The sequence below is a fragment of the Juglans microcarpa x Juglans regia genome, chromosome 4D (assembly GCF_004785595.1).
Source record: "Juglans microcarpa x Juglans regia isolate MS1-56 chromosome 4D, Jm3101_v1.0, whole genome shotgun sequence".
In the NCBI taxonomy this organism is placed as follows: Eukaryota; Viridiplantae; Streptophyta; class Magnoliopsida; order Fagales; family Juglandaceae; genus Juglans; species Juglans microcarpa x Juglans regia.
The window spans coordinates 8,750,180-8,894,358 of record NC_054600.1 but is presented as its reverse complement, the minus strand read 5'-3'; the positions used below and the strand labels follow the sequence as shown (position 1 = coordinate 8,894,358).

Sequence of the window (144,179 nt, the reverse complement as noted above, 5' to 3'; positions counted from 1 at the left end):
CGGTCCCCTCCTCCCCTGTTCATCATTTCAGACTCAAGGTCCTTGAGCATCTGCTGTGCTCTTTCATAGGCTTTGAGATGGGAATCTGTGCCTCTCGGGCCATCTGCCACCGCTGGTTTCACTAGTCGCAATGTTTCTTTGGCTTCAACGATTCTTCCCTGCTTCATCAAACAGATACCAAGATTGCACATCTTGTTGTTATCCGGAGCAATCGAAAGTGCCCTCCGATAAGCATCTTCTGCTTCAGTGTAGTTGTTTTGCTGCATCAATGCCCATCCCAAGTTCCCCTACAACAATTAATTAACATCATTTTCATGTATAATCGAGTCTTGGACAAACTAGGACTTCAACCAGTGGGGATTTGGATTCTTACCAATAGCCTAGTGGCTTCTTGTTCCACGGAGACCTGAAATTTCTTTCCTTGAGATCTGGCGGTCTTGGTGCGTTTCCCATTGAAAGCCAGCCCTTGTTGAATCAAGTACAGCTTGTGCTTCAAGAGTGTTATTTGGTCATCCAATCTCCCACATCTCTATAGAAAGAAAGCCATTAAAGAAAATTTGTTAGTATAATACTAAATTATCACCGAGATCTGAAGCTACAGGAAATACACACACACACACATATACACCGTAACATCTTTTGATTTACCTTGTAAAGATCCAAAAGAATATTATCAAGAGACTCTTGTGCCTGATCTGAACACCGATGTCGAAGAGACTTGATGGCTTCTATGGCTTCTTCGGCCCGATTCTGCTGCTTCATCACAATGGCCATATCTTTCAGGGCACTGTCCACTCTATCCCCAGCATTAATAGCTGCCCAAAACAGAGGTATTGCTTTCTCCGGATCCTTATCCACCAACTGTTCAAACGAACAAAAATAGCAAGAAGAGAAAGAGCCATCGTCAGAGCACGAACCACAGCAGCAAAACACCATTTTCAACCAATTTGAAGGAAAGAAAGAGCCAGTAAGCGGAAAAGAAGTTCAAGCAAGATGACAGATTTTCAATTAATTTTAAGAAAACCCAGAAGCTTACCTGAACATTCTTGGCTCTGACATAAGGGCTGTCGCCAACTGGTACTTTGTGGGCTACGTGGAAGGAATCGGATCTAGTTCTTGAAACCCCGAGAGGCTTGGCTGGTGAGGAAGGAGCCGACTTGGTGGGTCGGAAACCAGGTGGAGCGTTCCACATATCTTGCAACATCTTTGGAGTACGAGGATTTTCAGTTCCACGATCTTCCAGACGAGGAAGATAGAAGTAGAAGTCTCTCCGGAGAGAGAGAGAGAGAGAGAGAGAGAGAGGGTGACGAGGGAAGGTCACTGAGAGAGTGAAGGAATGCTAAGATTTAGGTGGTATTATCTGAAAATTTTCGAAATTTTTGACCGTTGCCCAACGTTATACGAACTAGCCGTTGGACATTTTTATTGTATCCCTAAGTTTTAGTGTAATTTTCATACTTACGCAAACCTTTCTATATCTCTATTTATACTCTAAAAGATTGATATTCTACTCACTAATGTCCCTAAGATTAGGAACCAGTTTTGTTTTTGTTTTTGTTTTTTTTAAATTTCGAAAGAGTAGATTACCCTAAACTAATGATATTCTACTATGGAAGATGCCATATAGTATATTTAAGAATGAATAGTGCTATTTGAAAACTTTTGGAGTGATATGACTGGGTCTCCATTTTTAAAACTGTTACCATACCTTATTGCCTGATGGCATTTGGTATGGTTGTGACCGACATTCTTGACTGTTTTTATTTTTAGTTAATAATTAAGGAATTAGTTATTAGTGAATTGATATTTTTTTATTTTTTATTTACAAATGTTTAAATATGTATAAAAAATTATTGAAAATAAAACAAAAATAAATTAAAAAAATGATTTACACTTAAGGCCCAATTTGGATACTGAAATTGTTTCATCTCATCTCATTTCATAATTACAATTTTTTTAAATTTTTATACAAAATATAATAAATCATTTAACCTTTTTAAATCTCAAAATAATAATAATATTAAAAAAATAATATTTTAACAATATTTTATTTAACTTTTAACTAAAATAATCTCATATCATTTCACTATTCAAACTCAAGCGACAATTTTATTGGTCGAGTTTCTCGATCCACTCTCTAGGTCCAAGTAGCATTGACCAAAAAAAATAACCCTCATCCGGTCAAGGTGGCATAAAATGATTGACTGACATGTGAAAAATAATTTTGCAATCATGGATGCTACATTAGTTATTATAAAAAAATAATAACCTTCCTTTTAACATATTATTGGGTAAAATATTGTAAAAAATTATGTTTATTTATCATTTTTCTAAAAAAAACTACTGATATTTTAAATATTATAATGTATTAAATGATAACCAGGATTTTATTTGTTTCTACCCATTTTAGTTGGCTAAAAGCTATTTTCACCAAAGGCCTATTAGCTCAGTTGGTTAGAGCGTCGTGCTAATAACGCGAAGGTCGCAGGTTCGAGACCTGCATGGGCCAATGTTTTATTCGATTTTTTCCATAACTTAAAGGTTGGGTCTGCCTTATTACTTACCAGCCTAAGGCCCTCCCTCCTTTGATTTTGTAAATGAGTTCAGATAAAAAAATAAAAATTTAATAAAATATCATTATAATATATTTTTTAATATTATTATTGTTTTGAAACTAAAAAAAGTTAAATTATTTATTTTATTTTACATGAGAATTTAAAAAATTATAATGAAATAAAATATGTTTTTGGGCCAACAAAACAAAATCAAACTAACCCCCTTTTTTAATATTTTCATTTTGTTCGAAAAACTATTTTCCTTTGTATATGAAAAGTAAGCTCAGTCAATTAATAAAACTTAGCATTAATGAGTGCCCCAAGTCTTTCTCCCAGAACACCCCTTTAACTTGCATCTCCATTTAAAACATGCAAGGAAGAACTGAAGGAAAGATCTTTTAGTTAAATATCTATTCAATGCAATATATAGTGTTCAATTCAATCATTTAAAAACAAAACATAATGATCGATAGTCTGAGTTTTGACTTAATCAAAGAGGCTGCTAATCACTTGCCAATTAAGGCAAACTTTCGTACGTACTAGTGACTATCACTTCTGATACACAATTCGTCTCATCTCCATTTTCAGAATTCAAGTAGCTATGTTTTTGTTGTTCTAAAGAATACTCCAATAACATCCAAAATGGATGACAACACCCATCAGTTTGACCCAAAATACCAAACACAACTCCCCGCATAACATTGGGAGTTGTAGATAAACAATAAACAAGGAGATGAGAAAAATGAAAATGAGATCATGTTTCCTTTGGAGGAGCCTTCTTTGCAGCCTCAGTAGCTGCTTTCTCTGCATCAATTTCGGCAACAATTGCATCAATCTCAGCTTCCTCAAGTTGCCGTAGTCCATGCTCCCTAGTCATCACAGCAACTTCTATGTTCTTTCCCCCGCTCTCCACAACCTAAACATAAAACGTAAGCAATTAAATTTATTATGGTTCCAAAGATAAGTATATGCCGGTATTTAACATGAAGCTAACATGCTATAATATCAATATACTTGAGCATGGGCTGTAGGTTAAAGGCGACAGTTACTCGGGACATCAAAACCAGAATTCCAAGTGCACTATACTAAATGATGTGCAGTTTAACTCAAGCATGGATCTGATGATCTGGAATCACAGGATGGATCGATGTAACAGATTTCTACATCTCTCTTTCTTTCTTTCTTTCTTGGAGCTGCCTAATAGCTTAAGAACCATCTCAACTAAATTACATTAGAGTTCTACTAGTTACTGGCAAGCACTATAAATTGGTATGGGAACAATAATTTAGTTGAGCATAAATCTTTTGCACAAAAGCCAGGCTCAGAAAGATGACAACTATGGATAGGATGATGCTTAATATTAAAACACGATCCCCTTGAGAACCATACATCATTGTTGCACCAGCGAATGTACATACAAGAAATATACAAAAGTTGCTTAAACGTACAATGAAATTAAGGATAAAAGGTATTCATGCAATTCATGGTTAACCACATAGCCAAGAGAAAAGAGCTAAGCCATGTCTAACCCGTTATTACAAATGTGCACAATATTGGAATATTGGACAAGTGAATGCAATCAAGATTTTTTAGGCAAGAATAGTCAAGCACTGTTAGGAAACTTTATTCTTTATCGGTACAACCAGTATTGAGAAACATGCTGCATATTATATAATGCAGATAAATGTATCATGTCCTGCCTTAAAAGCTTATAGAATGGAGGTACTCTGGTATATGAATTATTGAATTATTCATAGTGATGTTTTTAACTCAAGTATATAAATTATTGCTTATCGTTGGTGATCTTAAAACGATGGGAATTGAGATTGCTGGAAATTTCTTGGATGGAGCAATTGTTAATAAATTGCCTTCATCATGGAATGATTGCAAGAGAGCTAAAACATGATGACAGAAAATATTCCTTAGAATCTCTTCAACGCAAATTACATATTGAAGAAGATTCTAGGAATAGAGATAGAAAAGATGCTTCTTCTGAAATGAAAACAAAAGTTAACGTAATTGATGTTAACAAAACCAAGCAGAAGAATAAGTTGCAGGCCAAGAACGAGAAAAAGTTCAAGAAAAATGCCCCAAACCCCAAATATCAAAACAATAAAAAGAAAGATAATTGTTTTGTTTGTGGCAAGCAAGGTCATTGCTCCTTTCAATGTCGGTATAGGAAAGAAGTGAAGCTGTGAAGACCTCGTTGTGATGGTTTGTGAAGCCAACCATGTGACATCCGAGAATGGATGGTGGCTTGATACTGGAGCTAATATTCATATCTCAAAGGATATAAGACTTATGAAGTGGTTGATGATGGAATTACGGTGAAAATGGGTAACAAAATTCAAACCAAAGTTGTTGGAAAGGGAACTGTCATTCTGAAGTTCACCTCCAGAAAAATATTGACTCTTGTCAATGTACATCATGTTCCAGACATGGCAAAGAACCTAATTTCTGGTGATCTTTTAAATAAGAGGGGTTTCAAGCTTTTGTATGAATGGGATAAATTTATTTTATCCAAGAATGGGATGTTTGTGGGAAAATACTACTCTTGTAATGGAATGGTTAAATTGAATGTAATGGATGCAAATTCAGTTTATATTGCATCTTCTTTTAATTAAGATTAGGACATGTAAAATATGGTTCCATAAAATACATATCAAATCTTGGTTTGATTTCTAATTTTGATGGTAATGTTAAAAAATATCAGATTTGTGCTCAATAAAAAATAACCCGAAACCTTTTCAAAATGTTGAGCATAAATATGAAATTCTTGAACTTATTCATAGTGATGCTTGTGATCTTAAAAATGTTGAATCTCGTGGTGGTAATAAGTATTTTCTTACGTTTAGTGATGATTGTACTAAATATTCACATGTTTATTTACTCAAGAGTAAAGATGAAGTTTTTTCCTAAGTTTTTTATTTATGAAGCCAAAGTAGAAAATCAATCGGGCAAATAGATTAAAGGCCTTACGGTCTGATCATGGTGGTGAATAATTATCAAATGAGTTTACTAAATTCTGTCAAACTCATGGGATAAATCACCAAGTCAAGGCTCCTTACACACCTCAACAAAACGGTGTAGCCAAAAGAAAAAATAGAACTCTTGTTGAGATGGTGAATGTTATGCTTTTAAGTTCCGGTTTTCCTCCTAACTTATGGAGTGGAGCAATTTTATCCGCTTGTTATATTTTGAATAGAGTGCCCTATTTAAATTATGGCATTAACATTCTCTATCTTTGAAGAGATTAGAAGTGTGGGGGTGGTGTTTAGCCTATGTTAGAAAACCGGATCTTAAAAGACCAAAATTGTGTTCTAAAACTGTAATGCCCCAATGGAAGGCTCAAACCACATGGCCTATACTATAAAAAGATAAGTGAATGATACAATTTAAGCCTCATTGGAACATTATAAAAAATAAAAACTTCTCATTCACAAGCAATGTGGGATCTCATACACCACCTACCCTTATCCTTATTATATGGGGTACCACAATCTCCCCCCCTTAAATTCCTAACATCCTCGTTCAGCCAGTCCATCGTAGGTGGCACGACTCATGTCCCACATTTATGGTTAGATAGGCTCTACCATTTGTAATGCTCCAATGGAAGGCCCAAGCTACATGATCTATACTCAAAAGAACTAGTCAATCATACAATTGAAGCTCCATTGGTAAAGGGCAAGAACTTCTCATTCCAAAGCAATGTGAGATCACATACACCACCTACCATTATCCTTTTCATATGGGGGTATCTCAAAAACCTATAGGTGTGTTTTTATTGGATATTCTCAAAATAGCATGACTTACATATTTTTGGACCTAGATTCAACAGAGATATATGAGATGTTAAATTTTTTGGAAATTTGACTGTCTGATTCTCAAAAGAATACTACTCGTGTCTATGTCCCTAGCACTTTTGAAAATGAAATTGAGCATCCTAGTGAATTTGAACTAAGGAGAAGCAAAAGGCCCTGAAAAGAAACATCATTTGGCCCCAATTTTCTTATCTATCTCGTGGAATGAGATAGAAATGAGGTGAAAAATGAAGTTAAATTTGTTTTTAATGTTGAAAGTGATCATAGACTAATTTGTCGAGGTGAAACAAGATCACCTTAGATGAACTTGCCTATTTGAGAGTGGAAGTATGGCTGCTTCCTATAGTATTGACCCTACCTAGATCTCCCATGAAACTGGGATATGTGCACATGGCCATAAATGTGCCACCTGAGTAAAAAAACCTAGAGGATTAGAAAATAAATGAGTGAAATATATTTGACTAGTCTAATAGGGTCATCAGTTCTAGACATGTTCACTGATTACCTTGACAGTCTTGATATATTTCACTAGGTGAAGGTTCAAGTCCAAAAGACACCTTCATTGAAGCAGTTTATTTTCATCAAAGTGCACAAGATATTTTAAATATATATATTATTTGAAATAGTGGGGGATGTTAGATTTAATGACTTTAAATAAAATATATTTTGGGCATTTCAAATAAATATGCTTATTTCCTTATATATATAGTATCTTGTGCATTGATGGAGAATGTCAACTCATTGAAATATATGAAGGAGGAAATGTTAAACATTTATTACGTAATAGAAAACTAATCGTTTTCTAGCTGTTAGACAACATTTGTTACGTAACAAGAAAACTAGTCATTTTCTAGCTAATGGAATTCATCATAAGTGGGTTATAAAATAATTGATCTATTCAAATTTCAAAAAATATAAGAACAGACTAGAGTTTTCCTTGTAAAAAATATCTCGTAATTCTCAAAAGGATTTTTTGAGTTGTTCTACAAAAGTGCTACTGTAGAAAAACAAGAAAATAGAGAGCTTCTTTGTATCCTGAGAACAGTTTTGTCAATACTCTATAACACCTTGAAAATGGACAAACTATGTTCTAAAGAAATCGTCGTTACGATCGAGCCTTGGAGTCTAGATATTTATTTTTTGCCTTCGTGATTCTATTTTTTTTATTATAATTTTCTAACAATAATACAAGATATGTTCTAAAATTGTTAGAAAATTGTAATTAAAATAATGGAATTAGGAAGGGAGAAAATAAAGATATGGGCTCCAAGGCTTGATCATAATGACGATTCACTTAGAATATATTTTGTCTCCTTTCACGTGCTATAGAGTATTGACAAAATTGTTTCTAGGATACAAGGAAGCCCTCTATTTTCTTGTTGTTCTACAGTCAAAAACACATTTTTGAGAAGATAAATGATATTTTCAGTCATTGAGTGCCCAAGCACCACACACTCCTTTTGAAAAAGTGAGTAAATATGAGACCCACATAAAAAAATTAATTTTTTAATGATAGACCCCTATTTTTCAAAAGGAGTGTGGCGCTTGAACCCATGATTGTATCTAACATTACACTTTTGAGAATTACAAGATGGAGAGATATCTTTCACAAGAAAAACTCTAGTTTGTTCTTATCTTTTATGAAATTTGAACATAACAACTATCTTATAACCTACTTATGATACATTTCAATAGCTAGAAAATGGCTAGTTTTCTTGTTACATAACAAATGCTGTCTAACAGCTAGAAAATGGCTAGTTTTCTGTTACGTAACAAATGTTGTCTAACAAGTAAAAAATGGCTAGATTTTTGTTACGTAACAAATGCTATTTAACATTTCCTTCTTCATATATTAAATGAGTTGACATTCTCCATCAATGCACAATACTATATATATATAAGGAAATAAGTATATTTATTTGAAATACCCAAAATATATTTTATTACAAGTAATAAAAATTCAAACAGTCCTGCCTTAAAAGCTTATAGAATGGAGGTACTCTGGGAGTGAGAAACATAACTGCTGGGATCCTTGACATGCAGAATACCGAATAATAATGTAAGTTGGATGATTAGAAGAAGTGTGCCAATATAGCAAGTTAATGCAAATAACACCACATAACATGAAAAAGAGAGGCCAATCTGTGACAGCAAAGATGTAATGAAGTATGAATTCATTATCTATGAAATAAACCGAGATAATTTACCTCAAGCAATGCACGGATGGCAAGCTTCACTGTTTCTTGCCCAGAAGTTTCTTTATAGTTTTTCTCCAGAAACTCCCTTATCGAATTGGAGTTTCTCCCAGTTGCATTAGCCTTCCAAGCTGAAAATGTCCCAGAAGGATCTGTCTGATACAATGACGGTGCACCAGAATAGGGATCAAAACCAATGATCAGAGTTGAAAGGCCAAATGGTCTCACACCCCCACTTTGTGTGTACTTTTGCTGAAGACCTGCAATGTAACGAGTAATGTACTCAACAGTCACTGGATCCTCGACTGTAAGCCTATGGCTTTGACATTCAATCCGTGCCCTGTTTACTAGAACGCGAGCATCGGCCTTAAGTCCAGCACAGGCTAGTGCAATGTGATCATCCAAGTTTACAATCTTCCTGACCGATCTGCAAAGCAGAAGGAGCAGAGTCAGACTTCTAAACCCAGAAAGTGTTATACAACATGTAACAAATAATAAGAAAAAAAAAATCTTCATATAGGCCAAGAAAACATTCTTAAAGTACTCGAGAATAATTATTCGGTGCTGCTATTCAAATCAACGAATATAATGAACATGGCTGCGTAAACCAAAAAAATCTAAGGTAATTCTATTGGTATCTTTTTTAACTCATATGAGAAACTTGAGAGGCTAAAATCAGTCCCATCTTTTGAAATGAAGTAAAAAATTCCATCGTTTTGTTTTGGTCATTCTAATCTAAAGGCCTCCAGTTCTGATGACCAACATTTTCAAGATATGGGCAGTCCAAGATTTCAAAAAATAATGAATCTTTTTGCTAACGTTTGGTGACCGCTAGTAGAGTTATATATCGCCAATATGTGTTTTTTTGTTTTTTTTTTATCAGTTATATCGCCAATATGTTACTGATAACTCGTTTGTTTGAAGCATTACGTAAATCATCAAATTTTTATGCGTAGCTTTTTAGTTATGAACAGAAAGTTGTCTAAGAAATTATAGAGCATATAAAACACTGGGGCATATAAGAAATCCCAGATCGACCATTTCAGTAAAGTTAATCGGAAATAACAATTTCCCAAAAAAGAGAGTGAAAACTTATTATGAATTCCTGTGTACCAATGGTAAATCACAGTGATTGGGAAGACCCTAACCGTAACCACGACCTTACCCCCGCCTAATAGCTCGGGAAGAGAGATCAAAAGGTAATCTCAGCCGTTATGATTCTTATAGAAAGTAAAAACGGCGAGAGAGAGAGACCTGGAGTCTTGGAGTTTGGCAGTGGACTTCTTCTCGACGCCGAGGACGATGGTGTCGGTGCCACGGACGCCTACTGCGGCGTTGCCCTTGCGCACGGCTTCGAGGGCGTATTCGACCTGAAACAGATGGCCATCTGGTGAGAATACTGTAATTGCCCTGTCGTACCTCGCCATCTTCCTCTTCTTTCTCTTTCTCCTGTCTTTCTTTCTACTTATTCTACTTCTTCTTGAGCCGCAAGGTACCGAGACTCTCTCTCTCCCTCTCTCTCTCCCCTTAAATTATGATCTGCTGTGCACGAGGACCTGCTACTTCTTGCGTTCGCGCATCATAGAAGTTCTCCTCGATAACGTCAACAATATTACAAATTAAAAAAAAAAATTCTCAGTGTATTTACGTCATAAATCACACATAATTTTTTACTTTTATTTTTTTCTCTTATCAAAAATATGATATATGATATAAAGATGCGAAATATAAGAACTCAATTAATTTAACAAAATAAAATACAAAATAAAATAAACTTAAGTATAATATGTAATATATAATATGTGGAATGATAAGCAGCAAAACTCCACAAATTAAGACTGTATTCTTTCTTCCATTTTATTTAAGAGTATTGCTACAAAGCAGTCATTGTAATTGTGCACACATTGCATACACTACGTGGCTGCTTCTGGTCTTTTATTTTTTTTTTTGGTGCAAAACGTACCAGACGGCCTCTACCCCTCTTTCTTCCTCTCTCTCTCATCATCTCTCTCTAGCGTCTCACTCATCAAATCTCTCTCTCATCAGCGACTCTCTCTCATCACCTCTTTCTCTTGCCGACTCTTTCTCTCTCCTCGACTCTCTCTCTCTCTCTCTCTCATCCCTATCCCTCATCGTCTCTCTCTCTCTCGTTGTCTCTCTCTCATCTCGGCTCTCTCTCTCATCGTCTCTCTCTTTCTCTCCTCAACTCTCTCTCTCATCCCTCATCGACTCTCTCTCTCATCTCGGTCTCTCTCTCTCTCATCGTCTCTCTCTCGCCTGCCCTCTCTCTCTCATCTCAGTCTCTCCCTCTCATCGTCTCTCTCTCTCATCTCCGCTCTCTCTCTCATCTCGGTCTGTCTCTCTCATCTCTCCTCTCTCTCTCATCAGCTCTCTCTCAGCGTCTCTCTCAGTCCGGTAGTATTTCAAATTTAGGAGATGTGTGGTTTAGATGATGCCATGTAGGGTGTGTAAAAATAGTTGCTCCCAATATTTTTCCTTTATTTAATTGATTTAATAAATTAAACCAACTATTCCTAAATAATTAAATATTAATATTACTTAAGTTAAAATATTTATATAAATTTAATTTGTGAACAAAATTTATACCGATAGACTTGATTGGTTTGAGTTCATTTTAAAACTTATAATATATGTATTACTAGGGCTATGCAGAAAAGTGTAGAACCCGTTCCGTCCGATAGATCCGACCCGACCCGTCCGAAAAAATACAGTTTGAACTAGTTTGCGGGTCGAACCCGCTAAATGTTGAAATGATCCGACTATTTCTCTGTTTTCACATGATTCTTCTTCTTTTCTCCACAGCCTTAAAACCAACCCCCACGAATCAGGAGCAAAGTGCCGACACCGCAAGCTATCAAGACAACAAGAAATCAAGCGTAAAATAGAGAAATCAAGGGGTATGCAGCCGCGTACAGATTACCTCATGCCGATTACTTTTGAAGCTTGAGGATGTAAAATCAAGGTACGGATTGGCGAACGCAGCCGCGTAAATCAAGGTGCGTGTTTCTCGGTCATCTTGGAGGTGGTTTTCCTGTGCCATGGACTCGCACTTTCTGACCCATCAAACTCGTTCGTGGACCAAAGAGAAACACTTGCGGTTCTTCAACACCATGGAGGCCTCGTTTGTGCTTGCAGTGTTTGATCCTCTCCACCTGGACTGTCACTTGCTGGACAGTTTAGAGTCATACTTAGATTCGAAGACACATAGAAGAGAAAAACACAGCCCCAAGTAAATTTAATATAAATTACTGTTTTGATCTCTGAGTGGAGCACATGCAATCTCTTGATCCTGTCAATGGGCTTTTCATATAGTCATGGTGGAGGTAACGGATCGGAGTTTTATTGCCTTTTTAGACTTAGATATTGGCTATGGAGGTTTTGCATTCGAGTGGGTTGGAGTTGAAGAGGATCAATTCTACAGTCACGAATGGTTGCTGCAGAATTTGAAAAGAAACGGGTTGGCCTGACTCATGTCGGGTAGGGTCGGGTCCAAACACAGCACGGGTTGCTCGGGTTGCAGCCCTATGTATTACATATATATACATATATGTATATTATTTATGTTTGAGTTATTCTATTCATCATCTCTACACCACACTTGATTTTGTATTTGTTTTGTATTTTTTTTATTCTTAATAAACTAAAAAAATTCTTCTACTCATCATCCATACATTAAATATTTGGTAAGGAAAAAATAAAAAAATAAAATAAAAACTTGTGTATGATGTATGGTATAGGAATGATAAATAGAGTTTTTCTTTATGTTTACCTTATATAATATATTAAGTTATGTCTCAATGTGCATAAATGAATATTTTTCCTCGATATGTTGTTTAATAGCCTATTTGGTTAATAAATTTATTGATTCATAATCATAGTTTAAACTTATAGATTTTTCCACAATTTTAATTGAATAATTTGTAAGAAATTAGAATTTTAGAAGAAATAGTAGATTGTTTATATATTTGATCCTTTGGGACATGAGGAATTTTACAATCTTGTAAATTTGCTTTCTATATTTAGTATATTATAAGCTTCCTGATTTATATAATCTAGTTCTAAAGATATACTAACAGAAGACCTAGTTGAATCTGATTTAGATAAGAAATTCATTGATTCAAAAAATTGAACAAATATATCCTATCTTAAAGAGAATTGATAGATTAAGATATTGAGGGAACACCAACGGGACCACCCTTAAAGCTTCCTAGCATTCACGGGCTGACCATCAGAATTTCCTTGGCTTACTAGCACAAGACTCTTAACATATTCCATTATCCTTTCAATAGTATAATTTGTAACATCTCATTCCCTAGGGTTAGGAATGTCAAGTATATAGGTAACTAAAGCCAAGTAAGAGACTTGCATAATTTAAAAAAAATATATATTGTTCATCCCAAAAGAAAACTTAAGTTAAACCATTGTCTAAAACATAGTCATATCCAGGTTTCCAAACCAACTAAATGAAAAAGGAATCTTAAATATAGTCTAAGGTTCATTAGTCATCTCCTTCTAAACTTGGCTCGCCTGCTCGTAGTTCTCATTCTCTTCACTTGGGTGGCAAAAAAAAATAAAAATAAAATAAAACTAAAATAAGTCGAAGACTCAGTAAGAATTTACCACAATGTAAACATAATAAATAAAAGGCTTTCATAAAATCTTCATGTTGAAAGAATAAAATTCTTGTCATATCATGTTGATGCTCATGCTAAGCATGACTGTCTTAACTTATATGAATTAATTGACTAATCTGACTGGTCCACACACTTAATCCTGTGTGCAAGGTTGTGCACCAACCCCATATCCCGCTACAGCAAGGGGAGCCGTTGAGTAGTATTCTGACATACTATGGTAGACTACGCTTGAGTCTGTGGCTTGTACATCTACCCTGAATACTAAGCTAAAAGGTCATTTGATTAACTAATCTAATCTTATCTTATCTTACATTTGAATTTAAGATAACTTACGTGACTTATGTGACGTGAGATGTATGATATTCATACTAATACACATAACTGTAAAATGCTAAACCTGAACATGATGCGGAAAAATTAACATGATCATATGCTATGATAACTGATATGCTTACATAGATCGTAATATGCATGGTACATAAAAAGAACGGCTATCAAAAAACTGGCTTTAATAGTAATAGTCTAACTATGTGTTAATTTTAATTTATGATCAAATTACTTACCTCTTAGCGCTGCTTCTACAATCTCACTTTATAGTTCGTTACCTATACGAAGCACTAGTCGTCACTAATTTTCTAGAAAAATATGTCATAGCATTCCACTAAATTAACCACATTCTAGGGAAAGCAATTTAAAACATTTGGTTATGTACTACTAATATCATATAATTATTTAAACACTAGTATCATATTGAATCTTCCAATTATACTTAGTAGCATAATTTAAACTTACTACAAATTTCTTAGACAAGTCACAGAAAACTCACTTATTAACATAGATTTAACTGCATTCAAAATGATTAAGAAATAAAATCTGAATTCTCATAAAATACTATTGTAATCTGGTTTATAAAAAAAATTAATACAAAATGACATAATTTAACTCCTACATATTTTCTAAAAAAATAAGATTTCTAGGCCACTTGTTTAAAATAATGTTTCTGGGCTGACTTTAAATAGATTACTTAACTTAAAAATAGTTTTGTTTTTAACAACTAAATCAGCCCAACATCAAAGTGCAACTCATGAAAAAACTACTAAACTTAAGAATAGAATTACCATAAAAGTAGAGCCTGCATAATAAAATAACTTAAGCCCATTTTACAAAAACTCTCAAGAAACCTTTACGTGAAACTTAACAACATGTGTTTAAGGGCTAAATTGGAATTACACATAAATAAGCCTTCTAGAGACTTTCTACAGAAGGTTAAATTGTATTGTCTGAAGGGCAATCTCGTGATAAGCAAAACATGCAGGGGCTTTATTGTATAAAGTTGTAAGTAAAAAGAAGGAAATCTGATGGTACTCAATACCTATGGAATTAAACTAAAGAACACTTCCTTGAAGAAACATTATGTGATAGTGGGATGCTAGGGCTCATCGTGAGAGAAGGCAGATATGCCGGGGCTGGTGGCCTATTTGAGATTGACTGCAAAGGTGCACTTTTGTGCAACATAGAAGATGTTAGGCTTTTGTTAGACTGAGACATGGTAGAGTGATGAGATCTCGGCGAGAGCTTACCGAGGGAGAAGGGTACGCCATGAAAAGGGGTAGATCTTGTGAAGCTCTTCGGTAGCACAACTGGAAGTGGACTCTGATCATGGTGGACTTCAGAGAGAGAAATGACCTAGTCTTGGTAGTGCTTACCAAGAATCAAAAGAACATAGAGAGAAAGAAAAGGGCTTACAGTGCAACGACGACAGCTTTTCTATGGCACGGTGGAGAAATTCGGAGTAATACAAGACTAACAGAAAGAACCCAGTCAGCAAACACAGTGGCTGCCCCAGAACCTCACCCCTTGTGGTGGTCGGCAGTATAGAAATAAAATTTACAAAGTATGTGGTCAATTACAGAAGGGAAAGAAAGCAATGGAGATCACTAAAATATAAGTGTAACAAAAACTCACCGAGAGGAATTACAAAGCTCAGGTGCTAGATTGAAGGTTACAACGTTAGCACTAAAAACTCAGCGATTCTGAATACTTTTTAGTTCGTCTTTTAATTTCTTAAACCAATCTTCCAGTTCATTTATGCTCAAATAGATAAGATACCTAGCATACAAAATATCTAAGTCTTTTAACATTAATTCATTCAAAATTGTATATTCTCTAATTTGATTAATGACTCTAGCTATATCTATTCTTATATTATAAATCATAATTCTCAATTCTACAAGATCAAGATATTCAATTCTTTGTAGAAAAAATATTCCATATCCATATCCTGTAATTAAGATGATAAAACGATAAAAACAGTAAAAGAAAGAATTATGTTCAGAAAAAGAAAGAATCATTACTGACAACATCAACTTCTACTGTTTAACCCATTTGGAGAAAAGGCTCCAGCATTATCCTCGCCGACGCATGAAGATCAAGAACTTTTGAGCATCCATTGTCACATTAATGTATAAAGTTACTATGTAGGCATCTATAAAAGCAAAGTTTGTAATCAAAGGATGGCATTCGGAAAAATGTCATCCTATGCCCTTCCCTTCTCCATCATTCCAAAAACGCATCCTTTCCTTGTAATCTTTTCCCTAATTCTCGTCTTCTGCTCCTCTTGCTATTGTGAATTAATCTCCTTTGTTAGTATGAGTTTAATAAAATCTAGTATGTTCATTAATTTCTTTACATTTTATTTATTATCGCAGGTTCTACTGTCTATTATCTTTATATGCAATTCCTGGATTACGTAATTGGTATTAAAGCCATTTTTTGCTATATATTGCTTTATTATTTTTATTGTTTTTATTGTTTTATCATCTTAATTCCTTTATATGTTTATGTTACATATGTATAATCAACATATATTTGTATACTAGAATATATTTGTAATTTATATGCAATAATAAGATATTATAATTCTATAAGAAAAGTTCTATATGCACTCCCCACTCACGTACGACTAGAAACGAGTCGTTTTATTAAAAGCTTATACGTTGTCATTTTATTAAAACACACGAAAGAACTCAAATCTTCCATCCCCTTCCTCGGCAAGGAAAACACATGCTTCAGATCTCTTCATTTTCTTCAAATTAACGTCGCCTTCATATCTTCTATTCCTCTTCCTCTCCGTGCTTACAGACCAAATGCTTTCATTCCTTACAAATCATTGTCAGTACTCAAGAGGAAGTTGTATAGAAACTACAAAACACAAGATTTTTTTGTTTGATAATTCATTTTATGGGAAAAACACAAAATTCAAACCAAATTCATAGTTCTGTTTAGCAAAATAAATAGAGATACCTAATTATTTTAAGGCAAGATTGACTAAGATTATCTTAGCATAACAAGGGCCTGTACGAAACCAAACTTCTTAAATCTAAGATTATAACAACTCATTTTACACATGTAAGATTCCTTATGTGCACACGCATGAGGCTTGTGTGGACTCTATTTTTTTTTTCAAAATGATTGCGCAGCATTTACGTACTTCATGACTATATATAATATTACTTATTCTATAATCCATATACCAATATGTATCACCTTTTTAATTTAAAAAATATAAGTTAGTTTATGTTATAAGGTTGTCATATGAATTTCTTTAATCAAAATTTTTTGGTTGAATAGTCAAATGGTTTGACTTTAACTTTTTACATCAATTAAAAGAAAATATTCATACTCAATTCATTCAATTATTTTGAGTCGAGTTGGAGTCAAGCGCAAACATAATCTATGTTTAGCGAACTGAATTTGAAAATTGAATATATTAATTAAGCTCGAACACCTTTGTTTGAATATAGCTCGAGTTCATTTGATTACAACCTTAGTCGCACTTGTCTTCCAACATAAAAAAACATAAATATAGGTCCCCCTAATATTCTTAAGATCTATAGAGTTAAGATATGAACATATAAAATGAGTATATAATGCTATTTGAGATATTCACTTAAGTGGTATAAATTTTGTGTGATTCACTTTATGTGTCTATCTCATTATGTCGCTCTAAGCCCTAAAATTTGAATAGGTAATTTGATTTGAATCCCAAATATTGAAGGGCATCCCTTTTGTTTGGGCCAATGGCCCAATAGCATCTTAATAGCTTAATTGAAAATGATTGTTTAAGAAAATGAAGTAAAATTGAAGGAGCAGGCCCCTTTGGACGGTTACGCCATTTTCACTCACTCAAAGGCAACGAATAAGATGCAGACACATCAACAATCTACATACAAATTCCATGAGCCATAATACAGGATAGTAAAATCAAATACACAATAAGGAACTTTCTTCTGAATGGCACCCACTACGCACTGCCGCACCTCTCTCTCCGCCGCCCCTCTCCAGATCGGTGAACCTCTCTAGCCCGTCACCCATTTCAGCTCGTTGCACATCACCTGGGTTCAGCCCGTCACACAGTCCTTTGCACATCACCTAGGTTTAGCCCGTCGCAGCCCCTTTTTAGCCCGTGCACTACTACCCTCTCAGACAATATTGAGCCCTTCATGACATCTTCATCCACACTGAAATCATTACATCTCAGTTGATCAACCTAATTCATTCACAGACTGATTTCTCACAGAACTATTCCCAGCACTTCCATATACATTTTTTTAAAGGCTATTTGTAGGAAAATAAAACTTTTACCTAGCTTGTACTTTTGATTTTGAATACTTGGGTTCTGGAAACTCAACAGAAAATATTAGTGAAAGACTAGAAATAGCTAGAGTACTAATGATTGTAGTTTCGTTGGTAGCTTATTGACATTATCTGTTAGGTGCAGTGCATTTGTAGGAAATGGTCTGAAGGCATTAGGGTTCCGTAAGTTATAATACATATTGGTGGGTCATTAATTTAGTTGTTAAGGGTAATTATGTAATTCATGTATGAGTCAAGAGCTGGGTCAGATATTGATTGGGTCAAGAGTTATTTTTGCATTCCGTTAAGGTCAATTTGGGCCATGTTTATTTTCCATTAACTAGTTGATTGAGTCAAGAGTCCAATAGGTCACGTACAAGAGTGGGTATCATGTCTGATGCCAGTTATCTTTGAGTCCTTTATTTAATTGCAGTGTTATCCATCAATGAAGGATGATTGAGAGTCTATTTTTCCAAAATATTGCGTGAGGAGGCTACTGGCACCTCGAATAGCCAGTGTTTCTAATACTTAAAATTACAACTATTTGGATTACACTTAAAAATGGTCTCAGAGCCGCGTTCCTGCGATATGGCGGAAGGCACTCGGCAATCCCAGTTACTTGAAGCTTTGGCGTTGTTAAGCACCTGTGGGAGGAACAAGAAAGACAGAAGGATATGTTAGATGTTGTTCTACAGAAACTCAATAACCTAGCATCTAGCTATGGCACTGATGGCAGGCAACCACAATTCTGGTGAGGGATCTTCAAACTTATATACTAAGGTTAGTAACAATCCCTTGTTTGAAGGAAATAAAGGCATACATGCTAGATCACTTAGGTTGGATTTCCCTAGATTTGATGGGAATGAGCCGATAGAGTGGATACTCAAGGCTCAACAATTTTTTGCATATTATAATACTCCTGATGACCAAAGGCTGCAGATAGCCTTTTTTCATATGGAGGATAAAACCCTCTCATGATATTGTTGGTTAATGGACTCAAGTCCAATACACACTTGGGATGATTTTGTAGCAACTTTGAGGGTGAGGTTTGGGCCCTCAGCCTATGAGGACCCTATTGGAGAATTTACTAAATTAAGACAAATAAGTACATTGGAAGAATATCAAACACAATTTGAAGCATTATCAAACAAAGTAAGGGGCAGAATTGAAGAGTTTCAAATAAGTACCTTTTTGAGTGGGTTGAGGGAAGATTTAAGGATCAATGTTACCATGTTTCGACCATCTACCTTATCTGTTGCCTTCGGTTTAGGCAGATTACAGGAAGAGGAAGTTATAAGGAGAAACCATGGCCTTAACACCAGAAATTACTCCACTTAGCCAAACCCAAACCAGTTTCCTAAATTACCAGCACCTGCCCCTATCCTGAGACTTCCATCTCCACCTACCAAAACCAATCAAAATAACCAAACCAACCCTAACAAATTTTCCACTCCTTACAGAAAATCAACACTGCCTATTAGAAGGATATCACCTGCTCAAATGCAAGAAAGAAAGGAGAAGAGACTTTGTTATTATTGTGATGAAAAGTTCCAATTGAGTCATAGATGTAATCGGCCCAAACTCTTCTTAATGGAAGGGATGAGAGAAGATGAAATAGAAGAAGAAGAAACTTAAGGGGGTTAGCAATAATCCAACCAGTAGGAGAGGAAGAAGGATAGGAGGAAAAAAGAGAGTTGTTAGGTATTTCACTGCATGCAGTGGTAGGGGCACTGGCCCTTAAAACTATGAAACTCACCGGGGTCATCAATATAACCAGTGTGATAATCCTCATTGACACGGGGAGTACACTTAGTTTCATTGATCCAAATGTAGCAAGAAAAGCTCGATTGCCAGTAGAGAAAAGCCAATTGTCAGTCCAATTGGCTAATGGAGCCAATATCCCTTACCTTGGTTTATGTAGGGTTGTCCCACTCCTATTACAAAGTTTGCATACTACTCCTGATTTATATTTGTTGATTCTAGGAGGTTGTGGCATAATGTTGGGAATGGACTGGTTAAGAGAGTTGGGAACGGTAGTATGGAATTTTACAGATTTGATTATGTCTTTTAATGTTGAAAACGAGGTTGTTGCCTTAAGAGGAATCCAGTTACCCAGCAGAGCAGTAGATGAAGCTGAATATGTACAAGGGTAGAGGAAAAATTCTGCCAAAGAAATTTGGCTCCAGTTTTTGGAAGGCACTCACAAGGATCCTCAAGAACCTGTCCTAGTTGCTGTGCAGGCATTATTGATGAGTTTAAAGGAGTTTTTAATGAGCCAAGTGGTTTGCCTTTCCCTAGGAGTCATAACCATAAAATTGTTTTAAACTCAGGTTCAAAACCCACCTGTGTTCGGCCTTACAGGTACCCATACTATCTGAAAAATGAAATTGAAAGGATAGTAGCAAAAATGTTGAAAAGTGGAATTATAAGAAGTAGCCAAAGTCCTTATTCTTCACAGTACTGTTGGTAAGGAAGGCAGATGGAGGATGGCGTATGTGTGTGGATTATCGTGCCCTTAATAAGGACACGGTGAAGGATAAATACCCAATACCCAATATTGATGAATTGTTGGATGAGCTTTATGGAGCTCAAGTATTTTCTAAGTTGGATCTATGCTCAGGGTACCATTAAATTAGGATGAACCCTGATGACGTACCTAAGACTGCTTTCAGGACCCATGAGGATCACTACAAGTTTTTGGTAATGCCATTCGGCCTTACCAATGCTCCATCAACTTTTCAATGATTGATGAATTAGGTGTTCCGGCCTTACTTAAGGAAGTTTGTATTGGTTTTCTTCGATGATATTCTAATTTACAGTAAGTCTTTACGAGCACATTTACAACATTTACATACTGTTCTAAAGGTTTTAAAATCTCACCAATTTTTTGCAAAGGCTTCTAAGTGTAGTTTTGGGTGCAGTGAAGTGAAGTATTTGGGGCATATTATCTCACACGAGGGAGTGAAAGCTGATTCACAAAGGATTGAAGCTATGCAGAACTGGACAGCCCTTAAGAATCTCAAGGGTTTGAGAGGATTCCTAGAACTAATGGGCTATTATCAAAAATTTGTGCAAAACTATGGAACCATTGCTGGCCCACTTACAACCCTGTTAAAGAAAGATGCCTTTTGCTGGACAGAAAATGCCAACAAACTTTTGAAAGACTCAAAGAGGTTATGGTGAGTCCCCCGGTATTGAGATTTCCTAATTTTACTAAAGAATTTGTTGTAGAGTGTGATGCTTCAGGAGAGGGTCTAGGAGCTGTATTAATGCAGGAAGGGCAGACCGTTGCCTATCTAAGTCAAGCATTGAAGGGGAGAAGTTTGAACCTATCTACATATGAAAAAGGAGTTGCTGGCTTTGGTAATGGTCATTCGAAAGTGGAGACATTCCTTGTTGGGGCATACCTTCAAGGTACGCACTGATCAACGTGCCTTGAAGTATTTATTGTGGGAACACCAGCCCAACAAAAGTGAGTGTCAAAATTATTGGGGTATGATTTTACTATGGAATACAAGAGTGGAAAATCCAATGCAGTAGCAGATGCATTATCTAGACTACCATACTTTGAAAACCCAAACACTGAACCCCAAACAACCAACTTCCAACCCAATCCAGATTCTACCTCTAGCCACACCAACCACAATAACCCAACACAGAGCCCAGCTAACATACACAATCCAAATCAAACCAAAGCCATGACCATACAAGCCATTAGTATAATGCAAACCAAGTGGGTGGAGGAGTTAAAGAAATCTTACCACCAAGATCCCATGCTGCAGAAGCTTATTGACCTTTACCTTCAAGGGACCTTGGACCCATCTTTATACCAATTCCGAAATGAACTCCTTTTTTATAAAGGCAGATTGCATCTGGGAATCCTCGTGCCCTTCCAGCAATAAATTCTGCAGCAATTCCATAGTAGCCCATTAAGGGGTCACACAGGGGTACATAAAACAAATGCAAAAGTAAAAAGGAAATTTTTCTGGCCTGGTCAGTGCAGTGATATCCGAGCTTTTATAAGGGAATGTGATGTATGTCAGAGAAATAAAGTTGAAAATCTCCATCCAGCAGGGTTACTCCAACCTCTCCCCATACCAGAAAAAAATTAGGATGATATTAGCATGGATTTCATAGAAGGGCTGCCTCCCTCAAGGGAAAAACTGTAGTAATGGTGGTTGTTGACAAATTAAGCAAGTATGCCCATTTTATTCCTCTTACACATCTATACACCGCATTGATAGTGGCAAGACTTTTTATGAAAAATATATTCAAACTACATGGAATGCCACAGACTATTGTGAGTGATAGGGACCCAATATTTACGAGTCAGTTTTGGGGGGGATTGTTTAGAATTTGTGGGACAGATTTACTCATGAGCTCTGCAATATCATCCACAAATGGACGGTCAAATAGAGGTAACCAACAAAACCCTAGAATGCTACTTACGATTTTTCTCTAGTGACAGGCCCAAAGACTGGTCAAGGTGGCTATCAATGGTAGAGTATGTCTACAACACTTCAAGGCACACTTCCATATAGATTTCACCATTTGAAGCTGTATATGGGCAGCCCCCACCCCTATTGCTTCCATACGAGCCAAGATCAACTCGTGTGCAAGCAGTGGAAGAGGAGCTAAGGAGTCGTGATTTTATAGCCAAACTAGTCTGAGAAAATTTGCAAGATTCACAATATAAAATGAAATAGTTCACAAATCAACACAGGACAGACAGAGAATTCAAGGAAGGGGAGTGGGTATACTTGAGGTTGAGACCATATCGCCAGATGTCGGTGGCAATGAGAAAAAATTTAAAGATTTCACCAAATTACTATGAACCTTACAAGATCATTCACAGAGTGGGGAAAGTAGCTTACCGACTAGATTTACCTCGAGAATCTCAAATCCATTCTATGTTCCATGTATCATGCCTTAAGAAAAAGCTTGGAACACAGATCTAACCGATACCACAGCTTCCACAAGTCACCCACGACGAAACTCTAGCTCCTGAATCAGAGAGAGTGCTGCAAAGGAGACTTGTGAAAAAAAGACACCGAGCCGGGGTTGATGTCCTAATATAGTGGAGGGGAACCTCGGAAGAAGACACAACATGAGAAGATTTGGAGGAAATGAGAAGGAGGTTCCCTGATCTTGTGGGAAAGATCATCTGAAGGGGGGAGATATGTTAGATGCGGCGCGTTTGTAGGAAATGGTATGAAGGCATTAGGGTTCCAGAAGTTACAATATATATTGGTGGGTCATTAATTTAGTTGTTAAGGATAATTATGTAATTCATGTATGAGTCAAGGGCTGGGTCAGATATTGACTGGGTCAAGAGTTATTTTTGCATTCTGTTAAGGCCATGTTGGGCCATGTTTATTTTCCATTAGAGTTATACTACTCAACCGCCACTGTTCATGCAAGCTCCGCACTCCATCCGACGTGGACTTTTTTTTTTTTTTTTATTAACAAAACTCACGTTTTGTTTTCAATTCCCCCCTCCCCCCCCCCCCCGGGCGCGTACTGCTTCACTCCTTCCCCCGCATTCTCTCATCCCCTCCACTCCCCCAGCCAGCTCGTGTCGTTTCGCCCCTCAACCTCTCCCCATCCCGTGTGGCTACATCACTCCGGAAGTTTGTGGCTCCATTACTCCGGCACCGTGTAAAAAATAGTCTCGTCACTGTTCACGCAACCTCCATACTGCTTCACCAGCTTCACCACTTTCGCACGGCTTCAGTCCTCCGTTGGTATTGTAATATAGCTGCCGAGAGCCACCATACGTCTTACAAGGGTAAGAAATTAAATTAAAGGGTTTTTATTTTTCTCTTTTTGTCTGTTTATGCGTTTATAGATCTGTGATTTGATGTTTATTTGATTTGTGTTTTGTGGGGGTTTTTTGGTTGTTGATGTTGTACGTATGCCACTGATTTTTTGGTTGTTGATAACATCTTAAATGAGCGAGATTTTTTGGTTGTTGATGTTCTTGCTTTTAAGGTTTGTTCCAATCTTGGAAGTGGGTGAAAATGAATGCTTGGAAGCCCAAATGGGAAGCTACTTAACAATATAAGCCATCAAATAGAGGCTTAAAATGTATTCTTGAAATATTTTTTTTTCAAGGTTTTCACTAACAGTTGCTTTTATCTGGGTGTCATTGTTAAACTATGGGTCTGCTACCAAATAGTTTAGAGAGTTCAGTTGATAATAACGTTATAAAAGCATTTGCAGATTTTTTGAAATGCAAGTCAGACTTTGCACCTTGTGGATGTTCAATTTGATGTTTACTTAAGTAGGGTTTAATCCTCAACTAACGTGATATTTGCCCTGACTGCATATTATAGCTCATATGCATTACCTTACTGACTTTTCCCCTACCAGGACTCTTAGAAAATGTGGATAGTTGACTGAATTTAGAATATTGGACTAGAGATTTTTTTTAACTGATTAAAAAAATTTCGTTTGTCAACCTGTATTACGGTGACACTTTGGTTTGATGATACGAACCTGATGGGTATTTAATTGTATTTAGGCTACTTGTGCAGATTGTTCTCATTTGAAAAGCATGTTATCTTATGTCATACATTTCAACCTGTAATTTTAAAGAGTGATTAGGCAAATTCCTATTAGCTAACACCTTCAAAGGCCCAGGAAAAAAGGTCCAGAAAGAAAAGATGAAGAATTGCCTAAAAGGGTGACTTTTAATACTCCATGTGGTTATATGGTTTACAATTAGTTCAATATGTTTATCTTTATGCAGTGAAATAGCATGGACCCCCTACATGGAAAACAGTTTCTAATACATTTGAGTGGGGTGAAGGATGGCTTCCCATGTTTTTCTAGCATGATGGACAGCTTGCATATCGGGAGTGAGCTTTTGCATTGCCATTATCTAGACTATATACAACTTGGTTTCTTATTTAATAAAAAAGTGTATGGGAGTTTCTCAGTCGATGTAGTTTTGGCCTTAAGTTTCTAGGTTCTCTATTCAAATATGCATCGATAAGTAGTTGTTTGTGTAACTCCTTATCTTCCGTTGCTAAAAATAACTATCATTTTTAGGACGGACTTTTTAACTTTTCCATTCACAACTATCAATATTGGTAGGATGTTTGGGTTGAAACACTGTCCTTCTAGATCAGGTGGCCATGTAGGCTATTTTACTTGAAATCTGAATGTAGGTTGAGGGATTTGTCCATGGCTATAGCCATTGGCCTGGTTGGATTTCTATGCACTTGATATGTCCGACTACCTCTTCATTTCATTTGGCTGTGAAATTTTCTATACACTGGTGGATTTCTTGATGCTGTTACTTTTTTTGTTAAATTGCTGCTGTTGTTAAATTGCTGCTGCTAAATTGCTGCTGTTACCATAGGCTGTTAAATTGCTGTTGTTATACGTTGTTAAATTGCTGCTGTTACTTTACTTTTTTTTAAATTGCTGCTGTTACCTCTTCATTTCATTTGGCCGTTAAATTGTGACATTTTATTCGATTTTCATTCTTTCTCAGTTGAAGAGGTACTACATGTGTTGTTTGATCATAATGACCTTTTTCATGTGTGAGTTGGGGAGTTCAAGTAATTAAAGTATTTTGTTTTTGTGCTTTTTTTTTATTTAATTTTGTGAAAAACCTTTTATGGCAAGTAAAATTCGGCTGAAAATATTTTTTGTTCAATAAACTTATTTGTGGCGATCACATATTGCCGCAAATCTCTATTCCGGCAAAAATTACCCTGTTGGGAATACATTATGGCAACAATAAATAATTATTGCTGGAAAAAAAACTAGTCCAATGCGGCGATTTCAAGTGACTAGCTAGCTACCAAATAATACTAGAAAATATCGTGTTGATTATAGGATTCTGATCTGATCACTTGAAATGCCTTTGTAATTCTTATATGAAATTGATCTTTAATTGAGTTGTAAAAGTTTAGATTAGATTTTTTGGGGCTAGCTAGAAAGAGTTCTTTGTATATGTTACTTAAAAAAATGAAAATAATACCGAACTTATATTTTGTTTTTGAATGTGATCGCACCCGTTAAATATTCGAATGAAATGAAAATAAGATAATTTGATAGTCATAATGAGAAATTTAAGAAAAAAAAAAAAACCCAACTTAGATTGTTCGTTGACCCCTTTTCTCTCGTTCCATATATTTGAGAAGAGTAACGATAGTGAAAACAAGCTTCATTTAAAATTTTAAAATAAATTTATAAAATTTTTAAAAAATAGTTGTCTTAGATCACTTTTCATCTGAATGAAAAAAATAATAACGGGCTTGCTGCTCGCATTTACAAGTGGCCTCTTTTATCTTGAATGGGACTACTTTTAGTGACTTTTTATGCAGGTTTTTTCCAACTCTTACCTTCTAATTATATGTCTCCCTAATTAATTATGAGGATTAATTATGAGCCTGTATGGTCAATGCATAGTTGTTAGATATATGGGATATTTCCTTCTTCTTTTTAGTATATAAACTATACTTTGTGAATGTAGGTTATGGGATTTCTTATGCTAATATGATATTGTAACACTCAATAGTTATTGAATATCCCATGTGATGGGCGAAGAGGAAGATGGAAGGCCACCCAGGCCTTCTACATCGATTTCACTCACCGAGATATGATACATATTGGTTATTTGAAAATATCGCAGCTTCAGATATTGTAGGAGAATAGTTAATCCATGATTTATTTGTATATTATAGGGATATTATGGAACTGTAAATCCATATAATCTGCCATATATGATGCCTTCAAATACATATCCACATCCATATCCATATGCTTGGGGTAGCCAGGTAAAGTTATTTTAGTATTTTTTTTTGTGCATTGGTTTGAGTCATTCTAATAAAGTGGATTTTTTGCAGCAACTGCCACGGCCACCCTTTGGACCAAACATGCCATCTCCTTTGTCGACTAATCCGAATGAGTTGAGACGAGGTGAAAATACAATTCAGGTAGTTCATTTGAGTCTCTTTTTATGATTTTTTCTTCTACCTCCGTATTTTCCTTACTGAATAACGTGCATTTCGAAAAAATGCAGCATTCGGCAATGCCACCATGTGTGCCAAATATGCCCTACCCACATTGCCCAAGTGAGTCATCAACTATGCCATCCAATGTTGTATGTGAAAAGAATTTAGGAGGTACACTTTTAACCATATGAGTTAACATCCACAGTATATATAATCATAGGATAATGTTCCTAACCATGCAATCTTCCTTGTCAGAAACTTCGTCCGACATAAATATAGAGCCAGATCCAGAGGGGATGAATGAAGTATCAGATGATGATAATATAGTCGAGCCTCCAAAATCTGGTATGCAATTTTCTACTGATAAAGAGGTTTTAGACTATTACAAACGATACGCCAAACAAGAGGTTTTTGGTGTTATCATAAAAAGGACGAAGAGAGATCTGGATGGGGATGCGAAGTATGTGACCATTGGTTGTGCACGTGGCAGCAGGTACTATCCTAGCCACAGTAATTTATCAAAGCCACGACCAACGACAAAAACTGATTGTAAGGCAAAGATAAATGCTCGCTTTGTGAATGGGGTATGGGTGTTGACCAGTGTTGATCTTGTTCATAATCACAGTACAGTTAGCCCACAAAAATCTAGATTTTTTAGATCTCACAAATTTTTGGATGAATATAGTCAGAGAATGCTCGATTTGAATGATAGAGCGGGTATTCGGATGAATAAAAATTTTCAAGCACTTGTGACTGATGCGGGGGGGGGGGGGTTTGAGAATTTAGCTTTCCAAGAAAAAGATTGTAGAAATTTTATTGACAAAGCTAGATATTTAAGAATGGGTAAAGGAGGTGGTGAAGCACTAAACGACTACTTTAAGAGAATGAGGAAAATGAACGATGACTTTGTTTCCGTCATGGATGTGAATGATGAATCTAGAGTTAGGAATGTGTTTTGGGCTGATGCACGAAGTCGGGCGGCATATGAGTACTTTGGAGACGTTATCACGTTCGATACAACGTACCTAACAAATAGGTACGGGATGCCGTTTGCTTCTTTTGTTAGAGTAAACCATCATGGACAGTCCATGCTCTTAGGGGCAGGCTTGATTTCAAGCGAGGACACAAGCACCTTCGTGTGGTTGTTTGAAGCATGGCTAGAATGCATGAATGGACGAGCACCTGCAGCCATCATAACAGACCAAGAAAGGGCAATGAAGAATGCGATTCAAATTGTATTCCCGAATGCAAGACATAGATATTGTCTCTGGCATATAATGCGGAAACTGCCTGAGAAATTGGGATCCCACTCAGCTTATAAAGCAGGGTTGAAGACTGCAATTCAGAGTGCAATCTATGATACACAAAATTGTGAACAATTTGAGGAGAAGTGGGGGCAGTTAATTCATAAGTATGACCTTATTGATAATGCATGGTTGCAGGGGTTGTACACCGAGAGGTCATTTTGGGTACCAGTTTACATGAAAGGTGTATTCTGGGCTGGTATGAGTACTACCCAACGGTCTGAAAGCATGAATGCCTTCTTCGACGGATATGTGCATTCCGGTACGACATTGAAAGAATTTGTCGATCAATTTGACAATGCTTTGAAGAAGAAGGTGGAGGCGGAGACGACAGCTGATTTCCAGTCATGTAACCAAACAATCCCATGTGTATCCCTATTCAAAATTGAGAGCCAGTTTCAATCATTATACACAAATGCAAAATTTAAAGAAGTCCAAGCAGAGGTATGGGGGATGCTTTTATGTAACCCTTCACTTGTGGGCACTGAAGGGTGCATTTCCACCTTCGATGTTTTCGAATAAATCTCTACACCTGATGGACAGTCCAAAATTGTGAAATACATAGTTTACTTTAATGAAGACGAATGCGAAGTTAAATGCATGTGTGCCCTATTTGAGATAAGGGGGATTCTCTGTAGGCATGCATTGAAAGTCTGTCAAATGAAGTACATTCATGTGCTGCCAGATAAATATGTGTTGGATAGATGGAGGAAAGACTTAAAGAGAAGATACACACTTGTTAAGAGTAGCTATGATGATTTACGGGTCAATGCGGATGCACGACGGTATGAGCTTGTCGTTAAAAGATTTCTAAGATTTGCGACGCGTGTATCGAAATGATGAGCATGTGAATGCATTCTTTCATATGTTGGATGAGTTTGAGCATAAGTATATAGGATTAGAGCCTGAGTCCGGTTCAACCAAGTTAAAAGAGAATGTGGTCGCCGATAAGGATAAGAAAATATTAAGCCCGAACGTTGTTCGGAGGAAAGGGAGACCGCCAACGAGAAGAAAGGTCCCGATGGTCGAGAAGGCTACAAGGAAGAGAAAGAAGACACAGGTATTACATTTTGCATCATCAGTTGTGTAGATATTGGACTGTATACATATATTGTTCCTAATAATGTAAATTTTTATTTTCCAATTTAGACTTACAGGAATCTATTTGACGACGATTCATATAATGTTGGCCTCCCGGTGTCAGAAGTTGGTGCTACTGTTGACGAGGTTGTTATCCAAATCCAGTGTAGTACTCTAACACAAGTAAGGCCTCTGGCCAATGATGAGGTGTGAGGTTATTCCCACCTTTTGGCATATATATTTTTCTGTTTTTAATGTAATCTCAGAAAGAATTTTAGAGATCTCAGTCTTTTGGGAACTATGGTGGAAGATAGAGTTTGGGCATTTTGTCTGAAAGCAAATATGGTGGAAGCATTCTGATACGTTTTGTTTACTATTTCCTGAGTTTGAGTTGAGCATTGGCCTGCTAATTGTGTATATGTATTTTGGAGATCTCAGTCTTTTGGAAACTATGGTGGAAGATAGAGTTTGGGCATTTTGTCTGAAAGCGAATATGGTGGAAGCACTCTGATACGTTTTGTTTACTATTTCCTGAGTTTGAGTTGAACATTGGCCTGCTAATTGTGTATATGTATTTTGGAGATCTCAGTCTTTCGGGAACTATGGTGGAAGATAAAGTTTGGGCATTTTGTCTGAAAGCGAATATGGTGGAAGCACTCTGATACGTTTTTGTTTACTATTTCTAGCTACATTGCAGGGTACCAGTTTACAAAAGTTAAGTATTACTGAGTTTAACTAATTCATACACTAACATTACTATTTTTTTAAATGATTTTGTACATTCCTGATTGGTTGCCTTTGTCTTCAGAGATTTTTGAATGGGAGATATCTTATGTAGTCACAGCCGAGGTATGCCCTAAACTGATCTTCTGTAGACATGCATTTGAAGTTTTGACAAATTATGTCTATTGAAATGGCTGAAGCTTGATTATGTAATAGGATAGGTATGTAATCATGCTAAACATACCGAACTTATATGTTATGTGTAGGACAAATGTTGAACTTTTAAGCATCAACTTCAACATTTCTTCTGTTATGGAAGGTGGGGTTATGTTATGTCTTAGGTTAAAATATTTTTTTTATAGGTTTCAGATATTATCATACAAAAGGAGTTGGTTTAGTAACATCATTTTACTTTCATCTGCAAAAGAATATTTGGTCGGGTGATCTCAATTACCGTATAAACTTGCCTTATGAGAAAACACAAGAACTAATTTCCAAAAAGGTGCATCTCCTATATTGGTTGAAAAGGACCAGGTATGTAATCAATTTATTGTGATACTCTATCTAAGTTGGGGATTAATGTTATTGTAGCGCTGTTAACAACCTTGTCCATCATACCTTAATGTGAATGGGGTTCACATGACAGTTTGAACAAATACTGAGCCAAGAATGTGTTGTAGACATCCAATTTTGAATTCACTTATATTTATCAAACAATTCAAAAACTCTGATCCATTAAAGAAGGCATATCCCAAGTACACATGATGTAGACTTACTTCCTGTAATTAACAATTGATCATTTTGGTTGATCATAGGAAAAGTTGAATAATTTTTTTTTTAAAATATATTTTTGTATTGGGATTTGTGAAAGTGGTAGAGCTGATAATTTGTTTGGATATAATTTTTTTAAGGGTATATTTTGTTTTGGTTTTTGCTCAGTTTTTTTTTTTTTTTTTTGTCATTCTACTGAAATCTAGGCAACTACTTGGATGAAAACTTAAAATAGTATTTTTTTTGTTTTTGAGATTGAAAGGTTTTTGGTTTGAAGTTGAAAAACAGTTTCAAAAAGTTTTGGAAAAATGTGTTATCGAAACATGGCCATGGCCTTGCGTATTGCAGAAATTCAGACACATAATGAGGGAACTGCAAGGGGCAATAATCGTTGGATCAATATTTCAGAGCATTTTGGGATACAGTGGCTTGATGTCCCTTTTTTTAAGGTAAAACAATGGGCTAATTGTAATATTTTGCTTCTGCTTGTCCCAATCTTCAATGCTTTTTTAAAAAGAAGTTTAAAAAAATTTATACTACAAAATTAATCTACTTTCTCAGCTGAATTAGTTCTACCACTCCCGAGTTCTGTAGGTTCTAGCATGTTTAGCTTTCTTTTCACAGGGACAGATATCTCAGTCTGTCCATATTCATGTGGTTGTAGCAAATAGCAAATCTGATGAAAATGAATGCTCCCAGATTATTCATTATTAATTCCCTGCTATATTCCCTTTTATTGGGTACATTGGTATTTTTTCAAGATTTTAGTCTAGAATTCTTTTTATTTTTTTTAAATATGTCCTCAAGGACTACCAGATCAAGTATCACTGCATTTTGGACTTTGTCAATGTGTGTTCATGTAAATTAGGACATCTTGCAGGTTTATTAACCCAGTTGTGGTGGAAATCAGCATTCCACAGATACTCTTACTTCTTATGTGATTTGCCCTGGTATGTGATTTTTGAGCAGATTAATATAATTGGGTTAGATTGTCCATTTCTAAGTAGGCCTGTATATTTTGTACTTCTATATGTATATTTGCCTGTGATTTTTTTGTTCCTTATAAATCAAATGTGTCTCTGATTTGTTTATACTGGGGATTGGGTGGTGTGCTAGTTGGTTTTTCTTGTATAGTTGGTTTTTCACCAAGGACTGATCTGTGTGCTATTAGCGTTTAATTTTTTTTCCCCATATAACCACTTGTGTTTCAAATTATTCCTGTTCTATAGCTAGAATGCCTAGCATTCTTTAATTCCCTGCTGTAAAATGAATGTAATACTAGTGGTAGTAGCAAGTGAACTGAAGGAAGAGGCTTGGTGTAGTGATAAAGAATGTAACTATTTGGAAGAAAACTGTATTACCCAGTGTGTCTGCCAATTTATTATAATTTAGACGTCCTATGCTGCAGGAAAGTTGGAAAATGAAATTTAAGAAAGAAGAATGGAGTGTTTCCTACAAACTTGAACAGCAGTATAAAAGGTGCAATGAGCAGTAAATGAAAAAGGAAGTTTATATTTCAGCCTATATTGATGAGGATTGGATGGCCGAATAAAGGGAAAATATGAACCATGGCTCAGAACAAGTCCAATGACCAACATAGATAAGCAACATGATGGTTCATTTCTCTTTTTAACTTCACTTCCCCCCCACCACCCCCCTTCTATGTATATATTGACAAGTATGCCGAGATTTTCATGACTATGAGAGAGTTAAGGGAATAAAATAAAATAAAAAAAACTTAATAATTTCTCATGACAACTAGTGAGAATTAATTTTGAAACCAAAAGTAAAGGCTCGAGAAATAAGGTTGGGATTTGTTTATGAGGCTAGACCATTTCTGTTTGCCTTTAAATGAATCTAGTTGTTCCTTTCATTTGGTTGATTGGAAAATTTTCCTCTTCTCCCAGATTTCAAACCTCCGTCAGATGGTGACAACAAAAAGTATTTAATAATAGTGGTTGGGATAGTGGCTGCGGTAGTATTTTTAATCTTTCCATCCCTGCTGTATCATGAACCTGAAAGGCTGGCTGGGAGGCAAAATCTCTACTGACAATGGTATGAAATATTTGTATTGAATCCTAGTTCAGATCTTTGTTTATTGGCATCCAGTATTTCTTGTTCTATCTATGCATAGACTTTGTAAAGCATATAGACACGAACCAATCGGGTCTAGCATAAAGTAGCCCACATTAGCATAACTGTATAGTCTTAAAAATCCATGTCATAATTGATTTTTTGGGTGGATGTATTGAGCTGAGCGATTCAAAATCTTGTATCTCTTTCCTACATGTGCATTATAGTTGTCTTAAAATGAGAGTAACTATTTCAATACCATGATTTTTTGAGAAAGTTGAGATGACTTCATCGAATGAAGTTTATGCATGGTTTTGAGTTGTGTATCTGCTATAACATATTTATATTCCCATACCATCTTGAAAGCTTTTTATGGGCATTTTTTTCTTTTCTTTTTCCTTCGAAATTTGACACAATTTGGCTCTCTCCTTACGGATTAAGAATTAGAAAAAGATTATAAAATACTGTTTATAGTATTTTCTCTCTATTGACACTCAGTGACTGTATTGTCCAGAGCTTAGAGGTATAGATCTGCACAGAACTTTGATCCGCCACCAAGAACTTTGATCCAACAAACAAACTTGGGGAATGTGGAGGGGGTGTGTTTACAATGGTATTTCTTTAATTCTATTGTATAGAACCAATCTATTGCAACTAAGTTAAATAAAGATGATTGACACGTGCTTGGATAAAACGTGAATACACCCACAGGTGTTGGTGCCATTGGATCCTCATAGGATGAAGCTGTATTATTTTTGTACATAGCCTAAACAAGAGTGTTTGCTACTTCCTAGCTTTCTCTTTGTTCTGTTGCCTTTTATCAACTTTGAAGAACTATATTTTATTGAGAACTTTCTCTTCAACTGTCCAGGAGAAGCGGCTCTTCAGTTACATTTTAGACCACTGGTATTTGAGTTAAATTCACCACTATGCCCTGAGCCGCATAGAAGAGGCAGGTGGGATTGATGAATACCTGCTGAAAACTCCTTGCCAAAAGATGGACACAGAAATGGGACTATTCTTATATGATAAGATTGAGACGCTGTATGAAGAGCTTGGGAAATTGGAAGTTGTTTTGTTTTCACCAGAGGATGAAACGAGAGGGAGTAGAGTTTGGAGATGTTTTGGTGAATTAGTAACAAACTCTGGAACCTGTATTGAATAATTGTAATGTTATGTTCTTGAACCTGTATGGAGATGTTTGTGATGGTACATTGACGTCTTCATTTTAATTGTTTTTTACATTTTGAAGCCATTGGATCGTATGTATGTTAGGATCTGGAATCATTTATCAATCCTTGAATAACAGCTATTTTTCCTCAATTAGCCGGTGAAGGATTTTCATATTGGCCATAGAAACAAAATCACTTCCTAGATGGGAACGTCCTGGATAAGAAAAGTGCGTACATTTCCTCTAATAAAGCCAACTCAAAAAACAAAAACTCTACTAAAAAAATATTGCCAACTCTAAATATCTAAACACAAAAAATCTTGCCATTGCCAAATATCACTCAAAAAATGGCTATGCCAACTACACATGCAAAACATTGAACTTCATATACATATAAGCTGTCATAATTATATTCATAGATAATATATCATACATGTTAGGATTCCATCAATCTGTTTTCATTTAAAACTAATATGATACATCTACATTCAGAACCAACCAAAAACAATTACAAGAGATACAATCTAATATAGACACAACAATATACGTACAACCCTATTCTCTACTATTCTTCTATGAAGGTCGTCATCTTGCTTCTGAAGCATTTTCTCTCTCTCTCTCTATTAGTTTGTCCTCTTTTTTTTGAGCTTCATACTCACGCAACAACAAAGCATCCTCCCTCTTCCGAATTTCATTCTCTCTTGTCAGGTTTTTCTCAGATAATACTGATTGAAGTATATTTGCCCAAATGAAGAATTGACATCTTGTTTCTCCCTGTGTATAATTCAAGAATTTCAAATTTCATGTAAATAAATATTTTGGTACATGCATTCAACTGCAATACAAAAAGTTGGCAAATTATTTACCATTCCATTACTCGGACAAGCATAAAATTTCATTCCAGGATTTTTGTGGGTGTGGGAGATCTCTAATGGCGCTTTCAAACCACACCAACAACTCGGTGATTCTATTTCAAGATCATTAACTACACATGATGATGATTGACTCGATGCCATAATTGATCTACATGATGATTGACAGATGACTACTTTTAAATGCAACACTAAGTTATTACCCACATGCTTCATTATCAGAATTATTACAAGGTAGGAGCAGAATATTCCACATCATATAAACCACAATCAATATTATGATAACAATTTGCAGAAAAAATAGGGGAATGGTAACAACAAATCTGGGTGCTTCTAATGTTTGACATTATTTTTTTTTTCAAACCAAGTATAAATCTATCTAAAAGCAGTTAAGATGCATGTTAATATGCTAACAAGATGAATAGCATTAAAATGCTAATAACAAATCTGGGTGCATCTATTGTTTGACATTAATTTATTTTTTTTTCCAACCAAGTATAAATCTATCTAAAAGCAGTTAAGATGCATGTTAATATGCAAACAAGTTAAAATGCTAACAACAAATCTGGGTGCATCTGGGTGCATCTATTGTTCACATCAATTTGACATTATTATTTTTTCAAACCAAGTATAAATCTATCTAAAAGCAGTTAAGATGCAGTTTAAAATGCTAACAACAAATCTGGGAGCTTCTATTGTTTGACTACATTTAGAAATTTAATCATCTAACATGATGTCAGGTCTGCAGAACTGTAAATTTTAGTGTGACATATAAAGTTCTAGACATTATATTTTATGTCTAAGATACTTTTAGGTGCATCTCCTATACATTCATGTGTATTTGGGCAGAACCTTTATAGCTTTTCTTTAATAATTACATTAACTTATCAAAAAACTGTGACTATTATATGCTATGAAATATAAGTATTTGATGAAAAGGTATGATTTAGATCCGAAATTACAAAATCAATTCTATTAAAAAGAAAGAAAGCCAGAAATTGAAGAGGTATGCCTTTGTTCCTGATAGTTATAACCACACAAAATGACATAGCACGAGGACTTATTTTAAAAATAAGAAGGCTTACAGGAAGAGTAACACCAAATTACAAGTGTTATCTATGCTTCATGATAAATGCAGTATACCAAAATATGCCCATATATTTTCAATCTATACAATATTCAATCAACTCCAAAATAAATAACGAAGGAATTGTTAAAGGAAACATGTGAAAGATACCACAGATAAAGATGCTCTCCAAGTATCCACAGAAATTACTCTCGTCCCTATAGAACTAATGAATGGTAATTTGGTAAAAAAATCATTTCTGGATTTTATTTACTGTTTCAGTTTATGACCTATATAGTTTTTGAAGCATTTTTGTTACTCTGGTTGAGCCAGTTCATCATTTTCCTAATTACCTTAGTTTTTTCACCCTTATATCGGTTACTTAATTTTATTATTCGCTTAACGACAATGCCAAGATTTTCACTTCACCCATTGTGATCATTCACTTACCTATCTTTTACACTCCCCCTACAATTTAAATGACCATTTGTTGCATAAAAGAACTTGTGATTTTTAACTCGCACAGGACCTTTTGATTTCCACCTCCCAAAGGACTCTTGGGTTTCACTTCAATTGTAGTTACCAAATAAAAACCAGAACGTTTTTTTTTTTTAAAAAAAAAAAGTGAAGACAAAGTTAAACAATGACCAGAATTCTATGAAAAAAATTATAAATGACGAACAATTTATGAATGACATTATAGGAACAAAAGAACGTATTTTCAACCAACCTTTTAGATTTGGCACTGTGTCAATAGCGTCCAATATATTTACTTTATTTATGTCATACACATACGTTTTATCTTGTAAAATGACAATGAGCCTACTGCATTTACCAAGATTGCATATCAATATAAACAATGAGAAACAAAACAAATTTGGAGCTCTCTTCATGAAACTGTAAAAATGTCTACTTCGCAAGGCTGGGGATATATTAACTAAAAAATGTTTAATGGCAAAGATCAGAAACAAGAGTCCTGACTCTCAATAACCTAATAAATTCTAATTTTGAACTTCAATAATGTTACACAACATAAACAGATCACCTCTGACCTTGTTTTGTACCTATACACCACTTAAGTCTAACTAAATTAGATAAATGGGAAATTCTAAGAAAATACAACTGAGGTTAAGCGTCCTCGACTAGGAAGCACACAGAGCTAGAGTCCAAAAGTGTGAGGATAACATATTGGAAACAGGGTGCACCAAAGGGAATAACAACATAATATTATTATTGGAACCAATTGGTTTCCAGTTTGAAAAGAAGGATTGAATATATCCAAATAGACCATGAAAATATATTGATTAATTGTCACTAACTCTGAAAGTTAAGTGGATAAGAATAGTTAATTCTAACACTCCCCTTCACATATGGGCAAAAAATCTCCCTCAATGCTAACATTTCGAATTTCTTAACCATAACAGAAGCTATTGAACAGAGATAAGGCTCATCAACGATCACATGCTTCATATTATGCAAATTACTATATTTATAAATGCTTAGGTTTATATGAAATAGCCAATTTCTTATTCTAATAAAGCTTCAAATTTAAAAATCCCAGAAATGACCAACTCACCTCTATTTTAGGTCACATATTCAAGTTCCTCATCTACTTTGAAGTTTCAAATGCCAACACAATTGGGATTAAGTACCCCCATACAAATTGGGTATTTAGGCAATATCGACATGTCTTATTGGTTTTTATCAATGTGACTTTCTTAATCTACTATGTTGTTCATGCATCAAGAAGAATCAAAAGAACAAAGAAAAACCTATATGGAATTATACTCCTACAAAGAGGGCACTATAACATTGCTCCTGTACAAGCATGTATTGAAGAGATGTTGACAAGGCATATAAATCCAAACAGCTGCTATAAATGTGAAGAAGTGTCTAAGATGCCAATTTATTAGGCAGAACCATTTCGAAAATCTGAGCACATCATTAGTAGTGCTCCATCTAAGGAGAAGATCAATTCTCTGTGACAGCCATGATTTATGTTGTTTTAAACCCTAAGTTATCCAGGCCACTATCGAGCACATTAGCTTCTCTGGCATAAAATATTTTGGCAATTTGCTAACTGTTTACTTGGCAATTATTTTACATTCAACATTTAACATAGTTCATAACAGAGATCTTTTACAAAAACAAAATGTAATTTACAAGGGATGTAACCTAATTTCTAAAGGGTTTTTTATTTGGAGTCTAAAAAATACTAGGGTTTTCAGTCGGCTTTTGCTTTTGTGCATTGTACCATAGAAATGATACATGGCCATTAACATTGGAATTCAGACGCAGAGCATAAAAAAAATCCAGAATTTAATGTGTAAACATGTGCGACTGAGAAGTGAGTCCCATTAAAGTGTGTCTCCAAAAAAAATGCAGAAACTCTGAGAGAACAAAGGTAGACATTTCAAACGAATTGGAAAAAAAAATTACCTTTCACGGAGATTTCTTCAAACTGAAGGGGGTGAGGGAGATGGGTCTTCAAAAGGTTGTGGTAAATCAGTCCCCGTGTCTCCAAAAATAATGCAGAAACTCTGAGAGAGAAGGATGCAGCATTGACATAAAGGCAGACATTTAAAACGAATTGGAAAAAAAAAATACCTTTGACGAAGATTTCTTCTACTGAAGGGGGTGAGGGAGATGGGTCTTCAAAGGTTATGGCTCCATCACTCCAGCGGCTTGGGGCTGAAGGGGAGAGAGAGAAGGGGTTAAAGAAAGAGAAGGTCTTCGAGTTAGATGTTGTTGCTGAAATTTTCTAGGGTTCGAGATTTTGGGAATTTTCTAGGGTTCGGGAGATTTTGGGGTTAGGGAGTCGGGGTGAGAAAGAAGGCGTGAGAGAGAAGAGTATGAGGTTCGAGAGGGAGAGTTCAGAGGTCTGAGGGAGAACGAGGGTGCGAGGTCTGAGGCTCGAAGAGGGAGATGCGTTGCGTCGAGTCACTCTGAGGGAGAAGAGGGAGAGTGAAGCAGCCCGGGATTGAGTAGAGCAAGAACCGTGACATGGGCAAGAACCGGGTTCGGGCCACGTCAGGAGTGTGGCGTGCGGTTAGAGAACCGGAGGTTGAGTAGAGTTTTTGTTTCCATTAACTAGTTGATTGAGTCAAGAGTCCTGTAGGTCACGTACAAGAGTGGGTATCATGTCTGATTCCAGTTATCTTTGAGTTCTGTATTTAATTGCAGTGTTATCCATCAATGAAGGATGACTAAGAGTCTATTTTTCCAGAATATTGCGCGAGGAGGCTAATGGCACCTCAAATAGCCAGTGTTTCTAATACTTAAAATTACAACTATTTGGATTATTCCGAACATTATCGTAAAGAAACTTGCATGACTAACTGGAGATTGTTACCACAGGTATACCTGCCCATTTTATAAAACTGTTTTTCTTTGAAATCCCAGCCATCAATATGATGATCATGCTTCCTGCACAAACTTTATGTATTTAAATCTAAAAAGAAACTATCAGAAATTTTTGTTTTCCAATCACCCAGAGAAACCTAGGTGTTCAACCCTGTTGGTATTTAAGAATTGAATTTCAGTATTAACAATCACTTTGCACTGTTGTTAGATACCAAACCCAACTCACTGTCAAAAAATTTTCCAGTTAAAGAAATTTAAATTTATGCCGCTGATTCAATCAACCTTCTGTTTTTGATAAAATCCTTACACAGGTAGCCAATATATTCAGTCAAACCCATCTGCTAAGAAAATGAAGTAGCATTGAAACTGAAATCGAATCCAATCATAGAGATTTACTAAAGACACAAAAGAGAAAACATCTAAAAACAAAGGAGGACAACAGAGGATGAGACCATAAAACCATAGATCAAGATCAAGAACCCAAAATGCACGGGAGGGAAGGAGGGAGGGAGTGGGTGGGTGGGGCTCGGGGTCGAGTGGGTTTTATGAGAGAGAGAGGGAGGGAGGGAGTGATGGGTGGAGTCTTCTCAAAACTTGTTCCTCTGCAGTGCGGCCATACGGTTGGAAATATGGAGTGTCTATGTGGCAGACTTCTATTGGAGGGCGTTTTTATGGGGAGACCGGGTATTCCTGCAGGAAGTTATTCTCTTGAAGGAGATAGCTCATCTCACTTTCATCCTAAAGTGTTGACGTGATACTACCATCAACAATGGAACTTATTATTCTAATGGACGGTGCTACATCAACACAGCAGGAAATTCCAGAATTTTTTTCAAGGTTTACAAGTTTCTACAAAACTTGATTTATATCAACTCACTGTTCTTTCGGGATGATCAGCTGTGACATATTGTTCATACACTCAAATTATTTTTTATATATAATTATAACTATTCCCGCACATTTTCCGGGTCTGCTGCGGCTAGTATAGTTATAGATATCGACACCAGACTTGGATCTCTAGAATCATACAGTAAGACTCGATATATATACATCCATATAATGCTCATATAAAACTGCATTTTCTCATACCAAACTTTACATCTGAAGGCTGCATAAGCTACTGGTTTGTTAGCTCTCGCTTGACGTAGGCCGTTCTTGTAGTGAGTGAAAGGATGGTGGAAACCATCAGCTTGTAGTTAATTGGTTTTGTTAGATAAGCGTCCATGCCCACCTCCAAGCATTTGGCTTCATCTGATGACATTGCATGGGCAGTCAATGCAACAATGGGAGTGTGCAATCCGGTTCCAGCTTCTGATTTCCTGATTATCTTTGTTGCTTCATAACCATCCATCTTTGGCATCTGTTTTTCACGAAGACAAAGGTTCAGAACTTTCATGCAATGATCAATCTAAGCACATTCACATGGCAAGTTAACACAAAATGCCAATTGCCAAAATAAACAAACTGAGGTGATGTTTTGTAGGTATTCCCCTCAAAATTGCTTCTAGTTTTACTCTTGAATGCAAGAACTGCACCCCTGAATTCTAAAGAAATAACACTACCAGTTTTTCACTACTCGTGTATTTATTATTGAATATAGAGTGTAAAGTAAGACAACAGAGCATTAAAAAAGTGTGAGTCGTCTCAGATTCTTACTTGGCAATCCATTAGGATCAAGTCATATAGAGGGAAATCCCTGTTTTCTGTTTGCAATCTTGTGTTTCTATCTTCACAGACACAATCCATTTCACAAGCTTCTGCACTAAGCTTGCAATTCAGAGCATCTACTGCCTGAAGGCCATCTCCCACGGCAACTACTGTAGCACCCATTTTTTCTAGCATTATGGTTGCAACTCTCTGGAGTACTGGGGTATCTTCTGCAAGCAGAATTCGTAGGCCCTCAAGAGACTTCTGTTCATTCATAGCTTTGCTCGAGTATAAATTACCCTGTGCTGTAGGACAGCTACTAACCAAATGTTGTTCGCAGCACTCAGCATTTTCACTTTGAGGTTCTGCTGAAAGGGATGCTTGTGTGCAACATTTAGGTTCTTCATTTTGAACATCGTGAGAGTTGTGCCCGACTTGACATGTATCTCTTTCAGTTGAATAATTCTCTTTTGAATAAACACGAGTGAGTTCAACTAAACAGTTGTTAATTTTCTGGTAGCCTGAAGAACAAGGTTTTGTAATCCTCTCTCTTCGTTTTTCCCCATCATGTGAGCCACATATGGAATTAGAACTACGCATTTCAGCCATATCAGAATCATCAGAGCTGGCAACATCAAAATGTGTGGTATCAATCTCATGATATTCATGCAGATTGCCTTCTTTGGTAGTTCTCAAAGCATTTGAACTTTTCTTCTGCAGTTCAACATTTCTCTCCTTTATTACAGCTTCCAGAATGTGAATCATCTTTGCCTTGTAGAGTGGCATATTCACCATCAATATATGTCCTTTTCGGCGGAGTTCCATCTTTATGGCATTTGAAGTATCATGATTAAGCATCCATGCAAACTTTGCTTTCCCAAAGTAATTGTCAAGAAAGTTAATTTGTTCCTTCCATATATCTGTGCTCAAGTCAAGCAGTCCTATATCCACAACTATGACGAAGACCGGGTTCCTCATGTCTTGTATGCTCAGTACTTGAGTATTCAAAGGTTCACTTAGAGAATGCTGTGCATCAAAGCCATCGTTACGAGCTGACCTTCTGATACAGAAGAATTCCCTAAGAATTTGTGTCAGCTCATTCCATTCAGATGCTTCCATCGTAAACACTCCACTTTTATGTAGCCATTGGGACATAATCAATCTCCCCATTCTGCCGTGTAGAGCAAGCAGTACCTGCATTTAAAAATTCAAATATTTAAGCTCATTATTTTTTATTGTTGCATAGTTGAACTGCATGTGAGCTTTCAAATAGTGTTCAGAAGAAAGAAATCGCACTCACCACTAAACTATGCTTCGAAAAATCTACTCGGTAATGCTGCTCTGTGCCATCTGCAGGTGCATTGAGAAGCAAGTAGAGCTGCATTAAAGTTCCTGGACCATCCTTCTTTGCAACCTTGATTTCTCCACCCATCTTGTTAACCTGTCATCAGCAGTATAATTGTGTGACGTACAAAGAGATTCAGACTGTATAGTGCACTGCACAATAAAGCCTAAAAATAATAATATGGAACCTTTCTTTTTCCCTATGAAATGCAACTGTGATTTAATAGTCACTATCCAGGATCATTTGGCAAAGTTATGGGCATGCAGCTGATAGCCTAGAGGTCAAAATCAAACTTTACAAACTTGAGAAATTTCAGTTTTTCATGTAGGGGAACCAAGGGGACTTTCTAGTATTAGCTGATGTGACAGGCTTCCACATCAGTGGTGTGTTTGGTGTGTCAATTAGTGGGCTTATAATTATATTTTTTTTTAGAGAGTCTACTTGTAAAAATACTTTATAAAAAATACTTTTTAAGGGGTTTTTACAATCTTGGAGGCTTTAACGATACACTTGGGTCCACCCATGTGCACACTCATACATAAAAACCTAAAAAACATAAAACAACTTCCATAAGACAAACTTCCACCGTGGCTCAGCCAATTTCCTAACTCCAAAAGAAATCTGCTATCAAAGATATGAATTACAAACCCCCAACCTCAAACTCACAAACTTAACAGCCTCGATCAAGCCCCCAGCCCCCACCCAATGCACCCAATTGTCCCACTAACTCACTGTACAACAACTCTCATGAATAATAAAAGGTATGCATTCATGCCTTCCTACCTTTTTCCCTTGATGTCGGATTGCCTTTATTTTGTAGGAAGCAGTGTACCTTGTTATTGTTCTTCATTTCATTGAGGGTTTCCAAAAATAAAAAGAAAACCTCTAAACTTACAACATCATGGACGAGACCAATGTATTTGTTGTCTAACGTGAGTTTATATGCCATCATCAATATATATACAGGAGGGTTTTACTCACCAAGGTTCGCACGATGCATAATCCAAGACCAGTGCCACCATGCCTGCAATTAGCAAAAGGTTTCTGCAGATTTCAGTTCTTAATTTTGATAAATGTCTTGTGTGTTCAAGATATGAATTTTATTATTATTATTATTTTACAACTCTAAAACAGACAATAGGCTGCATGTTCATCAGATAGGTTTTGTGGATGGTGAAGCTTGTTTGTTTTACTTACGTTCGTGTTGTTGAGGGGTCAGCTTGCTCAAAGCTTTCAAATACAGATTCCCACTTGCTTGGATCAATACCTACAAAACATAAAGAAACTCTTACTTGTATCCAGAATCAGAGTTTCTAATTTTACAGTTCATATATGTAGTATTAAGATTCCTACCACAACCAGTGTCATCAACTTCAAACCGAAGAATCATTTTGTTTTCTTTCTTGCAGGCCTTCTTTGTATGGCTTCCCTGCTGCTTGAACTTTATCTTATGTGCAGGCTGTGATTTCTTATGGTTAAGAGGAAACTTCTCAATGTCAATGGAAGAATTTGAGTTCTCACACCATCCTCGTATAATGACATGACCCACTGTAAGCCATCCAAAACAGTTCAGTATGCAACCTTACCATTCATTCTTGAAAAACATGATCATTTTTTAAATTCATGTCCTTTTTGTCGTTACTTTACGCACATCGTAACTGAAAATAGGCCTACATTTGTATATTCTCTCCTACAAGGCGATTGGGGAGGGAATTCCTTCTCCATATTGATCTTGCTGTCCTATGAATGCATTGACAAATTATATAAACTTTCTAATTCAGACATCAATCATGATGTGGATGATGTAAACTTACAATATCTACAAACCAGAGGCCTTTTTATTTTCTTTTCATTTTTCGAAAAATATCAAATTCATTGATGAAAGAACAAGGATCAGATGCTCCCAAGAGCAAATGATAACTTATAAGATATCTGAGCTACAAATGATAACTCTCAGTCACATGGTCCCAATCATTTGTAGCTCCAACTTCTAAAAGAAACCCACCTGAAAAGAAGAAACTACCTATCTCAATCCCAATCTAGGTTGTTTAATTCTTATGGAACAAATCACTTGTTTTTTTTTTTTTAAGTTTTTATTTGCAGGTTGTATTACAGTCTGATATAGCCTTTTTTTTTTTATAAGTAGTCTGATAGCCTTTCTAATAGGTACTATTTATTGACATATACAATTTCTCACTCTTTCTATGTTCCATTTCATTGTTATTTCTGCAGCACTGTCAAACTAGGGCCATCAATATTTGCAATACATGAGTTGCACTTACATGATGTGAACTTGAGAGAATTGCTGATTAGATTTGCAAATATTTGAACAACTCTAGCAGAGTCTCCTCGAACTAACTTTGGCATATTATCTAAACAGGAAACAGAGAGTAAAAAACCACATCAGAAACAGACAGCTATAGTTAAAAATGATAAGCTTTGACCATAATCTGAGTTGTCTTCCTCTGAGACTTGAGGTCATACCGGAGAGATCCAAAACAGTTTCCACATTGTGGTTAATGCACTGCACAGAGAACATATCAACAAGTCCTTCAAGTTCTCTCCCCAAATCAAATTCTGCATCTTCCAACACCAGCTTCCCAGATTCAACCTATATGGTATATTTTTAATTTCATTTCAGGAGTGCACTATATAGAACAAGTTATGTCATTTCAAGTTTTATTTAATCACAAATTCATAATGTTTCTGTAACAATTAAAATTGAAGAAGTATATATTATTGGAAACCTCCTCAACAAACATCAGGTTCATACACTAAGCATGTTGTAATCTTATCAATTGTATTTCATAACTTCTAATGCAAATCTAGGTAGTTACTTTTCTTTCTAATTAGACGTAGTCGTGCATGAATAGTAAAAGTTATGCAAATAAAAATAATGAATATGCAATGCTAGAATATGAAGAGAGAGACGGAGAGGAAGGAGGAACAGTGTAGAAGCAACCTTTCAAATGTTCTTCGGATTTTCAAGAACCAAATTTTTTCCTCATTTTCAAAGAGGTGATTTTAAGATAAATGAAGAGATTGGAATAGAGAAAGTGAGTCCAGACCTAACATTTTAAAATTTCTCAGTTAGGGGTTGAAAGTTGACGAGGTCAAAATAGCAATATAAACTAATTTCCATATAGTCTTCGATCTATGTCTTATAATTAAATGTAAAGAAAGCCGTGGGATGCAAAAAGCTATAATGAATGCAAAAAGCTCTAAATATGATGAAAAACAGTCCTTCCCCGGGCCAAACGGAGCCGGTCACATTGTTGCCACTTTGCTCTTTCTAAGTAGCCATACTTAAATGAAAAAGATTACTGACCAACTTATGGTCCTCAAGATTCTTCATGAATTTAAGATACTACTTTAGATAAATAAATATATAGAGCTTTAAACTTTAAACTTCATGAGCTAAGAAAGGAAGTTGTGGTTTCATAGGAGAAAAACTTTATGCCTTCAAATTGAGATATTGTAATAGATTGTCTGGTAAAGATTGGAAGGTGATCACCTCTCTCCTTATTAACTGTATGATCATATGCACTAGATTGTTTTATGTGAGAATCAATTGATACATTCCTCTTGGCTTGCTCACAATAATAAGTAAATGCTTGCTTTATATCTCACCTTGCTCAAATCCAATATATTGTTTAGAAGCCGGAGTAGAGCTGTTGAGCACTTTCTAATCTGGGTAACAGTTGCGTACTGTTCATTTGTGAGGCAATCATCACATATGAGAATGTCCAGTAACCCAATTACCGCAGCCATAGGTGTCCTCAGTTCATGACTGCAGCACCACAGATTTTGTATCGATCCATAAATATCATAACACTACTATATATCACTATATCAGTACCTTGTACAAGTTGAAATTACGGACCTCATGTTTGCTAGAAATTGGCTTTTATAGTTGCTAGATGCCTCAGCTCTTCTTCTTGCATCAAGATGGCTTATCAGCTCTGCTCTTAGTTTCATTTCTTTGGACACCCCATTTGTCAGTATCAAAATGCAGATACATCCAATGAATAGGATACACAAAGATGCAGATATCAATATAACCAATGTTTTGAAGGCTCTCTCATCTACCTTCCCCATTATATTTTTTCTTGGAATGATGATGACCCCCACCTGCACAAAGTTCAATTTTACTTTCTCCCTTAATTCCATTTAATGTTAAATTACCATTGGCCAATTAGACAAAAAGGGAAGACTTGTACAATCCTCATTGTATTTTTGGTTTAACAAAGAGTCTCATAGAATCTATTTATAACATATATAATTCTCAAAGCAACAACTTTGATCCTACTGAATTATGCCATCCATTCTTGCATATAATGATCATAAATCTAAAATAATTTGAAAAGTGATATCAATGAATATTAGATAATTTAGAATTTTAAAGTTATTTTTTCACTATAACACTTCTTCTTCTTTCCTATATATCTAATTTATTAGAATTAGTAATTGAAGTAGAACACGTTCAAACAACTCCATAATTAGGCTCTAAACATGATAAAAAAAAAATTAGAGTAGAATTAGAAACTACAAATTTTTGTTTGTGCATCGCTCAAGTGTACAACTAGTTATGCTTAAGATACAAATATGTTCTATCTGGCCTCTAGGACCCCATATGTTCTTAAAACATAAGGTCTAGAATACCAATGGTATGGAAGAAATTAAAATGGGGTCAAGACATACCAAGGGAAGCCTCTTCAATTTTAGGAAAAATGAATCAATGTAATACTGCTCGTGGCCAAGCCTGGCATTTTCTGCATGAACCTCATGACTCTGAGAAAAGTTGTTGCCATAGGCTCTCTGCAACCATGTAGCTCCCATTTGTATTACTTCATCATCAGAATCAATAGCCCTCATAAGCTTGGGCCCCCCGGTTGAATTTCTCAATAGTGGAGCATTCGTGGATGTAGCAAGTAAATAACCCTCTTGGGATGTCAAATATATATGCCCACTGTGGACTTCAACAAGCTCCTTCATAAGCTGGCCTACACTATAAAGTGCTGTAGTAACGCCCACAACAGCCACAATACTTTCATTTGAAGGGTCCCAAACTGGCAGTGCTGCTGAAAGCAAGGGTGTATCTGTGTATTTGCTCACTGCTACATGCCATGAAGCTACACCATCAGGTACTTGTGAAAGCCCTGCAATATTGATTAGGTCATCTGGTGGGATTGGCTTTGCTTTCCCTGTCTTCTCGCCAGTGATGGGATCAAGGGGCTCCTGATACCAAACTGCAGAAATGTTACCATGTATGGATTGATCTTTCCAACCTTCTTGTGATGATAGCGAATTGATTTCATAAGATGATCCACTGGCACTGATAGAATAGTTTACAAGATCCGAGTAGATGTAGAATGTATTGTTACTCCTGTGATCTCTATGGAATGCCTGGACAAAACCATTTCTGTAATTTATAGTTATTGCATTGAGAGCTTTACGACTTGCAAATAGTGCCCATGTTACGTCCCTCATTAATTCGTATAGCTGCTAAGAGTTGAACAATCACAAAATCAACAATATTGCCAAAACCAAGCAGTCACAACTATAATTTACAAGAACAAACATAGCATAATTATAATGACTTGCTTAACAATCAACCTCAACTTGTTCGGCCTGAGTATCGGGTTTGTTGTACCGTCTGAACACATACTCTGATAGCTTAACCTGTGCTGTTGTTATCTCAGAGGTAGAATTTAAGATGTTCCACATCCGTAAAATTGGACGTTGCAGGAGTTCATTTCGAAGGCCATATGCCAAGCTATTCAGTGATTTTGTTGTGTAGATCTTTGTAAAATGCCATGTTAATATGGTTAGAAGCCCAATTAAAATGGCTAGCATGACCTGTAAAAAACAAAGAAGACATTGTAATATGTCAAAAAATCAAATAGAAGCTTCAGGGTTTACACAAATAAGTTCTCATCTATCTAAAGCAGCTAATCAAATAAACCACTTCCAACTATTTTGGCAGAATGGGTTCTGTTGTCTTGGAAGTTTATGCAGTTCCACCCAAGGTACACAAACTTATGGCTACCTTTGTTAGAATTTCACACTCAACTCTCTCTGATTAAGCCTGAGAATTCTCTAACGTGTTAAAAAAAAGGAGCAATTCGATAATCTGCATACGATTCTCAAGAGGCATGTGATGTTCCTCAGATCAACACCTTAATTCATAGTATGTAAATTGGTATTGATATTAGCCAATTTTCGACTTTGATCATTCAAGCTGAACAAATTAATCACATGATTGAATCTCTAACTTCAGTTAACAGTGAAGGGAAGAATAGTTTCACAAACCATGATAGCAAGGCGAGCAACGAAGACGCTGTAGTAGGAAGAGAGACAACGAGTAGCAGCATACTGAAACTCTTCTCGTTCAACATCCCTGTGAAAGATTCTCCGACCGCGTAGAGCTGAACTGCTCCTCCAAGGAGTGGCAAAAACCTGATATTCTATCCAACACCTTTCTCAGGGGAGTACCCATCGGCGTGCTTGGAGTTGGTGAGCATTCACAACTTCCAGGGTGGGTTTCATCTGCCATTCCCTCCTGAAACTATAAAGCATGCATTGCCCAGAAGCTATGCGCGTCTGTGTGGTGCACACACACACAGAGAGAGAGAGAGAGAGAGAGGGAGAGAGAGAGAGAGAGTGAGATAGAGTTGTTGGGTTGGAGTTTTTAATAACACGACTCGTGTCATTTCCCACTTTCTCAAGGCAAGAAGCACCTCTGGTTGCAAATTCTAAAGTGGGGAGGTGATTCCTCATCCACAAGATCCATGGCACGTCTGCCAAAATCTGATCTTTGGAGTAGAAGTTGGAGTCTAAGCATGAAACATGTTAAAATTGCTTACAGAGCAATTCAACAGACAGCCAAGTAATTAATTCTTTGCAGTGACTGCTTGGAAATTCCATGAACTGGGTGGAGCTCGCACTTCTCGATTAACTAAATTGTTAGACGTTAAATCAACAGGCAAGATAATTCATTTAATGATTACAGAGAACGAATAAAATCTATTTTTCCAGTCTTTGTTAACTTTTCTCATGCAGAAACAGGACATAAAAAACTGCAGAAAAAACATGTCATTCAACCCCATGCCGCCCATAAAGCATTCCTTGAAAAGTCCAAAAGTAAAGGGTTTTCAAAATATCAAACGGATTCGAACCCATCTGTTGCATATAAAAACGAAAACGACTGGTTCTTCTTTCTTTTACAAGTTAGGAGCGATGCAAACTGAAAGTTATGTAAGTATACCTCGGCCTATTAAAACCATGTCTTTCGTTATCTCTTTTAACCAACCTTAATCATGGTTCAGATTCTGCTTTCGGCTTGCAAAAATATTGTGTGTTTCCACGTGTTAGAAATGGTTGGCCTATACAAAAAATATTGTAACGTATGCGTATCGATACGAGAAAGATAAGATTGTAAAACTCTTTGATTTATAAAGTAGATATAACGATCATATCAAACCACATTAATTTATAATTTCACTTTGATAAGATCATCTGAGATCACCTCACTATCCAAACGTAGCCAATTTTTCTGGTTTCTGCACATCGCGAAAGTCTATTACCAGCATCTTGAAATTCAGAAAGCTGGCCATGACATGCATGCCTAATTTGGAGGCAGATTGTTGGACGACCAGGTCAAGGCCAATTTGCATATACAAACTGAAGTTGGTGTATGACCAACATTGATGGTGGACACTACCAAAATGAAACTTTTTAAGAAAGAAAGAAAGAAAAGAAAAAAAAAAAAAAAAAAAAAAAACCTTGTAAATTTTTGTCTGTCTGTGGTGGAAACTCATGGAATTTGTCATTTTTTGGGTGGGGTGTGAGTGACCACTCCTCTTTGAAAATCTTAGCAGCGTTTTGGATATGTAATGATGTGCGTTGTTATTTGGTCGGTCATGTGAGTTGATGCTTGCTCTTCCTAATGTTTACAATGTTGAAGTTTGAAAAGGGTAATTACTAGGAAAAAGGATGAGCAGTATCAGTAGAGGGGGTAAAAAACTACAAGTCTAATGTTTTTTTAATACAAAAGCAAAGCTTCTTGATTAAGACTGGAGTTCAAATCTTTTGAGTGACAATAGGATATAAGATTCATTTCTTGTTTCGGCTCCACTCGAAGAAGCAATGTCACTCGATCATTACCAAACTCGATCAGTAATATACTGTTGAACCTAAACTTATACTGCTTTGATTAAACGGTGTCCTAACTTAGTAATAGGACTTCTTGTTGGGTGATATGTAAACGGCTCTGATTTTGACAGACAAAAAATGGCAACTTCAGAAGAGGATGTCTTAAAGTCTCGTTTGGATACAGAAACGCTCTCAATCCATCTCATCTCATCATTACAACTTTTCCAAATTCTCGTATAAAATATAATAAACAATTCAACTTTTTCAAATTTTAAAACAATAATAATATTTTAACAATATTTTATTCAACTAATCCAAAACCATCTCATCTCACCATCCAAACGATCTTAGGATAATGCATCACAGCATCATGAAAAACCGAATTCCTCTGCATAAAGTTATTAGAAAATGTAATCGTTTTGAGGGAACTCCTAATTTTCACCTTTATTTAGTTTAGAACTACTTTCTTGCAAGACTTTCTTTGCAACCAATCAAAGCAAAGGAGGTGAAAATTAAAGGAAAGTGGTGGTAGATAAATAAATAAGGATATTGAGACAAGTGGTGGTAGCTGATAGCAATCTGGAGATCAGGATAGAGATAAATGTTAGGGAGGTTGATATCATATTTTAAGGCAAAAATGTGTGGAGAGAGCACTAGGGAGGGGATGGACCTTGAGATGAGATGGCATGGATAATCCTGTAGAACATAGTTATGGTGCTCCACCTCAATAATCCATAATCTCCCAATTCAATTCTGTACGGTCACTCATGATCAGAGAAGCTGAGCTAGCTCATGTCGTAATCGACTTTTAACCATAAAAATGTGTTTAGTGCCCCAACCAGTCTCCACACCATTCCATTCCCATTGCTCACACACACTTAACAAACATTATCATCATCATTTTTTTTTTCTTTGTTCTCATCACAAAAACCATCATCATCCTCTTTCCTTTGCCCACTTTTGAGGGTAAGAATAGGCAACAACACCTCACCTCACCTCACCTGTCCTTTAATTTTCTAGTCTTTCTACTCTTTACACAAGGTTCTTTTTTAGGTATTTTCCTTTCTTTTCTTTTTGTCTCCCCCCCCCCCAAAAAAAAAAGAAAGAAAAGGAAATGTGTAATAAAGCAAGTTAAAGAGAGCAAAGCAGTGCTACGTGACATCTTTTTCCTTTTAGATATATATGCTTGCATGACCACTTATTTTGAGAATCACATGTGGCTTCCAACTTGATGACTTTCAAGTCCAAAGGCTTCTGCCGCATCTCCATTAAACACACATAGAGGCAAAAGTCCAAACAGCAGGATTTGTCAATCCTAGAAGATTTGCCACCTCCCACGATAATTTCTAGGTCATGTCTTTTGTCTATATGCTTGGCTTGCTAAACCATTTGATAATGATAAACCGATTTGGACAATAGGCATCAACAACTAGAGTTGTAAAAATAAATTGGAAAATCAGAAAACTGGCTCGGACTGGTTGGTTCGGTCCAGGACTAATTCCTCCATTTTAAAAATCGATCATAACCAATCCGGTCTCGATTTTATATTTTCTAAGATCAACCGGTTCGTATATTTATATATTTTTATTAATTTTTAATATTATATATAATATATTTTTATATTATATATCATTTTTATAAATTATAATTATATATGAAATAAAGTTATATTATAATTTATAACATAAAATTTTAATCTTAAATATGAACATTTATTTGATCATATGTTTTAAATATAAAATATATATTAATTACTTTTTATGACTTAAAAAATTCTCAACATATTTCTTTTGATAAATATATTAGTAATACTAATAATATACAATACTATATTAATTACTATATTATCACTAACATATAGTAACAGTACTATACCAATAGTATTACTATATAGTAATAGTATTAGTGTATATATAAGTATAAAAGATCAGAATTTTAATATATATTAAAAATTGAAAAAATCAGACTGAACCGAATCAGAATCAATAAAATCAGAAGTACTGATTTAAAAAGATAACCGATACAATATTGATTCTTAAAAATATAAAATTAATATATATTGATTTAATTTTAAAATTTATCTAAAATCAAACCAAATCAGATCCATTACATTCCTACGAAGAACAACTCCAAATCTTAAGAGTTGGGAAATATCATCTAACCAGGGCCCCCACAAGAGTAATTTCACCCTTAAAAAAGGTGCAAGGATCCCACATCCTCCCCTGTTGAGCAAGTCCTCTAGAGGTTTCTTGAGCAACTACCCTGGTTAAGTTCGTGACAGTGCAAGCCCTCCAGAGGATCTTGACCGAGCAAGTACATTGCACCTTACAAGGGGAAAGATCAGTGAATGCAAACATGAGGGAGGAATCCTAATGGTCGACATTGACAAGAGGCAGCACAGCTAGTACAAAATTAAATGCAATACGGCACGATGGGAAGTTGACATGACCATGCAATACGGTATACAAAGGCAAAAGGCAGTTCCAAGATAAAAGGTTGACTTAACTGGCCCGGAATCGGGATGCCGTATTTTAATTTTTTGAAGAAGAGCAATGATACAGCAGATTTCATTTCACAATAGTAAAGTAAGAATATTTTTATAAAATAATATTAATTTTATAAAATATTTTACAAAAATATCTTTTATTTTAAAATATTATAAATTTTGTCATTTTATTTAAATGAATAAATATAGAATTTATATAAAAAAAATTTAATTTTTTAATGATAAATCTTACTTTAAAAAAAAATGTACTAAACTTATTCACTTTAAAATTTTAAGACCGTATTTAATATTATTCTAACTTTTTTTTATCTCTTAATTAACCTTGTAATATGTACACTTTGATAGTGGATGGTTATTAAATTTATCTGAATTCAATTCAGTTCCGTCTAATTTTAAATTAAGTCTAACATTTAAATACCTAACTCTCAAATTATTAAATTTATCTCAACTTAAAACTTCTTTCACATGGAATCTATAACCTTTTTTAATTCTACACTTTTTTACACATGAAATCTATAATCTTTTTCAACTTTTTGTAAATACATTTAAATTTATCTTAATATTTAAATACATTTAAACTTATCTAAGATGGACTTTATAAAACTCACTCTACCACATCAATTCTTTATTATTCATAAAAAATTTAACTCAATTCAATTCAACTGAACATCCAAACGCAACCTTAATTCTATACTCATGTTTATGATGGTACAGAATCCGGCAAAAACATTAGGTAGGATTTATTATGCATCGTGATAGAGTCATCTTGATTTGAAAAGATCACTGAAGTCTATCGGGCCGTCTCAAATTCATCAGTAAAAGGTACTATAAATTATGGAGTTAATCAACGTTATCAGAATCAGACAGAGAATAAAAAACCAAAGGCAGGCATTTGATAATGGTGAGGTGTCTACACTAAAGGAACATTTGATTCGTTAATTAACAAGACTTGAAGGAGTCCATAGCCATTGAGAGCTTGCGGTGTAAAATTAAAGTAGCAAAACCCCCCATCTAGGTGCTCGAATAATGCTACTACCTTTCTCTGTAAACCCAGAAAAAAAAATTCAGATTACGTTTAGATGTTAAAATGAGTTGAATTGAATTGAGATGATAAAATATTATTAGAATATTATTTTTTAATATTATTATTATTTTAAAATTTAAAAAAATTAAATTGTTTATTATATTTTGTGTTAAAATTTGAAAAAATTATAATAATAAATTGAGATGAATTGAGAGGTATTTAGTAACTAAACATACTTTCAAAAACAAAGTAATGGACTGCATAAGGATATTCCTTGATTTTGACACAAGGAATAGCAGAGTGAAGACTCCGAGAAAATCTACATAATTACTTTTAATCACAAAGAAATTATATAAATGTAAATTTATAAACTGATGTGAGTTGATGTAATACGTCAGATTGTAAATTTATTTTTATTATAAAGTAGATCTAACGAATTTTATAAAATTACATTAGTTTATAAATTTACATTGTGTAATTTTTTTTTTTTTTATATTTATATTTGTATCAGTTCTAAGTTTATTTGGGCCTCCCTCCCAATGCTTCTAACTATTTTTTCTGACACAAATATCAGCAGTATCACTTTAAGGTATTGGTTTGTCAATCATATGTAAAGTCATTTTCATTCACGTTGTGTCAAATGCTCCACTAAGGGCCTGAGCAGCTAATTCAAGCCCGTCAATCAATTTGTCTTTGTACATGAAAAAACAGACGAATAAAAAATACAATTTGGTTTAATATGCACACCCTTTATATTGGCTAACATGCAACAACATTGAATTACATGATGCTTTATACAAGAAGATGTGGAAGAAGAATAGGAGAACAGGCTATACTTTGTATATGGAGAAACCTCCATTACACTTGGGATATTTCCCATCGGAAAATTACTTGGACTTCTTGGCCTTCTTCTCTGCTGCTGCTGCAGCTTTAGCAGCCGATTTGGCCAAAGTGGTAGGTTTAAGAACACTTTTAGGGTTGAATGCCTTTCGGATCTTAAAAGCAGCCCACGCAGTGCCCATAGCATGGCCTGCAGCATCAAGCCCTTCGCTTGTTGCATGAGCTGCTTGTTCCCCATACCTGCAGGACCAGCACCATCCAAATTCAAACTCTTAAATAGTATGAGAAGCATAATGACACACCACTGTCTTACAACAACAGTAAACTTGCAAAATAATCCATAAAAACTAGGCCTGAATTAGTAGATTTGTTAATATGAGAACAGAACCCAATTATAAGTTACCAAAATAGATCAAAGTTGGGGGAAAAGCTGGAACTCAATGCCAGCATCAAGCACAAATCACACAGAGGTTACAGCACCGCTAAGGTCAAATGTCCTCAGATATCTCTTAATGTGTTCATGAGCTTTTACATACTGTTTCACTCAACTCTTTAGGCATATTATGCTGAAATTTACCTCTGGGATACGAGTTCAGTTGTCACAGTGGATGATGTTGACATGACACTTTTTCCAGCTACTTCAACAGCATCGCAGACTTTGCCTATTTGTAAGAAATTCGAAACAGGAATATTTAATGGTTATAAATAAAGAAACATAAACATAATGCAAAACCAAAAGAAATAAACATGTTCAATAAAGGAGATTTCAACATAGATGATTTGCCTCAGCAAAAAGTTAGTATAAACAAAAAATTAGAAGGGTGGTGAACCCCCCTTGTGGGAAGAGTGTGCCCCCACTCCCCCGGGTGGGGGGGAGGGATCTAATGTGGCCCCCATTTGAGAGGGATGTTATTTTAAGGAGCATATTAGTTTCTCAATGGGGTGTCCTATTAGAAAGGGATTTATCCACATCCCCTAGATTTCGTGGGGCATTCTACTGGGTATGTATAGATTTTGCCATATAAACATTTGTCATCTTCAAATTCCAATATTTAGTATTTATCATATTTATCACATCAACTTGAATTAGAAAGTGATAAGCGCTAATGTGGAAAATCTCTACCATTGAATTTGAAACAAAATGAGATTTGAAGGAATTATAGGGGTGTCCTGATAGATAATTATTCTCCTAAAGCCCCCTAATAAACATGCCCTAAAGATTATAAAAATGCCCCCAGAAATTAAATAAATGTCAGTGTGTAATTAAGGAAAAAAATAGAGAATTAAAACAACTGATGTTAACTCAGGAAATAAACGTGGCAACAAATAAAAATCAAGAGACGCATCATTACTATATGAAAGGCTTCTTTGCTATAAAAAAACAAAAAAGAAGTAGATAGAAGAGAAGATGAAACGAAATCTTTACCGTGCTGCTTAGATAAGATTAGAACTACCTTTTACCCATAACTCTATTTTATATTTAATTTTTCTCTCATATTTTATTTCAGAATTCTCAATCCTTTGTTCTATTTATCTTTGATCTCACTTCGCTCCTTCAATACTTGATGGCGAAACATCATAATTAGCTGAAAAATCTTTAACTTCGTATACATGGCAGATCAAGTTATTTCTTCAATCCAAAGTAGGTCTGAACAAGTTTACAATATATAAAGACGTGTTTAGTTTCTCAAGTAGTTTTTTTTTTTTTTTTTTTCAAATTAGAATTATCTAATGATGATAGATTCAGAACTCTTTTCTCAGTCTTCAAAATATTCTAAAAGATTAATGTGATGGTCTATATGAACAAAACTTGAATACAATTTTTCTTTTTATTAAACTTGAATACAAAAACTTACTCATTAGTTTCTATCATAAAAAAAATTAATGTGTTTTTAATGTTCGGGACGATAAAATAGTAATATAAATAAAACTTCTTTTTATAAGTAAATGTAAAATAGTAATATAAATAAATTTTTTGAGTGCTTTACATAAACATTCATTGTATTGTTTACTAAGATTAGAAAGACTGCATTTTGATTTGTATTGAGCATCCCCTGCTCCAACCCCTCTCTCCTTTCTTTCTTTCCATAATTGCACACTTTTGATCTCTCGTCTGATGGAAATCAAAGAGGAAGAAATGATGAGGACATCACATATTAATATTGTATATTATATATTACCATAAACAGGGGTTGCACAATTTCACAATCTATGCAACTATTTATGAACTTCTAAATAAGAAACTGTACTAGAAAGTAAAAATGGCACTCAGGAATATAAGATAAAGGGCTCAAGATGATCAACATACTAAATCCATCTAGGGATGCAAGAACAATCTCCCCAGGCAGTAGGTTAAAAATTTTCTTGCCCACTTTCGAATTTGCAACTGAACCTGTAAGAAATCCAGAGATTTTAACAACACCAGAGAGGACTCCATTTGCAACTTTCTCCGTCATTTTAGTCACCCTCTTAACCCTACATAATAGTCAAGCCAAAATGTTTAGACCTTGGCTCAAAATGTATAACCATTGCAATGACAATAACTTGTCAACTAGTTATGACATAGCTCCCATTTTCATTTCAATTAACTTGTAAAGACTTCTTAGTGCAGCCCCTTAATTTCAATATATGCCATCTGAGTTTCAAAACCACCATTAAAGAAACAAAAGGCCCAATGTGAAAGCAACACCATAAAAAAACAAAATTTTAAGTTGTACCTTCTAATCCGCTTTAAGGTTTTGGGATCAATCTCCGAATTGGAACACGGAGACAACCTTTTCTTCATGACCTCATTTCCAAACTTCAATCTCTCCACCGTAACATCCCCGCACCACAATATCCCCTTGATCAGCTTTCCTGAACCCGCAGCAATAATCTTCGCGGCCATCCCATTGTAGTCCTCCACATTCGGAGCTAGCGTCGTCCAGTACGCGGCGCACTGCTTCTCCATGAGATCCTTCTTCTCCGACTTCAAATCCGCCGGAGAAATCTCCTTTGCCACTGACCCGTCCAATGCTTCGCCCTTCTTAATATTCGCATTCTTGGAAACCTTCTGCACTGAGAAGCAACTGTAATTCTGCAAAATTCCGTCCAGCTCTCTAATCAGACCCTCTTGCCCCTTGGAAGCGATCGTCAATCCGTAACTCAAGAAATCATCGGAGTCATTCCTATCTCGATTGTCTTCCTCGTCGCTCGAATCAGACCCAGAGTGGTGCTCCTTGGGCACGCGGAACGAGAAAAAGTAATGCGAGTCGTCGAGCTTGACGGCGGCCTCGTCCTTGGCCAACGGCCATTGGATCTCGTCGGCGACGCGTGCGAGGACGACAACGGCGTTGACCCCCTGCCGTATACGTACAACGTTAAGGTCGCCGCAGGCCAGCTCGACGCTGTAGTGCTTGTCTACGAGGTTGAGAATAGCGCCAGGGACCTTGATCAAAACCTCCTCGGTAGCCTCGGGCGGGGCCGAGGGGTATTCGTGGCTGTTAGGGTTAGGATTTTGGGGTTCAACGGGAAAGAGGTTTTCGACGAGGTCTCGCATGTCAATGGAGGGGTAGAGATTGGAGGAGGAGGAAGACTTAGGGTTTGAGGGGGCTTCGGGGTTTGATTGAATCACTTCCGGGTAGATCGGAGTTTTCGGGTTTGGGTGTTGGGAAGCCATTGTTGATGCCTGTTACTGTTACGAGAAAAATAAATAAGAGTTCTTCCTCAGACCATGACTTCAACCGCTTTAACTACTTCAGCTACTTCCCGCGCGGATACCACACGAGCAAAATCGACTTTTCTTTTGGACCATAATACCCTCGAAGGCAAAAAACTATCAACAAAAATGACACAATTTTACGTAATCCATCAAATCACGTTAGTTTATAAATTTTACTATAATTTAAATATTTTTTAATTAAAAAAGAAAAAACAATAAGGAAATCATGATGTTGGAGAGCTTATTAATTGGTTGAAACTCAACAGTAATATTGAAGACCATCTTTTACATTGAATTGAACAAACAGACAGAAGTGCAAAAACGTCTGCCACAAGAGACATTTTTTAATTTATTAATTAATTTATTTAATCTGCCATAAGAAACAGATATTGCTGTGTCCTGTCCAAAAGAATATATAAAAGACACAACTCCTAAAACTTCAACAAGAGAGTGCGAACTTCCATAGGACCAAGCTCAACAACAAGAGTTGAATCAATTGGACCCCCTCTAATTGGGGTAGGTTCTTGTCTGTTGTCTCCCTCAACTTTCCACGCCATCCTCTTTATCTCTGACTTCTCTTGGTTTGCTGACAAGCTCATTTCCTTCACTTCTTTTATCTGAGGTTCAGAAACACAAATCTGTCACATTGAGATTTAAGAAGTTTTCGTGCTTGTCTATGGATTCCCTCAACTTTCCATGCTATCATCCTCTTTCTATAGAGCATTGGGATTTTATATGTAGTATGCACCAGTTGAGGAGGGTTAAAGAGAAAAACACTGCAGTAAGTAACACCAGGAAGAAGGCAGACAAACCGTTTTTACTGGAAACATCTTCTTCAATTCAACCTTAGCCAATTTTGAATACTCGGTATCTTCACCCGCCTAATCGATCCACATCCACAACATGAAAGGAGTGATGAGAACTTGGGATAAGAAATTCTTATTTGGTTCATTTCAACGGGGATATGAAGAAGATCAGCATAATAGGTGTCATCTTTTACCTCGTAAAGATGCGCCAGACGAAGGAGCACACTTCCGTTATCCAACTCCTAAAACATTGGTATTAGAGAGAGAGATATGTTAGAATATAAGAGAAATAATTAAATCTACTTCTTCTTATCCGCATAAAACTTTTGAGATCAGTGATGGTTGAATATGGTATCAAAATATAGATCCTAAGTTCAAACATTGACTCCATACATCATCCAATTTAATTAAATATTTTACGTGTTAAAACCCATTTATTAATGAGAGTCTGGCCCACATGTGAAAGGATAAGCGGTGGTTTAATAAGAGAGAACCAAACTCTTAAATTTATTCTAAATTGAGTAAGCACAGTCACCTGAAGAGTAATCAAAGCAACATTGATAGGCAAACTGTAGTTTGGATCTATGGAAGTTGCTTTTGTCAAATGAGATGCTGTCCAGTCCTCCAACTTCTGAAAAACTACTTATATTAGTATGTTAGTGGCTATGATGATAGACTCTGTTACTGCATTTAAGCCATACCTCATGCGTGAAAGCTAAAATAAAAGGTGAGTAAACTTCTTGGCCAGTTGTTCGGCGCCAGCGTGCTCCAGCCCCTAGCTGGTTAATGCTAATATAATAATTACCCCGAACCTGGATGAAGGATATAAGCACAAGAAATAATCAGGAAAATTCAATAAGTCAAACAAGGCATTCTATATCTTTGAAGCACTTCATATATGATTATGGTCATTTATCTATTGCTGTTTGCTGGATCATTGATTTCAGCAAGCCATGGCCAGTTGTACCTCGCAATTAAAAACTGTGCAATCAAGAGCAGAAGGAAGTGGTGGAAAGCACGATTACTTGTCCAAGTTTTAAGCCATTGAAAAAACTTAGGTGCAGTTTGGATAGTAAGATGAGATGAGATGGTTTTAGATGAAAGTTGAAAGATGAATAAAATATTATTAGAATATTATTTTTTAATAGAGTAATTCTACATACAACCGTGAAGTGTGTAAATACTGCGTAATCGCTTTAAAAAAGAGTAGGGTCCACTATTAAAAAATTAATTTTTTTCACGAGAGTCCCATGTTTTATTCATTTTTTTAAAGTAATTACGCGGCAGTTGCACAATTCATAGTTGCAAATATCTTTTTTCATTTACATATATGAGAGAAAATGCAATTGCGAAATCGAGAGCATAAACTATTGTGGCTATGTGATATCTTACAGTTAATCCTTCACATGTTTTGTTAACGCACACGCTTTCGTCCAATGCTTCACCCACTCCTCTAGAGTCATCATGGAGCAAACGCCTTATGTATAGAGAAAGAGCAATCAGCTTAGCATGCCAACATCAAATATAAAGCATCTTTTTAACCCAAATGTTAAACAACAAAACAAAAAGGAGAAATTTGAACCTATGAAGCATTAGCTCTACTTCTCCATCCTCGATGCTGGCTCCACCAGTTGCACGGTCAACCAAGACAGAGAGTTCAGATTTCTTATCCATTGTATAAATTCCAAGATTAAGCTGTAAAGGAAAAAGAAGACTGTTATTACCCGAAATAAGTTTATTTTGAAGTCATCGAGCACAATGAGAACTTTTTTGTAACTTTAGGAAAAACTCTAATGAGCTTTTAAAGGGCCTGTATAAAAGTGTTCTTCTATACTGCTACATCCTTTAAATATATCCTTGACTTCTTCAGCATTGCAAAAGTGAAAGAGTACCCAAGGGTTGATCATGTTTGATCATATAGTCATGAAAATCTACACACAACCACATGTGAAATCACCACTTGTCTCAAAAGTTTAAACTGATGAGAAGAGGTAAATTTTATTATTTTATATCTTAACGCTTGCCCTCACTTGTGGGTCAGACTTCCACTCAATGAGTAGGCCCAACAAGTGAAAGATTTAAATGGGATAGGGTGTAGAGTCATGGTTTGAACTCAGGACCTCTGCTTTGATACCATGTGAAATCACCACTTATCTCAAAATCTTAAACTGATAGGAAGAGGTAGATTTTATTATTTTATATCTTAACACCACACACTTAAAGATCACAGCATGATTACATCTAGCATGAATTAGTCAGAAGATCTCTTGGTTATTTTGAGCAGATCTACAGTTTTCCTTTGGCAGAAAACCTTGTTTAACTGCAAGGTTGAGGTATAAATCGTAAGCATATCTTTTTAGGTGAATGTTCATATGAAAAATGAAAAAGATCTATCATTTTGTATACTGTTGTATATGGGTGTGTAAACTCCAGTTACCACCAATAAGGTGGGCCGAATTCATCCATGCTGGTTTCTTTTCTCTTGAACACATTAGCACTTGAAATACGCTAGTGGTGCAAGTGGTTGTGCATATATGTGCTTAAGAGCAGTCCAATTAGTATTAAGAAGATTACTGGATAATAGTTTCCTGCTACAGGTTGAGTAACTTTAAGCGGCCAGTCTGCTCTATAATCACGAACCTGCAAAATCACAATCACAAGATTTCAAGTCAGTACTACAAGCATCATTCATTGGGCATGATACTCCCTTTAAAGGGGCAATACTTGGAATTAAACAGTTTAGGTTGTTCCATGATTTGCACACAGACCACCAAAAACAGATGACTCCATGTGTGGAGAATACATTTTCTACTATCAAACTTAATTTTGAAAGAGAAAATTAAATTCTTGTGGTCGGACTGAAGTTAAACCAGCGAATAGAACAAATTTAAAGAAAATCTATGACTTATGATTTAAATTTTTCTACCCGGGAAATATAAATTTTCGTGAGGGATTTCTAAAAGACAGTCTACCTGAAAGCCTGCTTTTTGACATCCAACAAAACCATTGAAGTGGTATGCTGGCACACCATGCTTGCAAGTAGCAAAACAACTCTTTCTAAAATTTTCTTATGTTTAAAGAGGTGTGTGAGACTAACCCGTTTCAGAAAGTCTCTTCCATTAGAATCAGTATAAAACACCTTGTCTGTGGCCATATTAGCCGTCATTCGCGTGATGACTTCTTTACCAATGCCATCTTCCAAGGGAATTGGACCAATCTGCAAATGAAATTGATCAAAACCGCTAAATTTGAGCTAGAGGGATCAGATTTGTTTGATTTCTATATGCAGCGAACAGAGAGCAGTAATTGAAACACTTGCAATCTATACAAGTTATTTCTTTTATCCAAGGAAATGAAAAAAAAATATAAAGCCAGGTACTGTGACTCACTGTGAATTCAACTTCTGCATGCTCTTTGTCTCTGTATAGTCTGGTAACCTACTAAAAAGCAAAGAAAATATAAGGATAAGCAAAAAGAAAATCGTGAGTTCAAACCATTGAATTATGAATAAAAATAATGACAACACTATCCAGAGTGAATTATTATATACAGCTCACTTTTGCAGCATCTTTAATTATACGAGAAATGATAGTTGCAGTCGTGAGTATGCAAACGCCGTACAATCACTTTAAAAAAAGTGAATAAATACGGGACCCACATGAAAAGAAAATTATTTTTTTAATAGTAGACCCTACTCTTTTTCAAAACAACTGCATAGTGTTTGCGCACTCCACAACTGTATGTAGTATTACTCCTTTTAAACAGATTGATGACCTGGTAGATCCATGAATCAAACTGTTGGTGAACCTCATCGAGCAGTGGTCCACGAATGACCTTCAAGGGCACCTACATAGTATTAAAAACACTCTTAGAAAATAGTGGAAACCATAAATAACAGATACCATCAACAGAGATTGCTGTCTGAAGAGACATGGTTCTCAAGATAAAAGTAGAATAGCATCGAGGATAAGTGTGAGAACCCCAATAGTCGGTACAAAATTAGTTGACGTAAGTTAAGGGGAAGAATGGCTGTAGAGAATGTGAGTGGTCAGACATTTGGCGAGCATGTGAGTGGCAAGGGGAAGAATGGCTTACTGATCGTGATACAATATTTGGAGGGGACCCAATAGGCCGAAAAATATATGCACCAGATGCCTGTAGAGAATCACATAACTGACATGTCAGCAGGCACTGCACACAGTCATAAAGTGGGTCCTAACTGAGCAAAAAAACTGTGAACCTGGCCATCGTTGTCACCCGAACTTGAACCATACCATAGGTAGCTCTGCTGTATTGGTAAATCGACCTGGCAACAACAATCATTTAAAGATGATTTTCAGTTTAGCTAAAATAGCCTCCATATCATCTGTGTCAGTAGAAAGAAGAAAAAAAAAACCTATTTAGGTGGAAAATGGTACACCAAAAGAAAGTGAACAATCTACGAATTCTCCTCAAGGCATATAAGATACTAGCTTGCCTAGATAGTGATAAAATGCGGTTAATGCTAAAACATAATAATCTTGCTGTGAGTCAGATGGTCACCACCTTAAAAAACTGACCAAACCAGAAAGGACAATCCCACTCTCTAAAAGGACCCGAAGGAAAAGTGGGTCTTTACAACCCGGAATCAGTAATTCTGTAAGGTTTCTAAAAATAATTTTACAAAGTTGCAGCCAGGTCAAGATGTCAACCACAGTGCTTCCCTCTACAAACCAAGCTCCTCATCTAAACCGAACACATTCAAATGTATTAGATGGATCACTCTAAGGATAGTGTCAGAGACAAACTTAGCTTCCTACATATACACATATTAACTTGCTCCTCTTTATGGGCTGACTATAAATCTTAAAATCATTGTTTACTAAGATGCGACAAAAATATGTGGTCTCCATCATTTGGTGTGCTTTTTGTAATGCATATCAACTGGTTCAACCAATACCATCCCTTTTTTTCTTTTATTGTCGGGGAACCTCTCCAAAGCAGGGTCCTTCGGACCCGCCCTTGCAGAGCTGTCCCATGCACCGTACCCTCAAAAGTTTCCCTATACAGAACTAGTTAAATTGCTGACTTTTCATTAGGGGTGTAGCTCCAAATGATTGTTTGCACCCATAAAATGTTGAACCTTGGACCTTGAAGGGAGTAGTGATACCCCAAGACCAAGGCCTTCACCACTTGGGCCAACCCCTTGGGGTTAACCAATACCATCCAATTTAAGGCTGCCATCTATGAAATGTGAAAAACTGACCCCTGTTTTAGTATTGTAAATACGTTTGAGTTGTCCAGAAGTCAAAGAAAAGGACATCTTCAGATTTCCAGGTCCAATTTCAATGGTCTCATTCTGTGGACTGTCCATCATGGAGATAAATCCATTTTTGCTTTTCCCTGCAACATTTTGAATTGCAAATAAAAGAATATTAAATAAAGTAAGTTCTATACAGCATCAGTATCATTTGGTTTTGCCACTAATCATATCAAGCCACAATGCTAAGCAATGTTCACAGGGTAGAACAACTAACGCTCATGCAATAAAAATAAAAAGAACTAAAATACCCTGTGAGAGAGAAATCAAATGGCATTCAAGAATGAGCAATGCCTAGAAGGAGAAAAGAAATAAGACATCTACCTTTGCCAGATGCTTTGGAAATGAAGTATGTGTTCCAACCAAGAGGTGGCACTGATGCTTGAAAGAGAAGCCAGTACTTAGGGACTTGTTTTGGAGACAGTCCCAAATAGGCCCTTGTATAGAAGTTTCTTAAGTTGATTGTAACGTTATCTAAACTGATATATTGTGCCTCAATGGTATTTCCTGAAGAATCTTGCACGACAAGATTGGTGTCGGGAACCTGATAGTTATTGTGAACTTTCAGATATATACCTTATCTATTTGCACATTTACAGGATGAAAAGAGGAGGCACGTTGAGTACCAAACACTCGAAGAAGAATATTACTCACCGGTATCTTAATAACATCAGTACGGTTCCATCCAAGAGGATTATATGCCACAATAACCTGAATACAACCATTCATGCATCGTGAGTAGATGTCCCAACAAAGTAGTGTATCTAAGACCAAAGTTAGAAAGATAAAAAAGATTACCAAACTCTTCCCTTCCGGAATATCTCCCTCTGTTGGTGGGCAGAAACTAATATTGAGTAGTTGACACTGTTCAACAGTAAAGGAAGTAGAGCAGGAAAATAAACCAAAGAAAAAAAAAGTACTAGGGGTTGAGCAACCCGATTGGTTTTGCATGCATAAAAATGATGTATAAAAGTATAATCAAAATAAAGTCATTCAATATATAAATAGCATAAAAAGTAAACGACTTAATTAAATAAAGAAGGAAAAACATCAAAACTTTACCTGACTTAATGTAATTACAGTCTCCACACATTCATCTCTTGATTTGTTTTTAGCCAGGCATGAAAGTGCAGTATTTACAACAGCTTCTGCCTATCAAAAGTATATAGGATATTTGCATAAGAAATCTTTTATTGACTTTTGAGGAAAAATTATTTAGGTGTGTTTGAGTGTATTTGTTTGTGAAAGTCGTGGAGTCCACTTAAAGTAGAAAAATTTTGTGAGGTTGTGTTTTTTTTTTTTTTGGGGATTTAAATAAGTATTTTGAGACGTAAAACATGCTTGTATTAAAACTCGAAGAAAACTTGAAAATACTTGTGTAAGCAAAAGTGATCAATTGTTGGGTCTATCATAGTGAGATCTATCATGCAGTATGAATGGTGAAAAGACTAAAATAAAGCTGGACAAAATCAAATGAAGATTAGCAGCCTACCTCAGAGGCTCCAATGGCCAAGCGTTTTGCATAGTCATTTGTTGTATGCTGTTTAGCAGTGCCAGTTACGGCATCGTGGTGCTGTGCAATTCCTAAAGCATCTCCCAGGCTGAAAGTGTTAGGACCCTTGGATCTTTTTCCAGCCAAAAATTCCAGTTGCCGCACTGCCTATTTTATGCAAAAGGAAATTAACTTCATTGATGTTTATAGTTCAAAAATTTCATAGAAAGCTCCACCCCATTGTTGATAAGATAATTCCTCTGCACGTTATATATCCTTGTGTTACTCATGGAGTTCTAGGTATCTTTGTTCACAAACTTCTGTGAAAAAATACCAAGATAGAACTAGCATCTTTCAGGATGGTTGCATGAAATGCTAGGTCCTTTGTGTCCAAGCACACAAATATGGAGGGAAAGAGCCACTCTCAATCTTATCCTATTTGAACATGAGCACAAAGGCAGAGTTACAATGATTTCATACCAAATAATAACCACTCAGCACTCGGACATATCGCTTCAAGGCTGGTCGGCTAGTGAAAAATCCAGTCCAGTAAGAATTTGCCCCATCTGCATACCTGTCAGCAAGCTTATTAACGCAATGGATAAAGTCAATAAGTGTTGCTTCATCAACAAAAGGTAGGAGAAAAAAGCTTGGGAATTACGGGAAATAGTCATCAGTTTTCAGAGGCCATGATTCATTTGCTGCATGTTTTGCATCAGTATAGATTGATGGTGTAGAATACAATGCATTAACTTGGCCATCCTGAGAAAATTAGACACTTGTAAATGCATTATTTGGAACAAAAGAAGAAAATAATGTATTAAACAACTAAAAAAGAAAAAGGGTAATTTAAAAAAATAATTAATAATCTAAACCAGTTAAATCACAAAGGCCAAGAAAAGAAGCATGAGAAGAATTTGAGAAACCTCTTAAAGAGTAGACAATATAATGACTAGGTGAGAGTATTAAATACAGTTAATAATCAAAATTTAATTTAGAAGGTGCATCACTATAACAAAAAAACACCCTATTCAAGAATCATGTTAGGAAATCAAGGTATCCTTTAAAACACCAACCTAATGTCCCATTAATTGGCATACCAACACAAAAAATAAGTTTCAGTTCAGGACATGAGACACACCACCAATTCCAAGAACAATCTATATCCATTGTGTTAGTCTCTACTGGGAAATATTACAAAAATTTGTGGAGAAAGAAACTTAATTCCACAACTTAAATCCTCAACCTTTCGTTAGAGCCATTGTAGAGAATCATCTAGTAGTTGTGTTTCATGATGAGAATCAAATCATGGTAAAATCTAGTAATATATCTAGGTCATCCAAACATCAAGCACAAATTTGTGGAAAAATACACATAAATGGTCAACCTTTCTCGGAAGCTACTGTCCAAACAGGGGCATTTCATCAGCAAAGTTTTCAAAGAAGTCATCTTAACCGTCTAGTATAGATTTGATGTTATGGGGAGAGGGGACAAGCCTCGCCATATAGGGAGCTATTGTAAATTTTTACGCCACATTCTAAATTAGAGCCCAGCTATTATCAAGCTTCAAAACAAAGGGAAATAAGCTCAGATGCTATAACTTTGAAATCAAATTGCCAGCAAATGCATTGATTGTCTCATTAATTCCCTACCTTGTTAACATAGTGAATCAATTTGTCCATTTGCTTGAACCAAGACTCAGCATATTGGTACTGAAAGTCATCACCCATTGTCCACATTATATGGCTTGTCCTAGTCACATTTGCCTGCACAGAATGGATGCTCACAGTAATTTTTATTTAGAACTTGGAGGCAAATAATAAATTTTAAAAGAAATAAATCAGGCAGCTAAGAGCTTACTTGAATTTTTGCAGCATTAAGAAAATCATTAACCCGCTGTTGAACATTGTAGTCATATAGTAAAGGATCATCCTGCAGTGTCAATTTGTAGCTGATTAAGGTGATACACTCAACAAGAATATCAAACATCCAGCCAGAGAATGCTTAGAAAAAAATGTCCTTTTTGAAATATTTGAACCTGAACGGGCATGAAGTCATCATTCACTTCAAAATGGAAACCATTTGGGGGACTATAATGAACTGGAAATGCATTGGCAAAAATCTGCAAGGGCCCAGTAAACAGTGAGCTCAGAAAGACCCTTTTAAAAAGGAATGGTAAAAGCACCATAATTGCAATACCAAACCTGAGATGTAGAACCAAAAGTTTGGGAAGCACGCCATATAACTTCAAGAGATTTGTCATTCTTCCGTTTTGCTCTGTCTTGATAATCTATTCTTGCAAAATGTACAGAATCGAATCCAAGCTACGGGGGAAATGTAACAATCAAAATGTCTCAGTTCTTATCCAGATGGTCACAGCAGCGAATGGAAAACATCTTAATAAAATGAAAGATTTTGCAACTAAAGTAGTAGCCAGAGAAGAGACATACGTTGAAACAAAAACATTAAGGCTGCGTTTTGTTGCAATATTCAGCTGAATTTAGTCTAATTTTAAAATGAGTTTAACATCTAAATATCCAACTCTCAAATTACTAAATTTATCTCAACTCAAAATCTCCTTACATGTGAGATCCACAATTTTTTTCAACTTAACACATTTTTATACGTGGGAGTCACAACTTTTTTTAACTTCTTATAAAAAGTACTAAACTTATCTTAACATTCAAACATACTTAGACTCAGTTTAAATGGACCTACATAATTCCCTCCACTACTCAACTCACTATTATTCATAAAGAATTGAGCTCAGCTTAACATCCAAATGCAACCTAAATGGAGTTCATAAAAAAGATTATGAACAGTATCATATACATACATAATGAATAATCACTGAATTAACAGTGTACCTCAGCCCCAAGAAGGTAAGCTTGCACGGCGGAGTGTCCAAATGGATCGATTTGCCATCCAGCGCGAGGAGTTTTGTTGAACTGCTCCTTTATCGCTTGATGTCCTAAAGTTGTTTGGTCAATCATGTCTATGTAATGGCATGTTGCTTCATCATGCATACACCAACCACCATTTCTGCAGATGGAAGCAAAGATGTTTAACATTCATGCATCAAAGACACGAATGCACTATGGAAGTTGCTTGCTAAAAGCTTACATGAATTCCAATTGTCCTGCATCTACAAGTTTTCTCACTATTCCTTGTATTTCCACACTTTGTTCTACCCACCATCGTTGGAAAAACGCCTATTATTCATGCTAAACTCTGTTAGTAAACAAAATTATGAAAACAGTAATATTATTTTATATCAAACAGTCACCAAGATAATGCCATGTAAAATAGAAAAAGGATTACATGATTTCTATGAATTTAAGAGTTTGATTGCAAATTTATAGAAGATCAATTCATATTGAAAACATTAAACACAAAATTCAAAATTAATCACCATCATATAACGTCGCAAGTTATGGATCATTATATCAGAAATTTATTTAAGATCAACGTGTTGTTGTTGTTGTTGTTGTTGCTATTATATTTTTCCTGAGCAAGAACTTCATATTGTTAGTCAATTCTAAAAATCAAAACTAAACTAAACTCCCTCGCATTTAGTTCCAACCGAACATCAAACCCTCCATACAAATATTATTCCTTATTCTACTTATTGTAGAGATTCATGGGCTAACTCATCTCATAAAACAAGTTTTACAATAGATGATTGCTCATTTCATATAAACATGTCAAAGACCTTGTCCACAGACAATGTGTGATTATTCCTTAACACCCTCCCTCAAATTCAAGCCAGTATTTTCTTCTAGTCCTTGTCACAAGGTAAGTAGTGTGGGCCCTCATTCATCTCGTGGTAGGCTCTGATACCATGAAAAAATTTATGGGCTTAACTCAACTCATAAAACAGGTTCTATAAGATAGAATTGTTCATTCTTTATAAACATGCTCAAGATCATATCCACAGACAATGTGAGATTATTCCTCAACACTCTCTCTCATATGCAGGCCAATATTTTTCCTAGTCCTTGTCATGAGGTAAGTAGTGTAGGCCCACATTCGTCCTGTGGCAGGCTCTGATACCATGAAAAACTTCATGGACCTAACTCATCTCATAAAACAGGTTCTACAAGAGATGATTATTCATTTCTTATAATGTCAAGACCTTGTCTACAGGCAATGTGAAATTATTCATCAACATCTTCTCTCACGTGCAAACCAATATTTTTTTCTGGTCATTGTCATAGGATAAGTAGTGTGGGCCACCATTAGTCTCGTAGCAGGCTCTGATACCATGAAAAAAATCATGGGCATAACTAATCTTATAAAACCGATTCTACAAGAGATGATTACTCATTTCTTATAATGTCAAGACTTTGTCCACTGGCAATGTGAGATTATTCCTCAACACCCTCCCTCACGTGTAGGCCAGTATTTTTCCTAATTCTTGTCACGGGATAAGTAGTGTGGGCCTCATTCGTCCTGTGGCAAGCTCTGATACCATGAAGAAATTCATAGGTCTAACTCACCTCATAAAACAGTTTCTACAAAAGATAATTGCTCATTTCTTATAAACATATCTAAAACCTTGTCCACAAATAATATAGAATTATTCCTCAACACTCATTGATAATAGAATTCAAAACTAATCAACATCCCAATTACGTATCAAATCATATATAAACATATCTTATAAACTTAATCAATAACATCATGCTGTTAAGTTGAACTATTGAAATGACACACCAAATAACATTAGTGTCATCTCATGAATTAGTAGATTTGGAAAATCGAAACCAAACCCTCGCATCTCACATAAACCGAATTTCAAAACTTCAAGAGCCTCGCAAGTCAGATAAGAGCCTTACCATTTCCACAAACACAAACTTCCTATTAGGATCATGCAGCAAAGCTTCCACAACCGAATCCAGCACATTCTCCACGCAAGCCCCCTACAACATAAAAAACAAGATATTATTCACCTCCCTATACTTCAAAATCTCATCCTATATATACCTACACACACGTGTGTGTTTCCGTGGCTGTTGTATAATAATGACCTGGATACTGTTGTTTGATCCAACATAGTACTGATCAATTGTCTTCAACCATCCGACATCGTCATGGGAATGCGGAACCAAATGAACATTCAATTTCCCTGGCACAACACCTGCTCCAGTGTTGTACTTCATGTAAACGCCACTAACTGTTCCATAAAAACACAGAAAAAGAGACCCACATAGAAAAGCTGACGCTAAAGTAGCTAGCTTTTCCATTTCCCGAACAAAAAAACCCATGAAGTAAATTCCCCTCAGACCAGTAGCCTCTGCTTGGTTTTTTTTTTTTTTTTTTTTTTGTCTCTCTACTACTTGATGATTTATGGAAACCGAAGGTTGTGAGGATGTAGTTCGAGGAATGGACAAAAATGGACCTCGGTTTCTCCTATGATATTGGCCGGCCTAAGGTTTATTGTTGGAATTTTAAAATGGAGAGTAGGGACCGTTATCCAGGTTGACGAATGGGGCTCCATTGCAGAGTTGGCCAGGAGCTGCACAAGTGAAAAATGTCGACATTTTAGGAGCTGTTAAAGAAGTTTGAATGTAGGGTGATGCCATAAGGTCATGCTTATATTTACGACAAACTGTGACCGTCTGATGAACATGAACTATTGAAGCGTTATGAATGCTTTGGATGTGATCATGTGAAGTAAAAAAATCTCTAAATACAATCTTAATTTTTTCCATTTCATCAAGTTGCCTTGCATCTATTCTTACATTTTTTTGCCTTTTTTTAATTAAATTATAAAAATCTATTTACAAGTCTAGTTATTGACATGTCAAACGCATCAGTAATGTAAAAACATGTTTTTCATATTAACTATTATTAAAATGTATCCATTTTTTAGCATTTTTTTAATTATAATTATAATAAGTCCTACAAAAAGATAAAAGGCAAATTATTTTCAATTGGATTGGGGGATATAGATTGTGATTATATATGGGGTGAGTGCATAGGATAGGTTGGGTTGCATGGCTGTAATTTGAGTGAAGATACACCTGATTAAGGAAAACTCAACGGGACCCAAGAAAAAGACAGAACGGTGTTGGGACCAAGTCACCAAGCAATGTATTTATTGAGCAATTGCCTTTATTTATTGAGGAAATCAATGCAGTATTGAGGAAATCAATGCAGCTCATGTGCATTATTTTTTAATATTTTTTAAAAGATTTTATAAGTTGGTTTAGCAATTCAAGATTTTGATTAATATTATTATATTAAGAGACCAACTCCATATCACTTTTTTAAAAGAAAAATATTTATTGCAAACGTTTAGTGTAAACGGCGTGTAAACGTGGCTGATGTGGAGATACTTGATGAGAGAGAAACCGAGCTGATGGAGCTAATGAGAGAGAAAGATCGAGCTGATGAGAGAGAGACCGAGCTGATGGAACTAATAAGAGAGAAAGATCGAGCTTATGAGAGAGAGACCGAGCTGATAAGAAAGAAAGAATTCATTTTAAATCTGATGTGACATGGACGACTGCACGTCAATTGTATCTACCGACTGTATATAAAATAATTGTTTTTAAAATTATCAGCAACACAAAGGCGAGAATAAGTCTCTAAAGAGTGACACGTGTATTTCTTTTAAGTAGGATTTATTTTTTAAGTGCCCGTAATCCACTTATGGGTTGCTTTCATATTCATTGGTCAGAATTCATTGCGATGGGTCTTCTTCTTATAATAATGTCTCCAACTGGCAACATCCTCTTAACAGCAGTTTTTTTTTGAAATATTATTTTGTACTAAATCGAATATTACAGTGTTTGGATATTAAGTTGAATTAAGCTCTTTATGAATAATAGTGAGTTAAGATGATTAAATAAATTATGTGAGATCTACCTAAGATGAGTTTATATGCATTTGAATGTTAAAATGAATTTAGATGTATTTATGGAAAGTTGAAAAAGGTTGTGGGTGTCACGTGTAAAGAGGTATTGAGTTGAAAAAAATTGTGGGTCCCATGTATAAAAAGGTTTTGAGTTGAGATGCGTTTAATATTTTAAGAGTTAAGTGTTTAGATATTAGAAAATATCTAAATCTAAACCGAACTCAACTTAAGATGTCTGTACATTTTATTTGGGGAAGAGACAGAATTTCTATCATGGACTATAATAAAAGTCATTATAGGGGTTGGATAATTACTAAAACCTTGGGCTTATCAAATTAGATGGATACAAGAGAGAGGAAAAAGACAACATGCCGGATATGTAGTTCTATGTTGCCTCAATTCTTGTTCTATATTAGCTCAAGAGTTTGATTTCAACTTGTTCTTGTTTCAACCAGATTTATTGGATGTGGGTCAAATATCTCATAACAAGATACAAAGAATACGCGTTTCACATTAAACCCATGAGAAATGCTATACAAAACCCTTACATAAACAAGTTTAAACTTTACTGTATTAGAGTACCGTGTCAGCGTATAATCTTCTTTGTATAAAATTTCTGTGTAGACCTAACATTTCTCTAAACACGTTCAAATCTCCTTAGATCCAAGTACTCGTCTTCAATTCAGCATTCAAATTACTAGAATGCACAACCCCTAACTTTTTGTACATACCCTAGAGACCAATATAGTCAAATGCTATGAAATAATTGGGTGGAAATTATGTTAATCTATATCTTAGGTCTTTTTGCTCGTTATGACCCTTGGGGGATCAAATAACCATTACAAGACTATTTCCTCAAGCAAAGTCATTTTCTCAGCAATTCAAATTTCCTTACCAAGAAAATTATAATATTAGACATGAAAAGTACTGTAGATGAAAATAGTTCTAATAGTTTGTTATCTTTTATGTCTTTTTCAAGACAGATTAAATGTGTCTTTTTCCCTTTTGTATTTTCTTGCACACAAGTTTTGACACCTTTTTTATTGGAAGGAGATAAAGGAATCCACACGTTCAAACAAATTAAGCACGTTGTGCCATTTGTCTTCTCTTCATATAATAATCTGTTTCTGGTTGTCGATTCCAGCTTTGGAAATTACTATATGGATAATGAGTCCTTGGTGTGACTACTTTTAATATATAATTATCGAGAATTTATTAGTTATTTTTATAAGTATCTATAATTCATTATTATTTTTATCTATTCATAAAATGTCATGACATTTAAATACTCAATAATATTTTATAATTAAACGTGAATATCGCATATCTCATGTAATCAAAACTATTTAATAATATTTATTCCTTTTTATTAATTTGATAATTGAATGTTTAAGGATGGACAAATACAAAGTTAATATTAATTAATTAAATGTAAATTAATATTGAACCCTTAGTTATTAATTATAGTCCAAAGAAAAGGTCCATATAACGGAAGTCTGAGGATAGACAAATTCAAAGTTAGACAATTTCAAAGCCAAATTATGAATGAACGAAAAAGTTGGTAAAAGATTGATCTATCTGCAAGTCTGTTTTTACCATATTACTGAAAGAGTTAGTCTACGTATAGTCCTCGAATAAGGACTACTCATGCAAACTTGAACAATTGTCTTTAAATTTTTTTTAAAATTACAATAATATCCCTCCCAAAATTATGTTTTTCTCATTTAATGAAACACATCAATGAATCTGCACACGCAGTCCCTATTTAGAGATTGTAAATAGAATTTCTCTTACTGAAATAGATACTACAATGATAAAAAGGTATTGGCATTTTAATTTTTTTTTTTTATAATTATATTGGATCCCATAATAAATAGTGTATTGGCATATCAGATTTTCAAATAGCAAAACTTAAATTTGGTCATTGAGTTTAAATAATGTAAAACCTTATGTCAATAAATATTAATTTACTTAAAATTTTAAAAGTTTGAGACTCATATATCCCATTTTTTCTTCTATAGCACTTTATCTTGTTTCCTCTACATTTAATTCATTATAATCACTACAAGAAAAACGGGCTTTTGTGACCATTTAATTACGGCGAAAAGATCATTTGTGACCAAAACAAACTTATTTTGGCTGTAAATAGTCATTTCGCTAGAATTAACTGGCCACAAATAAACAGTTTTCTTATAGTGAATTAGTAAGCAAAGAGACACTGCCCAAACAACCCCACAATTAGATTGTAAACGTAATAAAAATTAAAAGGTTAATATTTTCTTGAGAATACATCTTAAATCTTTGATATTACCCTATTGATAATTTGATGGGAATAATGGTAGGATTGTAGGAAACTTGAGGAAGCTAAAAGGGAAAGCAATTTGAGTATAGAGATTTTTTTGAACATCAGCTATCCAGAAACAAAGTCTTGACTAATTTCAAAGTATACATATCTTGATAAATAGTTTTCTGCAAGTGCACATCAGATAATCTAGTTCAAGACGTCTGGATTATACGGCTTTTCCCAGAGTCCTTCCTGACCATTATGCCACACTCCTTGGGGTTCACATTGATAGAGATATATTGCAGAAAAAAAATGTGTAAGAAGCATGAAGGGAGTTTTTGTGATTTGCATAAATCTCATGATCAAAGAGAAGAATGATTGATGACTAGACATTATTAGTCTTCATTATCACTTAAATGCTAACTTTCGTTTGGATATATTTTCCCATTTTGATTCTGAGGGTATGCATGTATAGTAGGAATCATTGAAGATTTGCTAGGATGTAATGGAGATTGATGTAGAATGTTAAAAAACAAAGGGATGGCAATAGGTCACCCAAGGGGGTAGATAACCTTACGACATGGATAAGGAGTATCCCTCATGGCTTCTTTCGATATTGAGGGTACGTGTTGGGATATTATCGGTTGAATATTTTCATGATATTTTAGCATATAATGTTTCATATTTCAAACATGTCTTTATTCCATAAATTATTTGGTTCTTCCTAATTACAATTAAGGATGGTGGCTCAATGGTTCTTGGGTTATTCTTAAATGGTTTGGCATGTATTAGTTCATGGATTCACATTCGAATATGGATTCACTTTAGATTTAATACTAGTCGTCTAAAGTTTATTGAATTCTCTAATGGGACGGGGGTTTAAATTATGGCTCAAACTTGGATTGAGGGGGCGCCTGTAATTTCCCACCATCAAGGTCTCTCTTCTCCGATTCTCAATGAGTAAAGTATTACTATGTTCACGCCTAGTTAGGGAATCCACCTTTGATTGCTCCATTATTTAGCAAAAACATCTCCTAATTGGTGTCAATGAATTTACTTTATTTATTGATATTATAGTTATTATATCTTCATTATTTCTTATTGGTTGGCCAAATTTAGTTAAGTTTGTTCAATAAGTACTTGGTTTATTCGAAATACCAATTTGATACTATTGATTCATTTCTTGCTCGAGATATCAAATGTAAATAGTATGATCGAATGACTCATCATGGTTCATTGACAAAAGTGTGATGCTTGGAATAATCATCCATGACTCAAACAACAGATAATTATAGAAAATATAAAAAGAGATAACACAACAATTTATATGGTTGAGTATTAAGACTTACGTCCATAGGTCTTGAGGACTTTTGTTGTTTCTCTTTGCTAATTGCTACAATATTTATGGAGGATGAGAATGGGAATGAAAAGAGATGGAGAAAGAGGATGATGAAGCTCCAAAGGTCAAAGTGGCGTAGTCCCATATGTGTTAAAGGTCCCATCCTTCGGCCGTATCTTACCTTTTGTCCAACTGCCCCCAAATAATTCGTGTCCCTGCCTTCGCTAGTTCTAAGCCAATTCTTACCTTGATTCTTGTACTTGTGTCGAAGACTAAAACCAGCTTTATGTCCTCTCAATGCTTAAATGGCAGGTTCCTTTTCTCTCTCTCTCTCTTTTTTTTTTTTTCCCTTACTTTTGATAGCGGGGTTTAATAGAAAATGACAGATATATAATTCTTTTATAATTATAAAAAGAAGTGTAGTGATTGAATTATTTACTTCTTATTATCTATTTATTATTTATAATGTATTTAAATTTTTTTTAAATATTTTTTAAATATCTTTTAAATATCTGTAATCATAAGAAAATTAAAATATATATAATTTTATTAATAGTCAATTCTTTAATCATTAAGTAAAATAAAAAATTAAAAAAATTTAAATACAAAAAAAATAGTAAATGAGTAGTAGAAGGATAATAACCTTATCATAATCCTAAAAAGAAAAATACTACTTTACCCACTCAATTTGTCCCTTCATTTTGGTACCTCATGTATTTTAATTTTTTTCTTTACTTAATAGTTAAATAAGTAACTATTAATCTATTGATATATTTTTATAATTTTTAAAAATATTTTAAAATGATAAAAAAAATATAAATAAAAAAATAAAAAAGCCAATTTGGCCTAGTGGTCATTTGGAGCGGTACTACTCAAACAACAGAATAGCACCGCTCTTATAAAAATAACATCACTTTATATAAATATCATCATTTCAAAACATAATTATAAGAGATTGCATTGCTCGAACTTTAATACATATTTAATACATAGTGGGAGCTTGGTTGGGCTCTCAATTGGCTGTTTAATATGGAAGATTTTGTTGACCTCGCGGTTTCTTTAGTTACATATGATTATTATCTACCTCTGTCCTCAGACTATACAAATGCCATAACAGGCTGCACAAGTGCACAACTGAATTTGAATGTTTGTATCATATAAACTCAAACCATGAGTTAAACTCGGTAAGGCAAACATACAAACTTTTTTAAAAAAGAGGGAGCAGGATTTGACATGAAGATGAAGAATATTGGTATATATCTATGTGGGAAACCAAGAATGTCAAGTTCAAGCTATTCTAGGAAATTCAAAGAGATTTCAGATTAGAATGAGTTGCTGCTGAAGGGTCTTGCGACAAAGGAGGGAGGCCATGCAATTTTGCCATGGTCGCATGGGGCTCAACAAGGTGATTATTCTCTACAGGATGTGAAGGAATTGAATGAAATAGAACCAAGTCTATGAAGGTTTGGACAGATCATTGAAGAAGGTACAAAAAGAGTAGATGAAGACAAACATGATCATAATGCAGCCCGTGTGTGAGCAAAGAACATAAAATAATGCACGTGCATGAACAGTATAATGGAGTCAACGGAAAAACAAGACAAAATAATGTCATCACAGCCATCCAAAGCCTAGACTCATCCCTATTTTGGCAAATCTGAAATCTCTGGTATCATTGCAAATATTCAACAAATCTTCCGCCATCACCAAAGATGGAAACTAGCAAAAATTCATCAATCACAAAATCGATATGTGCACTCAATGGCATAATGGACAACAACCAATCTTGTCTTTAGATGTCTATCTCTAAATAATCTCCCTAGATTTTTTTGTTTACTGAAAGTGAAAAAGATCAACCTTAAACTCTTGTAATTCTGACTTTTATTCTATAATATGCTTAATTAGAAAAGAAAAAAAAATTAACAAAATCTTGTAAAATCGGTGAGCAGTATCATGGATTGGTGTTGTAGCAGGCCTTTCTTCGGCCTCATTGAACTATAGATAGGCCCTATCATCATAGATAGGGTTTTACCTGCAGAATTACAAGCCTCTTTCCCAAAAAAACGTTATTTGCTTGATTTCTCCTGTTTATATTGAATTATACAAGATAGATATCCTTTTTATCATTTTCTGGAAAGGGAAAAAATTATGATAGAGAGAAACCAAAAATGTCAAGACTTGATTTTGCATTCCACGAAGCATCATCTAGTTGCAAAGCAACAAGAATAAATTCATAAGAGAGTTTTTAAGAAGAAAAAAAAAAAAAAAAAAACTAAATAACTTAATTTGAAGTAACATAATGTGATATTGAAAGATTAACGAAATACATTTCAATGTTTGCACATTATGACATAAAAATTTCTTCTCTAAAAGCCCTCTCAAGACACTTCATAATCATATCAATATGCACCATCATGGCGCACTAGGCAGAGAGCTTTGGACCTGTGCATGATGAACATTTATCCAAATGTCACTTGAGCAGTAGCAGAGAGCTTTTAAAAAAACAGTTAAAAGTAAGTTATATGACTTCTAATCTATAATCATCTTTAGCAGGCAACATATCATGGAAAAGCAAAGGAAAGAAAAATCGATCCAAGTTCAAGATATATATGATACCCTACCTAGCATGGAAAAGCAACTCCAGATCATCATCATTTTTTCTCCTCCTCCTTTGGTTCCTTTTTTTCTTCCTCCTTCTGCTGGGACTGAAAACATTAATATAATACTGAGAAACTATTGGGCGTAAGAAACGAGTAATAATAATAATAATAATAATAATAATAATAATAATAATAATAATAATAATAAAAGAGCACAAGAGATCGCAACTCTTCAACGTTAATAATTAAAAAAAAAAAACTAAAATAAAGTCCGTCAAGCATAAGTCCATGAATGGACCATGATCATTTACCAACAAAACATGCTGATCACAATATAGCAATCAATACCCAACCCTCCTTGAATCGCCTCAGTAAGAAGCACGACTCATGTCCTCTGTTGCAAAGGAGCCACTTTTAGGAGCTTTTATAAATTTGAAATAGCCATAGTCCAAAATATCTATGCGGGGGACATGATAATTGGGTTTATTTTTAGGAGATGCTCTCTCACCCCGCAATAACTTTCCCAGCCAATCAACTAGGTCTCACTGCCCTTGTGCACGGCATTGAGCCCGATCCCACTCATTTCACTATTGCCAATACCAGTTGGTAACACATACTACCATATACTCTCATCTCATGTGCAATTGGGCAGCCAGGAAGCTTCGCCAAACTATCAATTCTTTTATGAACTGTTTTATGTATAGGATTCTATTTGCCCCACGGTTGGGACTTGCTGGCTTGAATTAATTCCATCTCTTTTTTTATTCTTTGCCTACAAGATTGACATCAAGGGTGACCCACCAGTAGACCTACAAAATGTATTATTTCTTTGACATTAAATGTTGAAGGGAATTATCAGAAGCGAAAATGGAGTCTGGGAGTATGTGAATTGAACTATTACTTAGTCCATGCAGGGACTAAAGCCAAATGCAAAGCAGGTTTGGGGGGTGAGATGAGAATTTTGTGTCTTGTTGTAGTGTTTAAAATATCTATGGTACCATATCTCTAAGAACTAAGGCTGAAGCAAGGATTGCAGCTAAAGATAAAAGAAACTTGTGTGTAGTTTATGCTTGGAAGTAATGTTATGATTTTTTCTTGGATAAATTTCTCTCTTAATGGATCTCTTCTAGTACTTCTATCTTCGGAGAATGAAGCGTTAAATTCTTTGTTTCGAACATTCCACAAAATAAAGAATCAACCATATTTACCCAATGTGGAGGCCATCAAGAAAGGTATAAGAGTGAATATATACCCTACAAAAAAGTGGGCTAATCCAACAGACCTTGCTTGCACAATGAAAAGAGCCACTGGTTTATTTCTCCATGGGACCTAATTAGCAACAAAAGAGAGGGTGCCGAGTAATTTTTTTTTTTCTTTTGAATTTGAAAGTATCAACAGACTTTGCACAATGAAAAGAACCAAAGTTTATCTCTCCATGGAATCAAATTAGACAGGGTGGGGGGTATTTTTCTTTCTTTTCAATTTGAAAGTATCAACAGACACTATCAAGGAATGTATCTTTTCTGTAGGTTATATAGTCACTCACGTGCCTTTCTTGATTGCCTCTACAACGCAAGGATTTTGTTAATTCTATTCTTATGCATCCTCAGTAATATCATTTCAATTGATGGAGAAGCAAACCTCCTATGTTTAGTCAGGTAGCAACCATTACATCACCTATTTTAAGTTAGGGGCACACAAGGCTAAAACATGACATTACATTTCAAGGAAAAAAAAACCCATGCCCAAGTTCCATAAATTTGGGTATGTAATCCTAATCATGATTTTCCTACCTAAGGGGGAAGGCCCTTCCCTTTTTGGCCAGTGGATGAGGGATTCAAACACCTGACATTGAGGTCCATAGCCGGATGCTCTAATCCTCTGAGCTACAGCCCTAACCCGTCTCCACTAGATTTGTTCTCAAGGGTATCCTAAAAAGAGAACCTTTCCTCTCCCCAACTATTTCAGGTTAATTGACCAACCTCATAACCAGCTGAAAAAATCTAGCTAGCCAAATTAGTACACAATGGCTTTCTTTGATAGGGACTCATTTCTTTAAGCTCCGCCCAACCTCTACAAGGTGTTGTTCGCTTCCTAAGGTGAGCTTAAAATTGTTAGAATGTACAATTGTCAATAACCGACATTGGTAAAAGATCAGAGGCAACTTGGTTACAAGTCAATTCATGATGATCATATGTAGAAAGCTCATATTCTTCACCCATTGATAAACACAATACTCAACATAGTTACCACAAAAATACAGATTCCAAAAAATAACAAGCCACAATTTAACTCACTTGACCACAATTGAAAACCTCCATGCCATCTCTTCAAACAGCTAAATATTTTTTGATAGGTAAAATGAAAGGACATAAATCCAGTAACACTCGGTAACATGCCAAGATGAGATGTATTCAGCAACTTGTTGCTTGCATGAGGAAGGGTTGATGGTGACAAACATGGTGACGAAGAAGAGAAGATGAAAACATAACAAAGAACCCATATTTTGGTATATGGACCTAACAGTTGGGGTATCCACTTTCAAGTTGTGTACTGATCCCCCATAGATGACTTAAGGCTTTTGAGTAGAAAATAAGAAACATATCTACCATGTTAGAGAGAAACTGCATCGCTGGATCTACAATTAAAAACCCATACAAACTAAATGTAATTGGGGTGAAAACAAGTGAAATGCTTTAATCTGGTTGAAAACACATTCCGCAATGTTAGTATCACACCCCACCCTTTAGGCATCTAACTGTACTATTAGAATATGCCATGCGAAATCTAGTTTGGGGGGGAACAGATTTTTCTGAAGAGTAGTTGTAATATATGATAAGCATAATGGTAGGTGGTGTATGGGTAGTCAACGATTTTACTAATAATCACAAAACGCATAGCCCAACTACAAAAGATGTATACAATAGGAACACCTAACTAGAAGTAGTAAAAGATATAAGAAAATCATGAATCCTTTTTTTATAGGTAAGATTAAAATTTATTGAATCAATAAAAATAGGCATAGCCCAAGTATACAAGAGGAAACACCTAGAAAAAGTTGGGTGCTTGAAAAAGAAACAAAGAAATCATCACCATTGAAATCAATTACAGAAGCCCATGAATCAAGAGAGCATATCCAACCTTCAAAGCTCTAATTATCCCTCCCCAATCAAATGCACCACATGAAACATAAGGGAATCATTCTCCAAACCACTGCAATGTTGGGATTACCCTGAAGGCCCTTCAACTAGCAAAAATACCCACCACCCTCCTGGGCATAACCCACACAAGCCCAGTCCTCCTGAAAATCTCATCCCATAAAGCCTTGGCCACCTCGCAACGGAGCAATGGAAGGTCTGTGGATTCGCCATTTTTTTTACACATACAACATCAATCTACAATAATAATCTGCTACTTCCTAAAGTTATCCATGGTAAGGATTTTCCCAAGAGCAGCAGTCCAACCAAAGAGAGCAACCTTGAGGCACCTTGCTCCTCCAGATACCTTTCCAAGGGAAATGACTAAAATTCTGACCCATCATAGATTTATAGCCTAGTACAAAGACTGAATGGAAAAATTCCCAGTCCCGGACTGAAGCCAAACCACCTTATCAGCAGCAACACTGCCACTACTTAAACAATACAGCAGGCTGAGAAAATCTGTAATTGCACCCATCTCCCAATCTTGAGCAGCTCTATGCAAACTAACATTATGCAGTGCCACTATAACAATCGCATAAAGTAGCCACTAAAGCATCCTGGTCATGTGCAATCCGTTAAGTACTGGAAATGTATCCTTGAGAGGCATTTCAATGTATCCTTGAGAGGCTACTTATCAAAAAAATATGTATCCTTGAGAGGCTTATCTCCACACCAAGTATCATGACAAAGTGTAATTTTGGAGTCATCACCAACTGCAAATCTGAACTATCTAGCAAAATCCCCCTAACCAGCTCTTATATTTTTCCACAAGCCCACACCATGCGCACCTTGAACTTCGTTGGAGCACCACCCCTCCAAGCACTCCCATACTTAGAATCAATAACAGCAATCCACAATGCCTCCCCTTGTTGTATCGCCAAAGCCAATTCCCAAGGAGGGCTTTAATAAAAATCCTCAAGGTTCAAAATCCCTAATCCACCTCAAGAAATTGGATAGCATACCTTGTCCCATTTACCAAGATGGGCTTGACCTCATCCCCAATTCCTCCCCAAAAAAAAATCCTGAAAGGTCTTCTCAATACGATTTGTCATACCACAAGTAAAGGAAACAAAGATAGGAATATGTATATCCTTTTGCAACCTGCCATCCCTTGCTCGACCTTTTCAATCACCTCATCCCAAATGGCTTTCGCCTTATAAGCAGCCCCAAGCAGAAGACCAAGGTACTTCATAGGCAAAGAAGATACAGTACATCCCAAAATTCTTGTCAAACTCCAAATATTACAAGCATTGCCCACCAGGACCAACTCGAATTTCCTAAGATTCACTTTTAAACCGAAGATATCTTCAAAAGCAAAGTAATAATGCCCTCAATGCTTGAAAATGATCCTGGTCCCCATAGAAAAGCAATGTAAAATTTGCGAAAAAGTAGGTGAGATATATTAATAGTACAATGATTAGTGCTTCCCACAGGGAATTCCAAAAAGAACCTCCCTACTGCAGCATCCAACATCCTACTAAGAGCCTCTATAATGATGACAAATAAAAGAAGAGACCAGGGATCCTCTTGCCTTAACCCACAGGGACTATTAAAACAAACAAATTGGAGAGCCATTTACTAGGATTGAGAAATGAGCTGTTGAAACACAATGCTTAATCCATGTACACCATCCATCCCAAAAGCCACAACTTCTAAGTAAATAATACATAAGTTTTTATAGTTTACTCATAAAAAAAATAATGCAGAAGTTCCCAATTTACATGGTCATAGGTATTATACCCCCTGTATTGAGGACAATCTAATCAGTGTAAATGGAATATGAGATCCCACATTGTTTGGGAAGGAAAAGTTCATGCTCTTTATAATGATTCCAATAGGGCTTCAACTATACCATTGATTAGTTCTTTTTAGAGTACATGCCCAGATGTGTCTCATGCCTTCCTTGGGACATTACAATTGGTATCAGAGCCTATCCCAATCAACTTGAGCTGTGCTACCTATGATGGAATGGCCCAACGAAGACGTTGATTATTTTAGTAGAGGAGATTATGATAGCTCATATTGAGTACTAACTGATGAGTGTAGGTGGTATACGAGATCTCACATTGCTTGAAAAATTCTTGCTCTTTATAATAGCTCTAATAAGGCTCCGATTGTACCATTGACTAGTCCTTTTGGAGATCTTAAGGTAAGAGGATCCCTTGTCTCGGCTTTTATTTTTCATCATTATAGAGGCTCTTAGGAGGATGTTGGATGTTGCGGTAGGGAGTTTCTTTTTGGGGTTCCCTGTGGGAAGCACTAATCACAATACTATTAATATTTCTCACCTGCTTTTCGCAAATTATACATTGTTTTCCTGCGAGGACCAAGATCATTAAAACAAACCAATTGGAGAGCCGTTCACCAGGACCGAGAAATGAGCTGTTGAAACACAATGCTTAATCCATGTACACCATCTATCCCCAAAGCCACAACTGCCAAGTAAATAATACAAAAGTTCCCAATTTACATGGTCATACCCCGTATTGAGGATAGTCTGATCAATGTATATGGCATATGAGATCCCACGTTGCTTGGGAAGGAGTTCTTGCTCTTTATAATGGTTCCAATGGGGCTCCAATTATACCATTGACTAGTTCTTTTTAGAGTACAGACCCAAAAATGGCTCATACCTCCCTTAGGGCGTTACAAATGGCATCAGAGTCTATCCCAACCAACTTGAGCCATGCCACCTGTGATGAAATGGCTCGACAAGGACGTTGGGAATTTAAACGGGGGAGATTATGATAGCCCGTGTTGAGTACTAACTAATGAGTATAGGTGGCGCATGAGATCCCACATTGCTTTGGAAGGAGAAATTCTTGCTCTTCATAATGGCTCTAATACAGCTTCAATTGTACGATTAACTAGTTCTTTTGGAGAATAGGCCCAGATGTAGCTCGGGCCTCCCATGGAGCATTACAGTATTCTTTCTTCATATCCAATTTGCATAAAATACCCAACATTCCAAATATAATTCTACTCTCCAAACACTCATTTGCAATGAGTACCGAATTAGATATTTGTCTCCCCTTGACAAAAGCATTTTTAGGCGTCGAAATAATTTTCTCCATTACCAAAATCATACGGTTGGCCAAGACTTTGGATTTAATCTTATATACCCAATTCACAAGACTAATGGAGCAGTAATCCTTCACATCTGAAGCCCCTGGCCTCTTAGGAATAAGTGCAATGAAAGTCGCATTGAGGCTCTTCTCAAACTTTCCAAAAGTAAAAAAACTCTCATAATATCATCCTTTACCACATCCCAACAAACTTGAAAAAATTCCATAGAGAGCATCCTGGCCTGAAGCTTTTCCATTAGCCATCCTACTTACCACTTGATGAACCTCATCATCAAACGGTCTTTCCAACCAATCCGCATTCCAAGGATCATGAAAACTCGGCCCATTAAAAGCTCTAGAGGTAGTACAAAGGAACAGTGTTAAAAAAGAAGCTTTTAAACTCTTCAATTGTCAGCTTCTAATCCTCAAAATTTCCATCATTAACTTTTAAACTCTTCAATTGTCAGCTTCTAATCCTCAAAATTTCCATCATTAACTTTTAAACTCTTCAATTGTCAACTTCTAATCCTCAAAATTCCTATCATCCTTCTCCCTCCAAATGCAATATACTAGTCAAATAGCGGCAATCTTCACACTATTGCAATTTATGAGCTGCCATTAAAACCCTCTACAATTGGCAAGAAGGCCTAACATCCTGCTAGGCAGAACCCAAGCTAAATCCATTTCTACCAAAAAAGTCATTCCACAAGGCTTTAGAAATGTCACAATGGAGCAAAAGGTGGTCTACAAATTCCCCTTCGTTTGTGCATACAACACAAATCTATTATTTATCACAATGATATGATGTTTCCTCCAAGACATAAACTAGTAGAGTACAAGAAACTAAAGTGCCGTTTGGATAGTGAGTTGAGATGAGTTGAGTTGAGATGAAAGTTGAAAATTGAAAATTGAATTAAATATTGTTAGATTATTATTTTTTAATATTATTATTATTTTAAGATTTGAAAAAGTTAAATTGTTTATTATATTTTGTGTGAGAATTTGAAAAAATTGTAATGATGAAATGATATGAGATGAAACGCTTCTTGTATCCAAATGGAGCCTAAGGGTATGTTTGGTTATGGAAAATTTTCAAAATGTTTTTGAGAAATTTTTTGAGATTTATTGTTTGTAAGGTTTTGGGAAATGAGAGAAAAATTTTAATAAAAATTGTTTTGAAAATAAGTCTTGTATTGGAGTTTGTGAAAGTGGATAGGTAGAGTTGAAAAAATGTTTGAATATTATTTTTTAAGAGTAGTTTTTGTTTGAATAAAAACAAGTTTCAAACTCCCAAGCCTCATTAGCAAATCAGAGAACTTTGGCCCATTTTACTAGGTGAAATTTGAATGCTTCACCTAGTGCTCTCAATGGAAAGTCCCGTTGTAATTTCTCTATTCGGTTGGTCACACTAGTGGAAAAGGGAAACATGGACAAGCAATATGTAAGCAAATTAGAGAGGATACTATTAATCAAGATGGTCCTACATCTTTAGACAAATACATCCTCTACCAACCAGGCAATCCATGTTCAATCTTCTTAATTACACCATCCAAAATAGACTCAACCTTGAAAGAGGCTCCCAAAGGAAGGCCAAAATACCTCATAGGCAAAGAGGATACCTTGCACCCCAATAAGTTAGCCAGACACTCCAAATAATTGAACATATGAACAGTTTCTAATAATTCCTTCAACAGCTATGGAAGTCCTTCCCCCTGTTATGTAAAATACAACTTTTCTTACATTTTGATTAGACTTAGAGCTTACCTACTCCAAAAAGACTTACTTTACCTTGCTTCTTTTACATGTACAAAAATTTAGACAATACACAATAAAATAGAAGCAGACAAGAGAAGCATTTTTTAGAGAAACGCAAATTTATTATAACTGGTTTCCTCAAATCCCATTACCGATTTCATGATGCCAATTTCAAGTGTCAGACAAGGCCTTATTCCATACAATTATAGCATTTTAGGCACCAATTGACCAATTTACAGATTAGTGAATCAGTGATCATTGCTCACCACCACCATAAATATTAAAAAAAGTCTTGGGCCAGAATAAGAAGGTTATATTGATAAACCTACTATTGAAGGGTAAAAAACGTGGGGAAGGGGGGGGGGGGGGGGGGGACTGAATTTCAAATCTATCCCAGGTAAATAAAACTTCAGCATAGCTTTTCAATTTATATTAATGACCCTACCAATAAATTTGAGGCACTCACCTCACTCTGGCTTTGCATCGAAGCAAGCAAATCTTTAACTGATTGGTCATTTGGATCAACCCCTGGAAGCTGCAGCAACAATAACTTGTTATAGCATTAACAACTACAGGAGCATTTTACACCTCATTTTCCCACTGCGGGGAGGAAATAAAAGAAACAAATGAAAAGTGCATGTAGTGGCAGACATACTGATGAAAGGATGGAAGACACGAAGGACTGATCAGCCAACAACTTGCTCATATCTGATTGGCTAGACACGTCCTCTGTACTGTCTTGAACAGACAATTGAAGAGCTGCAACAACCAAAGGACATGGAATCAAATCAGCAAATACAGATGAAGAATAATAATTGGACATCGGTAAGTTTTGAAATATGCTTAGAGGATCTAACTATCCATACATGCTGCCACAGAACAGAAATTTCCACTGTGGTCTCAGCAATTACTGTTACATTGTTACCTATCCAAACAAAATTACCATTTAATGGTTCAGGGCAATAAAACAGAGACAAGAGAAATGATGTGCACTTGACAAAAAAGAGTTGTTATGTCACTCGAAAAATTGAAGAGGACCACCAACAAAGAAGAAAGATACTGTCATGCATGAATTCTATACCATTTCTGAGAATGCTCCCAGTCATGATTATATAACTCCCACACAATTGTCAAGCATTACACCCAACAAGCTAACCACATGAATAAGGGCTCACCTAGTGCCAACTCTGGATCATCAGCAACTGAATCTGACATATCAGTGTCTCGCACTTCATGGCTAGAGGCAGGATCATCCATTGACATTGCAAGGGCCTGCTGTAGCAGAGCATTCTCATCATCCTATTGCAAATATGAGATCAATTAGGGCTTGTTTGGATAGTGAGATGAGATGAGATGGTTTTAGATGAGTTAGAATAAAATAGTGTTAGAATATTATTATTATTTTGGGATTTGAAAAGGTTGAATTGTTTATTATATTTTGTATGGGAATTTGGAAGAGTTGTAATGATGAGATGAGATGAGATGAGATGAGATGGGTTGAGAGTGTTTCTGTATCCAAACGGGGCCTTAATCAATAGAGTGTGGTCAATTCTAAGCCAAAGAACAATGGGAGGGTATAGAAATTAGAAGAAAATATTTTATGAAAATTATACTGCCAGTAGAATATTATAACAGAATCATTTTCATGTCACAGAAGAGTAAGAAAGAAGCATGGCTCAAAAAACAGTTCAATTTAGGCCAATTCAGCAGATACAATTTGAATCAGTTAGAAACCAATCCAATTTCAGGGTATTTTTTAAACGCTTGAATTACATTGTATATGTTTTTTTATGTTTTTCTATTACTGCTGAAATACCCAATTCAAGCTTGTCATGAATCAAATTGCCTAATTCATTTTTTTATTGGCACCGGGTGTCCGGGAACAGCGTCGTGACTAATCCAGGGGGTGCACAAGCCCTTGGCAGTAGGCAAGGAATTTCCCGCAAGTGCACCTCTGGTAATTCAAGGGGAAAATATCCGAGTCCGATGGCTGCTAGAGATTGTTTGCATCCAGTGGGATTCGAACCTAAATCGCCTAATTTATGGAACTGGTCCTTACCCAATTCCAAGTCTGATTCAATTTTTGGAGCCTTGGAAAGGAGCAGAATTTTCTTTTATTTGATGAACAAAGAAATGCAAGTTCCCATAGCAACTACATGTAGTCACCATTCAATAGATTGCCTAGCTCTACTAGTCCATCCAAGTTAAACAAAGCAGTTTATTTGTGTAGAACACTTTTATATACATGTGTGCATGGTCAACACACGACTCAACACCAAGTGTTTTATGCATAGAAAATGTTCAATTGGTACGGTGGCATTTAGGGCTTTTAACTAACTCTAACATAAGAGGTCAAAGGTTCATGCCAACTTGCATATGCATAGGGGTAAGTTTGTATTAATCTATATCCATCTCAACCCACCCCACCTCAACATTGCCCTCTTTTTCAGACAAAAGAAGAATGGAGAGAGGAACGAAAAAACAAAAAATGAAAAGGAAATATGTTTTAATATTAATAAAAAAGGATCCAGCACAACCCATCGTGGCAAAAGGGGCAACATGAAAGGTTGAAAGCACAAAGAGACACCAACCATTAGATCATTTGCCTTATTGTCAGCTTCAGAAGTTGCAGTATTAACATTCTCAGTCATTGCTGCATCCTGTAAGCCAGATGGCTGGCCCTCTCCTTTTTCCTGTTTAGCAGCTTCATCTGCAGCCTTTTTGGCAGCCGCTTCTTGTCTCGCCCTCTCTTCTTCCATTGAAACTCTCAGAGCAAGAGCCAATTCAGGGTCAAGGTTTGGATCCACACCAAACTCAAAACCAGAAAGACCACCGGCTGCCGCCGCTGCCGCTGCTGCGGCGAAACCACTTCCACCCTCCCCATCTCCTGTGAAGATGGGCGTACTGACATGGGAGAAAGGTAACATGTAAGACAAATTATGAGAACAATGTTAAAGCTAAATTATGAATCTGTACATATGTATTAAATCAAAGTTAAAACAACCTTATAAGTACATCAGAAAGGGCACTCGGGCCAGCTGGAACGTGGACAATGTGGCTAGTGTCATTATTGTTCACAGCAGTAAGAAGTGCTTCCAGCTTCTCTGTCTTCCCATCATCTTCTTCACCAAAATTGACAATATCTAATGCCACACTGTTCTTTTTTAACTTTTTTCCAATCATCTCCAACAACTTTTTTTCATGTTTGATAGGACTGAAAGCACATTGATTTTTTTTATAGGTAAATTAATATTAATATCAAAGGACTGAAAGCAAATTATATGATGAATATATAAACAGAATATAGATGCAAAAGCAAAAAGAGCCATAATCGTGCAGACCTTCCAGAAAAGACAATAATCCGTTGCTGTTGTTTTTTATTCTGGCGATGCTTAAGGGCCAGCTGTGCCACCTGAATGCCGGCAGCCAGGTTCATATCCCCACCAATTTCTAGACCTACATCGAGATATAAATTAGATCGCCAAACACATTATTTATAGGTATGAACAAAGTATATTCATGTCTTAATGAGACCAATGTCGGCAACCATGGGAAAGAGTACAGCATCACCAGGTCATGCCAAGTATCAAAATTCACAAACACCACAGTCGAAAAAGTCCAGAACTTCATAAATAGAAAGAATGAAATTAAAAAAGGAAAACGGAAAATGCACTGACCGTGCATACAAGCCAGAATCTTGCTGAGATCACTGGTAGGAGTGACCAAAACGCGAAGCCCTTTTCCTGCCATTGTGAGAACTCCCACTGTATTCTCTGGATTAGACTGTACACACAACCCATCACATCCATTCAAAATTTTGAATCATAAACAAACATATGCCCCAAACTACAAGCAAAAGGTAAATCTAAAAGGATTTTCTTCTCTCATATACAGGACCGCATCCAGAAAACATGTATAAACAATTCTCAAACATAGGGATTCGAACTATCACTGTAGCAAAATTAATTAAAATCCAAGTAGGTCTAAAATGCAACTCTAATCCAAACCACAGAACATTGCTTATAGAAGGTGAAAAGAGTAGTAAAAAAATGAGAATTAGAGGTTCCGAGTTTTCTTTTCTTTTGCTCGATTTTCTCAGCAACGAAAGGAGGAATTATGAAACAAAACAATGAAGAGAGAAAAAAAAAAAAAAAAAGAATCTTAAAAACCTGTGTTTTAGCTCCGCAAATAAGATTGACAGCATCAGCTTGAGCTTCAAATCTCGACGGAGAGTAATCGCCGTTTCGCATCCACTCGGAGTTGTCGATGCAGATCATCGTTGCCTATTAAGAACAATCAAAGCAAATAAACCTCTCAATTATCGAAAAGAAAACCCTAATAGCGCGAAAAAATGAGAGGGAAATATAACGAAATTCCAGAATTTTGGCCCCCAAAGGTGAGGGATTGAGGTTGAAATTAGGGTTTTGGGGAAAAAGAACAGAAAAAACCAAATCGGGGCTATTACCTCGAGCACCATGGCGTGGAGATTGGGAAGTGAAACGAAGGGATCTCAAGAGGGAGAGAGGGAGAGGGAGAGAGATAGAGAGAGAGAGAGATTACAGAGTACGTTTGAGAAGGTGTAGCTTGAGAGAGAGGAAGAGAACTGGGGCTTACTTGCAGAGGAGGCTAATAGCTTTGCTAGTAGTGCTGCTGGAAATGGAAATTACAGGAAATTTTAATCAGGTGTGCTAAGGTCCACCAAATGGCTCACGAGAAAAAAATCTACTCTTCATTCTAATTATTATTTCATGATGTACTATTAAATAATTGAAAATTATTTATTATATTTTATTCATGAATCTGTTATCTAATATCACATTGTAAGATAATGAGATGATAATAAGAAAATAAATGATAAATAAATTTTTTCTTAAATTAATTGTAAATTTAATACCTCAATTTATCATCTCGATTTTCCCAATATTTATATTTAAGATTTTAAAATTTTGTAATTAGTCACTCCCCTCTATTAGTAAATTAATGAAATAAGATGTCAGTTGGTAGATAGCACACGATTGTAATCAACTTTATTTATTAAAAAAGCATTAGAAATAAAAAGAAGAAATAAATAAAAATAAATAAATTGAAAATAAAGGGAGCAGAGTTGCGGAAATAATTCCCCTCCCCATGGGCGGTAGGGGGAGGAGCCTCCAATCCTTTTGCACCTTGGTCACCTATAATAGATAAGTCTAGTCGCAAGGTGGTTGGAAGCCAACTTGTGACCAAATTTGGGCGTCACGGGATGGCTCAAAGCCACCTCGAAATTTTTTTAAAAAAGTCTTTTAATTATATTAATTTTTTTTCCTAGGCTAAACATAATTTTCAAAGGAATTATTAGTTAAAATGATTTGTTAGAATTTTTTAGATAAAAAGGCTATAAAAGGAAAAAAATAATCATATATTTATGCGTCTACCTTCATTTCTTCTCTCCCCTAAATCTCTCTTTGCTCACTTCCTCTCCTTCTTCTCTTCATCTCCTTCAGTGGCCGCATCTCACTTCTTCTTCTTCTCTTCGTCTCCTATAGCAGCCAAGTCAGAATCTTCTTCATCTCCTTGTCTCCTTCTCCTCCTCCTCCTCACCTTCTTCCAGTTTTTTTTTCTCAAAAACCCATGGTCATGGGTCACTCAAACTAGTTGCAGTCGAGAAATCTACAACCATGGCCATTGGTCTTTGCAGATACAATCCATGTCCATGACTTCACTATGGGTGGCATTATGGGTCTTTAGAGCCTTAGGGCTAAGTAGCGATCGTAGATTGGAGAAACCCACGACCATGGCTTCGTTGTTGGTCTATACAAAAACTCAAGGCCAAGCCGTGACCATGGGTTTCTGTGACCCACAATCACAATTTGGCCGTTTGTCCCCTTATGAGACCCACAACTAAGACATGATTGTGGGTAAGATGTTCTTCATCACATATATTTTTTTTTATATAATTTTAGTTGGATCTACGCATTTGGGGTATGGATATAAAGATTTGGAATTGGATATGAAGATCTTGGTTTGTAACTTTGTATATCTGGATTCTGAAGTTTGTTTGGGCGAAATACAAACAGTATATTGAAATATATGCTCATCCGTTAGATAGGAGCTAACAGACAATGAGAAAGCATCTACATTGGCCTAGCTAATGCAAGTGCTCATCCATTTGCTAATACAAGTCCAAATTAGAAACAAATGTGAGAAAAAAAAAATCTGCATTGGCCTAGCTAAACTTTCTAAGTTTGACATTTATGTTACAGTATATCTTAGCTCATCTCCATGTCTGGTGAGGTACTGTACAAGGATCAAAAATGTTATTTTATCATTTCTCTACCTGCCGCTCACTTTTTCCCTCAGTTTTTCTCTCTCTTCATCCCCAAAACCCTCAATTTCTTCTTTTTTTTCTTTCTTTCTCATGAAATTCCCTTGTCTTCTTCACTCTTTTCTTCTTCAACCCAGAAGCCATATTCTTCTTCAACCCCATTCTTGTCGAGAGACATCGCTCTTCCCCAGCCTGCAAACGTCCCCTTCTCTCCAACGGTCGCCTTTTCCAGCTGTTGCCGTTGTCTTCGTTCTCTCAAACAAATCGTCCAAAAGGTTCTTCAATTTCATATTTTTTTCAAATATTATATATAGGGTTTTCTCTGTTTACTCTCTCTCCATCTTTGTAGTTACCTCACTTGTCCCATTTTCTTCATTTTATATTTTCGAATGAAAATGTGATGATTTTCGTATCTTGGTCAGCATTAAATCTCCATTCTTCTTACGAGTTCTCTTTTCACGTTCCTTTCGACAAATTTTCTTTACTCTCTAAGCTTTGAAGATGGTGGAGGTGGTAATTATTATATGTGTGTGTATATATATTTGGTTTTTTTGTATTTGTGATCAAATATTGTTGGCCTCTTGCTTCCATTAAATGCGTGGAAGATTGGTATTTTTATTGAGTTTCACAGCTTGTTTTAGTACTCAAAGAAGACCATAAAGCTTCTTTGTGTCGGAAGAGCCTGTAGGTTCTCTCACGTGCTCTTGATTTGGGCTTCAGTAACTTATTACATTCCAAATTGGGATTTCGTTTTGATGTCTCTTATCTGCTTTGCGAAAAAAAAAGGGTTTATAGATTAAATGGATTTTTTTATGTTTATGTTGTAGTCTTCCATTTATTTTGTGGTTGGTAATTTAGTGTATGGTAATCTTGGTTCTTGCTGTCTATATCATCTGTTAAATGGTTCTTGCTCAAAAGTATTGTTTAATGAACTTGATGACTAGATTTTTTTTTATAAGTAAATTGTAATGTTGATGGACAATATTGATTAACGAATGATCTTTGCAAGTTGCTTATAATTTATAACTTCATCTTCCATTCGTCTCAACATGTGTAGTTTTGAATTTGCTTCTTATGAATCTTTGATAATTGTTATTGAAAATGGAGAAAGTATTTATACATGAACTTTACTTTAAATACCTTTCTATTTAATATTTATGCTTTACCAATTTATTATCCATTTAATATTCTGCTCAATTTGCTTGCTTTTGGTTGAGATAATACTTCTCAATCACATTTTGCAATCTGGTGAAGTTTTTATTATATTAGTATTTGTCATGCACTATGCTTTCATACAGATATTCTCAGATATGAGTCTCTTTTGTTGACTTGTTCTTAATAAAATCTTAGGAACTAAGAAATATTTATCTCCTATGGCTCTGGATATGTAAAGAAACAAAAAGAAGGTAAAAATAAAAGAACTAGTTTTTCATGGTAGCTCTATATGGAGTTCCTATTTTGGCTATGGTTTTATCCTATTATGGGTGTTTGGTCCTCTTTCTAATCAACATCTACCTACTTCACTTTTATATTTGTTTAATTCAAGTTGGTGTGAAACTGAGTCATCTTTCTGATTGGTCAAGCATAAAATGGTAGTTGCTATTTGGTTGGTGTTTATTTGTTGCCCTCCATTTAGTTCAATTATATGTGATATCTATCATTTTTGGAAAATCAAAGCAGAGTCTATTTTGTTATTTTTGTTGGTTTGCAAGGCAACTGGTATGCATTTATATTTGTTTTGCATTTGTCCTCTCTCTTAACATTTAAAAATAAATTACTTTTAAAAATCAAGACAACTGAAACTGGAATCTTGTGAATTTAGACTTATATTGGATAACTTTACTAACTCCTTGAGAATTTAATCTTTTTCAAGGATGGACACACATTTTGATGATAACCTATTCTTCACTACTTTCTTACAAAGTGGAGGAGGAGGAGGAGGAGGTTGTAATAGCACCTCAATGCAACATTCTAATATTGTGATCCAAGCAACCCCCAATGACGGTGAAAAAAAGCATCATTCAACAAAAGTTTAAAGAGGTGCATCTTTTACTGTAGAGGATGATAACCTCAACGCCTCAGCTTGGCTCAACATTAGCATCGATGCGATAAGGGGTACTGATCAAAAGTCTACTCAAATGTAGGAAAGAATTACCACATTTTATCATGAATATAAAAAATCAAACATTGCCAACCTTTCTAAGGGCTTTTTGATGAATCGGTGGTCCACGATTAAAAAATGAACAAATAAGTTTGGTGCATATATAGCACAGGTAGAGTCATTGCACTCGAGTGGTGTGATTGAGCTGAGTTATTACATATTTTATACATTTAGAACCAATATATTTTATTTATTTCATTACATTATTATTGGTTTTAGATGAAAAAATGGTTAAAATGAATAAATCTGAATTGTGATTTAAATTGGTTAATAGCATAATTAATGCTAATTTTTATAACTTGTGATTTAATTAGATAATGTTTCTTCACATGCACAATATATTTTTTGTATTCTATTCTTTTTATTTTATTTTATTTCTTTTCTAATTTTTATTTATTTTTATATAGGCAAAGAAATACATGAGAAAAGTCAAAGAAAAAGAGCAAGTCGGCACAAATTGAAAAGTATATTTGGACGGAAGCAAAGCTGCAAAACACGGAATAAAAGCAAAGAAAAAAATGAAACAAAACGCATGCACGCACGCCAAAAGCAAAGAGAACGCCGCACGAGAGACAAAATTCTTTTTTTTTTCATTCACTATTCGGAATCAGAAGGGAAATGCCGCACGTGTTGAAGAGCTCCTCTAGGGGTCTAACTGCTGCGCTCCAGCCTTCTCTTCCATTGCTACAATCCCCATCTTCATTTGTTTGGCTTGCTTTTTTCATTTCCTACTTTTTATTTAATGTCAGTTTAAAGTTTATGGAATATTTTTGAGATTTTTGGCTTAGAAGTTCTAGTAATTTATTTGCTATTTATTTTACTTAATGTCGTTATTTTCCTTGCTCTTTTAAGCTTTCATTTAACAGTGATTACAATTGTTATGGATTAATTTTGAGAATTTATTATTTGAATACAAGGATGAACCCTAGAATCTTGATTTTGGGGCTTTTCAATTTTCAGTTCGTATTTTGTCAATTATTTTCTAATCTAGTTTAATTCTTAAATTAGTTTTATTAATCTCTTAGTTTCATTGCATATTAGATTAATTAAAACTTAATTAGGACTTAAATAATTTCAGTTTTATTATTTAATTTTTAGATTAATTAAAATTATTTAGTTTAGTTGATTCTTTGATTGTTAATTTTAATTTGTTAGTCTTTTACATTTCATTTCGACACTTAAAAACTCAAAAATATGAATCTAGTCCATGACTAGTGCCTTTTTCATTCTCGTTGCACTCTTCCATTCATTGCACATACCATCATTTTTATTTTCTCTTAGTGAATATTTTCACCATTTTAAATGAGTTTGATTTTAAGTAACTTTTCCTGAGGAGACAATCTAAGAATTTATTCCTAATTATTACGCGACACCCTCCTGCACTTGGGATAGCTTTTGTGCTACTCATTTTTGAGTGAGTCAAATTTTTGGCGCCATTGCCGGGGATAGTTTCTTGACGTAAATTTAAATTCGTTATTTTATTTATTTATTTATTTATTTTTCATCTCAAATGTTTCTTTCACTATCTAATCTCTGATTACACATTTCACTTGTCACTTACTACTCAGTCACTTGAACCTTACTTATGCTATTTGGACCGATGTTTAATGTCATGGGTGAGAGACAATTCAAATAGGTTAGATAGAGTTACATTGAGCACTGAAAATAGTATACACAGCTCAGAGAAAGATAGCTCTTCTATTTTTTCTATAGACGAGGACATTGAAATTGAACAAACCATGGTTGCACTTGCACCACGCACTCTTAGGAATTATTTGCAGCTCACTCGCACCATTACACCATCATGCATTATTTTACCTAATGATGCACCTAATTTTTCTATTAAGCATGGCATAATGTCAGTGATACCTCAGTTCCACGAGATGGATTCTGAGAATCTTTATAAACACTTGACAGATTTTGAGTTGGCCTGCACTATTTTTCTCAATAGAGTCACTATTGATGAATTTATTAGACTTCGTTTATTTCCTTTCTCTTTGAAGGATAAAGCGAAGAGGCATAATTCTATCTCTAGTTGGTCTAACATGCAGCGTGAGTTCTTACAAAAAAAAAATCATTTTCAGAGAACTCAGTATTTACAAGAGCAGATCCGCCAGTTCAATCAGAAATCAAATGAGACTTTCCAGGCCAGCTGGGAAAGGTTTAAGGATTTGGTGAACATCTGTCCACATCACGGTTTTGAATCCTGGAGGCTGGTGAATTATTTTTACACTGGTCTCTCTCTAGAATGCAAGCAGTTTGTTCAGACTATGTGCAATGGAGAATTCTTTAGCAAGGAACCTAATGAAGCATTGACATTTTTTTACTATCTTGCTGAGAGCACACAACAATGGAACACTAGGACTGATCGAGTTTCATTGACAGCACAACCACTGAGGGCTATTACTGGTGAGGGTAGATATGAGCTTAAGGAGGACACTGACATTCAAGCCCGAAGAGCTGCATTGACTAGAAGATTAGAGGTCATGGAGATGGAAAAAGTGAAGGCTGTAAAAACAATAGAGGCATGCTCTATATGCGCTGATTCGAACCACAAGACCCAAGATTGACTAATTATGCCAGTATTTGAGGAGAGTGGCTCTGAGCAGATGCAATCAGCAAACGGGGTTAACAAAACACAAAATCAGCCTTCCTCCAATACATATAATCCGGGGTGGAGGAATTACCCAAATTTCTCACGGAGGAATGATCAGTCTGGCCAGTCTTCGCCACCTTCTCAGCAGCCATTTCATCAGGCTGCTCCTCAGCACCAGCATCAGCCATATTAGAGTTCTCAGAGCTATCCTTTTGTAACACCTCCAGAATTTCAGCCTCAATCATCTGCGAAGAAGTCTCTAGATGATAGTATGACACAGATGGTCAATACATTTCAGCAATTCATGCAAATTCAGACCACCACAAACAATCAAAACACTCAGGCCATAAATGACTTGTGAGGCACCATCAATAAAATAAACACATCATTGAGCACTCAAGAGAAAGGGAATTTTCCAGCACAGCCTCAGCCTACTCCTCAAGTATACCGGCAACCGCAACAATAAGTGCATAATGTCTCAGGGGAGGTTTTTGAGACAGTGAAGGCCGTTCTTACTTTGAGGAGTGGAAAAGAAGTTCCCCAACCAGAGATGACTATGGACACACAAGTAGTTGCTCCTACACCTGAAGATGTATTAGATACTGAAAGAGGTAGTGAGACCAGAGTCGAAGAAGCCTGTGAGTGCAGATGTTGAAACTAGTAGGGGGTACCAACCTATGGTTCCCTATCTTCAGAGATTGGCTGCTGGCCAAAAGAATAAATACCACACTAAGATTCAGGAGATATTCAAGCAAGTAAAGATTAATATTCCACTCTTGGATGCCATACAACAAGTTCCTTTATATGCAAAATTTCTAAAGGACTTGTGCACAATGAAGAGGAAGCTGAATGTAAAAAAGAAAGATTTCCTAACGGAGCAAGTCAGTGCATTGATATTGAGTGAGACTCCTCAGAAGTTTGGAGATCCCGGCTCTCCCCCACATTTCCATTATGATTGGTGAGTCACGCATTGGGAGAGCTCTACTTGATTTGGGGAGTAGTGTAAACTTGCTACCGTTCTTAGTGTATGAGCAGTTGAGATTAGGTGAGCTAAAAAAGACCTCAATAAAGCTACAGTTAGCTGACAGATCAATCAAGGTGCCGAGGGATATTGTTGAGAATGTGCTGGTCCAAGTGGACAAATTTTACTACCTAGTGGATTTTGTAGTTCTTGATATGCAGCAGCCAGCCACTACTATTTATCAGGCACCTGTCATCCTTGGGCGCCCATTCCTTACTACCTCCAATGCACTGATAAATTGTCGAAGTAGGGTATTGAAACTCACATTCGGGAATATGACATTGGAAAAGAATGTGTTCAATACTTGCAAGATGCTTGGTGATTGAGACGAGTCAGAAGTGCATGTTGTTGATGTGATTTCAGAGCTTGATGAAATAAAGAGAGAGGCCTACGAAAATTCCCGCTTGGCAAAGGAGCGAATGAAGGCCTTGCATGACAAGAAGATCCATGACAAACATCTTGTCCCTGATCAGAAAGTGCTCCTCTACAACTTTCATACCACTACTTTTACTTTCTCTTTGTGAATATTTTTACCATTTTAAACGAGTTTGATTTTAAATAACTTTTCCTGAGAAGACGATATAGGAATTTATTTCTAAGTATTATGCGACACACTCCTGCACTTGGGATAGCCTTTATGCTACTCATTTTTTAGTTAGTCATGTTTTTGGGTGAAAACTGAGCAAGACAAGGTATGTACCATTTTCTTTTAATCATGCAATTATGTTGGACTTATTTATGAACTAACAAATATTCATTCACTTTGGTAGATTGAGAATGCAAAGATGTTGAACAAAGAGATAGTAGGGTCTGATTTCACAATGAAGCACTATTGGTGTCTTAAGACACCAACCAAAATGACAGCAACACATATCCACATTTGGTAAGAAGAGAATGACACAAGAAAAATATGTTGGTGAAGTTGCTGTTGATTTAGCCGAGGAGGACCTGAAGGTTCTTGCTGAGAGACATCCAGGCAAAAAAGTTGAGAAAGAAAGGGAGAGGAAGCGGAAGTCGATAGAAGGCAAAGAGGTAGAGATCAAAATTACGTTAGCTAAGATGACTGAGGATAAAGCGACGACCATGGAAGAATGGATAAATGCTATGTTGAAGGCAGACGAAAAAAGTGAGAAAGTATTTGAACTAAAGAGGAAGAAGTTTGAACTAAAGATGATGATGCTATATCTATGTGGCATGAATGCCATGCAACAAGAATATTTTCGTAATATTCAACCAGCAATTTTTTAGGAATAAAAGTCTCATTCCGGAGGTACATCTATATCTCCTTCAATACCTTATGGAGGTGTAACTTCTAATGTTGGTGATACTAAATCTTTTGGAAATTTAGTGGCTACCCAGCCACATGTGGGCTGGATAAGTATGTGGTTGGGTAGCAACTAAATGCTTGGACTGTGGATATTATCTTTATACTAGAAACTAAATTGTGTTGGTAATTTGTGGACTGTTTTGGTAGTTTGTGTTGGTAATTTGTGGACTGTTTTGGTAACTTTTTGATTCTTTTGGTATATAAAGAGGAATGTTATGGACTGTTGGTGCTGTGAGCTGGACTTGAATTTGGAATCTTGAATTTGGAGGTGTTGACGTGTCTTACTAATTAAGTTGGTGGATCTTGTGCTATTTTTGTATTCCATTGTGATTTGGGCCATCTTTAGGCCATAGTCTTAAGGTCTGTGCTAATTGTAACACCCCGTATTTTAGTATATTTTTATTGAATGATTATTTTAATAATTCAAAAATTTATTCTCTTGTTTTAAAATTATCAGATATTTTAAATGGTTTATTTTATGATATTTAAATTGTAAAAATTAAATTGTTATGTTTTCTTAATATTTATTTATTGTTGTACATTTACATTGTTCTTCTTTCTAAATTAATTGATTGTGAGATTTAATTATTTTATTTTTATTATATTATTACGTTTAATTTATTTTAATGGATTTGCCGTTTTAAAATCATTTTCGTTAAATCATTTTCTGTGACCCAAGATGTGAGGATTGTATCTCATTTCTTTCCCTTCATTTTTCTTTTTCCTTTTTTCTTTTCTTTCCTCTTTCTTTTTTTTTTTCTTCTTTTTCTTTCCCCTAGCTCTCCCCCGCGTGACAGCCCTTCCCCTTCCCTTTCCCGTGCGTCCGCGTCTTCCTCACCCAACCCACCACCGTCGCGTCGCCGTGCGCGACACCGCCCCTCCCGTTCGCTCCCCCATCGGCCGGCGACCACTCCCCGTCAATCCCAGCCCCTATCTCGCTGGCGTTCTCCTCCACGCACGGCTTGAAGCCGCGGCGTTCCTTAAGCTCACGCGCCGCCGTCGCGCCACCTCCGGCCACCATTTCTTCACTATTTCATCCTCGACCTCATAGCAACCCAATGGACCCAACCCTAGTTCCGATCCGTCACCGGTGAAGCCTATCTATCTCCATTTTTTATTTGGATATCTTTGGCCTAAAACCACTATTTGCGCCGCCATCCACGGCAAACCACCACTACCACTAGCTTCACCGACATCCCTAAGCCCTACCCTATCAATTTCGGATCTTAGTTTGTCTCCATTCAAAAATGAGTATTTGAGACCCACGGCCACAGTGCATTTTGCACTGTTACGTTGCTGTGTCGCCACGTTTTGCACCTTCGTGATCATTCAAAAATTATTATATAGCACTGTAAGTATTTTTCCAAATAACTATCGTGATTTAAATATATTTTTGCACTAACCTATATTATTGTGAACTGGTTGGACATGCCGGACTGAATCCGAGGAGTTCAGGGGTCGAATGGATTGTGGACGAAGTTGTGTATTTGGTTGGTATTGTGAAATGTTGATTGTTGGTATGGTGTTGTTCATGTACATGGCATATTGCATGCATGATCATGTTTGTAAAGAAAACTGGGTTTTCGTATACATGCATTCATGTTCATGTGTTTCATGAAAACTGAATTTTTATGTGTTAAAGGATTTTGGGTGCGTGTGTATCACGACCCCAAGCCGAGATGGGGTATTATCTCGGTGGAGCTTCTTTGGTCACTCGGGAGCGGAAGATACTGAGTGACATCCCCTGGGTTGTCGCTGGGCGACAACGGGATCGGACGAGATGGTCTCGTGCCGACTCCGTGGCCCCTCTGCTGACGGGGGCTAGAGGATGCTTGGCCACGAACGCGCTGGGCGCGGAACTGGGCATCGCTCGTTGGGTAGTGGGTGCTTGGCGACGAATGCGCTGGGCGCAGAACTGAGCATCGCTACGAAGCCAGCACGTGCGGATGATCCCTAGGGGAGATCATGGTGCATTAGTTAATGGAATAATGGGCTGTTTTCTAGGAAAATAGCGTGTGTTGAATAAAAGGATTTTATGTGATTCATTTTCTGGGAAAATAAGGTTTTATTGATTTGGGTCATTTTCTGGGAAAATGACGGAGTATTATTTTTGGGCCAAAGTGGGATTTTGGCGTGTGTTGAAAATATCTATTTTCGGGAAAAATAGTATTTTTGGATCTAATGCATATTTTATCATATGCATGCATGTTGGTCACATTAATGCATTTTTATCTTGTAGTTATTTGGTCTATACTTACCTGCGGTACCATTTTATGGTAACGCAGATTTCGATGCAGATGAGGCTGAGGGTGAGCTTGAGGATTCGACTCCGCCCGATTAGTGATTTGGGATCACTCGTTTTGGTTTGAGACTTGTAAAATATTTATTTTGGATGACTGTATAATTTTTAAACCTTTTTACTGATTGTTTAAATTGTGTTAACCATTCTAGTACTTAGTTGACTTAATTATCCGCTGCGTTGTTTATTGTACACTGTTGCATGTACACACACTTGACACTATCGTTGGGATGTGTGACCCTGTTGTCACCATCCTGATGTCTCGATTCCCGTGTCTCCTTACATGAAGGTCGGGGGCGCCACACTAATGGAAGCAGAGTCATGGGATGTTATTATTGTATCACAAGTCTTAGAATATTATATGAGGTGCATCATTCATCACTTGACAAAGCTTTGGTTTGTTTTTTGTTTTCTTTTTAGTTTTTTTTTTTTTTTTGGCTAACACTGAGCAGTTGGTTTATTAAAATATATGAAGTGTGTTTGCAAAATATATAAAAAAAAACATTTGTCAAATATTATTAAAATATAGAGAAACTCTTATTGCAGTTGAGTGGGGAAATCGCTGTGTAGTCGGTGTCGTCCACGTAGACAAAACTGAAACGAACTGTTTAATAAACAAAACACGGCGTCCCGTTTCGAGTAGCCTAGACTTATCTTCCTCTTGTATCTTTCAACTTCTTCCCTAAGCATTTCTGGTCCATAGTTAAAACCTTGGAATCTTGAAGCTGCATCTGATAATAAATGATCCAGCTTTTCAAGGAAAGTATCCATGTGCCGGCACAAGTCATTTACTCTAATGCCATTCCGAATAACCTTGCTCTTGAGTAACATGGCCGAATACCTTAGTTGTGCCAATAAAAGATTTGGCAAGCTCAGACTCTCTAAGCCCATCCACCACTTGATGGAAGTCAAATAACAAATGAGCACGATCAGAAACCAGTATCCTTCCTTTGCAGGAAACCCCATTGGATTCTAAGCCATCGATTTCTTGAAACAGTCCCTGTAGATGCACCACAACTCCATTCCCGATAACAGAGTATCCTCATTAAGGATACCAGAAGGAACTAGGTGAAGGGAAAATTTCTTTCCCTCCGCATTGTAGATAGTATGTCTTGCATTGGCTTCACCCTGACAACGAGCAACAATATCATAGATTCAAGTGATTATTCAATTGGATTTATATCTGAAGCTTGAAGGTGCTTTTGTTGTTTTCTTCCAAGAAAAATAAAATCATAGAACAGCGGAAAAGTGTACTACTAGTGAATGGCTACTCAGACGAAGAGCAGAACCCACGAAGACAAAGACAAGACCCACGAAGGCGAAGACGAAGACGAGACCCACAAAGACTAGAACACACGAAGATCACCAAAATGTTCTATTGAAGTTCATCTACCCACATCGAGAGACCCCTCCCTTCGAAGATGAAGAGCTCCTGCACTTGTTTTTGTCTGTACTTTTTTCTTTCCTACCTTTTTACTTCTATTTTCATCTGTTTTCTGTCTTTTTTTTTAAGTGGTAGACTGACAAGGTAGTGACTCCCAGGCGTTTGCATCTCCCGACTGTACGAAGAAGAACTGTAAAATATATAATATTATATTATTATTTTCACTTTAAGATAGCTAGTCCAATGTGAAGTCACCTAATCAAAAGTTAATACTATAGCCAAAAGTTAAGATTCTAGCCAAATTTTAGACTTGGCAATCCAATGCTCTAAGGACCACCAAATGGCGCTCAAGTTTTACTATTAGGTTAATTGTAAATTTAATACCTCAATTTATCACCTCGATTTTCACAATATTTATATTTAAGATTTTAAAATTTTGTAATTAGGCACTCCCCTCCATCTATTGTTAGTAAATTAATGAAATAGGATGCCAGTTGGTAGATAGCACATGATTGTAATCAACTTCATTTGTTAAAAAAATTAGAAAAAAAGAGAGAAATAAATAAAAACAAATAAATTGAAAAGAAAGGGAGCAGAGTTGAGGAAAGAATTCCACTCCCCCATGGGTGGTAGGGGGAGGAACCTTCAATCCCTATGCATCTCGGTCACCTATAAAGGATAAGTCTAGTCACAAGGTGGTTGGAAGCCAACTTGTGACCAAATCTGGGCATCGCGAGCATCACGGGATGGCTCAAAGCCTCAAAGCCACCTCGATTTTTTTAAATAAAAGTCTTTTAATTACATTAATTTTTTTTCCTAGGCTAAACATAATTTTCAAAGGAATTATTAGTTAAAATGATTTTTTAGATCTTTTTTAGATAAAGAGGATATAAAAGAAAAACAAAAAAAACCCTGATATTTATGCGTTTGCCCTCGTTTCTTCTCTCCCCCAAATCTCTCCTTGCTCATTTCCTCTCATTCTTCTCTTTATCTCCTTCAACAGCTGCATCTCACTTCTTCTTCTTCTCTTCGTCTCCTCCACTAGCCAAGTTAGAATTTTCTTCATCTCCTTGTCTTCTCCTCCTCCTCCTCCTCACCTTCTTCTAGTTTTTTTTCTCACAAACCCATGGCCTTGGGTCACTCAAACTAGTTGCTGTCAAGAAATCTATAGCCATGGCCACAACTTCGCTGTGGGTGGCATTATGGGTCTTTAGAGCCTCAGGGCTAAGCCGCAATCATAGATTGGAGAAACCCACGACCATAGCTTGGTCGTTGAACTACACAAAGACCCAAGGCCAAGCCATGACCATGGGTTTCTGTGACCCACAGTCACGATTTGGTCATTTGTCCCTTTGTAAGACCAAGACATCATTGTGGGTAAGATGTTCTTCACCGCATATATATATATTTTAATTTTGGTTGGATCTACGCATTTGGGGTATGGATATAAAGATTTGGAATTTGATATGAAGATCTTGGTTTGTAACTTTGTATATCTGGATTCTGAAGTTTGTTTCGACGAAATACGAACAGTAGATTGAAATATCTTCTCATCCGTTAGACGAGAGCTAATAGACAGTTGTTGAGGTAGGGTTAGGGGTGGGAGCGGGGGAGGGTGATACCCACCTGTATAAGGCGGGTAGCACCCTTACTACGTGCTATTGGACCATTTACCCAAACTACTTACAGCTCGTCTTGTCCCAGGTGACAATTTGACAACCCAAATTTATTTTATAAGAATTTGGGCAAGTGCTAAATGGAATAACTACTTGCTCACTACATGTCCATGTTAAAAAATAATAAGAAACCAAAATTGTAGCTTGTCTATCTCTCATCTTCTTTCTTTTTCTCCTATTTTCTTCTTATAGCACAAATACCCACAACCTTTACGGGTCTTTGATCATGTGTTATCTTTGAGGAACAAAGACCAATGATGTAGTCGTGTATCTCAATGCCTTGCATCGTAGGTCTAAGAGACTCAAAGATCTTTGCTCCATTGTATTAATTGCCTAGATTTATACTTTCGAATATGTGGTTTTATGCATTGATTGTGTTTGGATAGTGTGCTGAGCAACTCAGTCACCTACTCAAGGTATGTGATGTGACGTTGCTCTAAATGTGTTCGTCCAAGTGTAGAAGAGTCAAGTTGTATCAAGGATGAATCCAGGATCATATTCCATAGGAACAAAGAGTTTATGTCAAGTGTTGATGGGATGAAGTTTTGGTATATGAACAAATGAGGATTGTCATGAACATTATTTTTTAACAAAAGTAATTCTAAGGAAGAAGATCCCCTTATTCTACTCAAAGAACATAGCTTAAAAAACTCCAAAGCTCAGAAAATAAAAATCAACCCCACTTGTTAGGCTGCCAAACCCATGTATATCCTCTTCATGAAATACTCCCAGTCGTAATCCCGTGTTTTCTGCTCCATGGGGCCACTTCCTCATTCCTTTTCTTAAAGCCGAAAATTTGTGTATTCCAAGGACCAATCTTCACGTCCGTATCACTCCTAGCGAAACCCACTTTCACTTCCAGCCCCCATTTCACGTTCCACTCCACAGGACCATTCCCTTGCTTGTCTTGCGCACGTCTGTATCACTCCTAGGCACAAGTGTTTTTTTCCGTATACATGCCCAGGGGCCACTTCATTTCAGCATCAATTTTATTTCTTTGTTTTATTCCTGGGTCCACCTCTCTCACTTTTTGTCGTCCTTCATTCTCTCCCTTGCCTAAGTGCTCTACTCTAATTCCCTTAGGCAATATCGGTTGAAGCGAGGAAATAAAACTAGTCTCCATGTCGCATGACTCTCTCATTTAGTTTTCTTTCCAAAAATGTCATGCAGCCTATAAGCATAATATAAGTGTTTATCATTTGAAGGGAAAATATGAAACTTTTGTGTGTAAAATATTGGCATAAATTAATTTGGCATCCAATACTAGAATCTGATGCATAATTGAGTGATCAATTCTTTTGATGAGATAAATAACTCACTTAACCTACTAAATTATGCATTTCTAATGCTCTATCACACCCTCCAACTAGTTTTTTACTAGTCTTTAGCAAATAATATGATCAAAGAGTGAATGATTAAGCTGCCCTCCAAAATCTCTGTACTTAAAAATCTTTACTAAAGATCAAATCATGTTGAAGTCTTGGGTATTAGAATGAAGTTAGGTCAAGTTATAGTTCAACATGAAGGCCTATAAAATTCTCAAGAACTTAAACAAGGGAAATGTATTACAGCTGCAGATCTTTGAGTACATCAAATGTGTGATCAGGTTGTCATTTGTTGGTTTCAAGATTTTTCACTATAATTTCTAACCAAAAGCTCTTCAAGAAAAATAAAAAAGGCTTTACTCCAATTCAAAACTATTACATTGGTGGCTTTCACGCTATCACACTTTAAAAGATTTCAATCTTACTTGAAAAAAAAAATCCATGTGATAGACAGTCTTTTCCACTACAGCTTCACCAATTGTTTTTCTTTGATCTCTAGCTTGTCCATTTTCTCTTGTATTTTACCTCCATTCATTTTTTTTTTTTACAAAACTATAATGGATGGAGTTTCTCATTTGTTCTTCCTAAGCCATTAAGATATGGTTCATTGAAATTCTTGTTAGCTGCTTGGATGAAAACCACTAATTGATATTGAACAAAACAACAAAATCATCTACTTATGTCTATTAGGATCATCAATCAATAGCTTTGAAATACATTGCCTAGGTTTGAGTTGTTAAGACTTTCATATGGTCCTGTGTTGAACTTAAACCTAAACCAATGGGAATTAGTGTAACTTTAGGCTACAACTATCTAATCTTAAGCAGAGAGGACTGAAAACAACAGCTCTTCTTTTTTTTAGCAACTCTGCAAAGAAATTAATCATTAGAGACTAGATGGTGGTGGACTCTCCTTACCCCCAACTCAAAATGAGCATTGTCCTCAATGATTAAAAGAGATGGACAAGTATGCAAAAAGTAGTGCAATAAATAGGAGAAGAAAGTGAGGGATGTCACCTGATAGAGAGAAAAGAAACTAGAAGACCAGAAAAACAAAAAGAAAACCTGAAAAAACAAAAACAAAACACAAAACAGAAAATAAAGAAAATAAAGGAAAACAACCAAAAAATTAGTAAACTAAACAGCAGTAAAAGAAATGGGCTCTTGGAGAGGGATGGTGGTGTTCTCTAGAGAGAAATTTGTCAAGAAGGGTTTAAGGCTATACATGTACTTTAAAGACATTTTCATTTTGAGGGTTGATCAATTCAACTACACCATGTGGAAAAACAGTCTTAACAGCATAAGGTCCACTCCACCTAGACCGTAATTTTTCGAGAAAGAGATGAAGGCGAGAGTTATAAAGTAAGACTTGTTGACCCAGTGAAAATGTTTTCCTCTGAATATGCTTGTCATGGAAATGCTTCATGCGCTCATTGGACAGCTTGGAGTTATCATAAGCATCCATTCGGAGCTCATCCAACTTTGAAATCTGCAATTTCCTCACAAAACTAGCTTGGTTAACATTAAAATCGAACTGTTTAATAGTTCAATATGCCTTATGTTCTAACTCAACTGGTAGATGACATGCCTTGCCATACACCAAACGATAAGGAGACATGCTAAGGGAAGTTTTGTAGGATGTTCTATAAGCCCAAAGAGCATCAGTCAATCACAAGGACCAATCTTTTCAAGTAGGACTGACGATCTTTTAAAGAATATGCTTGATTTTCCTATTAGCTAACTCAGCTTGTCTATTCGTTTGAATATGATATGGGGTAGAGACTTTATGGTGGACACCATACTTTTTCATGAGGGCAACAAAAGATTTGTTATAGAAATGAGTCTCATTATCACTAATAATAGCCCTAGGTGTGCCAAATCTAGAAAAAAATGTTCTCCTTCAAGAATTTAAGCACTACTTGATGGTCATTTGTCTTATATAGTATAGCTTCAATCCACTTAGAAATATATTCCATAACAACCAAAATGTATAGATATCCAAAAGATGATGGGAAAGGTCCCATAAAATCAATCTCCCAACAATTAGATATTTCAATGACAAGAACAGGTTGCAAATGCATAATATTTCGTTTAGTGATTACACCTAAGCGTTGACATAACTCACAAGTTTTACAAAAATCATGAACATCTTTAATCATACTAGGCCAATAAAATCCACTTTGCAAAATCTTTGTTGCAGTTTTGTTAGCTGAAAAATTACCACAACATGCTTCGAAATGACAAAAAGAAAGAACATCAGAAATTTCAGCATTTGGCACATATTTTTGAATTATTTGGTTTGAACAATATTTGAACAAATAGGGATCATTATAGAAATTTTTTTTTTACCTCTGATTTGAATCGGCAGAGATCCTGGGCACTCCAATTAGATGGGGTTCTTCCTGTAACCAAAATATTAACAATGTTAGCATACCAAGGTACAACACTAATTGAAAACAATTATTCATCAGGAAGAGAGTCAAGAACATGTGTGGGTTGCTCTGTTTTAGCAATTGTGAGCCTAGACAAATGGTCAGCTATCACATTCTCAACCCCTTTCTTTTCCTTGATGATAATGTTGAACACTTGGAGTAAAAATACCCATCTAATCAGTCTTGGTTTTGCATCTTTCTTTGTCAATAAATATATCAGCGCTATATGATCAATAACGATGACTATAGGAGAACTAAAAATATAGGCACGAAACTTTTCTAAAGCAAATACTACAGTAAGTAATTTCATTTTAGTAGTAGAATAATTCTTTTGAGCGGTATTTAAAGTTTTACTTGCATAGTAAATGACATAAGGAAACTTGTCCCTACGCTGTTCTAGCACAGCCCCTATAACAAAATCATTAGCATCATACATAATTTCAAAAGAAAATGACCAATTAGGAGGTTGAAGAATAGGGACAGTAGTTAGCAAAGTTTTAAGTTGACAAAAAATTTCTTGACATTCGGATGTCCAATCAAAATCTATATCATGCATCAATAAATGATATAGAGGCTTAGAAATAGATCTGCAGTCCTTAATAAACCTCCTATAAAAACCAGCATGACCAAGAAAATATCTAATATCTTTTATTGACTTAGGTGTAGGAAGTTTAGAAATCAAATCAGTTTTTGCTCTATATACTTTAATTCCTCTAGATGAAACAATATGCCCAAGAAAAATGCCATGTTGAACTATGAAATGGCACTTCTTCCAATTAAGCAACAATTGCTTCTCTTCACACCTGGTCAAAACAGCTTATAAGTTAATTAAACAACTCTCAAATGAATCACCAAATACAGAAGAATTATCCATAAATACCTCTAGGATGTTCTCAATCATGTCACTAAAAATGTTAAGCATGCATATTTAAAAAGTTGTCGGTGCGTTACATAAACTAAAAGACATTCTCATAAAGGCAAAGGTACCAAAATGACAAGTAAATGTAGTCTTTTCTTAATTCTCTGGTGCTATTTTCAGTTGATAGTAATCAAAGAATCTATCCAAGAAACAATAAAAAGCATGTCTAACAACTTTTTCTAAAATTTGATAAAAAAAAAAAAAAAAAAAAGACAATGGAAAATGGTCTTTTCGTGTGGCTAAGTTGAGTTTCCTATAGTATACGCACATCTTCCAACTGGTGGTTACACGTGTAGACACTAGCTCATCTTTCTCATTTTTCACCACGGTCACCCCCAATTTCTTTGGCACTACTTGAATAGGACTAATCCATTTGCTATCCAAGGTGAGGTAAATAATACCCACATCAAGCAATTTCAGCACCTCATTTTTAACTACCTCATTCATTGTATGATTCAACCTTCTTTACATTTCTCTGGAAGGCTTTGCATCCTCTTCTAAATAAATCATATGGGTATATACCAAGGGACTTATACCTTTATATCAGCTATTGTCCACCCAATGAACTTTTATGCTTCATAAGGACATCTAGCAACCTATCTTCTTGTTAATTAAGAGAGAAGAAATTACCACAGGGAATGTGCTTTGTGGTCCTAAGAAAACATACTTCAGCTCTAATGGAAGATGTTTGAGGTCCAAAGTTGGAGATTGCTCCTCTGAAGGCTTGAGAGTTGCTGTCAAGGGTGGAAGTTGCTCAAATTTTAATCTCCAATGTGATATAACTTGCTGAGCTGTTGAGGAAATATGAGATAAGTCATAAACATTATCAAATAATTTCAAACCAACTTTTAATTCCTCTAAAAAATCTATAAATTGAAGGTAAGATGTAAAATTTTCATCAATGAAAGTTTCTAGCAAGTTCACTTCATGAACTTCCTCAACTTCTTGTGGTTGCCTGCATAGATTGAAGATATTTAGTTCCAAAAATATTTCCAAAACTTAACTTTTAAACTCAACTTCTACAATTTATAAGAGCATTAGAGGTGGCTAATAAAGGTTTTCCTAATATAATAGGTGCTTAGAAGATAGAATGAGTAGTCAATTGCATGTCAAGTACCACAAAGTCTACCGGGTAGTAGAATTTGTCTACTTGAACTAAAACATCTTCTACAACACCTCTAGGACTCTTCATAGACCGATTAGCCAGCTACAAAGTGATAGAAGTAGATTTCAATTCACCCAACCCAAGCATTATAAGGCAATAAGTTCACACTTGAATCTAAGTCTAATAATGCTTGGCCAATTTTTGAACTCCCTATCATGCAAGTTATGGTAGGGGATATGGGTCTTTGTATTTGGGAGGGGTGTTGGTTTGGATAATGACACTAACCTACTCAGTAAGAAAAATTTTCTTTTGCACATTCAATTTTCTTTTTATGGTGCATAAATCCATTAAGAATTTAGCATAGATAGGAACCTGTTGAATATCATCTAACAGAGGGATATTAATCTTAATTTGCTTGAAGATCTCAAGGATTTCAGTAAGGGGCTAGCCTTTGAGGAAAATGTGTGGGTATAGTGCTTGGAACTTTTTCAGGTTCTAAGGGGTCTTGTACATCATTTTCAAGAGGAAATCTAGAAGTTTTACCATTTTTTTCTGCCCCCGAGCTTGTATGTCAATCACTTTACCATTTCTTAAAATTGTAATAATCTTGACATTAGAATCACCAGCTACATTTTGAATTTACTGATTTTGGCCTTGGGGGTTAGGTTGAGATTTTGTAGGGAACTTTCCTTTCTCTTGAGTACTCAAGGTTGTGGTCAATCTGCTGATTGAATCTCAGATGTTAGTGATTGCTTGTGAATTTTGACTATTAGCTTGGCTTGGCATGAATTGCTGAAAATTGGTGGCCAGCTGCTGGGCAATGTCTTCAAGGTTCTTTTTCTGAGTTGGAAGCGTGTAGTTGACATATTGAGATGGTCCCGACCCCATTGGGACTGTGTAGGTGCAAATTATGAAGGTCCAGTTGTGTTGGGAACATGTACAGCAGCTTGTTCACCCCTCCAACTAAAGTTAAGATGATTTTTCCATGCCTGGTTGTAGGTGTTCAAATAAGGACCTGAAAAGGGTTTAGAAACCATATTGACAACATTAGATTGATCCAAGAGAACTTCTTTAAAGGTTGGGATGGTTGGACAATCATTAGTTGAATGCCCTTGGTCCTCACAAATACTACAGCTATTGGTCATCTAAGGTATAACTTGTACCTCATTCTCCTTCTTCAGTTCTATGGTTTCTAACTTCTTAGAAATCATAGCTAACATAGCATTCAAATCATCTACCTCGTTCAAATTATATTTCCCACCCCCAAAAATGGTCCTTGAATTTTCAAACTTATCATAAATATCAAATTTATCCCATGATTGTGTATTTTCAACTAGATAATCAAAATACTCGAAAGCTTCATCGGGTTCTTTGTTAAAAAAAAATTCATTACACATAGTTTCCACAAATTGCCTCATTTTTTATTGCAAACCCTCGTAGAAAAAACTAATAACATGCCAATTCTCATAACCATGGTGAGAGCATGCATTTAACAAGTTCTTGAATCTCTCCCAACACTGATAGAAGGTTTCAATATCTTTTTGAGCAAAATTTATGATCTGTTTCTTTAAAGCATTAATTCTATGCGTAGGAAAAAAAATTCAGGAACTCGGTTTGCATTTCTTGCCAAGTTACTATAGTTCTAGGCCTTAAAAAATTAAGCCACGTTTTAGCTTTGTCCTTTAGAGAAAATGGAAACAATTTCAGTCTAATCACTTTCTCATTGCAAGTTTGATCCAGAAAGTTGAGAAAACTTCCTTAAACTCTTTTATATGCAAATATGAATTTTCAGATTCCATGCCATGAAAATGAGATATTAAAGGTATCATTTCGAGTTTGAAGTTAAAAATATTTGCATTAAAAGGTAAAATGATGCAAGAAGGTGTGTTAGTCCTAACATGCTAGAAATACTCTCTAAGTGTCTTGTTTTGATTAACAACCATCATTTCTTCATGCTCTTCTTCAGCCATTGTGCTTTGTGTTTCAGAAATGAAACTAATGGAAGCGGTTACAAAATCAGAATATGTGAGTGACTCAGTCCTTACCTATCTATCCAAATGATCACGAATCCAATTAGACATATGAATTCCACAACATCTCTAAATGTAATACAACAGTAGATCAAATGAAGTTGCAGCTGCAAATTTGTGAAACATAGATACAGCAGTAGGATTATGGACTTAAGTGCAAAAAGTGAAAATGAAATAAACAAAAGAAATGAAAGTTCAGAGATCTCCAAAGTTGTGATGAGGTTCATAACAACAAAAACTTCATCTCTGCAAAAGAAAATCACTCTAATAGACACCGATGTCCCTGGCAACAGTGTCAAAAACTTGACGTTGCTCCAAATGCATTCTTCCAAGTGTAGAAGAGTCAAGTTGTATCAATGATGAATCCAGGATCCTATTCCATAGGGACAAAAGGTTTATGTTAAGTGTTGGTGGGATGAAATTCTGATATATGAACAAATGAGGATTGTCATGAACATTGTTTTTTGTATTTTTAATACTTCTAAAAAGAAAATGTAAAATGGATTATGTACAAAGGTAGAAAAGGGTTTGTGATTTGTAAATGAGAGGTGTCATTCTAAGATGGTGTTTGCTAGTGTGAAATGTAAAATGAAAACTGAAATTTTGCAACAAAGGAAATGGAACAAAGTTAGTATTAGAAAATTATGATTTAATCAAAGAAACAAATACCTAAGCTTCAGGTCTAGCTTTAGTTGGTTGTGATTCTTACAATCTCAATCTCTTCTAGTTTTCTCGATTATTAATCCAACCAAGGTATTTATAATTGGAGGATTTGACTTTGAAAGTTCATTTGCAAAGTTCTTCAACATATTTTTTGAAATTCATAAATGGAAATAGAAATTTGAGTTAGCATTAAATCCTTGCATTCCTTTAAGCATCTGATGTGCCTTTTGTCAACAACAGATCTTGAGCAAGAGATTCAAGCCATTTCTGAGATAAATCCATCAAAAATGCAGTAAATGAAAATGAATAAGAGTATATAAGGTTTCCATTGAAAGAAACCACAACCAATTCGAGCTATTCCATCAACTTAGGTTATAAAACTAGCCTTCCATACTTAATGTAAAAACAAACGTAAATACTCTAAAAAACATTGCAATTCAACAAAAATAATTTTAAGGAAGAAAATCACCCCGTTCTACTAAGAGAACAGAGAAAAAAAAACTCAAAAGTTCAAAAAATAAAAATCAACCCCACTTGCCAAGCCGCCAATCCCGTGTATAGCCCCTTCGTGAAATACTCAGCCGCAATCCCACGTTTGCTGCTCCCTGGGACCACTTCCTCATTCATTTTCTTTAAGCCACAAATTTGTGTATTCCAGGGACCAATCTTCACATCCGTATCACTCCTAGCGAAACCCACTTTCACTTCTAGCCCCTATTTCGTGTTCCACTCCACGGGATCATTCCCTTACTCGTCTCATGCACGTTCGTATCACTCCCAGGCACAAGTGTTTTTTTTTTCGTATATATGCCCAAGGACCACTTCATTTTAGCCCCAATTTTCTTTCTTTATTTTATTCCTAGGTCCACCTCTCTCACTTTTTGCCATCCTTCATTCTCTCCCTTGCCTAAGTGCTCCACTCTAATTCCCTTAGGCAATATCGGCCAAAGTGAGGAAATGAAACAAGTCTCTATGCCGCATAACTCTCTCATTTAGTTTTCTTTCCCAAAATGCCCTGTAGCCTATAAGCATAATATAAGTGTTTATCATTTGAAGGGCAAATATGAAACTTTTGTGTGCAAGATATTGGTATCAATTAATTTGGCATCCAATACTAGAATTTGACGCATAATTAAGTGCTCAACTCTTTTGATGAGATAAATCACCCACTTAAGCTATTTAATTATGCATTTCTAACGTTCTATCACACCCTTCAACTAGCTTTTTGCTAGTCTCTAGCAAATAATGTGATCAAAGAGTGAAGGATTAAACTACCCTCCAAAATCTCTGTACTCAAAAATTCTAATAAAGATCAAATCATGTTGAGGTCTTGGGTATTAAAATGAAGTTAGGTTAGGTTATTGTTCAACATGACGGCCTATAAAATTCTCAACAACTCAAACAAGAGAAATGTATTACAGTTGCAGATCTTTGAGTGCATCAAGTGTGTGATCAGGTTGCCATATGTTGGTTTCAAGATTTCTCACAATAATTTGAAACCAGCAGCTCTTCAAGAAAAATCAAAAAGACTTTACTCCAATTCAAAACTATTACATTGGTGGCTTTCACGCTATCACACATTAAAAGACTTTTTTTCTTAGTTGAAAAAAAATCCCAGTAATAGGCAGCCTTTTCCAATTTTTCATAGGTTTTTTTTTTTTTTTTTTTTTTTTTTTTTTGTGTAGAAGTATTACTTTTGTGTTTTTATTTTTCACATAAATATAAACATAGGAAAATTCTATACACCACTTTCATCTCACTATGTAAGATGTGGCACATTTATCATCATTTATTAGATGATTCTTTATCATCCAATAGTGATAAATGTGCCACATCTTACATAGTGAGATGAAAGTTAGATGGTAGTGTAATGTATAGCATCACTCATAAACAAATATTCAAGCTAAAAAGTTTTCAAAAAAATACAGTTTTTTTTTTAGATTTAAAAAATGTTTGGATTGGAATTGAAGAACTTTTATCTAAAGTTTTGAGAAACTCTCCAAAAATATTATAACAAAAACATTTTGATCTTGTTTATCGGCCTCAACTAGGCATGCATCCCGTCCTATGCGGGTGGGTAGCCAAGCATCCTGTCCTCACTTGGATTGGGATTCCACCACAATATATAATCCAAGCCTACAATCCATAAATCCACCACCACAATATAATTCAATGAAATATATAAAGAACACGCAAAATAAATAGCATCTAATCCACCCATAGCCATGTCGTGGCCGTGGGCTTGTGGGTCATGAAAAATTATAAATAAATAAAAAAAGAAAAGAAAAGGAAGAGATGAAGAAGAAAATGAGGAGGGGATGAATAAAAAGATGAGGAGAGAGTTTTATTGGATTAGAGAGATAAAAAAAAATGTGAGGGTAGGTTTTTCTTATGAAAAATCCTATTCATTATCCTCACACACTACATTTTTTTTTTCTCTTATCAAATGTGTAGTATATGAATGATGAGTAGAAGAATTCAATAAGTTTAAGAAGAATAAAATAAAATAAATAATAATAAAAAAAGTGTGGTGTGTGGTGTGTAGAGATGATGAGTAGTAAAATTCTTTTATTATATACGAGCAAGGCTGTAAGCTAGTTGGTCTGGACCAGAAAAATCATCCAGACCGAACGGTGCGGTTCGAATCCGACCAGATTGACCTCCAGACCGATCGATTTCGGTCCCATAAATCATGGACTGAGAAAATTCGATCCCGTTCCTAGGTCTATAAATTTTGGATCGGACCGAATTCCTATATATATTTTATAAATATTTTTAATAATTTGATATGTTATTTTTATATAGTAATTATATAAGTTAATGATGTAATTTTCATCTAATTTATTATCATTGACCATATAAAATATTTTTTAATGAGTTAGTTAACATAATACACATTAATAATTCACTTAATTTTAATTTAATAATTTAAATAATTTTTTTATTAATTTATTTGAAAAAAATAAAAAATAATTGGACTAGATCGACCGGACCGGACCAATAGCTACCGGTCTGGTCCTGTCTAGTCCCTATGGATGTACAGTCCAGTCTGGTCCGACCCAAAAGGTCCATCATCCTTTGGATTGGACCAGACTGATTTACACCCCTAAATACGAGGATGGGCGAGCATATGAGAATCTGGATAGATCCCCCGCATGTTTTTTTTTATTATTATTTTAGTATAAGTTTCCGTCTGCTAGCTTGAGGTCAAAGCGGTGATAATTATGGGTTTTTCCAGCAGCCACTTGGAGCACTGTTTTTCCAGTTTTCACAGTGGTTTTCCATTGTATTTTATTTCGTGTCTTGTCTTTACTTTTTAAAAAAATAAAAATCCAAAAAATTTGTGCATTCGGACCTTGGTCCGAATAGAGTGATCCCCCTTCTTCGCTTAGGCGGTATATGGGGTTGTGCACCCTACTCTGCTTAGTTGGGGTATGGGTTTTGTCACCCGATTGTTGTTATCTCGGTCGGGGACAGAGCTGTGCACGACAAATCTTTTAGACTTAGGTCTTCAGAGATCTGTCATCTGGACTAGACCATGTCAGTCACAGAAATGTGCTAGGAAGCTATTAACGTTTGTAATTGACTTATTTTTAAGTCAAATATGTATGTCCTCTATTATGAATGAAAGGTGGTCCGTTATTAAAAAAAAAAAAAAAAGTGATAATTATTAATTTCATATATCCAGGTAGTAGTACTCAAGTTATGGCTGAAGGACATAATTCAAGTTTTTGTTCAAATGTAATAGTTGTAGCACAAACTAATGTAAATGCTATAGGATATAGTAATGTAGTGTCTGTTCCTGATCTTAACAATGTAATGGCTAAAGGCTATAGTAATATTGTTTGAAATGAAGTTTGAAGTTTCAAAAAAAAATATATATATATACATATATATATATATGATAAAAAAAAAAAAAAAAAAACAAATATGTTACGACCTCTAGAAAATGGATCTTGTAGCATAGGTATTCAATACAGATATTAGACGAATCTAGAAACTCCTCGGTTTGTTTGGATACAGAAATTAATTTATTTTATCTTTATAATTTTCTTAAATTTTTATACAAAATATAATAAATAATTTAATTTTTTTAAATCTAAAAATAATAATAATATTAAAAATAATATTTTATTCAATTCATCTAAAATCATCTCATCTTACTATCAAAACGAGCCCTAAACCTTTATTTTGATAATAATTATGGGTTTTAGGACTCTAGATTCAAAACTTTGACATATTACTGCATTCCTAAACCGAATACAATTATTTCTGGATCTTTACTGAAAAAAAAATCTTAACTATTTTTACATTGTCAGCACTGCAAGTACAAAAAAAAAAAAAAACAAAAATAAATAAATTTACTAACCGATGTGTAAAAGGTAACTCACGTCGTTAACATGACAAGACTTACGATGATATGTTTTGCGCATGCCTAGAACATGGTAAACTATAACACAAATCTATCCTCAAGGCAACGGTGCCATTGATTCTCTTATCTCATTCATCTCTAAAAGCCAACGTTCAAACGGTTACGCGCATGCATGCATGTAACAATTCGGTGAATTGGTAGAGTTTTAAAGGAATTCTGGACCTCTTAAGATTTTTTAAGGAATCCCAGAAAAGGTCTTCAGTGTTAAACTTTGGTTTTGTCAAAATAATTACTTTATTAATCAGAAAATACATCCAAATAAGACCCTAAAGTACTCCAAATATTAATACTATAACAAAGTTCATTTATTTTCACAATTCTTATCAATTCATTTCATCTCATTTCATATAATTATTACAATTTTTTTAAATTTTCACACAAAATAAAATTAACAATTCAACTTTTTTAAATCTAAAAAAAAAAATAATATTAAAAAAATATTTTATAACAGTATTTTATTCAACTTTTAACTTTAATTTCAACTCATCTCATCTCATCTGCAAAAATAAATGAGAGCACTTGATTGGAGTTAGACTCCATATTTGAATATATTAAAACACCAAATCTTCTAATATAATGCAAGGGAAAATATAAGACATGTTATGAATTGAGATCTCGTTCACTTTCACAAAATTTTTTATATTATCTCATCTAATCATTACAACTTTTTCAAATATCTATATAAAATAAAATAAACAATTCAACTTTTTCAAATTCTAAAATAAAAATAATATTAAAAAAATTATATTCTAACAATATTTTATTCTATTTATAACTTTTATCTCATTTCATCTGTAAAAACAAACGAGGCTTGAGTATATTATTCATGATGTTTCCTTACAATGAGACTTTGTGGTACCTGTTGATCAATGAGCTAAGCAATTAATTAATGACATACATGCACTTTTAAGGCTTCAATGAATTGGATGGTGGCTCTTCCAAATCAAAACTAATAATCATTTTCGTTGAGAATTCAAATTCCTTTCTTAGATTTGAGATTGGCCCCATCCTTATCCAAAACTTGTTTTTCCTTGCATATAAAGAGGTCATGTATTTCAAGCCTTTTGATGTGATCTGCATTTTCATCTTTGCTGAGATAGATCTCTTTGTCATCTCAATTGAAAGAGATCATGTCCATCTTGATCAATCACCTTGGTTTGATCTGCAATGTCATTTCCTCAATCAAGATCATACCATTGTGCCACAATTTCTGTTGTTCTAATGGGACGTAGATATCTCACTGATCATATGCATAAAGAAATGGTGTAAAAAGGTTGAACCAAAATCTTTATAAATCTTTATCTCTCGAGTTGGAGCACTGATGTTGATATAGCCCAATTGACTGTACGTTAGAAATTGGAACCAATCGTGACCAATAATCTTAGTAAACATTATATGCACTTTAGTTGGAGATGTGCAAATGAGTCGTGCATATGATGAAACTTGATTGATTTTTTTTTGTTGGGAAATAGATTTCATTGAAGTTACAGCCGTGACTAATGAATACAGGAAAAAATCCAGATTACAAGCCAAACTACTCATCTGTTTGTAGCTTCCTCGCACACAAATTTTTTTATGACGAACATTGTCTTAATTTCTATAAGTTCTCTAATGACAAAACTTTCTGAGATATGAGATTTTGTAAGAACAGAGATTTCAATCCCGATTTGTCTAAGAATATAACACTCTATAAAATAGGATAACCAACCTCCATCCTCCAAAGGAGGAAAGGGACAACCACCCCCCATCCTCCAAAGGAGGAGGGGGAAAAACCATCCCCCATCTTCCAAAGGAGGAGAGGGTGTCCAATAGTCTATTTCTTTTTATTTTTACCTAACACAAGCAACAAAACAGAAAAACATAGGAAAATCGAAAAAACAGAAATACAACAAAACAGAAACTTAAAATACACTTAAAACTGAAAAAACACTGAGCAAGGAGGCTGTAATGGTGCGTGAAGGACACACGCCACGTTAGGAGCGTGCCAGACCGTTGATCTTGAAGCTACCGAGATCGCTGACCCCAGAAACAACTCACATGGCAACAACAGAGACCTTTGTGTGGTGGCACATGGAGGCCACGCGTGCACTTTGACCCGCGTGTGGATCACACATCGCTCCTTTTGGTGAAACCTTCGGCAGTCTGAAAGATCGGCGGCTTAAGAACCCCACGGTGGGGCGCGTGGTGGTTGCTGGCCACCAAAAAAGATCAAACGCCGCTTCTCCATGCTTTGACCGGAAAAAACAAAAACAAAACCAAAACACTGACTGAAAAATTATAAACTTGGAGAAAACTGCATCTGGGAGGAGGGAGGGAGGGAGGGAGGAGCCGAAGTTCCCACCCCCCTCTGAGGTGGTTTTCGGTTTGGGTTTCTAGAGAGAAGGTAGAGCATCTCTCTCTAGAAATATTTAGGCCGGCTCCAATTGTAAAGTCCACATTTCTCAAAACTTGATTGATTTATCTTATTAATATGGGGGGCAACCTTATTCCATATCAACATTTTTAATATAGTTGATATGGAAGGTTTCAATATTAATGATACGTGGGGTGTATAAAGAATAGATTTTTTCTATGGTAGGTTAAATAAAGAGGAGGAACTTGAACAAAATACACGACTAATGTGTTTCAGTATATCGATAATAGGGATCATAACTACTTGTTTCTTTATTTTTCTTGAAATGTGGCTGAAGTTGAGCATGGTGCCATATTCCCTAGTTGATTGAACAATGAGTCGTAGGATAACTAACTCAATCAGAATCGATATAATGTGATGAGAGTTTGGTATATAATATTTCTAAATAATAATACATTGATTGGTTATAAAAAGAGTTGCAAGAAAAGAATATTATAGGAATATCATTATTCGATTATACAATAAGCAGTGTATTTACAAACTGACTAATAATAATAAATAGTTGATGAAATTGGCTATTACAAGTAGGATTTTCAGAGTAGAACATGAAAACAATGGGACACAGCGACTAGCGCCTAACCTGCGCTCTTTGAGAGTTCAGTCAAGCATCGACGACCCCACCTTCCAATCATAAACATGTTCCTTGTTTGGAACTTTGGATAGACAAGTGTTGCCCTGCGCATGCCTGTTTGTTCGAGATTGTCAGTGAAGATTGCATGAATAAACCCTTCAGAGTAGACAACGTTTCTTGGGCGTCCTATGTTTTGAGGTGATACTCATGACAAAAATCTGGTTGTATGTGTGCAGGCTTCGGTGTAATGAAGATACCATTCCCAGCAGAAGGCCTGTGTGATTATTTTTCTGAGCTTTCTCATGTTCCTAGAATAAGCAATTCTGAGATTAAAAAAAAAAAAAAAAAAAAAAGAGAAAAGAGAGAGAGAGATAAGTGCTAGGTTCACAAAAAGATTTCACAAATACAATGCTCAAAACAAGTGAGATCTCATCCAGTTCAAAGGAGCTAGGCCACTTTCATTGGCCATTGCTGTCTAGATATACTATTTTCCAGAGTTTTTCTTCCTTTTGGATGAATAAGAAACTGCATGAACCAGTACCACTCTATTAAGAAGGTATATAATATTTAACAGGTAACTATTGGTTAATAAGATTATAATTTACAATCTGATGCTACTATTGATCGGGATGAATTCATAGAAAGCTTAAGGTGGTGGAAGGAGAAAGGAATCGTCTTTGATGTCATCTTTGTGATAATTATCTCTATCACCACCATCATCATCGTCTTCGTCTTCGTGATTACCATCATCATCGCTATAACTTTTGTAGAGTGGAACAGAAACTGAAATTGAGGCCTGCTGCCGTGAGGAAAATGTGCCCCGATCTCTTGAGGAACTGCCTTCCATGCTGTTTATGGAGAATTCATCAAGTCTGACTATCTCATGCGCTGGTGAATCTGAGAACGTAGTTGTCTCATTCAAGAGTGCAACGGTGGAACCATGCTTGGCCTTTACTCTCCTCTGCCATCCAGTTAGTGAGTTTCTCACACTTTCAGAAATCACAGACTTGCTGAACTTCGAACCCATCTACAACCACAACCAGTAATGGTTGAGAGAGAGAGAGAGAGAGAGAGAGAGAGAGAGAGAGATGAAGAAGAGCCAGACCTGTGTAATGATAACATAGAGTGGGAATGTAATAAAGCTACACCAGAATTGGGAGATGATCCTGCAGTAACAAGTGACTTACAAAAATATGAGTCTTTTATACAACCAGATTATTGATGGAAATTTGGAATCGAAAACAAAGGTGCATTACAATCCTGGGAGAATAAAGAGATGAGTTGCTAGCTCATAAATTTGTTGTAAAATTGAAATAATTTTATATTACCCAAATGACAACCGGATCACAAGGAATGTACGGTTATCCATGAAACAAGAAGGATCCTTAATTTCCCACTGGAAAGAAAAAATTCAACGTTAGCATCAGAAATAAGTCTGGAAGTCACTTGTGTGGTGATAGACAAAATCAAACATGTCATCTACTACATGTTCCTTGTGAGCTGACTTGACAAAGCCATATCCTTAAACCCAAAAAGTAAGCAATTTCACAAAATATGTTCTCAATAATGGAAAACAACACTTCAGAAAGAGAATCTATCTAACGCACTGCTGAGGTCCTTCTCTCTCTGAGTGTAAGGTTTTCTCTCTAAGTTTCGTTGTAAACCTAGAGCTCGGTCCTCCTAGACCTCTGTCTGTGCAGGTTAGGAAATGGTAATGGAAGCTGATTTGTCAAACTTATGCGACGGTCTGAAGCTGACGGAAGAAGAACAACAGGAGGTGGTGGTCAGTAGTGAAGAAGTGATTATATCAGAGGAAAAGAGCAAACATTGTTTCATGATGATTGTGGTTACAGATAAGGAAGCAAATAGAGGTGCTCTTAGAAACACTATGGCACGAGTGTGGCAAATAGAAGGTAAGGCTGTCTTCAAGGAAGTAGGGAGGAATAAGTTCCTGGTGGAGTTGAAGGAGAGAGCTGATAAAAAGAGAATCATGCAGGGACGTCCTTGGTCGTTTGACAAAAATCTAATTTGCCTGCAGGACTGTGAAGGTTACGAGTCTTGGAAGGAAATGCAATTCCAGTATGAACCCTTTTGGGTGCAATGTCATGACCTTCCTTTTGCTGGGATGAATGCTAACACTGGCATCAATCTGGGCAAATCAATGGGGGAGGTCCTCATGGTGGACACGGATAGCAGTGGGGTGTGTTGGGGCAGTTTCTTAAGGATAAGGGTACTGATAGATCTCACAAAGCCTTTGGCGAGAGGGAGATTTTTAACTCTCGGGAATTCAAAGCACTGGATTCCCTTCAAGTATGAAAGGCTAACAAACTTTTGTTATCATTGTGGGAAGATCAAGCATGCCTCTGGAGTGTGTGACAAACTTGACAAAGGAAAAGCTAGTTTGGAAGGCTTCAACCAACAGTACGGTGCATGGCTAAGAACCAGTCCAAAAACCTCATTTTCTGAGGCTTCTCAAACCAGAAGGGAGCCAGGCCATGGCAGGGTCTCGGGCCACGAACAGAGAAAGGGAGATGGAGAGGTACAGCAGGAAGAAGTTGCACCAGAGGGAAGAGAGGAGAGTATAATGGCGGGAACTGAGGAGGTACTAAAGGCGGGAAATCAGGGTGGTAGGTATGGCCCTCAGAGTAAAGCTGACATCTCCTGTGCAGAGGGAGGAGTAAGTGTAACAGTAGAAGCTTCATTGGGAAAGGAAGTAATCTTGACAGAAAAAGGGGACCACAGTCCTGGTTCTAAGGGAAAGACAACTGCAAAGTCAAGGGTGGATCACGTGCAATACCCTGAAGAGGGAGACCCTTCTGCTCAGGTCACCAATGTGATTTCCCCAAGGGTCAAAGGTCAGCCATGTAAATGGAAGAGGAAGGCACGTGCTAGATTAGTCAGCAAAGAAATTCAGACCAATACGTGTGATATGGAGTTGGATAAGTCAAGTAAGGCAAGGAAAAGAAAGGGTCAAGCAGACAATGGAAGGGTGGCTGGTAAGAGATGTAAACAGGCTCATGCTGAGGAAGGGGAAGAGTGTGTTCAAGGCAGTGGCTACTATGCAGCACTGCCAATCCCCATGAAACTCCTATGCTGGAACTGCTGAGGGCTTGGGAACCCTCGGACAGTTAATGAACTTCATCTATTTTTGAAGGAAAGAGCCCCATCTGTTATATTTTTGTCCGAAACTAAAGGTAACAGATGTAAAATGGAGAAAGTGAGGAACAAGCTGGGAATGGAGCAAAGTTTTGTGGTCGACAGCATAGGCAAAAGTGGAGGACTCGCGATGTTTTGGAAAACTGAGGTAAATGCTCAACTACTTTCTTATTCAAATAGCCATATCTCTTTGACAATCATACCTGAGAGTAGAGGTCAACCCTGGAGACTTTCTGGGTTCTATGGAAACCCTGCCACAGACAAAAGGAAAGCTAGTCGGAGTCTCCTTACAATGCTTAAACCCGAGCCTCCAATGGCTTGGTTATGTATGGGAGACTTCAATGAAATCTTGAGTAATGATGAGAAGTTTGGGTCAGCCACTAGACCTTTTTCTCAAATGGAGAGCTTCAGATTAGCTCTAGACGAATGTGACTTGAGTGATCTAGGATACACAGGGTCTAAGTATATATGGAGTAACAATAGGGAGGGGAGAGATTTTACCAAAGAAAGACTGGATAGAGCTATGGGAAACGGGGAATGGCCATTACAATTCAGCAACAGCGAGGTCTCAGTGTTACCTGCCTTCAATTCAGATCATTCTCCTTTGTTGATAACCTGTGATAATGAGGAAGCTGGAGTTAAGAGAAGGACAAGATTATTTAGGTATGAAGCCTACTGGTCAACGAAACAGGAGTGCAAAGAATTAATCAAAAACTCATGGCAGGTCTCACGCAGAGGGGCCCACTCAATGAGGAATTTCCAAGATGGACTGGACAGGTGCAAGCAGTTATTGAGAACCTGGTCAAAAGACTTGACTGGCAAGCAGAGACATCTAATTAGACAGAGGAGTGATATGATCCAAGAGCTGCAGAGAATTAACCAAGGTGATTTTAATGACACCATCAAGGGATTTCAAAGTGAAGTTAATCGGTTATTAGCCGAAGAGGAAATCAAGTGGAGGCAAAGGGCAAAACAATTGTGGCTGAAGGAGGGAGACAAAAATACAAGTTACTTCCATAAGTGTGCATCTCAAAGAAAAAAGAATAACAGTATTCACCAGATTACTAATGAAAGAGGGAAGGAAGTGAGTAATAGATCAGAGGTCAGTGATAGATTTCAAAGGTATTATCAAAAGTTGTTTGAATCCTCTAACCCGGATGGTATAATGGAGGCTCTGGCTGACTTAGACTCAGTAGTGACACCTGAGATGAACCTCCAGTTAACAAAGGCATGTTCTTATGAAGAGGTAAAAGGTGCTTTATTTGAAATGGATCCAATTAGCTCTCCTGGACCTGACGGATTCTCTGCTGGCTTTTATCAGGATCACTGGGAAGTAGTTAATGATGGTGTGGTGGAGGTAGTTAAAGAGATTTTTAACTCCAAGAGAGGAATTCAGGAGATGAATGAAACCTTTATAGTTCTGATCCCAAAAAAGAGAAGGCCACATTGGTGACTGAATATAGACCAATAAGCCTCTGCAATGTGGTTTATAAAGTGTTCTCCAAAATACTAGCCAACAGAGTTAAGCCTTTTCTATCCAAGTTGATATCTCCATCACAAAGTGCATTTATTCCAGGGAGGTTGATCTCTGATAACATCATCGTTGCATATGAAGCAATGCACTCAATGAAACATAGAGTGAAGCACAAGAAGGAGGGGTACATGGCTATGAAACTAGATATGAGCAAAGTATACGACAGAATAGAGTGGTCTTTCTTGGAGGCAGTGCTGTGTAAGATGGGTTTTGACAAGGGGTGGACAGACTTGGTTATGCAGTGTGTCTCTTCAGTAAAATATTCTTTGCTTGTTAATGGAGTCCCTCTACAACACTTTCTACCTTCTAGAGGACTAAGGCAAGGGGACCCTCTCTCCCCTTACCTTTTCATTATATGCACTGAAGTTTTTGGGAAGATGCTGGATGAAGCTGAGAGAAAGGGTTACATATCTGGCTTCCCATTTGCAAGAGGATCTTTGATGGTTAATCATCTTTTCTTCGCAGACGATAGCTTACTTTTCTGCAAAGCAAATGCACTTGAGTGGAATAGATTGTCTAGAATTCTCAAAACTTATGAGGAGGCCTTAGGACAAAGACTCAATCTTGAGAAATCAGCAATTTTTTTCAGCAAAAACACATCACTTGAGACAAAACAGGCTATTAGCTCGGCTTCTAAGATGGTGGAAGCTAAAGTTTTTGAGAAGTACCTTGGCCTACCCTCATGTGTGGGAAGGAACAAGCTAGCCTCTTTTAGACCTGTTCTGGATTCAATAAGGAACCGTATACAGAATTGGAAAGTTAAATTCATTTCAAATGCTGGAAAAGAAGTGCTATTAAAATCAATAGTCCAAGCTATCCCTACATACTGCATGAGTATCTTCAAGCTCCCTAAAACAATTCTCAATGCTATTAACAAGCTTATGCAAAAGTTTTGGTGGGGCAGTAGAGAAAAGAGAACCAAGACTCAGTGGTTGCCATGGAGACTACTGGGAAAGAACAAGGCAGAAGGTGGGTTAGGATACAGAGAATTTGAACATTTCAACCTTGCTTTACTGGCCAAGCAGGGTTGGAGACTAATACAACAGCCCCAATCTCTAGCAGCTAAGGTGATGAAAGCCAAGTATTTTTTCAGGACTGATTTTCTCCATGCAAAACTGGGCAGCAATGCTTCATTTCTCTGGAGGAGTTTTTTGGAAGCTAGGACTGTGTTAGAGGAAGGCTTGATGTGGAGGATTGGGAATGGGGAAGGAGTCAGCTTATGGAAAGATGAATGGGTCCCTCAACCTACCACATTCAAAGTGCAGACCCCTATTGATCAGAGGTATGCACTGTAAAGTCAGCTACTTGATTGATGAGCATACTAAAACCTGGAACTTGTCAGTTTTGAGGAGCATGTTCACAGAAGAAGACATTAGTAATATTTGTAAGATACCTATTAGTTGGTGTGGCAACCCAGATAAGCTTATTTGGAGGTGTACCAAAGATGGCTTGTTTACTGTCAAGAGCGCCTACCATTTGTTGGGCACAATGGAGCAGTATCCAAAGGGACAAAGTTCTGCACAATCCAAACCATAAGGAAGTTTGGCCTAAAATCTGGAAATTAAAGACCCCAAGTGCTGTCAGGATGTTTCTATGGAGAGCTACACACGAGTCTCTACCAACAAACCTCAATCTCAAGAAAAGGAAAATAAACGAAGACCCTTCATGCCCCATTTGTAGACTGGAGCCAGAATCTGTTATGCATGCACTATGGGCGTGTTCTGCAGTGAAGGATGTATGGTCAGTCTGTTCTAGGAGACTTTAGAAAATGAAGGTTGGGTTCAGGTCTTTTAAAGAGGTTGTGGAACATGTTATAGCAACTCTCAGTGAGGATGATGTTGAACTATTTGCCTGTACAGCTTATCATGTGTGGAGGAGAAGAAATATTTTTTTGTTTGAAGGAAAATTTGAGAATCCATCAAGGTTGGCTCAAGCTGCTCTACAATTGACTAAGGATTTTAAAGAAGCCAATGACAGTAAACAAACTGGAGTGGATCCTGGTAGGCCTATTGGAACAGATTCCTGGAGTCCTCCTCCTATGAATGTTTATAAGGCCAATTGGGATGCCTCGGTTGACCGAGTACACAGCAGAATGGAGGTAGGGGTGGTGATCAGAAACTGTGAAGGACTTGTAACAGCAACTCTGAGATCATCAAGGAGTCTGTTTCCTGATGTTAAACTTGCAGAGGCAATGGCTGCACTCAGAGCAGTCCTTTACTGTAAACAGTTAGGCATTTCAAGACTACTATTAGAAGGGGATGCTCGCAATGTGGTCAACGACATCAACAAAGAGACAATGGATTGGAGCTCAGCAGGGCTGATTATTCAAGACATTAAGGCTGAATTTCAGAGTTTGGAGTACGGCTCGGCTCAGTTCATCTCTAGGAACTCTAACTGTATTGCTCATTGTTTAGCTAAGGATGCATTAAAACTCTCTCAGGAGAGCATAACTATGGAGGGAGTCCCTCCTTGTATCCAACATTTGCTAAATTAATGATGAAAGCTACTCAAAAAAAAAAAAAAAAAAAAAAAAGAGAATCTATCCACAAATTTCCAAAATAAGCGTTAGGACATTGTTGACGAAATGAATTTATTAGCAATGACATAAATGGTGGTGGAATTGATACGCTGCAGCGTTCAGCCCATGCCATGCTCTAATTAAGTGGTAGGAACTTGGTAGCAGGAAATAAAGAGACAGAAATTCTATCGACGACAGGATTAATATAAGATTGATATATGGAAAGTTAGTGACGATTGGATTGTTAAGATTGTCATATAAGATTAAACTGAAATGCTGCCAAAAAATAATAATAATCTTAAAAATCCGAATTCATAACAATCTTAAGAGTGCTACGTAATCCATGGAGGCCAACTTCCTAATCTTAATCCATGAACTTTATACGATTGAAGAGAACCTTAAATTACAGGTGTTGGTTCAGAACAATCACTATATCCAAGTTCTTACCAGGGACCAAATGAATGTTGCCACTTCAAAAGCATTCTGAAAAAAAAAAAATGCCCGTAGTGTATTAGAATTCAGTTCCACCAGAACGTTTCAGAAGCAAATGCCCATGCTTTCAAATTACCAACCTGGAAGGATATTAGATGTATCAACCATAAAAGAAGCTTGGGCTTCCCAAACCAAAAGAGCTCATCCCTCAGACGAAACTGATGGAATCCCTCTAATGGGCATTTATCCATGATTTCAACAGCCAACTTAACTACCACCCGGTGAAGTTTAGTGCCCATTAGGAGGATCAACTAACATATATGTCAATAAAGAAGAGAGATATTAAAGGAATGTAACATAAATAGACTATTACAGTTGGTTAAAACGAGCATTAAGAAGAAAAGGGAGATTGATGATGGGGACTTACGATGGCAGGAAGGAAGGAAAGCCAGAAGTAAATATTGCTTCCTGAATAGAAGTCACATATTCATGCTCAGGAGGTCAACTCCATAACTAAATAAAGAAAAAAAAAATTCTGTTGAATAATTAACACTCAAAGCAAAGAGCATTGCACAAGTGCTTTAGTCAGGGACTTGTGCAACGTGCAGGAAAAGTTTTTAAGTTTTTAATTCTATCATAATTTTAATTTTGTTTATAACTTGATTGTGTGAAGTTGCTCAAACATGATTTTGTTTTCGATTATTAATTTTAATGAAATGCATATAAAGAAGACAAAATGTTTCAAATAAAAGAGGTGTTTTCGACCTTCAAAATTCTATAACCAGGTCCTTTAAAATTATTTCAATTTATCATTAGTTATTTTGGAAAGTATAAACTAGGAACCGAATGGTCTTTTGTGTATTGAAGGGCCATTTAAATAACAATTAAGCGAGATAAAGAAAAAATGTTCGTAGAAATTGAAGGGTCTTTTGGGAATAGGAACCAAAGGGTCTTTTGTATACTGAAGGGCCATTTAAATAAAAATTAAATGAGAAATAAATCATGTCTGTAAGAAAATAAAATTATTTGAATAATTATGATAAAATTAATTAAAACAATGTTGATGTGGCACAATAGAACAAAAAGGCATTGCTTTGAAAATTATATAGGTAATAAATTCTTGAAACATCCATTATTCCAGAGGCACTAAAGTATATGACAGCTTCTATCACAAGCTTAGTAGAAAGTTGCAGTAGCATCCTTATGGAAGGCCTGAACTCACAGTCTCATGCATACCAACAATTTGCCCATTTCCTTTAATGCCATAATTCCAAAGATGGAGCCAACTGCCCTAGAACAAGTCATCTCAACTACAGAATTGAAGAAGTGTATATTTATGCACGTGCCAATTTCAAAATATGTTCTTAGCTTCCTGTAGCTAATAGACATCGTAAACTAAATGTGCCATTCTAGCAACTTAAATGTTCTGCTTACAAACAACACTGTTCATATGCCAGGACAGTTCAACTAAAAAATGTTACTTTAGTTGCTTGAGACCATTTCCACATTTTACAGTTCAAAGCAAATCGAGATTCACAGAAATTACCATGAAAATCTAGAAAAAGGCAACATATTGCGTATATCCATAGAGGCACACTGCAAAAGGAATTCAAAGAACTAATCAGGTCAATTTGCAGAGAGAACAATCCAATTCATAACAACTTTGCCACCATGTAGTTTTCTGTCCAAGTCACATCTGAAAATCGCTTGAACATTGTACTTTCATGAAGTCTGTAATTTCTAAGTGATTAAAACAAAGATAAATTCTAGGTACATCAGTTATGAATTTAATGTGGTCAGTGCATACACCAGTAAATTTTCACCTGCAATGGGGTGATTTTACAGTGATTTTCTTCTTTGGTGAATCGTGCAATTGGTGCTTTTTTTCAACATGTATCAGTTGGAAAGCAAACAAAATTTAAATTCTTTTCTACGGGGAAACTAGAACGCCTAGGAACATTCATAATGGTGTCAATAATAAACTGTATTAAATTATTAGTTACACTATTCAGGCATAAAACGTTTGCTGATGAACTTTACATTGATTGTCATATATGTCTTCTCATAGCTTTCAATGACACTATGGGAAGACAGCATCTGGTTTAGATTCCTCAGCCAAAAGTTATGAACAGCTTGAGCTCCCATATATATGTAAATCAACTTCACTTGACGCATTTTGAAGTTGTAACTAATTCATCAGCAAGTGCACAGAACATAAAGATTCACTTTATCTTGCTAAAAAAAATCACTAGGTGGTCTCTCTGAAGTGAGGGAAAAATAATAAAACAACAGAAAAACCTACATTGGTAACTAGAGAAACTCTCTATGAGCATGAATTTATTCATCCCCTGCATATACAGAATTTCCATGATTTGCGTAAATTTTGAAAGTAAGATCATGGAATGAGTAAAGTAGTAGAACTTAATCTGTGGATTAATCCAAACAAAACTCCAAATTGAAAGCAGGGTGAGCAGGTCATACTTCATTCCAACAATATCACGAAACTCTTCCTCCATGCTTCGAAGCATATAATTATGGAAATCATATGATAGAGGAAGTTGATGAGTCTACAAAGGAAGAAATAAGAACAAGAAAGTTAGAGGAGCAAACTTGCTCTCATGACAATTTTACTGCCCAAGTCTTTTTTTTGCAATATAAGAAATGACGATGGAATACAAATGCAAAACAATGACCGAATAAGTGCAAATATGTCAACAGAACATGACATTATTCATTTTCTTTATAATCCTCTGACCTCTTAGGTGCTAATCCCTCTGCCCCAGAAAAAAATAATGTGGATTGACCAAGCAGGATTATTAAGGCAATGACATTCAAAGAATATGTATCATTTCTCAAATCAATGGTTCTAAATTATCTGATGAATATTATAAGGAAGTTTGTATTTTTTTTTTTTTTTTTTGGCATAATGAAATTTTTAATTGCTTGTGATAAAAATGGTATAGTGAGAAGGTGAATATTTTTTGCGTTTTGAATTTTTGAACTTGGAGAATAATGTCAGTATAGCCAAAATGGAACTTTAATGAAAAACTATAGAATTACTTACTTCTTTTTTCAATAGAATTAATGACTAACATATATATAGAAGCATAAAGGTACTGCAAATTTAAAAAATCTCCTTGATTGAAAGAAACAGGTCAAGGTATTCCATTTAGACCAGAGCAAAAACATACTGTAATGAAGCCTAAACGCAAGGCCATGTAGTCAGCTCGATTTATAGAACTCCAGAACTGGCGGCTGAAACAAAGCTGCAAAATTAGGTAATTTGAGTCTAAACTCACTTGATCAAATGCAGATGCATACAGGTTCCAAGAAAACCAAGAATGAAAGAGAATCCATTGTCGAGCTACGAGCAATAAGAGATTATGGACTTTTCTCTAAGCATCTTAAACTGAGCTATCTTCTTTGTATACGCACATGCACAAATATGTATGGAGCACCTATAATGGTCGAAGTTCAACTATAAAGTCCAATATTATCTCCTTCTGTATCTAAGAATGCTACCGCTGCTTCAGCAATTTTTAGTTTGTGTTTATTGGCAGCCAGATCCATGGAACTGAAAATTGAATTTAGCAAATGGATGAAACAAGAGGAGCTGTAATTTTTTGCATCATAAATTCATTTGGTTGTTTGAGATATGGCCAAGTTGTACTTGCAAATCCCAAAAGTAAAGCTAAAAATCTGTTTCTCAACAAAAAAGAAAAACAAGATCACCACGTAGCTTTTAAATTAGGCAAGGGGAGAGAGAGAGAGAGAGAGAGAGAGAGAGAATACCAGCCAAACAAGAACTCTGTGCTGGCTCCATGGATGGGATGTGCGATGAAAAATGAAAGTAGATAATCGCCTCATTCTAGTATTGTCTGGCGTGGCTAGTGGAGTGCCTAGAATTCAAGAAATTATTGTACAAAATACCAATCTGTGTAAGGCCTCCCACCCTATCATTCAGCTATAAAATGATGGACAATTAAGGTCATATAATTGTAGGCGGAAAATTTTGCACCTTGTAAACTCTGAATAGCCATAGACTTGGCTTCATGTTCCCATGGCCTCCAGCTGTATATCTACATGAATTGAATCGTAGTCATTATTGCGCATGTAATGGAGATTGAGCCCCAAAGGAGAACTACAGAAAGCAATATGATGAGGAGCTATGTCAACCTTAATCATGGCCAACGCAATGGCCAAAACGCTGTAAGAAACATGGGTAATGCCAAGAACAAATACAAGACGATGAAGCTGCTCAAGACTTTCATGAGAAGCAAATGATTCATGACCCTGAAAAAAAATAGCAATTGCATTTGTAGAGGATGTTATCAATTGAAGACCAGCAAAAACAAATTTTCAGTTTACTGAGACGTATTGGTAACTAGAACTGCATAACTAGATACTTAAAGAACAAGCTACCGATTAATTACAAACAGTATTATCTAAGCATCCAAAATTCAAAATGTGCAGGGTGGAAACGACCTCAGGACAATCATCATGCAGCCCATTTTTCACCTGCTCTCTGACAACGGAGTGATTCAAATATTTTGAACCTGAAACAAGAATGTGCTCTACTTTTCGGAAATCATCCTCCAATGCACACGGATAAAATCGGCTGCTGAAGACAGACGATTTCACACAAATCTTAGCCACAAAAACAATCCAATGACCCATCAACAGTGACAGAAGCCCGAAAAGCATTAGCTCTGCTTGCAGAAAACAGCCAAATGGTAAAACCAAAATTTCAAAAGCTTCATGAAATATTGAAGAGATCAAACAAAACCCATCTTAAGAGACTCAACTGCTGACCTTCCTTGATCTTCTCCAGGGCAGCAAGTAGAGGTTTTCTCTTGGTTTTATTTAACCACTGCTAGAGAGAGAATGGGGGTGAGGGTAAAGGCATACCAAATATCATAATGAAACATTTGAAAGTAAACAAAGCAGCATGTAAGACATCCAAACGAAGTTCAAGATTTAAGAAGCAAAGGCAGAGAGAGAGAGAGAGGTGGCCAATGCACCTTTCCACAGCGTTTCAAAACGCCATGAAAGAAGAACCCAAAAACAACCATGATAGTGATCACGGTTGCAACAGCCCAGGTGGGGGTCTCAAACAAGGATCGTCCTTCCTTCATCTCTCCTTCCATTTCTAGCTCAAACCCAAAAACCCTGAACCAGTTTTCCTTGCGGGTGTCTGATATTCGAAAGCTTCGACAAAACGAAAAAAGATGATAGACCCAGTCGTCTCCTGGATGCAGGGCTCTTCGCCGGCAATTAGTGGTAACAATTGGGTTTGGTGGGGTTTTTGCTGTGCCAAAATCTGAGACCGCATCAACAAGGAATTTAAGAACTCGTTAATGGGGTGTCATGAGGCAGTTAGGCATAATGGGCCCCATAACATGATATCACCTCACGACCATGCAATGTATGTTTGCAGTTGTGCCTATGACTTTCTCACTTTCCGACTTTCCATGAAAAGTCGATCAGAATCACCTGGAAAATAACAAAAGCACTTTATTTCTTTATATTTTGCTTTTGAAATAAATATAAATAAAAATTATTGTTAAAAGTAATGATTTTATATACATAATATAATATCATTTAGACTATACATTTTTTAAATCTAAAATAAAAAAATAGAAAATTAAAAGTAATTATATAATGAGTATAAAATATATACTACTATAATAATTTCTCTCTAACATTACCACTTCCTTTAAACTAGTAACTCAATATACCATATCTCCGGATTATCAATTTTGACAAGATCAATACAATGTATAAGTTGTATTGCTCAAACTCTCTCCGTCAATTACCTACATTTAAAAAAAAAAAAAAAAAAAAGTATTGCTAAGAGCGATGCTAAAACTTATACTACTATTTTTATTCTTTTTGGTTGATGTGGCAGTGTTTAATATTGACAATTTTTTTTAACTATAATTGATTTAAATATTATTAAATATTAAAAAATGATATTTACAATCGTAGAGTACGTAAACGTCGCCTAATCATTTTTTAAAAAATAAATAAATACAAAATTTTGAATTGAAAAAAAAAATGTTACAACTTGCAATCTTTTTGGTGAAATTATTTTGGCCTTGGCGTTCGGGAGGGGTCATGCATTTATTGGATTAGGTATGAATTTACTATGTTTTGGTAAAACCGCGCTATAATTATCTACATTGTACGCATGTCTTAGTTATTGCACTACCAAACTATGAATTTAGTTGGGTAGTGACGTGGTGGTGCCACGTGTTACTCTTATATCAATTTATTTATTTATAACTTTTTTACGAAAAGGGAATATTGTTACAAACGGAAATAAATTTTATAAAATATAAATTTATAAATTAACGTGATATATATTAAATTTATTTTATTATAATTTTATACTTTAACGTATTATATTAAATATAAATTTACTTTTTATTAAAATATTTCTATAAAAGAAATTGGAGAAAGAACGAATTGTTCATCTTCTCAATTCAAAAGCAGAGACTTCGTAGCAACAAATACTAGCTAGTGTCTTCTCCCACCGTTCCAAGAATACGTTCCTCAAGGACCTTTTATGCAACAACAAACAGTTTCACTACGGAGCGGTCTGGCTGTTAAGCTGAGAAAAATAACCCTCTATTCACACGTTGATATCTAGATAAAAACACAATAAATCTTTTAGAGCATTGGCATTGACTTCATCAAAATTATTTTTAAAATTTGATGAAAAGTACATAATTTCTATAAATCTAAAAATTCTCTACTCATAACTCCACATTAAATTAGCCATTGAATTCATCAAAATAATAATATAATATTATTTTTTAATAAAAATATTTTTATTTTTTTCATATTTTACAATTACACTAATTATATGTTGATTAATAATTTAATTTGATTCTTACATTATTATTACAAGATGGTTGGAGATTAAATGTGAATAAAAAAGACATTTGAAGATTAAAAGTAAATAAAAAAATAGATTTGATGAATGAATAGTAGACCTTCAAATTTGAAGAAACCTATAGATTTACTGTAGCTCAAAGTTTCACATTTATCTATTTGACTAATCTAATGCAGCCCTATTTTGATGAAATTCATCAAATTTTATATTTGGCTAGGCTTTTGATGAAGCCAATGCCAATGCTCTTAGACCTCACCGCACATAATTACAAGCAATTCTCTTCACATAATCAAGTTTCCAACTTTCACATTTTTTTTCTTGTCTTCGTGCACTTCCAGCCCGCCTCCTTGCTATGCCACTAAGCCCGTCGCCCACCGACCAAGACTCACCCTCCACCGTCGACCACCGACCAAGGTTCCACCACCACCATCTAATTCCGACGTTGAAACAAGTTACCACTTCAGTAAATTTTCAGACCACCAGATTTCGCCCACCATCGAAACAAGTTACAGGTTTTCATGGCTGAGAAATGTGACTTTGGTGTTGCTTAGATAATTTCATACCACCCTAATTGGCAACTTACTGTTTTGCACCACCCCAGTTGGCGTGCAGATTGATTACCCTATATGTGTTTGATTAAATGTCAATGAGAAACATCTCAGCTTATTAAACTCATGATATATATATATTTATATATTGATTTGTACTGGGTATTGATTTGTATGTAGATATATATATTGAAGAGAGGCAGTCGGAAGTGAGAAAATATAACTATATATATATATTTTTTTTTGAAGAGAGGCGCCTCCTTATCCATATCTTTGAACCCTACTTCTACCTAGTTAGTTCAATCACCCATACACTTTGCGCATTACAAATAAATTCCCTCCTAATTCTCTACATTTTACAAAGTTTATTCAAGTACTTCATTATATTATAACTATATATATATAATGACATTAAGCCATGCATGAGCTCCCACTTTCGTTTTCACATTCCAATACGGTTCTGACAAATTAAAAACTATAACATTATATATTTACGTGAAAGGTATTCTTTAACACCATTAAACTTAGTTTCTCACTAGCCATCTCAGTTTTATAATCCTAATGAAGTAGCTAGATTAATGTTTGAAAAAAAGTTGAAATTCCTCATAAAACAGATAAGAAAGAATCTAAGTTATTATTTTTTGGGCCAGTCTCATACCATGCTAATTAAAATTATTTGATTTAGAATTTCAATATAGTTAATGTGGTTATTTTGAATAACTACTGAATTTATAATGTGGTGGTTTTGTATTGTAGGAACAAATTTTTTGGGGTAATAGTAATGAACTTGAGGTTGAAAGTGTATATATTCTAGATTATGTGAATGTTGAAGATGTAGTGAATGTTGAAGATGGGGTGAATGTCGAAGATAGAGTGAATGTCGAAGATGGAGTGAATGTGAATGAAGGAGTCTCTTCGAGTAGTGGTACTTTGGAGCCATTCATTAGTATGGTATTTGAGGATGTGGAAGACAAACATTTTACAAGGCATATGCAATATGAAAATGTTTTGCAATTCGAAAAAATCATACTCGGTTGTCGAAAGATGATAAAACTCTGTATAGTAGACTATGTTTACACAAGGGCAAGATTCCGGCAAGTTAGTTGGAAAGAAAAAGATCGAACACTCGCTGAGCCTGCCGAAACAAAAATTGGATGTAAAACAATAATGAGAATAAAAAAAATATGGTGAAAAGTTGATAGTCAACAAATTTGTTGTTGGACATAACCATATTCTACTCACACCGAGAAATACTAGTTTGCTTCGTGGACATAGGGGAGTTACTAAAGTAAAAAAAAAAAAAAAAACTAATTATGACGTTGAATAAGTCCGATGTACTGACAAAGAAAATTATGTCAGTGTTGAGTAAAGAATCAAGTGGTGACTTTAATGTTGGTTGTATTGGCAAAGATGTTGAAAATTATTTGGAAACCAAAAGGAGAAAAGTATTTGAAGATAGAGATGCACAAATGTTATATTCCTACTTTATTGATCGGTAACTCAAAGAACCTAGATTTGTGTATTCCATGCAAGTTGATAAGGATGGGTGTATGGGAAGTTGTTTTTGGGCTGATGCGCGATCAAGAGCTATACACCAATTTTTTGGGGATGTTGGTTACATTTGATGCCACTTACCTGACCAATATTTATAATATGTCATTTTTTAGAATTAACCATCATCATCAGATTATAATATTTGGTTGTACTTTGTTAGTTAATAAAACGGCCGAATCATATACTTGGTTATTGAGAATATGGCAAGAAGCTATGCTTGGCCGTGCCCCTTCAATTATAATTATCGATGATGACAAGGCAATGGTAAAGGCCATTGTAGAGGTACTCCCGAATACGACTCATAGGTTGTGCTTATGATACATTTTACAAAAGTTTTCCTAACACTTGGCCCATGTATATAACAAATTCCTAGACTTTCAAAAAGAATTTTGTCATTACATCGATGAGACAATTACATTTGATGAGTTCGACCAAGAATGGGCTTCGATAGTAGTGAAGTATGAGCTAAGTGAAAATATTTGGCTGCAAAATATTTACAGCCAACGGGATAAGTGGGTACCGGCTTATTTGCGTTCAACATTCTGTGCCGATATATCAACAATTCAAAGGAATGAAAGCATGAACAAATTTTTTAAAGATTATGTTCATTCAAGCACTATGCTTAGTGACTTTGTGCATCAGTATGAAAAAACTATAGATGCACGTTACTTTAAAGAGAAAAAAGGATGTCATAACTAAATCTACGCGAGCGATATTGAAGACACCTCTTAAAATTGAAGAGGAGGCGGCAAATGTTTATACAAGAAAGTCTTTCATGATTTTTCAAAATGAGATGTTCGACAGTTTGCGGTACCAAGCAAAAAAGTTGTCCAAAGAGGGTAAGACCAAGACATATAGAGTTACAGCTTATGGTAAAAAAACACCTCTTTATCATGTGACATTGGAGGGTGATGAAGGACATGTAACATATACATGTCATATGTGAGAGTTTATGGGATTCTTTGTAGGCATATCTTATGTGTTTTTGGCAAGAAAGCAAAATTAGACAGGTTGCCACATAATTATGTACTAGATAGATGGACTATTAATGTTAAGAGTTGACACATTCCCAACATGTTTTGAAGGGCAAGTTGGGCAAGGACAATGTGAACCTACGATGAAAAAGAGAATGTTAATGATACAACTTTATGACATTGTCGAACTTGCATCACAGTCAATAGAAAAATACAATAACTTCACACTTGCACTGGAGAAAGTTTATAAAGAGTTACTTACAATGAAAGATCACGTAGAATGTTCACAAAGAATGGAGGCAACGAATGATGATCAAATATTAAGAAGTTAAGTTGTGTCGAACTTTTTACAAACGATGCAAGACCCTCCACGAGTGCCTGCGAAGGGCGCCCAAAGTTTTTTAGAGCGAATAACCCAAAAGAGATTCAACCAACTAAGAAAAAATGTTGTACCATTTTTAAAAATGAAGGACATATTAGAAATAAATGTCCTTTAGTAAGGTATTGTAGATTTGAATGCTTCTTATTTATTTGTTCTAATCAAAGTGTTACTTTTTTTTTTTATATTGTATTTGTTGTTGTTTATGTAGGGATATTGGGCATACACCTAAGATCGAGCGCACTAACTTGAAGGTTTGCTTATGTCTTTGTTTCAAAATTTCTTTTTTTTTAGGCTTGAGGAAACTTTCAGGTTAACTTATGTAACTATGTCTTTGGCACCAAATGTTACGCACAATATGTAATTTAGTGTGTAAGTCAGTGTGCTTATGTCTTTGGCACCAATGTTATGTACTATTATTGCTTATAAATTAAGGAGTTGGGAATTATATTTTAGATTAATGTTTGGTGCCCCTGTTTAAACCCATGTTTACAATATGATTCATCAATTTTGCAACCCCTATGAATGGAGGACTGCTATTCTTTACTTAACAGTCATATCGTTTCCCAACTTTTCTCAACAACAAAACAAATCTTAGCCAGAGCTTTCTTGCCCCACTAAAAAACTACACTTACCAAGACTCTAATGGTTTGATGGCATATAGTCCAGTTCTTCAAATAGAAAACCTAGGTTCGAACCCTCCTCTCCTTTTAGAAAAAAAAAAAAGTGCTACAGTTATAAAATTATTTTATAAAACTAAACTCACAAATTGACACGATTTCATATAATACATTAAGCCGCTACAATTTATAAATTTAATAATATAAAATTCCTTTGTAATAAAAAAATTTCTCTTTCAATAAAATAAAAAAAAAGTTTCACACGCGTTTTGAACTTGCTTTCCACGTAAAATTTAGCACTCCTTCAAAACACACTCATTCATACCCCAGTTGGCCCACCAGATTAAAATGCCAACTTCATCCTCAACAACTTATATCACGAAACGAGGTGTCAAATAATAATTTTGATAATAAGTAGGTCACAGTGCGAAATGGATGATAGTCAAGCCAACAAGCTTGTTATGTTTGAATCTTCGTCTTATATTTTGTTATCTTCAGTTACACATATTGATGTTGTGATAAGTTACCACTTAAAATGAATATTCACTTAAAATGTGTTATATTAATGAATGTGATTGAAAATGATAAAGCCTCGTTTGCATTCAAAACCCACATCAACTCATCTCATCTCATCATTACAACTTTCTCAAATTCCCACATAAAATATAATAAACAATTCAACTTTTTCAAATCCCAAAACAATTTTTTCAAATTTCCACACAAAATATAATAAATAATTCAATTTTTATTCTACTATTCGCAAACCATCTCAACCTATCTCAACTCATTTCTGAATCCAAACTGCTAATGTCCCTCTTCCATTATGCTTTTTTTTTCCAGCTATATTTAAAGGAGGTCAGAGTAAAACCAAATTTAGATATGCAAAACATTGCTAAAAAAGTGTGAAGAATTTTATTTAGCCACATGAAAAACTAAATAATTACAGACCAATTTGTATTTTGCTGACCAATTTGAATACATTTAAAACTTCCCCAATCCTTTTCTAATATAGGAAACTACAAATAGAGGTTATATATGCAATGAGTACTGTTACATTTACAAAGAGATTATATAAAGTAATCTCACAAACTAACGTGATTTTATGTGATTCGTTAGTTCTATTTTATAATAAAAGTAACTTTACAAACTAACGAACCATATTAAACCACATGAGCATGTGAGATTATTTTTGTGTAATCTTTTATCGCTAGAGTATTTCCCATATACAATTAGAGCTTTGCCTCTAGCTTCTCCACAGGAAAACCATTCTCCACCCAGGCAAGATAACCCCCTCCCTCCCATGTTGCTCACATGCTTAAAACTCTGTAATTTATTTATTTTTTTATAACAATTAGTTTCTTCATATCTTTCCTTTAAATCAGTCTCTCAAATTGTTTAAAATTAAAGAAGAAAGGATGATATATTGCTAAGATCTAGAAATTCTAAAACGAAAAAATCTTGGCATAATCGGGTCCCCCAACCCACACCCCATACCCTACATGGGGACCAGGTTCACTAATTGATCCCATGAACTGGGAGAAGCCATTAGTTGATTCAATCCCCCCCCAAAGGTTGAGTCCCCAAGCGAGAAAGCACTCAGTTGCCGCGCCCCCCCCCCCCCCCCCCCCCCCAATGAAGCTTTCAATCAGGCCCAGACCCCAAGCACGTCGTCTTTGTGATTTCTTGGTTCGCTGTGATTTCTTGGTTTTGTGTGAAGTCTCGTCCTCTTCTCTATGATTTATTCCCACTGATTTCTTGGTTTTTTTATTTGATTGTCTTTGTAACTTGCCCTAAATTGATAATAATCTAGGATTTTTGTCTGTGATTTGAATGCCCCACCCCCGACCCCAAGCACGTCATCTTCTCTGTGATTTCTTCCCATTGGTTTGTTGTGATTTATTCCTGAGATTCGCCCTTCAATTTGTCTTCTCATCCCTCTCGTTGTTTTTTTCCTCCCGAGACCATTTCAGATTGAAGGCCTCTTGTCCCTCTCGTTGCTCAACACCCAGACAAATACTCTTCGGATCGCTCAGCATGTCGTCTTCTCTAGGAGCTTTTTTACTCCCGGATCTATCTTTTCTGTGATTGAAGGCCCAAGCACGTCGTCCCTCCCGTTGTCTTCTCAAAATTGTTTTGAGGGCGATGCGGGATACTTTCAAATGCGAAAAACTCATTCCAAAACAATGGCTTTTAATTGATTTGACTGAAGAACAGCAACACGATACAAGACCGGCAAACCGGTTGAACCAGATCGAACTAGTGACTTTGGTCCGGTTTGTAAGTGGTCCGGTGCAATATCAGTTCTTAAAAACTAAAATCAATCCTAAACCGGTGCGATACTAATTTTCATATTTTAAAAATCAATTTAAAATGAACCAGACCAGTATATATATATATATATAATTTTTTATATTATATTATATATATTATATGTTAAATTGTTAATTAATATAACATGAAATTCTAATTTTATTATTCCAGTTTATTAATTTTATAACATAAAATTAATATAATATGTAATATAACATAAAATTAATCTTATAATTTTAATATAACATTTGATATAATATATAAATTTTAATCTTATATTATAAAATTAATATCACATAAAATTTTAATCTTAAACATAAACATTAATATTAAGTTATTAATATAACCTTATTATATATATATATAATACATTTTTTGCATAATAAATTATAAAATATAATACATTTGATCATATATACTCATATAAAAAGTGTAGAAGTTATATAGACTATAGTTAAATTCAATACTATATAAGTATGTGTTAATTATTATAAAATATACTTATACTATAATATAAATAGAATAATATTTAGTACATGTAAACATTATATTATTATTAACATAGATAATCAGTAAAACCGAAAAAATTGAACTTGACTGGACCGAAACCGGAAAAACCAGAAGTTCCGGTCTTGGTAGTGAATGGGTTTGGTATCGATTCTTAAATTTTCAAAACTGGTATATATCGGTTCGATTCTAAAAAATGTACAAAACCAGATAAGCCATATATATATGCAGATATGGAACCCGACCAACTTATTGACTAGTTGAAAATACGTGATTAACTTGGTTTTAATAAACTTGTAGTGGTAAGAAGATCAGCATTACATACAAGATCTGACCCTACTTTGACAATCCTATGCATAACTTATGAGGCACGTTTGCAATTAGGCTACTAGTTTTCCTTTTTTCTTTTAATAAGCAATTAGGTCAGAATTCCCAGCTTGCAAAACTATTTTAGTTTCTATTTGTATGTCCAATGCCATGTCTTTTGATGAAGCCATGTATTTCTAATCAAATGTTGGGAGCAGTATTGTTCCAATATAAATATAACCGCGTTTAGATTTGTAAGCTTGTTGCATCCTGTGCAATCCATTCAAACCTTCTCACAAAAATCTTGCAGAATCTGTCTGGATACTCTTTCTTAAAAGTGTCAAATTATAATTCCTGTAATTCAAGTAAAAGCCAGAAGCAGTATCCACAAAGAGTAGTCAATTGCAACAAGTTCGCAAATACTTCCTAACAGAACAGATAAATCAAACATGGTGGGGGTGGGGGCATAAAAAATGGGAAAATAATTTGTACAGTCCTAGAATTTACAAGTGCGAAGTCCTTTGAAAAAAATGTGGGACCCTACTTTTTTCTAAAGGGACTGCATCAAGCTTGCACAGCCTAGAACTGTATCTAGCATTACGAAAAAAAAAAGTC

The 144,179-nt window shown here is 35.7% G+C and overlaps 7 protein-coding genes, 1 long non-coding RNA gene and 2 other non-coding genes across 14 annotated transcripts in view; 2 read left to right on the top strand and 8 right to left on the bottom strand.

The window, feature by feature from the left end:
- Positions 1-1,339, bottom strand: part of LOC121261661 (protein POLLENLESS 3-LIKE 2) — a 2,275-nt gene extending 936 nt beyond the window's left edge. For both annotated transcript variants that reach the window (XR_005939941.1, XM_041164128.1), the window contains exons 1-4: positions 1,037-1,339; positions 649-861; positions 374-529; positions 1-287 (exon numbers count right to left, since the gene is read on the bottom strand). The exon at positions 1-287 is cut by the window's left edge. Coding sequence is in view for 1 of the 2 variants with exons in the window: in XM_041164128.1 (XP_041020062.1) it covers positions 1-287; positions 374-529; positions 649-861; positions 1,037-1,204 (824 nt within the window). In the remaining variant the exon portion in view is untranslated. The remainder of the gene's footprint in view (positions 288-373; positions 530-648; positions 862-1,036) is intronic.
- Positions 1,340-2,435: 1,096 nt separating this feature from the next.
- On the top strand, positions 2,436-2,509 carry TRNAI-AAU. The gene has a single exon. It is a non-coding gene; the product is annotated as a tRNA-Ile (tRNA).
- Positions 2,510-3,018: 509 nt separating this feature from the next.
- Positions 3,019-10,182, bottom strand: LOC121260623 (proteasome subunit alpha type-7). The gene is made up of 3 exons (XM_041162561.1): positions 9,826-10,182; positions 8,584-8,998; positions 3,019-3,471 (listed from the first exon to the last, which is right to left on the bottom strand). Exons 1-3 carry the CDS (start codon positions 9,996-9,998, stop codon positions 3,310-3,312), a joined length of 750 nt encoding a protein of 249 aa, XP_041018495.1. The 5' UTR covers positions 9,999-10,182; the 3' UTR covers positions 3,019-3,309.
- A 24,360-nt stretch (positions 10,183-34,542) lies between these two features.
- On the bottom strand, positions 34,543-38,965 carry LOC121261647. The gene is made up of 3 exons (XR_005939937.1): positions 38,498-38,965; positions 38,330-38,408; positions 34,543-34,975 (listed from the first exon to the last, which is right to left on the bottom strand). It is a non-coding gene; the product is annotated as an uncharacterized LOC121261647 (long non-coding RNA).
- A 1,137-nt stretch (positions 38,966-40,102) lies between these two features.
- On the bottom strand, positions 40,103-49,256 carry LOC121261642 (histidine kinase 1-like). The gene is given in 14 exon segments (XM_041164109.1): positions 40,103-40,613; positions 40,910-42,094; positions 42,201-42,341; positions 43,227-43,269; positions 43,443-43,512; positions 43,599-43,793; positions 44,528-44,617; positions 44,730-44,856; positions 45,876-46,035; positions 46,129-46,376; positions 46,947-47,747; positions 47,862-48,104; positions 48,558-48,704; positions 48,706-49,256. Coding segments are annotated over 14 exon segments (3,789 nt in total). The 5' UTR covers positions 48,802-49,256; the 3' UTR covers positions 40,103-40,370.
- Positions 49,257-54,615: 5,359 nt separating this feature from the next.
- LOC121261645 (protein EARLY-RESPONSIVE TO DEHYDRATION 7, chloroplastic-like) lies at positions 54,616-58,506 on the bottom strand. The gene is made up of 4 exons (XM_041164111.1): positions 57,487-58,506; positions 57,078-57,244; positions 55,347-55,431; positions 54,616-55,009 (listed from the first exon to the last, which is right to left on the bottom strand). Exons 1-4 carry the CDS (start codon positions 58,425-58,427, stop codon positions 54,817-54,819), a joined length of 1,386 nt encoding a protein of 461 aa, XP_041020045.1. The 5' UTR covers positions 58,428-58,506; the 3' UTR covers positions 54,616-54,816.
- Positions 58,507-58,709: 203 nt separating this feature from the next.
- LOC121261644 (alpha-mannosidase) lies at positions 58,710-71,401 on the bottom strand. Its single transcript, XM_041164110.1, has 29 exons — positions 71,097-71,401; positions 70,905-70,988; positions 69,190-69,278; positions 68,934-69,108; positions 68,271-68,390; positions 68,105-68,188; positions 67,927-67,998; positions 67,719-67,832; positions 66,728-66,828; positions 66,547-66,640; positions 66,067-66,234; positions 65,637-65,726; positions 65,373-65,438; positions 65,229-65,285; positions 64,899-65,118; positions 64,521-64,657; positions 63,516-63,581; positions 63,371-63,430; positions 63,050-63,121; positions 62,665-62,712; positions 62,373-62,492; positions 61,850-61,915; positions 60,858-60,970; positions 60,668-60,752; positions 59,977-60,087; positions 59,811-59,906; positions 59,470-59,517; positions 59,282-59,350; positions 58,710-59,086 (listed from the first exon to the last, which is right to left on the bottom strand). Exons 1-29 carry the CDS (start codon positions 71,331-71,333, stop codon positions 58,901-58,903), a joined length of 3,048 nt encoding a protein of 1,015 aa, XP_041020044.1. The 5' UTR covers positions 71,334-71,401; the 3' UTR covers positions 58,710-58,900.
- A 7,314-nt stretch (positions 71,402-78,715) lies between these two features.
- Positions 78,716-91,820, bottom strand: LOC121261646 (26S proteasome non-ATPase regulatory subunit 4 homolog). Of its 2 annotated transcripts, none has more exons than XM_041164112.1 (11): positions 91,637-91,820; positions 91,341-91,454; positions 90,849-90,954; positions 90,513-90,627; positions 90,176-90,385; positions 89,763-90,075; positions 88,347-88,470; positions 87,827-87,930; positions 87,638-87,706; positions 79,173-79,256; positions 78,716-78,993 (listed from the first exon to the last, which is right to left on the bottom strand). In XM_041164112.1, the coding sequence occupies exons 1-10, from the start codon at positions 91,646-91,648 to the stop codon at positions 79,203-79,205; spliced, it is 1,221 nt and encodes a 406-aa protein (XP_041020046.1). In that variant the 5' UTR covers positions 91,649-91,820; the 3' UTR covers positions 78,716-78,993; positions 79,173-79,202. The 2 variants fall into 2 exon arrangements, with proteins under 2 accessions (XP_041020046.1, XP_041020047.1); XM_041164113.1 differs by having other exon boundaries at positions 79,173-79,244.
- Positions 91,821-113,186: 21,366 nt separating this feature from the next.
- On the top strand, positions 113,187-113,294 carry LOC121261774. Its single transcript, XR_005939994.1, has one exon. It is a non-coding gene; the product is annotated as a small nucleolar RNA R71 (small nucleolar RNA).
- An 8,917-nt stretch (positions 113,295-122,211) lies between these two features.
- On the bottom strand, positions 122,212-134,864 carry LOC121261342 (MLO-like protein 4). 3 transcript variants are annotated; one of them, XM_041163664.1, is made up of 15 exons: positions 134,490-134,864; positions 134,281-134,338; positions 133,954-134,177; positions 133,645-133,761; positions 133,487-133,547; positions 133,261-133,367; positions 132,660-132,734; positions 131,950-132,035; positions 131,015-131,064; positions 129,896-129,936; positions 129,609-129,779; positions 129,484-129,519; positions 123,157-123,224; positions 122,934-122,994; positions 122,212-122,855 (listed from the first exon to the last, which is right to left on the bottom strand). In XM_041163664.1, exons 1-15 carry the CDS (start codon positions 134,613-134,615, stop codon positions 122,475-122,477), a joined length of 1,662 nt encoding a protein of 553 aa, XP_041019598.1. In that variant the 5' UTR covers positions 134,616-134,864; the 3' UTR covers positions 122,212-122,474. The 3 variants fall into 3 exon arrangements, 2 of the variants coding, with proteins under 2 accessions (XP_041019598.1, XP_041019599.1); XM_041163665.1 differs by lacking the exon at positions 122,934-122,994 and adding an exon at positions 123,016-123,088 and having other exon boundaries at positions 122,715-122,855; XR_005939874.1 differs by having other exon boundaries at positions 122,768-122,855; positions 122,934-123,088; positions 134,490-134,863.
- Between the last annotated feature and the right edge of the window lie 9,315 nt (positions 134,865-144,179).

Coding starts and splice junctions, on each gene's coding strand:
- LOC121260623 (XM_041162561.1), bottom strand. CDS start 9,998: ATGGCGAGGTACGACAGGGCAATTACAGTATTCTCACCAGATGGCCAT. Junction 8,999..9,825: donor GCCAAACTCCAAGACTCCAG/GTCTCTCTCTCT, acceptor TCTGCTTTGCAG/ATCGGTCAGGAAGATTGTAA. Junction 3,472..8,583: donor CCATCCGTGCATTGCTTGAG/GTAAATTATCTC, acceptor TTTTATGTTTAG/GTTGTGGAGAGCGGGGGAAA.
- LOC121261342 (XM_041163664.1), bottom strand. CDS start 134,615: ATGGAAGGAGAGATGAAGGAAGGACGATCCTTGTTTGAGACCCCCACC. Junction 133,368..133,486: donor GGCTATTCAGAGTTTACAAG/GTGCAAAATTTT, acceptor CTTGAATTCTAG/GCACTCCACTAGCCACGCCA. Junction 129,520..129,608: donor TACATCTAATATCCTTCCAG/GTTGGTAATTTG, acceptor TTTTTTTTTCAG/AATGCTTTTGAAGTGGCAAC.
- LOC121261645 (XM_041164111.1), bottom strand. CDS start 58,427: ATGGCTTCCCAACACCCAAACCCGAAAACTCCGATCTACCCGGAAGTG. Junction 57,245..57,486: donor ACCTTAAAGCGGATTAGAAG/GTACAACTTAAA, acceptor ACTATTATGTAG/GGTTAAGAGGGTGACTAAAA. Junction 55,010..55,346: donor ACTGAACTCGTATCCCAGAG/GTAAATTTCAGC, acceptor CTGGTCCTGCAG/GTATGGGGAACAAGCAGCTC.
- LOC121261646 (XM_041164112.1), bottom strand. Junction 90,386..90,512: donor ATTATTGTCTTTTCTGGAAG/GTCTGCACGATT, acceptor ATGTGCTTTCAG/TCCTATCAAACATGAAAAAA. Junction 90,076..90,175: donor CTTTCTGATGTACTTATAAG/GTTGTTTTAACT, acceptor CTCCCATGTCAG/TACGCCCATCTTCACAGGAG.
- LOC121261644 (XM_041164110.1), bottom strand. CDS start 71,333: ATGGGTTTTTTTGTTCGGGAAATGGAAAAGCTAGCTACTTTAGCGTCA. Junction 68,391..68,933: donor CTTACCTTCTTGGGGCTGAG/GTACACTGTTAA, acceptor TTTCCCCCGTAG/CTTGGATTCGATTCTGTACA. Junction 66,829..67,718: donor TGATTCACTATGTTAACAAG/GTAGGGAATTAA, acceptor TAATTTTCTCAG/GATGGCCAAGTTAATGCATT.